This window comes from Staurois parvus, unplaced genomic scaffold (assembly GCF_062004578.1).
Source record: "Staurois parvus isolate SC_StPar_1 unplaced genomic scaffold, SC_StPar_1.0 ptg000131l, whole genome shotgun sequence".
NCBI lineage: Eukaryota > Metazoa > Chordata > Amphibia > Anura > Ranidae > Staurois > Staurois parvus.
The window spans coordinates 8,190,218-8,334,396 of record NW_028317927.1 but is presented as its reverse complement, the minus strand read 5'-3'; the positions used below and the strand labels follow the sequence as shown (position 1 = coordinate 8,334,396).

At 42.4% G+C, this 144,179-nt stretch overlaps 1 protein-coding gene across 3 annotated transcripts; it reads right to left on the bottom strand.

Annotated features, from left to right (window-relative positions):
- Positions 1–31,509: 31,509 nt before the first annotated feature.
- Positions 31,510–102,253, bottom strand: TSC22D2 (TSC22 domain family member 2). Of its 3 annotated transcripts, none has more exons than XM_089672589.1 (4): positions 100,101–102,251; positions 80,596–80,664; positions 41,633–41,684; positions 31,510–34,098 (listed from the first exon to the last, which is right to left on the bottom strand). In XM_089672589.1, exons 1-4 carry the CDS (start codon positions 101,795–101,797, stop codon positions 33,838–33,840), a joined length of 2,079 nt encoding a protein of 692 aa, XP_089528715.1. In that variant the 5' UTR covers positions 101,798–102,251; the 3' UTR covers positions 31,510–33,837. The 3 variants fall into 3 exon arrangements, 2 of the variants coding, with proteins under 2 accessions (XP_089528715.1, XP_089528716.1); XR_016312079.1 differs by lacking the exon at positions 80,596–80,664 and adding an exon at positions 78,732–78,887 and having other exon boundaries at positions 34,013–34,098; positions 100,101–102,253; XM_089672590.1 differs by lacking the exon at positions 80,596–80,664 and having other exon boundaries at positions 100,101–102,250.
- Positions 102,254–144,179: the final 41,926 nt, after the last annotated feature.

Genomic DNA, 144,179 nt, shown 5'->3' with positions numbered 1-144,179 from the left:
TCAACTCTGACCAGCTTCTCTGTCCCTGTTGAAGAAAAGCATCCCAACACGATGCTGCCACCACGTTTCACAGTAGGGATAGTGTGTTCAGGGTGATGTGTAGTGTTAGTTTTCCGTCACACATAGCGTTTTGCTTTTAGGCCAAAAAGTTCCTTTTTGGTCTCATCTGACCAGAGCACCTTCTTCCACATGTTTGCTGTGCCCCCCACATGGCTTCTCGCAAACTACAAACGGGACTTCTTATGACTTTCTTTCAACAATGGCTTTCTTCTTGCCACCCTTCCATAAAGGCCAGATTTGTGGAGTGCATGGCTAATAGTTGTCCTGTCGACAGATTTTCTCACCTGAGCTGTGGCTCTCTGCAGCTCCTCCAGAGTTACCATGGGCCTCTTGGCTGCTTCTCTGACTAATGCTCTCCTTGCCCGGCCTGTCATGTCTTGGTAGGTTAGCAGTTGTGCCATACTCTTTCCATTTTCGAATGATGGATTGAACAGTGCTCCATGAGATGTTCAATGCTTGGGATATTTTTTTACAACCTAACCCTGCTTTAAATTTCACCACAACTTTATCCCTAACCTGTCTGGTGTGTTCCTTGGCCTACATGATGCTGTTTGTTCACTAATGTTCTCTAACAAACCTCTTAGGGCTTCACAGAACAGCTGTATTTATACTGACATTAAATTACACACAGGTGGACTCTATTTTCTAATTAGGTGACTTCTGAAGTCAATTGGTTCCACTAGATTTTAGTTAGGGGTATCAGAGTAAAGGGGGCTGAATACAAATGCACGCCACGCTTTTCAGATATTTATTTGTACCATAATTTGCAAATAAATTCTTTCCAAATCAGCCAAATGTGATTGTCTCGATTTGTTTTCTCATTTTGTCTTTCATAGTTAAGGTCTACCTATGATGCCAATTACAGGCCTCTCTCATCTTTGTAAGTGGGAGAACTTGCACAATTGGTGGCTGACTAAATACTTTTTTGCCCCACTGTACATCCAAATCTCAGAAAATTAAATTTTTGTCTTAAAGACAAATCAAGTCACACATGTCTATAGTCATTGCATACAGCTCAATGAACCCTTAACAACCTATGGAGGAATCCTAGAGTTCCACAGATTTGTGGTTGAGAAAGACTTCTATAGAGTAGCCACTTTTTTTTCCCTGGAAACATCACTTTCACATTCTGTCACCATATCGTATATTTTGCAGATGTATGGTTTTTCTTGCAAGACAATCTTTAGATTTTATGGAATGATTATTTGTAAGAAACTTTTTATAGCTGAGGTCACAAGTTTAAAGAGCGCTGACCAGTGGTAGCCTAAAGGAGAGTCAATAAGATGGAATCCCCTTCTCTTAGTGTGTCCATTTACACTGTGCAAACAGACTTAAGTGTCTTGTAAACATTAGCTATCCCCTTCCTGATTAAGGAGATGACAGCTCTACCTGCACGTAGTAAGCCTTCTTTGGAATTGTGGGAAACACTTGTAAAACCTGCTACATTGCACAATGCCCACTTCCTGATCAATGTGATTTTTACCAAAATTTAAAGCAGAACTCTAGGTAAGCATTTATACATAGGAGAAATAAAGGAAACCTATAGTGGGGAAAAAAAAACAGAGGCTATCGTTAATTAGTTTCTTCTTAAAATACTAATTGCCTGGTGGTTTCTTGCTTCAGTAATTTCAGACACTGACTAGGAACAAGTATGAACGTCAGGAAAGTTAGGGTGAAGTCAGAATTATCAATCTGCATATTTATTTTGAGTCGGTGACTTAAATAGAAGCCATCAGATCAGCTTGACCACCCGGGTCCTGGTATGTTCCAAAGTAAAGGTCTGTAAACTCATCTATTTTTCCTCTCAAGCTTTTTTTTTTGGACAGTGGTAAAGTTTCTTTCTGAAGTGTCAACTGGTGATGGAATTTTAATGAAAAATATTATTATATTGATATATAAAATCAGCAAAAGTGTGACCATTGCAGAACAGGCAAGGTTGGGATATTATAGACAATGTTAACTTAGTGTCTTAGAAGGCAGTATATACAGGAGAGCAAGAAGGGTCAAGGCAGTGGACAGCATGGTGTAGAAAAGAAGTTCAGAGGTATGATAGGAGGCAGTATATACAATAGAGTAAAGCAGGCTACAGATGGATCAAATCTCAGCCAGTCCAGCAGGGAGCGGCCCAAATTCGATCCATCTATGAGCAGGCTGGTTGTACTGGTCAATCCATCCAACCGACCTGTCGGATTTTTTGTATGTGATTACTGTCAGCAGATATAACCACTAGCAGTAATCATTGTGTTCTGCCGGCAGGGAAGGTTCCCTAGTTGTAGTGCAACTGTGTGCTAATAATGATTTTAATGTATTTTTAGAAAAAATATAATTTGATATTTTGGGATGGGGGTCTGTCTGATAGACATGTGCTCGCCAGAAATTTTTATTTCAGGTGCATTTGTTTTTGGAAGAATTTCAATTCATCATATTCGTTATTTTGAACCAGTTTGTTTTGGGAATTTGTTTCTTATCTTCAGCATTTGTTTCCTATATTCATTGGTCTGAGTGGCACTTGTTTTTTCAAAAGAGTTCTATATATTCATTATAAGTTTCCATTCTTCATGTGAATTCATTATTCATATATCAAAACAGTTTGATATTTTCATATGCAACTGAATAAATAATGCAAAATTCATCAGCCCTGAATTGTTGCTAACCTAGGAATTGCATTAGAATGTGGAACTGAACTGACTGTGACAATTACACATTCAATATAAATCACACATTTACTTGAATCCAAATTATCAAACAAATTTGAAAATTGAATTCATATCTCCATGGGCCCAAACGTCTATCACATCATCTGAATGAAACAAGTGCATTTGTTAATTTCATTATAAATTATTTTTGGATTTATTGACATTCATTACTATGTCCAGAGATTTGTATACATCCAGATCTTCGAAAATCAAATTTTAATCCAAAAATCGTTTTGTTACAAAACAAAATGCACATGTCTACTGTCAGGTAGACTGTACAGGGTCTGGTGATTTTTAACAGCAGCCTTGTGTGTTTGAGACATGTTTGCTTCGGTCCTGCTCATTGAACAAGTGGACAATCACTCTCTTAGAGGAATTTATATGGCAGCTGACTGTTTTTTTCCCCCTAAAAATATGGCTAAATCATAACAGTTTGGATTTGTTCTTTGAAGGTTGATGGTTACAACTTGTCCGAATTGTCTTGATTCAATAGCGATCACAAAAAGAGACTTCCAAAATCTGTCTCAGGAATTGTATTTGGCATATGTTGAGCTTATTCATGTCAGATTTGAGTCCATGTTTCCAATCTGTACAGGAGAGTTGGTAGGATCGGTGTTCAGAAGAGGCAAATGTTGGTCTTTGTAGAGATGTTAGCCTTCTTCCAGAGGCACCATTTGAGCGAGGAGACTGGCCAATCCTGTTGTGGACTTCTGTGATGGATGCCGGTGGGCGAGGCTAACTGCCCGATGTGGGGACCCTTCCTAAACCATAAACAGGCATGGAGCCATGGTCATGTGAAAATCAATATTAAGGTGGCATCCTTTAAAAAAAATCAAAATTCTTTTGGAGAAAAGTCTAATTGAATTTTCATGACCTCATCTCTATAATTCAAAAGATAACAGCATCTGCTCTGCCGAGGAGGTGTAACATCAGGGATTACATCATAGCCTCTCTTCTCTCTGCAGTAAAAGGAAACTACAGTTCCCATCAAAGGGAATTGTAGTAAATGTGGGCGGGTACTCTAGGCATGTACATGTTGAATGTGTCTGAGTCTCGGTCCTCACACTCCAGGAAGTGGAGCTGAATTACATCACTGCTTCCTGGGGAAAGAACTACAGAAGGGATGTGCCAAGACCATTGCCTGGGGGAATAGGTGGCATAGCAGCAACTGGTCTTTCAAACGTGAAACGGTTTGATTTTAAAACAAATAGGCTATTTCAGAGCAACTACCTCCATTCACATAGATCGATGTGGATAAAGAAATCTCTGCCAAAAAAAGTATATGAAGAGCATAGATGCTACCACCATCTGACCACCCAATGCTCCTAATGCTGGGCTCACATGGCCTTTTTTTTAACTGTGGATGGAGAAATAGAAATCTCCCCCTGCAGCGCTGCAGGCACTGATATATGTATTCTGAGAGCAGTACCCTGTTGTTGTCGGAATACACAGCTCAGAGCTGCAGCTGATTGGCATTCCTACAAAGCAAACAACAACAGTTAACAATAACACACAGTAAAAATATAACATTAACTCAATAAAACTACTTTTTTTTTAACTTTTTTTATAACATAACTTTTTAGAACAATCTTTCCAGCCTTTGATTTTAGACTCTCTCAAAATGTGGACAGTTTCCTGCCTACCTAACATCTATAGTGATCCTTCTTGTGCAGAACTGTGTGAACCACTATACTGCTCCATGCTGTACCCTAGACTAATAGTTCACTATGGTGTGGTAGCAACGGAAGCAGTCTTTAATGCAGAGGCCAGGTTGGTCAGGACAGGAGGGACAAAAAATGGGTGTCATGTCTTATTCTGCATTTACCACAGACTTTTGTGGTGGGGTAGGTTGGAGGACATGTGGAAAATGCATCTTGTGCAGCTGCCTAACTGCATCTGCATTTGGTCTTTGGGCCACAGCACCTTCTGGATACAAAAGGGCTGAGATGATTGCATTATAAAATTTTAGAAAGGATCCAGTTCCTTCGGAAACTTTGTAAATAACAAACGAATTGTACAGAGCCAATTGAAATAAATATATAGATACTATTTGTACCAATGTGTAGCTCTGCGGGAGGCTAAAAATGGTTTCATAATATGTTCACTGAAGTCTACACCTCCCATATTTAGATTTTAGTTGTGGGCACAGAGACTTTTCATTAACACCAGATGCTATATAAATTTGAACCGTCGTGTCCGGATAAATAGAAGACAGGGTGAATACATATTTTGTACTTCAATTTTACTGCTAGTAGTTCTTCATTCCGCAAGCAGACTCTCCCCCTTTGTAAGTGGGGTGTTAAAGAGCTATCGGGAGAAGCCCCAGCGATTAGGTCATATGGTGCCACAGCACAAACATCTAAAAAGTGGCATGCTTGCATAAATGTTGTCCACATACGAATTATACCCCACACTATTTCACCACTGCTCTCTATGACGTCTTGGGATTCTGGGGGCTCCACTTGACTGTCTTTTTCCTCATAAACTCTAAAGCAGTATATATAACCTGTGGCCCTCTCACTGAGCTTATACATTTTGACCCTATATCTGGTACGCTGGCTGGGGAAATATTGCTTTATTGCAAGCCTGTTAGAAAAGTGTACAAGGGACTAGTTTATACAGATGTTTTGTTGTGGCGTATACACATCTGCAAATTTTTGGGACAGGTAATTTATGAGGGGCCAAATTTTGTGGAGCCAATCAGTCAGGGTCACCCTGGGATGACAGAGGTTATTGTCACTGAAATGCATAAAATACATTATTATCTCCTATCGTTTCCTGGCCATTGCAGCAGAGAACATGGGCATATGATGAATCGGGTCTGTGGAACAATATGACCGCAATTCACTCTTTTTTGTAATGCCGTGTTAAGGGTTAGGCCCCAAAAAGTTTTAGATTCAGAAACCATGATAGGTTTCCACTCAAATGGCCTGGAAAAGTATGAATTTTGATTGCTGTGATGTACTGTAGGGCATAAACATTACTTTGGTCCACACTCAAATTATAGAGGTCTTCGGTGGAAAACAGCTAAAAAAAAAAGGTCAAGGGGCCTAGTTCTTGGAAGCAAGACAGTGCAACAGCAATGCTATAGGTAAATATATTATGAATATTGTACAGGACAGAACTGGAGATATACAATATATTCCCCTGTTTGGGTTGGGTCTATTTGAGGTACATCATAGGGTTCCGCAGGAGGGGTTTAAATGCAGGAAACTACACTGCTCAAAATAATTAAAGGAACACTTTGAAAACACATCAGATCTAAATGGGGAAACATATCATGCTGGATATCTATACTGATATAGACTGGGTAATATGTTAGGAATGTAAGGATGCCCCATCGTTTGATGGAAATTAAAATGATCAACCTACAGAGGACTGAATTCAGACACCCCAAAAATAAAAGTGAAAAAATGATGCAGCAGGCAGTAGTCTGTATGGCCCCCACATGCTTGTATGCATGCCTGACAATGTTGGGGCATTCTGCAAATAAGACGACAGATGGTGCCCTGGGGTATTTCCTCCCAGATCTGGACCAGGGTATCAATCAGCTGCTGGACAGTCTGAGGTGCAACCTGGCGGTGTCGGATGGACCGAAACATGATATCCCAGAGGTGTTCTATTGGATTTAGGTCAGGCGAGCGTGGGGGCCATTCAATGGTATCAATTCCTTCATCCTCCAGGAACTGCCTGCATACTCTCGCCACATGAGGCCGGGCATTGTTGTGCACCAGGAGGAACCCAGGACCCACTGCACCAGCGTAGGGTCTGACATTGGGTCCAAGGATTTCATCCCGATACCTAATGGCAGTCAGGGTGCCATTGTCTAGCCTGTAGAGGTCTGTGCATCCCTCCATGGATATGCCTCCTCAGACCATCACTGACCCACCCCCAAAACAGTCATGCTGAACAATGTTACAGGCAGCATAATGTTCTCCACAGCTTCTCCAGACCCTTTCACATCTGTCACATGTGCTCAGGGTGAACCTGCTCTCATCTGTGAAAAGAACAAGGCTCCAGTGGCAGACCTACCAATTCTGGTGTTCAATAGCAAATGCCAATCCAGCTCTATGGTGCCAGGCAGTGAGCACAGGGACCACTAGAGTACGTCAGGCCCCCAGGCCACCCTTATGAAGTTTGTTTCTGATTGTTTGGTCAGAGACATTCATACCAGTGGTCTGCTGGAGGCCATTTTATAGGGATCTGGCAGTGCTCATCCTGTTCCTCCTTGCACAAAGTAGAAGATACCGGTCCTGCTGATGGGTTAAGGACCTTCTACATCCCAGTCCAGCTCTCCTAGAGTAACTGCCTGTCTCCTGGAATCCCCTCCATGCTCTTGAGACTGTGCTGGGAGACAGAGCAAAACTTCTGGCAATGGCACCTATTGATGTGCCATCCTGGAGGAGTTGGACTGCATGTGCAACCTCTGTAGGGTCCAGGTATTGCCTCATGCTACCAGTAATGACACTGACCCTAGCCAAATGCAAAACTAGTGAAAAACAATCAGAAAAGATGAGTAGGGAAAAAAATGTCAGTGGTCGTCTCACTGTTGTCCATCTAGTGCACCTGTTGTTAATTTCATTAACACCAAAGCAGCTGAAACTGATTAACAACCCCCTCTGATACTTACCTGACCAGATCAATAAACCAGGAGTTTCATGGACTTGATGCTTTACTCTAATTAAAATGTTTTCTTTTATTTTTTTAGCAGTGTACCAGGAGCACATGTGGTGTAAAAAGAGTTTGCAACAAGTGACTGTCAAAAGCTTTGAGAGATGTGGTATTGCTGAGCCCTGCTGGGAACTGCCTCTGGGTTGAAAAAAAACACATCAAGCTCTGGAGAAGCACCTTCCTGTGTGTACTAGCCTATTTGTCAGTGAAACTCTGTTATGTTATTTTGCTGAGAATATATAGACTTTATGCTGTCATTGAGCTGAAGACAAGCTAATTTAATTTGCTGCTTAAAGCATTGTGTTGTCTTTGAGGAAAACATTATTTTCACTTGCTTGAGCTCTTTAATTCCATTAACTTGGATCGCTGCTGCATTCTGTATCGGTAAGGAGGAGGAGAAGAGGACCATGCGTCATCATATGATCAACTTGTGGACTTCAAAAAAGGTAAGCATAAAAACAAAAACGCATAAAATATAGCCGAAGGAGGTCCCAAGAGGGCAGTCTGGAATTAAGCTTTAAGTCATTTATAGTATGTTTGCAAAGTATTATTGTGTATCCCTATTTTATTATTGGAGCAGGGTTCAGTAATTACAGAACACAGCAGTGTTAATTTTTAATGGTTTAATTCTTTGGTTTTGTTGTGGTTACTTAGCCTGTTTAGCCATATCTGGCGTACTACTGTTGTTTGCGATAATGAGACTTGCATGTGCATTAGCATCTTTGCCATTGCTAACCAAGCTAATATAGGGAATGCAAAGAAGTGGCTTTTCTGGCTAATAAAGGTAACACCAGACATCTCATGGTACCTGCTCAGAGGCCGGCCTCAGTGGCTAGAAGAACCATTTTAAAGGATTTAAGTTCACTTTTTGGATCACCCATATAACATGCTCCAGGTCTGCCCCCTGCAACCCCTGATCTCCTACCCTGATATTTTGAAAACAGCATGGCTGTGCAGGACTCAGGTGTATCTTGTATACACACAGGGGTGGACTGATCATTTGGAAACTCGGGCACTGCTCGAGGGCCAGGGGTCAGTAGGGGGCCCCATGAGATGCCCCTGGTACCTTTTTCATAGGCTTTTTTGAGTTTGGGCAAGGACACAGGGGCCCCATGATCCCCTATTGCCCGGGGGCCCCATGAGTTGTCAGTCTGCCCCTGTGTACACTTATAAAGTATCAGTAAGCAGCCCAGAGCATTTTCTTGTAAGTCGCAAAAGCATAAAGGATCAGATTGCCTGAAGTAAGCAATGCGGATCCTTGCCAGATTCTATATTTAACATTTCTTTTCAGCTATTGAATTAACAGACTATTTGTGGTGAAGTATTACATGCTTTGTTACATTCATTTTATTCAAGCAGAAAATAGGAATTTACTAGCTGTAGATCAACAGTAATAACTCAGGTCCTTCTATTTTTGTCTCCAGAGCCAAATAACAATTGATCTGGTCTTACAGAGTGATTAGTGTGCCAAACTTAACTCTCACATCCAGAAGTGTATGACCATTGACCGGTATAGCCATATACCAATGGCAAAATTTTTAGGTCTAGATTCTAAGTACCCACACCAAAATCCAGGATTATGCACAGAAATGATTGCACAAGGACTACAAATATAACTGATCATCATAGGGCTAGACTTTCCATCATACAAATTTTAAAATGCCTGGGTGGGGTGCCTTTTGCACACGTTCCTTTGGCTAATTACAGTATGTTTTGTCCAATAAATTGAATCATGGGTGTGTGGGACTTTTGATGGCACCAGATATAATTCAAACAGCAAAATGAGTCCTTCCTATGGTCCTTCCTATGGTCAGCATATCTATATGTACACCCACGTATATTCTCTACGTATACAGTTGTCCATTTTCCCTTCTTGGGACTCTTCACCATGGGATTACTCCACCTCAACTCCAGGCTTATTGTTTTTAAGTTTCATCTGTAGTCTTGTAACCGCTAACTTCTGTATGAGCTTGTGAGTATTCAGAGGACCATGCTTTTGAAAATTGCTTTTATTGTTCAGATTTATTATTATTAGTACTATTTATTTTTTTAAATCTAGATATACTTGTGCCCCTGAGAAGGAGTGATACTCGAACTGTGTCAGAGACAGCCTTTACCTCAAGACTAATAAACTGAACCTATGAGAGTTATAGATGTAGGCTCTGTTCCCCTAAGGCAGGGGTCTGCAACCTTTAAGACATAAAGAGCCACTTGGACCCGTTTCCGAGAGGGAAAAAAAGACTGGGAGCCGCAAAACCATTGCAACATTTAAAACAAATCCGACACTGCATATATTGCGAAAAGCGCTCTGGTCATGAAGGGGGTTTAAGGGCCCAGTAAGCAAAGGGTTAACCAGGGCCACAGTGTATCGTCATAATCACAATCATAGCCTTAGGTCAGTGGTGGGCAACCTTTTTTTTCAACTGAGCCAAATCTCGCCAAAACCTCGATTGAAATTTATTTTGAGAGAAACATTTTTAAAACTGAAAATACATCCCCCATATAGTAATTCATCCCCCCATAGTAATTCATCCCCCATATAGTAATTCATCCCCCCTATAGTAATTCATCCCCCATAGTAATTCATCCCCCATATAGTAATTCATCCCCCATAGTAATTCATCCCCCATATAGTAATTAATTCATCCCCCATATAGTAATTCATCCCCCCTATAGTAATTCATCCCCCATATAGTAATTCATCCCCCATAGTAATTCATCCCCCATAGTAATTCATCCCCCATAGTAATTCATCCCCCATATAGTAATTCATCCCCCATATAGTAATTCATCCCCCATATAGTAATTCATCCCCCATAGTAATTCATCCCCCCTATAGTAATTCATCCCCCCTGTGTCAATTCACTTACCTTTGCTCCGCGCGTTCCTCTAGCTGTGTTCCCGCGCCGTTCTGGTCTTCAGGGCGGACTGTGAGAGGAGAGGAGTTCGTCACGCTGCCCCGCCTACATCCTGACGGCCAATGTTTGGAGGAGGGAGGGGAGCGGGCGCCCGGCACATAGAAGAGCTGCATTAAAAGAGCCGCGGATTGCCGACCCTATTGCCTGTCACCTGGTGGGCAGTGTGCTCCGGAGCCGCAGGAAAGGTGAAAAAGAGCCGCATGCGGCTCCGGAGCCGCGGGTTGCCGACACCCGCCCTAAGGTCTAAGCTTACAGTGTATGCTTTGAGTTATGGTTTTATGTTTTGTAATAAAGATGTAAAAAACTTGTTTTTCTATATTTTTTTTGATGTTTGAATTATATCTGTTGCCACACACCTGTGACAGTTTATTTTATAGAATATTTCTGGATGTTGACAGTCAAGGAGACCCCAAACACACCTGTTATCTTTTGCTACAGTATGTTTTACATAACAAACAATTTTGATTACTATCAGCAGGCCCTGCAAAATGTTGCTTGATGGGGTCATAGCATCATCCCCTCAGTCCAAAGAGCAGGGAACTCACCAAGAAAACATTAAAGTATATGTAAACACAAACAAGGAACTTATCTTATTTGCTCTCTTTGGGCTTATTTAACCACCTTCCACCCGCCCTATAGTACAATGACGGGCACAAGGTGGTTCTGTCGATCTGATAGGATGTCATATGACGTCCTACCATTCTCACTGCGGGAGCGTGCAGCAAAGGCGATCGCCGGTCCGCTGTGTCCGAGGCACGGAAAGAGCCGAAGATGTCGGCTCGGTCATGTGATCAGCTTGGTCCAATCACATGTAAACACGGAAATGCCGGTTATCAGCATTTCTCTCCTCTCGAGCTGTCATGCTGACAGCTCGTGAGGAGAGGAGAGCCGGTAATCGGCTTTCCGTAGAAGGGACATGTACACTGATCATCAGGGCACTGATAATCAGTGTTCCCTGATGATCAGTGTGGCCCCAGAAGTGCCACCTATCAGTGCCAGTGCCCATCAATGCCACATATCAGTGCACATCAATGCCACATATCAGTGCCAATCTGAGCTGCCTTTCAATGTCACCCATCAGTGTCAGTCAGTGCTGCCACTCAGTGTCGCCTATCAGTGCCATATATCAGTGTCATGTATCAGTGCTGCCTTTCAGTGCCCATCAGTGATGCCTGTCAACGCCCATCAGTGCAACCTACCAGTGCCTCCTCATCAGTGCCACCTATCACTGTCTATCAGTGCAGCCTATCATTGCCCATCACTACAGCCTCATTAGCGCACATCAGTGAAGGAGAAAAATCACTTATTTACAAAGTTGTATAACAAAAACTAAGAAAAAAAAGTTTTTTATTCAAAATTTTCAGTGGTTTTTGGTTTAAGAAAAAATAAAAATCCCAGAGGTGATTAAATACCACCAAAAGAAAGCTCTGTCTCAAAAAAATGATAAAAATTTAATATGGGTACAATGTTGCATGACCGCGCAATTGTCATTCAAAGTGTGACAGCGCTGAAAGCTGGAAATTGGTCTGGGCAGGAAGGGGGTATAAGTGCCCTGTAGGCTAGTGGTTAATATACCACTGAATATGTTTTCTTCTACCTGTGAAAAAAAAAATACCTGTTGCTCTTGCCAGAAATCTAATGCTGGCTTGTGGTCTGTACACACTGCAGTCTTATCTTAAAGGATAGAAGCCCAGGGTCTCTGAGCATCAGTAAAACTGTTGGCTGTCGGCAGATCAACTTTTACCTTTTGGGCACAGTGGCAAAAATAGATAGCAACTAAACATAGGCAGAGCAGGGTGAGACAGAGTATTACTGGATTTTAAACAGTAGAGGCACTTATTTTTGTTTTACATCGCAATACGTGCAAAAGGGGCTAAAACGTAATATTTCTGTCATGATAGCAAATAAGAAAGGCCACCTTTTGTGCGAGGTCAGACAAAGAAGCATCCTTAACCCCTACCCACTGGCACCTCCCAGCCCCTTAAGAGGTTTAAGACACCAGGAGAGAGACATTTCGTGATGAGACTGTTATAATTGGTTATCACAGCAGCAAGTAAAGATATGGAGCTTTCCATTACCTGCTAGTAATTGTGCTGTGCGCACATGCTCCTGGCACAGCATTGTTTACATTTTGGTACGCATACAGTTGCAAGAAAAAGTATGTGAACCCCTTGGGATTACGTGGAGTTTTGCATGAATTGGGCATAAAATGTGCTCTGAACGGCATATATGTCACAACAATAGAAGAACACAGTCTGCTGAACATAATACTACACAAACATTAGATGTTGCAATGGTTTAATTGTACATAACATGTAAACATGCACAGTGCAGGGAGGAAAAAGTATGTGAACCCTCCTTTGGCAGCAATAACCTCAACCAAACGTTTCCTGTAGTTGCAGATCAGACCTGCACAACGATCTGGAGTAATTTTGGACCACTCCTCTTCACAAAACTGTTTCAGTGTAGCAATATTCTTGGGATGTCTGGTGTGAATCGCTCTCTTAAGGTCATGCCACAGCATTTCAATCGGGTTGAGGTCAGGACTCTGACTGGGCCACTCCAGAAGGCGTATTCTCTGCTCTTGCAGCCATTGTTTTGATGAATTACTTGTATGCTTTGGGTCATTGTCCTGGTGCATCACCCATCCTCTGCGGAGCTTCAGTTGGCGGACAGATGGTCGTACGTTTTGCTGAAAAATGTCTTGATAAACTCTGGAATTCATTTTCCCATCAATGACAACAATCCGTCCAGGCCCTGAGGCAGCAAAGCAGCCCCAAACCATGATGCTCCCTCCGCCATGTTTTACAGTGGGGATGAGGTTTTGATGTTGGTGTGCTGTGCCTTTTTTTCTCCACACATAGTGTTGTGTGTTCTTCCCAAACAACTCAATCTTGGTTTCATCTGTCCACAGTATATTTTGCCAGTAGTGCTGTGGAACATCCAGGTGCTCTTTTGCAAACTTCAAACATGCTGCAATATTCTTTTTGGACAGCAATGGCTTCCTCCGTGGTGTCCTCCCATGTACTCCGTTCTTGTTTAATGGTTTCCTTATTGTAGATGTGTCAACAAAAATGTTAGCATGTGCCAGAGATTTCTGTAGGTCTTAGCTGACACTCTGGGATTCTTCTTTACCTCATGCAGCATTCTGCACTGTGCTCTTGCAGTCATTTTTACAGGACGACCATGCATAGGGAGAGTAGCAACAGTGCTAAACTTTCTCCATTTGTAGACAGTCTGTCTTACCGTGGACACATGAACATCAAGGCTGTTGAAGATACTTTTGTAACCCTTTCCAGCTTCATGCAAGTCAACAATTCTTGATCGTAGGTCTTCTGAGAGCTCTTTTCTGTGAGGCATGGTTCACATCAGACAGTGCTTCTTGAAACCAGTAAACCCAAAACAGGTGTGTGTTTTTTAAGGGCAGGACAGCTATCAGCAACACATCCAATATCATCACACTGATTGGAGTCAAGGTTGGCTCACTCCTGGCTCCATTTAGCTCTGGGAGAAGTCATTAAGCTAGGGCCTCACATACTTTTTCCTCCCTGCACTGTGCATGTTTACATGTTATGTGCAATTAAACCATGGCAACATCTAATGTTTGTGTAGTATTATGTTCAGCAGACTGTGTTCTTCTATTGTTATGACTTAGATGACATTCAAAGCACATTTTATGCCCAATTCATGCAAAACTCCACGTAATCCCAAGGGGTTCACATACTTTTTCTTGCAACTGTATATGCGGCCTCCCTGTGTTAAGGGTCACCCGCCAAGAGGCCACATAAATGCATAAGGCCAGCAGGAAGAGGTTAAAAGGGGTAAGTTCACCTTTTGTAGCATGTTACACCAGTTTTCAGGGTGTAACATGTTACGATCAGCCCAGCCCCCCCCCCCCCAACAAGCTGTGACAGCTAGCAGAAGATCTTCTCCTCCCTGCTAGGTGTCACAATTTAAAAAAGAAACCGTGGCCATGTGGCCACAGCTCTCATTCGCAGTATTCTTTGAATGGGAAAACTACAGGTCCCAACAGCTTGTCAGCTTGTAGTTTTCAATGAACCATCACAGAACTCCACAGTGCCGTGGTAGTTAATTGAGCCTTCCTGTTGGTAAGTATCTGTTTGCCCTACGGGATGTACGAGCAAGCAGATATACTGATAGGTCAGGGGGGAGACCTGCATGACACCAGCGATCTACTGATTGCTGGTGCAATGCTTTAGAGGCTCTACAAGCAAAAAATAATCAATGTACATTTTTTAACTGTACAGGGAAAGGTATGCAACACCCTGCACAAATACACTATATATTGCCAAAAGTCAGTAGGGTTCAATACTGAGTTGACCCAACCTTTGCAGCTATAACAGCTTTAACTCTTCTGGGAAGGTTGTCCACAAGGTTTAGAAGTGTGTCTAGGGCAGTGCTTCTCAAATAGTGGGGCGCGCCGAGGCTCCGTCAAGGGGGGCGCGTTTGACCTCGGGGAACATACCGTATTTTCCGACTTTTTGACCCTTGAAAATCTTCTCAAAAGTCGGGGTTCGTCTTATACGCCGGTATACGGTAGGGTGGAACTTTTTAGGGCTGCGGCGTGGTGCCGCCGCCGTCCCCCCCCTTCCGACAGAAGGGACACTAAGTACAGGGGTGGGCAGAGGGCTGCTGTCTCTTACCTGGCTCCCACGATGATCCATCCAGGAAGCGCTGCTCCTTCCGTCACTCCGGCCACTCCCTCACTCCTGCCGCTCGGCTCCGCCTCCTCACCGGTGATTGGCCGCCAGAACTGTAGCTCAGGAAAGGTACAGAGGCGGCCAATCACGGGCGAGGAGGCGGAGCCGAGCAGACCCGTGAAAATCGAGTGAGGGAAAAGCCGGTAAGTGTGCAGTGCAGAGGTGCTGCTGCAACCACATATGCTGGCTGCAGCAGCACCATACTGCAACAGGGGTCAGCAAGTGTCATTGGTGTCAGTGGGAGGAATAGTGCCACATCATTGGTGTCACTGATACTAATGATGGGGCATTATTCCTCCCACTGACACAAACGATGGGGCACTATTCCTCCCCCCCACTGACACCAACAATGGGGCACTATTCCTCTCCCCACTGACAGGGTACTATTCCTCCCACTGACACCAATGTTGGGACGCTATTCCTCCCACTGACACCAATGATGGGGCGCTATTCCTCCCACTGACACCAATGATGGGGCGCTATTCCTCCCACTGACACCAATGTTGGGACGCTATTCCTCCCACTGACACCAATGATGAGAAGCTATTCCTCCCACTGACACCAATGATGGGAAGTTATTCCTCCCACTGACACCAATGTTGGGACACTATTCCTCCCACTGACACCAATAATGAGGCACTATTCCTCCCACTGACACCAATGATGGGGCGCCAATGATTAGGTCCTAAGTAAATGTTGGTGATCGGTTTGAATTCATTATTTATTGATTTTATGTATTTTTTCAGTATCATATGGTTTGACATGTCCAATCAAAAAATGTTTATAGTTTAATTAAGGATTTAATTTCTTTTCTTTTTTTTTATTCTCTTATACGTTAATAAGGATACAGTGTTATGCAGAGGTGTACTTATAACAATTTTATAGACAAATGATACTATTTACAGTCGCGCGGGGGCGCGAAATGTTTTTTTCTTCCTACGGGGGGCATGACAGAAAATAATTGAGAAGCACTGGTCTAGGGGAATGTTTAGCCAGTCTTTCAGAAGTGCATTTGTGAGGTCAGGCACTGATGTTGGATGAGGAGGCCTGACTCGCAGTCAACACTCTATTTCCTCCCAAAGGTGTTCTGTTAAGTTAGGGTCAGGGGTCAGTGCAAGCCAGTCAAGTTCCTCCACCCCAGCTCTTCCATGTCTTATTGACCGTGCTTTGTGCAATGGTGCGCAGACATGTTAGAACAGGAAGGAGCCATCCCCAAACTGTTCCCACAGAGACGGGAGCATGAAATTGTCCGAAATGTCTTTCTATGCTGACCCCTTAAGGAGTTCCCTTCACTGGAACTAAGGGACCAAGCCCAACCCTGAAAAACAGCCCCACACCATAATTCCCCCTCCAATAAACTTTACACTTGGCACAATGCAGTCAGGCAAGTACCGTGCTCCTGGCAATTGCCAAACCCAGACAGTCCATCGGCTTGCCAGATAGAGAAGCGTGATTTGTGACTCTAGAGAACACGTCTCCACTGCTCTAGTGTCCAGTGGTGGCGTGCTTTACACCACTGCACCCAATGCTTTGCATTGCACTTGCTGATGTAAGTCTTGGATGAAGCTACTCAGCCATGGAAACCCATTCCATAAAGCTCTCTCCACACTGTTGTGCTAATCTGAAGGCCACATGAAGTTTGGAGGGCTTTAGCTATTGACTCTGCCAACAGTTGGCAATATCTGCACACTATGCACTGCAGCATGCGCTGACCCTGCTCTGTCATTTTATGTGGCCTACAACTCCGTGGCGGAGTTGCTGTTGTTCTCAGTTGCTTCCACTTTGTTACAATACCACTAACAGTTGACACGTGGACTATTCAGTAGCAAGATTTCATGGATGGACTGATTGCACAGGTGGCAAACTATCATGGTACCACACTTGAATTCACTGAGCTCCTGAGAATGACCCATTCTTTCACAAATGTTTGTAGAAGCAGTCTGCATGCCTGGGGTGCTTGATTTTATACACCTTTATACACCTGTGGCCATGGAGGTGATTGGAACTCCTGAATCCAATAATTTGGAGGGGTATCCCAATACTTTTGGCAATATAGTGTAACTTAACGAATGAATGAGGCCAACAGTTTCTGAAATAGAACAGCCAAAACTAAGATTTGCTCCTTGATTAGCAAAGCCAGATACTAATTCCAGACCACTAGAGAAAAAAAACACAATGCATCACCTAGAGTTGGGATAGAATTTCCCAACCTCACACCATGCAAAATTTGCCTTCCAGGTGCTATGGTAATTTTGCCTGCAGGAGAGTAGGGATTACTGAAACTGATAAGCCCATTCCTTCAGAACCTGGGTTTCAACAGCCAGGCCATTAAAGCCAGGGACCAACAAACAGGATGGGGACTGGCCCTTCGCGCAAAAAAAAAAAAAAAAAAAAAAAGTCTAGAAACTCCAGAGGGTCCCATGAAGAGTTCATCAGGAGTCCAAGAATGTCTGAGTACCATTTGCTCCTGGGTCAATTTGGTGCAATGAAAATTAGCACAGTGCCCCTCCATCTTGATCCTGTGGAGCAGACAAGGAAGGACCTGTAGAAGAGGAAATATGTGAATCATGTTGAACCAATTCCGCAGTCACCAGAGCATCCACTGCTTAGGCCCAAGGGTTTCTGGACCTGGCTACAAACCTATTCATTATGGTGTTGATCCTGGGGGCTAGAAAAGCCTAGTTCATCTTCCTCCACTTGTGAGAAAGGGCTTGAACAGCTCCAGGTGAAGAGTCCAGTTCCCAAGATCCAGACTGAGAATGAAGCAGATACCCTCTGTGGAATACCTTAAATAGAGGATGTAGTGGAAAGGTCTTTGCAGCTATAGGAGCTCTGAAAGACTCAATGCTGGAGAATGCAAACTAATCCTTCGAATGCAGGATAGATTGCATGTCAAAAAGGAAACAACCCTTTGTTTTTGAGGCACCACGTTCTCCTAGCGTCACCTCATAATTACGCTCTCTTCCCAGACAGACTGTTGGGACTTTGAATCAGAGAGTCACAGCAAGCAGTGGCATGTTCCTAAGCCACATTCACACTTGGAAATAGGGCTGTTTGCGATTGGCTGCAGGACACCCAAGGGTGAACCCTACAATTAGGTGAAGGCAGGAAGCCTCACTGAAATAAACAGGAGGCTGATAGCTCCTAGAGCCCTTTGCGGCTGATCACGTGTAATTGCTCATTCAATAATTATTTGCAGATGGTTGGCCCTGCACAGAGACTTTCTGTGTCCAGGGCTGACCATCCACAGGCAATTGCTGCATGGGCAAGAACATGCAAGCAATTAGCCACAAATAGCTGCAGGAGCTGTCAGCCTCCCATTGCTTTCAATTCAGCTTCCTGCCCACAGCTAATCACAGGCAACACTGCTGGGTCTCCTGCGGCTAATCACAAACGTGAAAGGTGCCTAAGGTCTTGGGAAAGTCAGAGATAGATTCTGCAGGGGATGGCACAGGGGGTGCTTAAAGCCTCTGCATTCAGTATGAGCAGCCTTGAGTGACTGCAGTAGATGTCCCTAATGACATGTTAGGAAACTCAGTCTTAACTGGTGGAGTAGCAGACTTCAATGTAGACTAACTACAGGAATACTGGATTCCAGATAGATGTCCGTTCCATCAGAGAATACTCAGAAGATGCCCACAGAAGTATTAAGAATATAGGCTGAGGGCACCTGTAGAAGCAGGACTGTTCTCTAGGTCAGGGTGCAGACATGGTGCCCAGACATGTCAGTGATACAACCAGGCCCAAAGTATGAAATAAGGGTCTCGGGTACTTCTCAACACCAGCTGCTGGAGTTTGTGAGGGTCAGATGACCAAAAGGTGACCAGGTCATTGTAGATAAGTAGGACCGGACTGGAGAGCGGTCATCTCTATGGTGCTGTCCAAAGCAGGAGTAGTAGCAGGGGGACGATGGCAGGGAAGTGTGAAATGAATGCAACACTCCCTCACCTTCCACATGTAATTTAAAAGGGCAGGGCAAGTGCTAAGGCAATACCACAGTGCTGGTCACGGATAAAGCTCCACAAGTGGAACCCAGTACCAACAATTCACATTCCAGACTAGCTCCACCCATTTCATCAGTCAAGCTAGTGGGGTCCAGGTATGACAATTCAAAGCCGGGGTAAGGAAAGGCCAAACAAGACAGCTGCGATGTAGAGACCAGCTCAAGCAGCAATGTATTAATGAGCTTGATTAAAGTCAACGTAAGAAGAACCCAAGGGGGTGATAAAAACAAAGACATATTAATTATTATTATACAGTATTTATATAGCATCAAAAGGTTTGCTCAGCGCTGTACATTATATTGGGGGACAGTACATGAGACAGTACAGTAACAAAACAATACACGAGGGGTTCGAGGGCCCTGCTCTTTCGAGCTTACAATCTAGGAGGGAGGGGATAATGGCACAGGAGGAAGTGGCTGTGGGGGATGGAGTGGTAGGAGGAGTGGAGGACATCGGCAGTTAGGTGAGGGTGGGGTAGGCTTCCCTGAAGAGATGGGTTTTCAGGGTGCGCCTAAAGGTGAGGAGGGTAGGTCACAGTCTGATGGATTGGGGTAGTGAGTTCCAGAGGATGGGGGAAGTCCTGCAGTCGGGAGCGTGGGAGGTGGAGACCAGGGAGCTAGAAAGTAGGAGGTCTTATGAGGAGCGAAGATTACGGGTTAGGTGGCATTTGGGTATCAGGTCGGTGAGGTAGTTTGGGGCAGCGTTATGAATGGCTTTGTATGTCAGTGTTAGTAATTTGAATTTGATGCGTTGGGCAATCGGGAGCCAGTGGAGGGAATGACAGAGGGGGGTGGCAGAAGAGGAGTGGTTGGTAAGGTGGATGAGTCTGGCCGCTGAGTTCAGGCTTGACTGAAGTGGGGATAGTCTGTGATGAGGTAGGCCGGTGAGGAGGGAGTTGCAGTAGTCCAGGCGTGAGATAATGAGGGAGTGAAAGAGTTGTTTAGTAGTGTCTGGGGTTAGGAGCGTACGTATTTTGGAGATGTTACGGAGGTGGAGCCTGCATGAGCTTGCTAGCAATTGGACATGGGGTTGGAAGGACAGGTTTGAATCTAGAGTGACACCTAGGACTTTGGCTTGCGGGGTGGGACTGATGGTGGCATTTTTGGTCGCGATGGAGAGGGTGGGGGGCGCGGGCTGGGGAGAAAATTAGGGGCTCGGTTTTTGAAAGGTTCAGTTTGAGGAAGTGAAGCGACATCCAGTCTGATATGTCGTTCAGCAGGTGGGTGATACGGGCAGAGACTGAAGGGGTGAGTTGAGGGGTGGAGAGGTAAATTTGCGTGTCATTGGCGTAGAGGTGATAGTTGAAGCCGTGGGAGTGTATCAGTTTGCCAAGGGAGGAGGTGTAGATGGAGAAGGGGCTCGAGGACAGAGCCTTGGGGGACCCCAACAGAGAGGGGGAGGTGGTAGCGTTATAGGAGCGTTGGGAGAGATAGGAGGAGAGCCAGGAGAGAGCGGAGTCTCTGATGCCGAGGGAGTGTAGTTTATCAAGGAGGAGGGGGTGGTCAACTGTGTCGAAGGCCGCGGAGAGGTCGAGGAGTAAGAGGACTGAGTAGTGGCCATTAGCTTTGGCGGTTAGAAGGTCATTAGTGATTTTGAGTAAGGCGGTTTCGGTGGAGTGTAGGGGACGGAAGCCAGACTGTAGTGGATCGAGGAGGTTGTTGTCAATGAGGTGGGAGCTTAGGCGATTGTAGATTAAGCGCTCAAGGAGCTTGGAAGTGAATGGCAGCAGGGAGATTGGTCTAAGGTTGTTCAGGTCAGTGGGGTCAAAGGAGGGTTTTTTGAGTATGGGGGTGATGTGGGCGTGCTTTAGGGGGGAGGGGAATGCGCCAGTAGAGAGGGAGAGATTGAAGATGTGGGTGAGGGAGCGTAGGATGGAGGGGGAGGGTGCCCGGAGTTGTGTGGGGACAGGGTCAAGTGGTGAGGTGGGCTTCTGAGAAGACCTTGGTGACCTCCTCAGTGGTGGCAAGGCTGAAGGAGCGGAGTGTTGGGGGGGGGGGGGTTATGGTGTGCGGGATGTTAAGGGTGGTGGGGGGCAGGGCGGTTGCGAGGTCAGAGGAGGGGAGAGTTGGAGGGGTTGTAGTGGGAGGGAGGCTAGGCGGGGAGGTAGGTGGAGCATTGGCAATGTTCTTACGGATTGCTTCGATCTTATTTTCGAAGTGAATGGCAATCTCGTGGGCGGTGAGTGAGGTACTGGGTGGGGGTGGGGGGGAGGGGAAGAGTAGGGAGTTGAAAGTGGAGAAGAGCCGACAAGGATTGGAGGAGAGGGTGTTGATGAGGGTTACGAAGTAGGTTTGTTTGGCAGTGTGGAGGGAGGAGATGTAGGTGAGGAAGGCGGAGTTGTAGAGGGAGAATGCTTGAAGGGATTTGGTTTTGCACCAGAATCGTTCCAGCGCACGACTGCGTCGTTTAAGATGTTTAGTGTGGTCGTTCTGCCAGGGTTGAAGCGGTCGGGGTCTAATGCTACATGTGGTTAGGGGTGCTAAGGAGTCTAGAGCAGCTGATAGCGTGTCGTTATACGCAGCAGTGGCCAGGTCAGGACATGAGAGTGGAAGGATACTGTCGTACAGACAGTCAGCTGCAGAGTGGACAGGGGCTGGGTTTAGGTTGTTGAGATTACGGCTGGTGAAGGTTTGACGTTTGGGGGGGAGGTGTTGGAGGACAGGGAGATGGAGAAGGTAATGAGGTTGTGGTCAGAGAGAGGGAAAGGGGTGTTAGTGAGGTTGTGGGGGGTGCAGAGATGGGAGAAACCGAGGTCCAGGGTGTTCCCGTCGGTGTGGGTGGAGGACTGCGTGCACTGTGTGAGTGCAAACGAAGAAGTTAGGTGGAGGAGTTTGGATGTAGCCGGGTTGTTGACATTGAGAGGGATATTGAAGTCACCAAGGATGATGGTGGGGAGCTCAGAGGAGAAGAAGAAGGGCAGCCAGGCGGAAAAGTCGTCAAAGAAGCGGGATATGGGTCCAGGGAGCCGATAAATTACTGCAATCCTCAGTGGGGTGGTGGAGAAGAGTCGGATGCAGTGGGCCTCGAAGGAGGAAAAAGGATAGAGGGGGGGGGGGTTTGGGAGGACCTGGAAGTTGCTCAGCGGTGACAAGAGCATGCCGACCCCACCACCTCTACGACCGCTCGGTCTGGGTGAATGGGACCAGACGAGACCTCCATAGGAGAGTGCCGTAGGGGAGGTGGAGTCAGTGGCTTGGATCCGGGTTTCCGTGACCGCTAGGAGGTTGAAGGAGTGGGAAATAAAGAGGTCACGGATGGCGGTGAGCTTGTTGCACACCAATCGGGCGTTCAGGAGTGCAACCAAGAGTGGAGGGGTGGACGCGGGGAGGTGGGGGACAGGTATAAGGTTGAGGGGGTTGTGGCGGTTTGTGTGAGTAGGAGGGTGCCTAGTGGGTGAGTGAGGTGGTGAGGGGCCAGGGTTCAGGGAGATGTCCCCGGCGTTGAGGAGGAGGAGGATGAGAAAGGTGGCACAGGAGCGGGATGTGCAGGAGCGTGTGGGTCTGTTAGGGGTGGCGTGTGGGTCAGTGGGAGAGTGGAGTATCAGGAGGAGGTGGTGAGAACCGTAGTGGGGAGAGGGAAGTAGTGAGGGTCCGATGTAAAGTTGTTTTGGGAGGGTAGGGGGGTAGAGGGAGGACAATCATCTCCAGTAATCATCTAAGACAGCATGTGAAAGACAGTCTCCTCCCACCAAGACAGGAAACTTCATAACATGACAACAGGTCTGGAATGCAGCTGCTCTAGAAGGTAACTGGAAATCAAATTAGAATATGACTAGGGAAACCCAGAGTTGGACTAGCACAGTATGTGAATGGACAAGAAAGAACCTACCAAGATAAAGAGGAATCGCAGCTTTTAAGACCTTCCTCCCAAATTCCAGGTCCTCCTGGTAAGGGCACATTAACATGGAAAATGAAATGAGCATTCACCAAAGGGAGGGCAAGTTGCTTGCATAACCATCACAGATGGCACGTCTGATCCAAGAGACAATGGAAGGCTTGCTTGCCCTCGTGCCTGCTTGAGAACAGAATGAACAAGACATCCATTTCTCTAAATTCCTAAGTGGACTTTAGACAGCTTTAATTCTTTGGACATCAGTGAAGTGGAAGCTTTCCTCATTACTATTAGAATGCTCATCACAGAAAGTAGGTAGAATAATGTCCTGTGGAAACCAAGAAAAAACCTTGGGCAGGAATCACCTTTAAGATGACATGGTCATCAAGATCGGAAGGGAAAGTCTTTTTGTTGGACATTTGCAAATCACTAATCCTACAAGAACTGATAACAAATAAAAAGGATGTCTTCAAGGTGAGCAGCCTTAACCTCCTTGGCGGTGTTCCCGAGTGTAGCTCGGGGTAGAATTTCTATACCAAGAACGGTAACCCCGAGCTACACTTGGGCTTACCATGCAGCGTTCTCTGGGGGTCCCTGCAGCACTTACCTTGTCCTTCGCTCCCACGATGGGTCCCCTGCAGTGTCCCCGTCCATCTCCTCCGGCGGATGCCGGCATCTGGCTTCCGTGTTCCGGTCCCTGTGACGTCGGAACGTTCGGGCGGCGGAACCGGCGGGAAATTTGAAATTTTTAAAAAATGACATTTTTGCTGTCATTGCTGTTTCACTGCATTTCACATACATTTTGTCCCCACTGCTTTGTCCTGCGCCCTGCCTGCATTTTGACTGTTCTTTCTGCCTGGAAACTTAGAAAAGTCCATGGCGGCCAAAAAGCGTCCCTTTACGTCAAAAGCGGTTTTAGAACAGCGATAGTAAATCAGAACCACTTGCAGAATTGAGTGATAATGATTTGTGGGGAAATTCGTCATCAGACACTGAAAACGATTTTGCGACTTTGCTCAGCGATGTGCGAATTTGCCTCTGTATTTCAAATTTCAGTGTTTTTGGTTTGATTATATTATTGAATTAAATTTATTATTATTATATTATTATTTTTTATGATTATTTATTAAATTATAATTTATGATTTCGTGTTTCAAGTTTTATCATATCCGGAATGTTTAATAGACTCTTTTTCGGATAGATTTCAGTGAGTTATTCCTAAAAATTACAGCCTACAATTAAAAACTACATATTTCCATGCAAAAAAATGGTACCGCTTTCAGCGCAAAATTCCTGACATGATCATACCGCCAGGGAGGTTAAAGAGGAGTTCTGGCCCCCCTCCCAAAAATGAAGTCAGACGCTATACAGTTAGGTCCATATATATTTGGACATAGGCACAATTTTCATGCTTTTGGCTCTGTATGCCACCACAATAAATTAAAACGAAACAATCCAAATGAATCTGAAGTGCAGAATTTCAGCTTTAGTTCAAGGGGCTGAACATAAATATCAAGTACAAAGTTTAGAAACTGCAACCATTTTTATACACAGTCCCTCCATTTTCAGAGGCTCAAATGTAATTGGACAAATGAACATAATCATAAATAAAATGTTCATTTTTAATATTTTGGTGAGAATCCTTTACTGGCAATGACTGCCTGAAGTCTGGAACCCATTGACTTTACCAAAGACTGGGTTTCCTTCGTTCTGCTGCTTTGCCAGGCTCTAACTGCAGCTGTCTTCAGTTGTTCTTTGTTTGTGGGTCTTTCTGCCTTTAGTTTTGCCTTCAGCAAGTGAAATGCATGCTCAATTGGGTTGAGATCAGGTGACTGACTCGGCCATTGCAGAATATTTCACTTCATTTCCTTCAAAAGCTCCTGGGTTGCTTTTGCAGTGTGTTTTGGATCATTGTCCATCTGTACTGTGAAGTGCCGTCCAATCATCTTTGCTGCATTTGGCTGAATCTGGGATGACAGTATATCGCTAAACACTGCAGAACACACCCAGCTGCTTCTGTCTTCTGTCACATCATCAATAAACACCAATGACCCAGTGCCACTGGAAGCCATGCATGCCCATGCCATCACACTGCCTCCACCATGTTTTACAGATGAAGTTGTGTGCTTTGGATCATGAGCTGTTCCAAGCTTTCTCCACAATTTTTTCTTCCAGTCATTTTGGTACAGATTAATCTTAGTTTCATCCATCCAAAGAATGCTTTTCTAGAACGGGTCTGGCTTTTTTTTTTTTTTAGATGTTTTTTGGCAAAGTCTAATCTGGCTTTTGTATTCTAAAGGCTTATGAATGGTTTGCATCTTGTGGTGAACCCTCTGTATTTGCTCTCGTGAAGTCTTCTCTTGATTGTAGACTTTGCCAATGATACACTCACCTCCTGGAGAGTGTCCTTCACTTGTCTGGATGTTGTGAATGAGTTTTTTCTTTACCATAGAGAGGATCCTGCGATCATCCACCACTGTTGTCTTCCATGGACGTCCACGCCTTTTAATGTTGCTGAGCCTACCAGTGCATTCTTCTTTCCTCAGAATGTACCAAACTGTTGATTTGGCCACTCCTAATGTTGCTGCTATCTCTTTGATGGATTTGTTTAGTTTTTGAAGCCTTACAATGGCCTGTTTCACTAGCTTGGACAGCTCCATTGAACGCACGATGTAGATTTAAAGCAATATATTCCAAATGCAAATACCACACTTAGAATCAACTCCAGACCTTTTACCTGCTTAATTGATGAAGAAATAACCTAGGAGTAGCCCGCACCTGGCCTAGAAACAGCTTTTGATTCATTTGTACAATTACGTTTGGTCCCTTGAAAAAGGGGGATTGCTAATATTAAGAGTTGTAATTTGTAAATCCTTCCTCCAATTTGGATGTATATATCTTCAAATTAAACCTGAGAGTGTGCGCTCTCTCTCTCTAGGTGAAACTCAAAAAATTAGAATATCGTGCAAAAGTTCATTTATTTTAGTAATGCAACTTAAAAAGTGAAACTAATATATGAGATAGACTCATTACATGCAAAGCAAGATAGTTCAAGCCGTGATTTGCCATAATTGTGATGATTATGGCTTACAGCTCATGAAAACCCCAAATCCACAATCTCAGAAAATTAGAATATTGTGAAAAGGTGCAATACTCTAGGCTCAAAGTGTCCCACTCTAATCACCTAATTAAGCCGTAACACCTGCAAAGAGTTCCTGAGCCCTTAATGGTCTCTCAGTCTGGTTCAGTAGGAATCACAATCATGGGAAAGACTGCTGACCTGACAGTTGTACAGAAAACCATCACTGACACCCTCCATAAAGGAGGGAAAGCCTCAAAAGGTAATTGCAAAAGAAGTTGGATGTTCCCAAAGTGCTGTACCAAAGCACATTAATAGAAAGTTATGTGGAAGGGAAAAGTGTGGAAGAAAAAAGGTGCACAAGCAGCAGGGATGACCACAGCCTGGAGAGGATTGTCAGGAAAAGGCCATTCAAAAGTGTTGGGGACTTTCACAAGGAGTGGACTGAGGCTGAAGTCAGTGCATCAAGAGCCACCACACAGACGGATCCTGGACATGGGCTTCAAATGTCGTATTCCTTTTGTCAAGCCGCTCCTGAACAACAAATATCAAAAGTGTCTTACTTGGGCTAAAGAAAAACAGACCTGGTCTGTTGCTCAGTGGTCCAAAGTCTTCTTTTCTGATGAGAACAACGTTTGCATCTCATTTGGAATCCAAGGACCCAGAGTATGGAGGAAGAATGGAGAGGCAAACACTGCAAGATGCCTGAAGTCCAGTGTGAAGTTTCCACAGTCTGTGTTGATTTGGGGAGCAAGGTCATCTGCTGGTGTCAGTCCACTGTGCTTCATTAAGTCTAGGGTCAACGCAGCCGTCTACCAGGAGATTTTGGAGCACTTCATGTTTCCTTCCGCAGACGAGCTTTATGGGGATGTTGACTTCATTTTCCAGCAGGACTTGGCACCTGCCCACACTGCCAAAAGCACCAAACCTGGTTCAATGACCGTGGGATTATTGTGCTTGATTGGCCAGCAAACTCGCCTGACCTGAACCCCATAGAGAATCTATGGGGCATTGCCAAGAGAAAGATGAGAGACATGAGATCAAACAATGCAGAAAAGCTGAAGGCCGCTATTGAAGCATCCTGGTCTTACATAATACCTCAGCAGTACCACAGGCTGATAGCTTCCATGCCACACAACATTGAGGCAGTAATTGTTGCAAAAGGGGCCCAGACCAAGTACTGAGTACATATGCATGCTTATACTTTTCAGAGGTCCAATATTGTTCTATGTACAATCCTTGTTTTATTGATTACATGTAATATACTAATTTTCTGAGATTGTGGATTTGGGGTTTTCATGAGGTGTAAGCCATAATCATCACAATTATGACAAATCACGGCCTGAACTATCTTGCTTTGCATGTAATGAGTCTCTCATACATATTAGTTTCACCTTTTAAGTTGCATTACTGAAATAAATGAACTTTTGCACGATATTCTAATTTTTCGAGTTTCACCTGTATATCTATCTGTAAATATGTTTTGGTAAATAAAGTGTGCCTGTGTCCAAATATATATAGACCCAACTGTAAATACGGTAGCTGCTGACTTTTGCCTGTCTAGGGATCCAGCGTTGTTCTCACCCCAAGGCTATTCTTCAAATCGGCTGTTGGGGGCTGGAGCAGCCACCCTAACTAAGGGAAACAGATAGTGATGCCTTGAGGCCTCACAGCTGATTTCTTACTGCACATGCGCAAATCATGCTGCGCTTTGTGAATGGGCCACAGTCTTCCGGAAACGTCCCAGAGGGCTGCAGGAGGAAGGCCGAACTGAAGTGGGTACCTGTCAAAACCAGGTACCACTCCCCCTTCCCCTCCAAAAGGTGTCAAATGTGCCGGGGGGGATGAGAGAGGTAAGTGAAGCTTCCACTTTTGGGAGGAAAAAGAGGTCTTTGTTAGAGGCTTAAAAGAAGGCTTCATAATACCACATAGAACCAAGAGAAAGTGTCACTTTGGCCAGAAATAGACCCAAAGTGGACAAGGATTGACCTGAGCCAGAACCTTGCTATATGTAGATGTACTGACAAAAATAAGTGGAAAAAAATACTAGGGCTCACAACCCGATATCCTCTGAGATCTTATCCACCGGGGTCTTCTCAGCTACAAGAAGGAATAGCTTGTAGCATGGGATGGTTCGGTCTGGTCCCAGTGGTGGGTTGTAGAACTGGTTCCTAAAGGAAAGGAAGGTGGCCACCATTTCTTCTCTAACTGAAGATACTTAACCTTTTAGGTTTTGCCACCAGCTTGTTTACGCACTTCTAGAACAAAGGTTTGAACCAGGCCACTTATACCTTTGGCCCACAAGAAGCACATTCCTTGGGTTGAGAATGAGAGCCACTTCCTCTGGGTTTCCTGCCTTCTGGGGCCTTGGACGATGAAAAAGTGAAGTAAAAAAAATAAATACATAAATAAATAAAAAGGACCCAGTCAGGTAAAAATATTTTGGACGCCTTTCCTGACAGCTAAATAGTTGGGACTTAGGAGTAAAAGAAGAAGAGGTTCCCAGTGTCTGGCTCTGGCTTAACTAAAGCCCTGTACACACAAAGCCAAATAAATTTGCTCAAATCAGCCCGTAGCGTAGAAACCAGCCGACATTTGGCACGTGTGTACAGGCCCTTGTCCGACAGAAGTTGAACTCACAACCGGCTTCTGTCGAACGAGCACACTATGCTGATCTGCAATCCAATTTCTGTTCTGTCAGAACACAATAGCTCAGCGGGGGGAGATCACTGTAATACAATTGCATAGTTAGTACAACAATCTGCTCAGTTTTTTTTTTTTGTTCCTTCAGCCCATTGAACAACTTGCTGTGTGTACCAGGCATTAGAGATACCCTATACAGCAGGATCTGCAGGGCAGACGGGTGGTGGATCATCCGACATTTTCAGCACAAAAATGCTATGCTCCATCCTCCTTTTTAAATGCTCTAGTCCCTCCCTCAGCTGCCACACAATATGTATGGTTGTGCTACATACCACATGATGTGCTTAGCCAGTCTCTGTATTAGATTCAAAGCAAATTTGTCAAGCCCTGTACTAAGTCAGCAAAGAATTTTAGGAGCCATTCTTTTTAGTGTAGAGTGGGTTGTCAGTACTCAGGACAAGGCAACTTTTGGTCAACAAGCTTTACATGATGCAATTTGCCACATGACAATCACAGCAAAACTGCACCACATTTTAGACACCAGTGAAAATAATGGCAACTGAACCTGTGTTTTGAGATTACAGTTATCCTGCTGCAATCCCAAAATGCCCTGGTGTGAACAGAGCCGCCCTAGTTCACATATATGCCATCTGGATGCATTTTCAAACTCACAGATTCACATGACAGGCTATATATTATATGATCCTATTGAGGTGGTTCACACAGATGATATTCATATGCATTGCATTTCGAGTACCATTACGAAAAGGATCCTGTGCAAATTTGTAGCAGACTCACAAGTGATAGTAGAGTGACATGCGGAGATAAGTGTTCACTTAGGATTACTATTGACAGGAGTTTTTGCATTGAAGTCAGGGAGAGGCAGTGTGTGAACCTAGAAGCCAGAACACAATTTCTAGTCACCGTAGAAACCTGGTGTTTTGGATTTGTCAAGCCCTGTATTAGTATATGTGCCACATCTGCCCTTCATGTTCCAGACTGTTGTCCTCACTCAGGAGCATTCACTAGACCAGAAGTGACCACACATGAGCAGCTCACCGCTACCTGCTACACACAAACCCCCAGCCTGAGGAGGTTGATATACATGGATAAAGCATCTTAAGATGCAACTCCAGTCTCCAGCTCTCAGGACATTGCATACAGCAGTGATATGCTTGGACTACAGGAGGTAGGCACAGGGGAAGGTTCACCACAAAAACTTCAGCTGGGGGGGCTGGTTGCAGACCTTCCAGTAGAGGTAAAACCTTGGACTGCTTGCATTTTGAGGAATATTTGAGGTAAAAATCCTCTATATCCCATAGGAACCCTTGTTTGGACCCTGCCTACCACACAGGTGCCATGGAAGGCAGCCAGACAAGGTAGCCTCCTGTAACAAGCAAAACAGACCATTATAAAATACCTGAAACATTAGGTGCTCCTGTTGGTTTGGAAGAAGCACATTTAACTGAGGAACAAGTGTAAGTTGGCTGTTTTTGTTTTTTTTTTATTTTAAGAACAGTGTTTCCTGTTTCAGGTAAGAGGTGCCCTCACTCAGGTGCTGCCATGGAAGATGCCTTGAGTAAAACCAATTAAGCAAACAAATGTAAAAACCTCTGGTTTACCTGTGTATTGCTGGTGCTGGGGATGAAGCCTGAAAAAAGGGGGTACATACAGGATTTGTGACCTTACAGTTCACAAGAAAAAGGGTGACCAGGCCAACTTCTGTCCACACCATGGAATGGTCTTTGAGAACAAGGAAGGAAGAAAAGATCACCAGAAGTTCCCCAGGGGAATCAGGTACTTCCCAAGTTCCAGTTCTCTGGATGGAAATAAAAACACAGATGCTACCACATCAGATACACCCCCCCCCTCCTAAAATGTGACCTGGCAATGCATTTTGTATTTTCTGTCCCAGTGCAAGAGTCACCGATTCTCACATGCAGTCCTGAACATCAATTGGGGGGAAAAAATGCTAGCAAAGAATAAAGAAGACAACCATCATCTGCCAACCCGACAGTATATAAATTCCTTTTTCCCTCAATGGACAAGCAAGAAATGGGTCTATTATACTCACACTCACCCCACCCCTTCCTCCAGTCTAACCTGTTTTGCAAAGCTATGGCATCAATATCTAACACTTTCAGAAGTGCTTGTGTCCACTGTGAGGTAGGATGACTGAATGGAACCACAGCACATGGCAGGGGACTCAGACTGCAGGTATTAAACAGAACAAAGATCGGAGAAAAGTGTGGCAGGACAGGAAAGAATACACCCTCTTGTTCTGCAGTTATTTATTTTTAACTTCATGACACAGCTGCTTTAAATTTTGATGTTATGCATTGGCTATGCCAGTGCAGTTTTTAAATATAATTGAAACGACTGAGGAGATTCTGTATTTACCAAGTACCTGTATTTGATTCCAGAATGGCAGATGCTTGAGGTGATTGTAGCTGTATTAGTTAACTTGAAACAGAATGATAGAAAATACTGCATCCGACACATACAAAATAAATTTGATCTTAAGATGCTTTATCCATGTAAATCAAAACTGGAGCTCTGCATTTTTTCCAGCAACTTTACAATGCATTAGCTCTAAATTCCAGTTGCTTTGTAACTTCTGCCTCTTTACATAATAATCTTCTCTTCCTAACTCTGAAGTGACTGCTGTATCCAGACTACAGGGATGCAGTATACTAGAAGATATTCTTGAGTCACTTATTTCAGCAAAACTACAATTTAATAATTTCAGGAAAAATGTGAAAATATATATTTTTACAATATTTTGACAAGACTTCTTGTTGCTACACACAAAAAAAAAGCTCCCGAAAATGTATTTTTGAAATGTACAATTCAGTCTCAAATGTAAATACTCCTTATACACTGCAATTAATCTGCATGTTGAATTTATTCAATACATTAAAATCTGCAATGTAACAAAACTTGGTTTTCTGCATATGAAATTTATAACACCATTTTAAAATGAACAAAAGATGGCTCACTTCATGTCACTGTTTCCATATGACAACTAGTGTACACTAGTTTATCTCAACTGACATTAGCGGTTTGCTCTGTTTATTGGACGCGCTTCACAGATTACATAGTACAATAAAAAGAGTGCTGGACAAAACAAAAATAAACTTGAGGTACGAAAGTGGTTCAGAGATTACAGGTCATAGGTCATGCAGATCATGCTAAACAGCAAGGTGGGGGAGGGGCAGGTGGGGAGGGGAGGAGAAAGAAAAAATGTGATTAGAGAACACTGAATAAAAATACAGAAAATGTGCATAACAAAATAAAAAAAATACACATCTTTGCTTCTTTGGTTACAAAGTAGGTTGAACAATTTCACAGTTTTTAAATCCCACCCTAAAAAATTATAATTCACAGAAATTGTCTAAAAAGCATAGGAATCATGGCAATTTTCCTCTGTCGCAAACAAGAGAAATGAACAAAAAAAATTTCTTCATCAAAATAGCTAATCTATCATTTATTTTTTTGTATCACAACTGTTGCTCTCCTGTACAGGCGCATTATGGATCCATACTTACACTCTTTACAAAATGTACATTCAAATTGGATCTTTGCTCTACTGTAAAATAAATACCAGAAAAGTAGATTGCCGTTAGTGTTAGATATATATTTATATACGCCAGGATACGTATGCTCAGTTATTGCCAAAACATTTTCCCAACTAAATGCAATCCCTCCCCTTCTACGATTTATGATAGATTTACATTTATTCTCTAGATAAGGAAATAAAATAAAATAGAGTGTCTGTGACATTGTTCATACACATTATGAAAATAGCAGCCCTGTAATAAATAAAACACAAACTTAAATGAACTAATAAAAAGGCAAAACAAAATATTACTTTATATTTAAAGAATGGTGGCTCTTACTACGAACGCAATGATTAGATTTGCTTACAAAGAATTGACAAAACATGGCTCAGAGTATGATCTAAAGGAAACACTCCCTGGGAGAGCCATAAAAGCTCCATAAGACCCCTTGCTGAATACCAGAGATTAACTGTTTGAAGCAGCATTTTATGTTATAGAAAACCCATTTTAAAACTGACTTACTCTGCATCATTAGCTATTCGCAAGATCACTTAACATAGCTGCTGTTGCTTGTTTGTTTTGTTTTTCTCTTTTACATATGTTTATAAGGTGCAAACAGCTGTGAATACAAACAAGCATTTCAGCATAGTAAATAGGCACCTTTAACATGCAGATGTACACAGTAGTTGTGTTTAACAATCCAATATACACTTAATAATGTACTTTTCTAAACAAACCACAAAAGCGAATAAAAAAAAAACAAAAAAAAAAAAACCTACATTGTTATGAAGTAGATTCTTTGTAAAATGTTATGCTCACTGTATGGGCATAAATATACTAAGCCCGTAGACAGACTAGCAAGCATAGACACTGTATCCATGTGCAGTGAAAGTAGCTGCACTGTTCTATCTACATTTACATCCTGTTCTTGGAATACCATTAAGTCTATCCTCAGGGTGCACCAGCGATGACTAAAATGAGCACAAAGGGCATTAAAAGAAGCATCACAAGATTAGCCATCTAAAGGTAGTTATTTTTTAGAACATGAGCAGAGGATGCAATGTTGTACATGAAGAACTAGGTATCGACACTCAAAATGCTACCTTGCATGCATTTTTCAGGTGACTTTTAGGACACTATATGGTCTGGTCTCTTTAAAATACATGTTAAACTCTACATGCAGGTTTTTCCCTTGTTCTGTAGAGGGTTTCTATGACATAAAATGCTGCGTGTCCCTTCTACTGAAAGAAGGGTTACACATGTTAACATTTATTGCCAGCATTCATGGATTTACTGTCCTTGAAACAAGGATTCATGCGTTTGAGATAATGCATCTGTGCATATAATGTGTGTATGGCTATAATAGCATATACATACACTAGGAGCACAATTAACTGTGTGTGCATATACATACACACACCTTTCTAACTCTGTTAATACCTGATACACAATGCAAAAGGTATCACCTCTCTCAGAATGAGAGATCAGGGAGTACGATTGTCTAATACTGAAAAGGCCAAACACACAAAATGAAGCATGGCTACTTGCTCTTTTTTTCGTTTTTCTCATTTTTGAAGTGGAAAGATCAGCAGTGGCACACAAGGACAGATTGCTTTCAGTTAGCTGAACAAGGCGAGAAAGCAGTTTGTACAGTTTATGCAGAAGAGACATTCGGTTGTTGTGGAGGGTGTGCGGTCTGCGGAGCAGTCAGAGGAGCTGTAGTCACTGGAGGCTGTTGTTGGCTGACGCCAACCTGGGTCGACAGTTGTGACAGCTGATCGCTGTTTGAAAGGGATTTTAACAGTGCATTCTCACGTTCAAGTGTCGAGTTTTTCTCTATTAATTCCTTTATTTGTTCCTTCAGGACTTCCACCTCTTCTCTTACAGCGTACATCAGATGGCTTTTGACCAGGTCCTAGCAAATACAAAAAAAAAAAAAAAAAAATCAATATAAAACCAATAGGCTCCAAAATTGGTCAATTTAAAAAAGGGACCCTTGCAACTAATAGACTTAAGAATGGAAACATATTGGACCAGATGCAATTAGGTGTGGTAACAAACCTACACTTAACAGACCTCACCCAAACCTCACCCAAACACAAGTACATTTAAAAAGAGTCCATTATGGTAAGTCATAGGCTGCCATAGGGCAAGCTACTTTTTTAGACTTGTACAAAATGTTTGGTGTCAACGGTTCTGATCTGTAAATTCCTGGTGATGTTCAAAGTTCTACCACTCTACTACAAAATTGTTGAAGAAGGTACACGGAAGAAACTGCCCTGTCACTGAATTCATATAAGGCTATGGTAGAAAGTGCCCAACCTTTGTTGATAGAACAGCAGTTCATACATCTATTGGTTGTAATTATCAGAATAAAACTTGCGTATAGATGACAACTTGCAGTTTAAGGAAATGTTAAGTGTAAAAGATTGATGTCTTTTCTTTTGCTTAATATAGAATAAGGCAATTTTTGGATAGTGTGGAGAGGGATTAGAACACCTGTCAGGTCTCTATTGCTGTCTGTGCCCCCATTATGGAGATTCACCCTTGCCAATTTGCCCAGTTTACCTTCATCAGCTTAGAAGTGAAATAAAATCACAAATTTTTAGAGATGCACCGAAATTTGGGTGGCTGAAACGTTTCGGCTGAAAACACCCCCATCGGCCTATGGCCGATATGAAGATAAGCACCAATGCAGCTGCAAAAAATAACCCTGCCGCCCCTCATCCTTACCCGAGAAACCATTGCACGATCCGGGGCTGGGCATAGAGATAAGTGAAGGAAATATGGCCTCCACTCATCTCTATGCCTTTGGAGGACTGAAGCAACATCACTACGTCACTTCCGGTTCCAGAGGAAGGCCATTTTTTTTTTAAAGAACTAGATCAATGCTTTATATTGTAGAGGAGAGATGTGGGGTCTTATTGACTCCATATTTCTCCATAAAGTTAACCTGTCACTGCTTATTTCTATCACAAAGGATGCATGCATTCCTTGTGATAGGAATAAAAAAAAAAAAGTTTTTATTTTTTAAAAAAAAGGGACAGTGTAAAAAAAATGTAATTAAAAAAAAAAAAGTTTAATGTACCCGTCCCCCCGCATAGTAATGAACGCATATGTAGGCCACGTCCACATATGTAAACGGGGTTCAAACCACACATGAGGGATCGCCACGAACGTCAGAGCAAGAACAATAATTCTAGCACTAAACCTCCTCTAACTTTAAACTGGCAACCTGTAGACATTTTTAAAGCATCACCCATGGAGATTTGTAAGTACTGTAGTTTGACGCCATTCCACAAGCGTGCACAATTTTAAAGCATGACATGTTTGGTATCTATTTACTCGGTGTAACATCTTTCATATTTTACAAAAAAATTGAGATATACATTGTGTTCTTTTTTTAATCATTAAAAGTGTTTTATTTTTTTTAAATTGTGTTTGAAAAATATATAACATTTTTAAAAACTGTCCATTTCTGTTTCGTTTTTCGGCCAAGTGCATCCTGAATGTTTGGTTTCGGTACCAGAATTTTTATTTCAGTGCACTACTACAAATTTGTGTTTGTCACCAGAACAGGAATAGAGAGAAAGTCTTCCAATGGAAATGATAGTTCTGGTGACCCCGGTGACAACTAGGAATTCCCTCACTTTGGAAGAATTGCCTCACTTCTTGTGTTGACTAAGATAGGAAACAAAGGGAAATCTTCCGAATGGGACACAGATGACAAAACTGACAGGGACTTAAAAAACCTCCCTTGCTCTTTCCAAAATGAAAGCTTATAATTATGCCAGAATGTGTACACTTCAATTCAACAGTTAGCAATGCAGACAAATCCAGGTGTGAGTATGTAACATTTTTAAGTAGGTAAATAATAAATATTGCTTATGAACATTTAATATATGCCACCTATCTCCAACAGGTGGAGCTCTGAAGGCTCAGATAATAACTGTGGCACATGAATACAGTCAGGTCCATATATATTGGGACATCGACACAATTCTAACATTTTTGGCTCTATACACCACCACAATGGATTAGAAATGAAACAAACAAGATGTGCTTTACCTGCAGACTGTCAGCTTTAATTTGAGGGTATTTACATCCAAATCAGGTGAACGGTGTAGGAATTACAACAGTTTGCATATGTGCCTCCCACTTGTTAAGGGACCAAAAGTAATGGGACAATTGGCTTCTCAGCTGTTCAATGGCCAGGTGTGTGTTATTCCCTCATTATCCCAATTACAATGAGCAGATAAAAGGTCCAGAATTCATTTCAAGTGTGCTATTTGCATTTGGAATCTGTTGCTGTCAACTCTCAAGATGAGATCCAAAGAGCTGTCACTATCAGTGAAGCAAGCCATCATTAGGCTGAAAAAACAAAACAAACCCATCAGAGAGATAGCTAAAACATTAGGCATGGCCAAAACAACTGTTTGGAACATTCTTAAAAAGAAGGAACACACCGGTGAGCTCAGCAACACCAAAAGACCTGGAAGACCACGGAAAAACAACTGTGGTGGATGACCGAAGAATTCTTTCCCTGGTGAAGAAAACACCCTTCACAACAGTTGGCCAGATCAAGAACACTCTCCAGGAGGTAGGTGTGTGTGTGTCAAAGTCAACAATCAAGAGAAGACTTCACCAGAGTGAATACAGAGGGTTCACCACAAGATGTAAACCATTGGTGAGCCTCAAAAACAGGAAGGCCAGATTAGAGTTTGCCAAACGACATCTAAAAAAGCCTTCACAGTTCTGGAACAACATCCTATGGACAGAGGAAACCAAGATCAACTTGTACCAGAGTGATGGGAAGAGAAGAGTATGGAGAATGAAAGGAACTGCTCATGATCCTAAGCATACCACCTCATCAGTGAAGCATGGTGGTGGTAGTGTCATGGCGTGGGCATGTATGGCTGCCAATGGAACTGGTTCTCTTGTATTTATTGATGATGTGACTGCTGACAAAAGCAGCAGGATGAATTCTGAAGTGTTTCGGGAATATTATCTGCTCATATTCAGCCAAATGCTTCAGAACTCATTGGACGCCGCTTCACAGTGCAGATGGACAATGACCCAAAGCATACTGCAAAAACAACCAAAGAGTTTTTTTAAAGGGAAAGAAGTGGAATGTTATGCAATGGCCAAGTCAATCACCTGACCTGAATCCGATTGAGCATGCATTTCACTTGCTGAAGACAAAACTGAAGGGAAAATGCCCCAAGAACAAGCTGGAACTGAAGACAGTTGCAGTAGAGGCCTGGCAGAGTATCACCAGGGATGAAACCCAGCGTCTCGTGATGCCTATGCGTTCCAGACTTCAGGCTGTAATTGACTGCAAAGGATTTGCAACCAAGTATTAAAAAGTGAAAGTTTGATTTATGATTATTCTGTCCCATTACTTTTGGTCCCTTAACAAGTGGGAGGCACATATGCAAACTGTTGTAATTCCTACACCGTTCACCTGACTTGTATGTAAATACCCTCAAATTAAAGCTGACAGTCTGCAGTTTAAGTACATCTTGTTCCTTTCATTTCAAATCCATTGTGGCGGTGTATAGAGCCAAAAATGTTAGAATTGTGTCGATGTCCCAATATTTATGGACCTGACCGTACAAAATAAACTAGAGGGGTTGGTGAAGGCGAGGCTTTTTTTTTTTTTTTTTTTTTTAAGAGATTCCATATCTGTAAAAGTTGTTACATAAGGAGTCCTCACTGGGGAATTTGTCCTATAGTTCTGTAGATGCAGAAAAACAAAAAAAACAAAAATGCAGCTGACCATTACGAACTAGAATTATATTTAAAATTATGACATAAAAAATAAATACCATATAAACATTATGTACATAAAAAAACTTAAGTATTTGAAATACTTATAAATAGGCAAGACAAATTCTGTCTGACTCGTAATAGACCAGTGGGAGTACATTACTACATTATTTCTAAACAATGAGCATGTGAACTAGTGCGGGAATGCTCTGACATAGGGTATGACTGACATAATCAGGTGATGATTAAAGATTACATACTTTCATTAACGATACACAAGCTTTAAGTGCAGATAGCTGCACGTATAGTTCATACTTTGACACTTCCCTTTCTCAGTCAGCCTTGTGGTGAGAATATCCTGTCCTTTTGACATGATAGAACAAACAATTTAACAGATAACTAATTTGCTACAATATACCTGAAATAAAACTGCTATAAACACACAAAAAAGCAGAAGTAATCTGACAGATTACCCTTGGAAGAGTTATGCATATCTGTGACCCAACAGAAGAACATTATGCTTTTGTATAAATAAGTATCCCTTGATGGTTTTATCTTGTTAGGTGTGACCAGTCTCATGAAATTTTCATTGACATGATTAAAAAATGTCTTCACCTTAAAGTGGTTGTAAACCTCAGACATGAAATATGAACAAAACATATTCCTCTATAGTGTGTGCCTGCCTCAATCCAAAGTACCAAGTGTAATTTCTGTCCACTGCCTCATTCCTCCAATAGCATGGGTCACTTCTGATGAGTTTTCCTTACACCAAGAGAAAAATGGTGACAGGGGAGGACACAGACTGTGATGGACAACCTCAGCTCTGTTTCTGTGTGGAGGGGTGTGTGTCCCTTACCTTCAATCAGCTCTCAGAGCTCTCCTTGCTGATGTAACTTCAGCTCCCCACCCCCTGCTTTGCAGAGCTGAGCGATCCTGTGTAAATTCTGCATTTTTAATTAATGTAGAGGAAAGACTGCTTTAGATCAAACTACATAAACTTTACCGGTTTGTTTCATTTGTGTATCACCTGAGGCTAGTCACTTCACTGGGTATATGTAACAATTTACAATCACTTTAAAATTATCCTGTGTTGAGAAAAATATAGGGGCTGTCAATGCAGACCTTCTGAAAGTACAACTTTTGACTGACTGTTAATCTGATTCATGAAGGAGATATGAACGACAGAAAAGTCAGAACTCCTGATCTACCTTCTTGTTTTAGTAGTCCAAAACACTGGAGATTCATTTAAAGGAGAAGTACAGCCAAAGCTTTTGGATCACAGGAGTGCAGTTCGTTCTGCACTCCTGTGACCCGATTTCAGCTGACAGGGGGCTAAAGTCTGGTGATGTCACTCAGCCGGTCCAAGCAGGGGAAAGATCCCAACTTTAAAGTTGGAATCCACCCAGATATCTGAACCAGCACCTGGGTCAGACTCTCAGCGATACGCTGAGAGCCTGAGTCAGCTGTTCCCTCCCCCTCCACAGCCCAGTGCTCCAGTAGGTGCCAGGGAAGGGGGTAGAGCAGAGAGCGGTGATCATCAGCTCTCTGCTCGGATCGGAGAGGGTCGCAGAAAGCCTTGTATTTTTTTTCCCAATGAAAAGAAGGCACTCTGATTGGATAAAGTTGAGGAGGGGCAATGATGTCACAATCTTCACCTCAACCAAATCAGAAAAACACCGCATATTAATGAAAAAAAAAATACAAGGCGTTCTGTGAATGGTGGCCGTGGCAAGTGAGCAACAGGGATTATGCAAAAAGGACAGCTGCTCAGCAAAGGCCCGGAAGAGCGCTGTGAACACTGTAGTAGCAGCAACTACTATAGTGATCCTCCAATTCCACAGTGCTATCACAGGTATGGAATTTGGGATCTGCTGTGTAAGCATGTTCACAATGCTGGAGGACAGGGAGTCAGCGCAGGGCCCAGACAACTTCGGTCATCACTGTAGTAGCGGTGACTACTACAGTGATACCACGATGAATATCAACTTCCACAGTGGTCCCAATCTGGGCCAATGTAACTATAGCAGGAGTTCAGTTTTAGTCTGAAATTGTAGCACTTTTTCAGATGACAAAAGATGTAATACTGCCCATTTTCTACACTCCAGGCATGTTTAGTGTGGTTATGCACTACCAAATAAAAGCAAGCCATTAACACCTCACTTATGGCAAGCTGAGCTGGGATGCTATACCAAGCACTGTAAATGCACACAGACCAAATCTGTAATCTTGTGTGTATCCATACAGTATCTCAGGCATATTCAGAAGAATGAAATGCTGCATATGTTGGGGTCTTCACAGCCAAAGAGACAACTTCATTCACCTAATGCCAGTAACCATGATTTAAAGGAATCCTTTAAATGAATAAGCTACAAACAGACCGTAAATGAACTTTAAAACAAACTCTCGTTGAGCTTTTAGCGGGAAGAGTCTGAGGCAATGCATCAAGGCCCACAAAAGACATACTGAAGTAGTTCAAGATGGGTCTCAACACTCTTATCTCTTTTGGTGAGCCTGCTTTGTATTAACCTTACAAATAGGAGGGTTGGCTGGCAGCAAATTCACTGCTGGGAAGGAGAGAAGAATGACCAAAGCTGCTGCAAACATCTACCATAATTGTAGTTTAACTTACTCCACTGTGTCTACAGCTACATAGTGGTAGGAATTAGATGTACTGCAAGTAGTTTTTGCTGTCCATTTTTATATAAAGGGTAACATTTTTCTGTTGACAACTGTCTACCTTTAGGGTGAGTTCACAGCAGAATGGACAGCTGCTGGAGCACTTTATCTCTCCAGTAGCTGTCAATGCCTGATGCTGTAGGAGGCAGTGTGGTGTGTGATGCACTGAATCACACAGCTCCCTCTTTTTGTTTCTGTACAAACTTTATTGGAAGTGTACAAAAGTACACTTAATTGATGGCCCTGTACAGCAGTGCGATTCGGTTCTGTTCCGTGATAAAATTCAGCAAGAAGCGCTGCGTTTTGTAAATGGTCCGGCGTCTTCTGGGGCACATGGCAGGTCCCAGCAGGCTCCGGGCCATTCACAAAGCGCAGCACTTCTCGCGCATGCGCAGTGGGCACCCGGCTGTCACAGAAGCCGCCACGGGAAGAAGGACGGACAACTCCGCGGAAGTGGGAGCGGGTACCTGTCAAATTCAGGTACCCGTTCCCCCTCCCTCCCCAAAGGTCCGCAGTCTCTGGTCATCCCCTGCACTGTGTCCGCAGTCTCTGGTCATCCCCTGCACTGTGTCCGCAGTCTCTGGTCATCCCCTGCACTGTGTCCGCAGTCTCTGGTCATCCCCTGCACTGTGTCCGCAGTCTCTGGTCATCCCCTGCACTGTGTCCGCAGTCCATTGGTTCAGAATATTTTTTTTCTTGTTTTTCTCCTCTAAAACCTGGGCACGTCTTATGGTCAATTGTGTCTTATGGAGCGAAAAATACGGTACTCTAAACACTGCAACAGGTTTTGGCTTAGGCCTCAATGACCCAAAAGTATCATCTGAAATGTGTATTAAACAAAATAACCCAACAACCCTAGAATCAGAGGAAAACTGATTAAAGGCAGCCCTGCAAATCTAAATCCATCTGTCCTATACAAAATAGAGCAATTAATGACATCATTTTTAAGTCAAAGAAATTATTCTAGAAAAACATGCTGGCTAATTTTAGAAGTCATGACTTACCATTGCCTGTTCAATTTTGTTGTCGATGGCAACCACATTTGCACCTGACGAACTGTAAAAACAGGAAAATCAATTGAGACATAACAATGAGTAAGAATAATTTTATATATATATTTATATCTTATATTTACTGACAGCACACACAACAGACGAATTAAAGATTTCACTAAATACTAGATAGTCTGCAGTTTCAGAGCCTATTCACACTACAGTTTACAGAATACCTGTCCTGAGAGAAATACAGTGGATGCCATTCCTGAGCTTCAATATTTTTATAGAGAACAAGCTGATCTGAGTGTTTTTGAGCAAAAAAAAAAAAAAAAAACACAGCGGCCACTGATTCCATATGTCTGTCGAGCAACTTATTTTTAGAAGGCTAAGTTTCTTTAAAAGCGGTTCTAAAGGCAAGAGGTTTTTTTACTGTAATGCATTCACTGCATTAAGGTAAAAAATGTCTCAGGAGTAGTATGACCCCCCTCACCTTCCTATATACTTACCTGAGTAATATCTTGATCCAGCTTTGTGCGCCTTGTACAGCAGTGCTGTTCTCTGTTCCTCTCCTCACAGGACACAGATGCAGCAGCGGGGGCCATTAGCTCCTGCTGCTGTCAATCAAATCCTCTGAGAAAGGGAGCAGGTGGCAGGTCTGAGCCAGGCTGTTTTTGTCTATGGATGCACATACCCCAGGCATGGAAGCAAGCCCACAGGTGTGCCTCCAAAGCAAGTGGCTTGCTATGGGGGCACACAAAGAAAAGGAGGAACCAAGAGTCGGCAAGAGACCCCAGGTCAGGAGGTTCAGGGCCATTTGTGTAATACTATTGCACAGAGCAGGAACCGTTAGTATAACATGTTTATTATTTTAGAAAAGGATCAAGATCCCAAAACTGACCAGTCAATTTTTGGAAGTGAATGCTTTGTCAGCTTTAGGTGTCCTTTTATCATGCAGTGGCAAATGGCTGCTGCTCAGGTCTCTGGCATTCTCAGAGGAGACAGTTCTCCTCTGAATGCCCATTCATGAAGCGGTGTGGATCGCTTCTCCTAATGAGGAGAAAATCAATTTACAAATGCTTTGAACTCTAGAAAACGGCTGCTGTTACTGTAATCTCGCAAGATTACAGTAAGAAATCAGTCAAACACCACACCGTTTACTCACTGTGCACGCATGAATACACACCCTACCTACCTTCCACTGTCTTGGGGGCTCTGATTGAGGATGAAGGAAGTCAATCTTCCTCCTTAGTTCTCCCGGGATTCACTCTGCTCTCCCCAATTCTCCACCTCTGGGCTGGAGAATCTGGAGGAAAAATTTTCACACAGATCACCAGTGAAGGGCTGACATCGCTCTTTCATGCACTGGCCGTTTCTGTCAGTGACAGATTCTCTGTGTGCTGAGATGATCAGTGGAGAACATGTTGTCCACTGATCATGTTTCCTAAACCACTAATCATCTGAGATCAGCAACGATCTTTGGGATAGCCTCTGATCTCAGTTTCATAAAAGGACACCTCAATTTGGCTACCTAGGAGGAAGAACTGCACAGCAAAAAATTCCACTGGGAGATAAAAAGGGTGAACCAGAGCCAAGTAGAGTTAAAAGAAATATAGAGGATGATCCAGCAGAAATTACAGAACCATTCTTGCGAAAAATTGTGCTGGACAGCTTAGTCAATGTATATATGAAGAGGAATATAAAATCTAAAAAATGTGAAACTAGTTTGCAGTTGGCAGAACACTCCTGATCTACGGAGGGGAGAAAAAAAAAAATAAAAAAAATACAGGTACTGCACACTGAAGACACTATACTTGTAAGCTTAAAGTGCTTGTAAAGGCTCACTTTATGTTCATGCAACCTTCTGTGTGCAGCAGCCCCCCCAATACTTATCTGAGCCCCTCTGGATCCAGCGATGTGCACAAGAGCAGTGGCCCTCCCAGGACTCTCCCTCCTCATTGGCTGAAAAAGCAGCAGGAGCCATTGCCTCCTACTACTGTAATTCAGAGCCAGTGAGCCAATGAGGAGAGAGTGAAGATGAAGCCAAGTCACGCTGTGTGTGTGACTTGACATGCAGAGCAGTGGCTTGGGAGCGAGCGAGCCTGCTTGGGTGCCCTCAGAGCAAGCTGCTTGCTCTGGGGGCACTTGGCAGGCGGGAAAGGCCAGTAGCGCTGGCAGGGCACCCGGAAAAGAGAGGAACGGAGCTGCCCTGTGCAAAAACACTGTACAGAGCAGGAAAGCATGAATTTGTTTTTCCTCTCAGCAGTACCTCAAATGTACAGGCATTTCAATACATAATATATCTCACTCAGTCTTAAAGTGGTTGTAAAGGCTGAAGGTTTTTTGCCTTCATGCATTCTATGCATGAAGGTAAAAAACCTGTGTGCAACAGCTCCCCTAACCCCCCCCAATACATACTTGAGCCTCATCGTGATCCAGTGATGTCAATGACAGCCTCGGCTGTCCCGGGTCTCTGACTCTTCATTGGCTGAGACAACAAGCAGAAGCCATTGGCTCCCACTGCTGTCAATCACAGCCAGTCAGCCAATAAGGAGAGAGAAGGGGCGGTGTAAAGCCACGGCTCCATGTGGAAATGGACACAGTGCAGCGGGTTTCCGCATAGCAAGCTGCTTGCTGTGGGGGCACCCAACAGACAAGAGCCAGGAGAGCCTGCGGAGGACCCACGAAGAGGAGGATCCAGGTTGCTCTGTGCAAAAGTATAGTAGGTAAGTATAGGCATGTCTGTTATTTAAAACAAAAAAAAAATTAACCTTCAGAATTGCTTTAACAAAATGTGGTGATAAACACACACACACACTTAAAAAGGATAAGTTCACCTTTTTAAAAAAGGACTTCTCAATAACATGTTACACCCTAAATATGGGTGTAACATGTTACTAAAGGTGAACTTATCCTTTAAAATTATGAAATTGAAGCTAGAATTCACAGGTCAGTTACACACACCCATCCTACCCGAAAGGAAAGAGGCAGCTATGATACACAGGACAATTTTTGTCAGCTTCAATAAAAAACAGCAGTGAAAAGTTCTGCAGTCGAGCAGCTAACGAGGGATTGATTCAAGACATTTGAAGCAAAAAAACAAAAAAAACCCACAGTATTTCATGAACGTATGTAAAAATTGTCAAATTAGAAAATTAGTTAGGTTAACATTGCATTCCTTAATTCAAGTCAAAAAAAGTTTGCTGGTTATAAAGCAAAAACCACAGCATCCATTGTTGTGATCGTAATCTTACATTCATTATTCACTAAATATGTCTAGGTTACCTATGCCAAATTAGGCAGAGTTTTTTTTTTTTTTAAATACATTTCAAGAACAAGGTCATGAATAGTAATGACTTCAGAACACCAAACTCTCTTCATTTAGGACACCCTGGCATAGGTGATTGATGTGTCAATGATCAGGTTTAGGAACAGTGGCCTAGATACAAGTAATTTATCTGTAACATCCCATTTCAGGTAACTATATACAGAAGAAATGAATGCTGTACTTTTTCTTTTGTCGCTTGTAAGGTGTGGCAATGCAATTTCTCAGTGCCAAGAGTTCTAGGGTTTCCTAAAGCATGACTAATTGTAAAACAAAAACCAATATATGTAGAATCCAATTTTTACACAGACTTTACAAATCTCTACTTCTGATTTCTGTTTGTATTTGTGGTTCCTTTCAGCCCATTGTCACCCTAGCAAAATTACATATTTTTGTAGCAATGCAATTTTTTCAGTTTTTATTTTCCTTTTTTTTCTCTTTAAGATCTTCACCGTTTAGTTAAGGCATGCAGGCTTAAAAAATAATGTTTTTACAGATGCATCTCCCCTCCAGAAGCGGTCATTAGTTAGATGCATATTTGTGAATGCTTGCAGTGACAGCTTGCAACATTTGTGACCTCTTTGGAGATTTCACTTCATTTCCTGGCATATAACAGCAGGATAAGTCCCCGATCACACCACTGCGATTTAAAATCACGCGATTTGTGTGCAATTTCAGTGTGATTTCAGGTGTGATTTCTGGAGACTTTATTGCAACTTGTGAGGATTTTCAACGATTTCTTGCAATTTGCAGTGTGATTTCCATTATATTCTATGTATGTGAAATCGTCTCAAAACTGCAGAAAAAGTAATGCAAGAACTACTTTACCACCCAGTCACATCAAGCCCGACTTTGGAAATCGTGCGACTTACAGTGAAGTCGCACGATTTCAAAGTTGGGTGAGATGCCGAATTCAGGTGTGATTTGCAAGACATCTGAAACACATCTGAAATAGAGGTCTATGCAAATTGAACCAAAAGGAATTCATGTACTACTTTAGAAATAAGTGCGGCTCCGACTAAGTAGTTGCGGACAATAGGAACGACTTGGTATACAATTTGCAAGTTGCATGGCATGCAAATCGCATGCAAAGTCGTACCTGATGTGACCGAGGTGTTAGAAATCGCACATGTTAAGACACTGACATTCATTCTATGCAATTTCAGGTATGATTTCAATCCCAGTTATGGGAACATTATTCATAGGGTCATGGGGGGGAGAAACAAAACAAAACAAAAAAAAAAAAAAAAAACAGAGCAGAGTTTGGTACCTCCATTTAAGCCATTTTTTTGTTTTGTTTTTAAATTAAATTTTAGTAAACAGACTGCTGACTCCCATCAAAAAATGCTAATTGTCTAGCTGTTATACATGTATTAAAGTAACGTCTGATGTGCTCTTATTTCAGATCTGAAATAGCCAATGGACCAAATGAAATTTGCATCCATTTTTTCCCACAAATTGAGCTTACTTTTGGTGGTATTTAAAATCGCTTGTGTGTTTATTTTTTGCACTATAAAAAAAAAAAAAAAGACCATGTCCAGTGAAAAAATTTAAATAATCAAATTTAGTCATACATTTAGGCCAAAACATATTCTGCTACATCTTTGCTAAAAATAAATAAATAAAAATACCAATACGTGTAAATGAATTGGTTTACGTGACAGCTATGACTTATAGCAGGACTGCAGTGGGCATTCTGACACTGGGGGGGGGGGGGGAGGGGACTGACTTGGTGTCACTGACATCCCCAGTGACACCAATACATTGATAAGTGCTACAAAAAAAAAAAAAAAAAAAAAAAAGCACTGACAGTACTAATGAAACTGGGCAGGAAGGGGTTAACACAAGGGGCACTCAAAGGATCAACTGTGTGCTGTTTTACACTGTGCTTTGTCCATGTGCTTTTACTGTAATCACACTGCTCTGCATGACTGTGCACAGCCATTCAAAGCAGTATGCACGAGCCAGGGAGAACTAATTTTGTTTACCAGCAGTTCTCATCCCTGTCGGAGATCCTCGGAAATCACCGGGCACTGGCGAGTAATCACCGGCTGGGACCCGGTGATTGACAGCCGTGGCCGCGAATGGTGGCACGGGTAAGGCACGCACCCCCTACCTGGAAATGCAAATCACATATATACGTGCGCAATTTTGCGCACCGTGCCGTCCTGTAGCAGTATTTCTGCTATAGGGCAGTCGGGAAGCAGTAAAACAGAAAATACACCCCGTAGGAACATACTACCATCAGCAGCATAAGGGCTAGTGTCCTCAGGTGGTAGTTTGTGTCAGAACTGCTCGTCTCCCTACTAGTCTAAAGGGGTAAAAAAGAAGCTTGAAGTAGAGCAAATGCAGGTCTGAATGTGAACTGCAGGTCACATCCACCCACAAAGAATTCCAAATGCTCACAGAGAAGGGTCTCAAACTAATGCAAAAAGCCCCCCACATTTGCAGTCCAAATACCTAGCCCTAAATCACAGATATGACCAGAGGAGCCTCCTTTATTGTTCAACTCTCAAATTCACACTGAGGCCATAGCTAGTCTTATTTCACTAAATGTATATTGCTCTATCACTAAAGCGGCTGTGCAAGAGTTTGGACTTTTGACATCCGATAAATACGTAATCTGAAAAGACGACTACATGAATATACCGATTCCTATCCGTACCTGCTTCTCTATATGGCTTGTGTGTTTAATTAGCCATATAACCCACACTTGCCATGTTCCTGCAACAACTACAGATTTACGCCTCATACACAATCCTGCTCCTAAACTTGAGTTTAGGAGCTACTGGCTTTTTTTTGTCAAAGCCCCTGAACTCAACTCAATAAAAGCCTATGTGCCCATGCACACATAGGCTTTTATCAGTTTAGAAGCAGCAGAGTTTAGGGACAGTTATATGTCCCATTCCTGAACGCAGAAGAATCGTGTACCGGAAGGGAGCAAAGACGTGTGTGTAAATCTGCCCAAGTGTAAGCCACGTTTAGTGCTTGGGCGTTTACTCATTTCAATAGTAAGTACTCTGGTCAATGAAATGAATAAATGTCCAAACGCTAAATGCGATGCCGCATTTACACTTTTTTTTGCTGCATTTAGCGTTTGTTTTCCTGCTGCCAGTAGAGTGGATGTCTACGACAGTTCCAGTGTACATGTAGCCTACAATGTATGCTTTGCCAAAGGTAAGATATATAGATTCATACATAGAAGCATGTGAAAAACTTCAGCTTTTACGTTTTACTTTATGTAACGAAGTGTTAAAATGGAATTACACAGAATTTACCACAGGACTAAAGATCTTTTGTTATCCCTTATGTAACAGTCCTGTTACATTCTAAAAGTATGATCTAAAGACGCACTCACACAATTACAGAAACAAAGGCTACAGTGAATATAATTAAATTATTATAAAACAAATATTAATGGGATTTTTGATTTCTGAACCAAGAGAACACTCAGTCAGCAATGGGAGTTTTTAGTTACAGGCAGTGTTGATTCTCACCTGTCGCCCCACATGATGGATTAACTTGCACTAAAAACTGGCAATAGACAGGTATAGACTAACAGATTCCTCAATCCACACAACCGAGGAGGGTGGAGCAATCCCACCCTTGCTCAGGACATTGTCTTCTGACAGCTGTACTCATCACTGCCAGAATACTCTGACCAGGGCTGCAGCTACACCAATGGACAAAAGTTTTACAGTATTATTATTCAGGATTTATATAGTGCCAACAGTTTGCTCAGCGCTATACAATATAACGGGAGACAATACGGAAACAATACAGTTCAATACAAGAGGGTTAGGAGGGCCCTGCTCCTTGGATCTTACAATCTAAGATATGTTCCTTCAACCGAAATTACTTCTGTTGACCACAGACAGCCACACATTGACTGAAATTTGGACGCCCCCTGCTGATTGGCCAAAACCTAAATCAGTCTATAGCCAGCTTAAGACATCACAGGCATGAACAAAAACAAGCTTTGGATGTGAAATCAATGGCATCTACCATCAGGAAGTCACCTTTCTTCCCAAAACACCTTTATTTTAAAATATTTGACACTCCACAGAGGGAAACATCTCACTACCCAGTTCCACTCTGCTAAAGGCAATTACAGAGAGGTCAGACTAATACCCTTTGGTAGGTTTCACAATAGCTGAAGTTGCTGGCAAGCTTTGATGCCTTGAGAGTTCTTCATAGATACAAGGTGCCAATGGCTGGTTCTTCTAAAAGCAGGTTGGCTTCCCAGTTCAAACACTGTAGCTTAGGAGAAGACTGTCGCAGTAGCTTAAACTGGTAGTGCAAATTTAAACCATCTAAAAGACAAAATCAGTATTCAATAAGCTACTACAGCCCGGCCAAAAGTTTTGAGAATTACACGAATCTTAATTTTCACAAAGTCTTCTGCTTCAGTGTTTTTAGATCTTTTATCAGATGTTAATATGGTATACTGAAGTATAATTACAAGCATAAGTGCCAAAGACTTTTCTTGACAATTACATGAAGTTTATGCAGAGTCAATATTTGCAGTGTTGACCCTTCTTTCTCAAGACCTCTGCCAACTGCCCTAACATGCTATCAACCTCTGGGCCACATCCTGACTGATGGCAGCCCATTCCTGCATAATCAATGCTTGGAGTTTGTCAATTTGTGGGGGGTTTTCTTTGTTCATCTGCCTCTTGAAGATTGACCACAAGTTCTCAATGGGATGAAGATCTGGGGAGTTTCCTGGTCATGGACCCAAAATGTTGATGTTTTGTTCCCCAAGCCACTTAGAGTACCTTGCCATAAGGCAAAAGTGATAACTATCATGCTGGAAAAGGCATTGTTCATCACCAAAGTGTTCTTGGATAGTTGGGAGAAGTTGTTGCTTCCATTGTATGTTTTTGTACCATTCTTTATTCATGGCTGTGTTCTTAGGCAAAATTGTGAGTGAGCCCACTCCCTTGGCTGAGAAGCAACCCCACACATGAATGGTCTCAGGATGCTTTACTGTTGGCGTGACACAGGTCTGGTGGTAGCGCTCACCTTTTCTTCTCCAGGCAAGGTTTTTTTCCAGGTGCCCAAACAATTGGGAAGGGGATTCACCAGAGAAAATGACTTCACCCCAGGCCTCAGCAGTCCAATCCCTGTACCTTTTGTAGAATATCGATCTGTCCCTGATGTTTTTCCTGGAGAGAAGTGGCTTCTTTGCTGCCATTTTTGACACCAGACCATGCTCCAAAAGTCTTCACCTCACCTGTGAGTGCAGATGCATTCACTCCTCCTATTCCTGAGCAAGCTCTGCAATGGTGGTGCCCCAATCCAGCAGCTGAATCAACTTCAGAAGATGGTCCTGGCACTTGCTGGACTTTCTTGGGTGCCCTGAAGCCTTCTTCACAGCAATTGAACCTTTCTCCTTGAAGTTCTTGATGAGCCGATAAAAGTTTGATTTAGGTGCAATCTTCGTAGCAGCAATATCCTTGCCTGTGAATCCCTTTTTGAGCAAAGCAATAATTGCACGTGTTTCTGTGCAGGTAAATTAATATTTGTGTCATTCTCTAAACTTTTGCCCATGCTCTAGATATGCATTTACGGTATACTCCATTTTAAGATTAGCAGCAGCATTATCTCCTTATGCTCGAAGGAGGCAGCATTCAGAAGCTCTCTCCATCCAACACTTGTATAGTTATTTAGGCGATTGCTCCGACATAAATGTCACTATGAACTGAAATGTGGGCGCGGCCATAAGTTGATCCTGCCTGTTGTCAGTCCCACCTGGGTCTTCCCCTTAGCTTCCTAGCACCCACACCCTGCCTACACAGCAGTGATTCTGTGCGATATTAGGCATGAGCAATGACAGGAAGCTACCAATTCCTCCATCACTTCTCACAACACTGCCTCTCCCTACCTTGGCCTTATACTGGGATTTGTGCTAATAATACGTCTGCACTATTTGGGTTCATGCACACTGACATAAAAAACACCAGTGCTCTTGGCAGAAAAAAAAATGCTAAAGTTTAACTTGTTTGTATTAGCGTTTAGGAGCATTTTGCTTTTTTCTGCCAGAAAACCACTCTCAAAAACATAAGTGTTTTTTTCCTGCCTCTAAAAACCCCTAAAAAATACCTCTAAATGAACAGGATGAGATTAGTTGATTCTACACGCAAAAATACTAAACTATTCTCAGAACAGCGTTTTAATAAGCAAGTGTGCATGGAACCTTGACTTCAGGTATAGGAAACTGGAAAATTGGGGGAGACCTCATAGGATGAAAGATTTCAACTAAATCAACAGCCATCAACACAAGGGACACTTCACATTGATTGTAGGAACCGTCCCTTGTGCCAATGTTGTGGCTTGAAATGTGATTGTAAACTCTAATATTTTTAAGACTGAAATTAATAGCATTTCATATTTACCTGATCTGTGCAGTGGTTTTGCCCAGAGCAGCCCCAATCCCCCTTCTCTGGTCCCTCGCCAAAGCACCTGGCTCCTGCCCTCTGCCGAGTGCCCTCATAAGAAGTGGCTTGCTACGGCGGCACTTGTGCTGGCTTGTTTCCAAGTCTTGTTCTGAGCATCCATTGACATTGAATGGGCTCAAATCACACTGCATAGCACAAAAAGCATGCAGGCACTTTTTTTGAACTGCACTGAAAACGGATCTCATGGTTGTTTTATACCATGCGATCTGGTACAGGCAGAAGCACTGCATTTGCAACCTGCATTTGGGGTATCACTAACTTTGAATTAACCTCCCTGACAGTATTCCCGAGTGTAGCTCGGGGTAAAGTTTCAGTACCACAAGCGGTAACCCCGAGCTACACTTGGGCTTACCATGCAGCGCTGCTCCGGCATCTGTTCTTCACTTACCTTGTCCTGCGCTCCCGCGATGTCCCTCCTGCAGTGTCCCCTGTAATGTCCTCTGGCAGATGCCAGCATCTGTTATCTGGGTTCCGTTCCCTGCGACGTCGGGACATACGGGGGACGGAACGGCGGGAAATTTGAAAATGACAAAAAGTGACATTCACTAAATACACTAAAATCACATAGTAAAAAACATTACTGTATCAAACCATTTCACATACATTTTGTCCGAGTGCTTTGTCCTGTGCCCTGCCTGCATTTTTAGTGTTCTTTCTGCCAGGAAACTGATAAACGTCCATGGCGTCCAAAAAGTGTCCCTTTAGGTCAAAAATCGGTTTTAGACCAGCTAGAGAACAGCGATAGTAAACTAAAACGACTTGCAGAATTGAGTGACAATGATTCGTGGGGAAATTCGTCATCTGACACTGAAAACGATTTTGCTCAGCGATGTGTGAACTTGGCGCTATATTTCAAATTTCAGTGTTTTTGGTTTGATTATATTATTGAATTACATTTTTTATGATTATTTATTAAATTATAATTTATGATTTCGGGTTTCAAATTTTATCCTACCCGGGATGTTTACTAGACTCTTGTTCGGACAGATTTCAGTGAGTTATTCCTAAAAATTACAGGCCTACAATAAAAAAAAAAATGACATATTCCCATGCAAAAATACGTACCGCTTTGAGCACAGAAATATGGACATAATAAGACCGCTAGGGAGGTTAACACCCGCAGCAGATTGCAAAACACAGTGTGATTGCATTATGGTTTGGGAAAAAGCAGCGATTGCAGTGTTTCCTACACCACGTGTGTGTGGGACTGGCACTAAAAGCCCAAAATATTCCCTCTTATAAGCAATAACAGACTGTTCGCTACACAAAAGGTTTTTACAGTATAACACATTGCAAAAAATTCTATATAGCCCCTGGATATTCTAAATGAGGTGCCAGAAGTGTAGATTAAAGTGCATCTCTAAGCAAAATCTTCTAGTTTTGGATAAAGTAGGACATGGTTAGTCTGTCACTGCTTTCAACATTCCCCTTTCAACTCTCTGTACTACTGACCATTGTCACAGAGAAACAAAGTGAGGTGAAAACCAAAATTATAGAGAAAGAAAGCTGTAATCTTCCAATGGGGACATATGTCTAAGAGGGTGCCTCTCATTCATTTATTTATTTATATATATATATATATATATATATATATATATATATATATATATATTTTATTTTTTTATATTACACACACACTAAGGGGGCACAAATATCCAGATCTTTTACACTTGAAATTCAAATGTTCTTGTTTCCAGTGTCCTCCCTCTTGGCAAGAAATGCGTATAGTGAGCACATTCAATATTAGTATCTATACACCTCTGCTACAAAAAGACATGAGCAACAGTACATTTAAAAACATGATTGTCAAAGCCAGCAAGTTCTTACCAATCCTGCAAGTACAATAAACATTATTTCTACTTTAGTAAGTCTATACTACCTTACACTGTGCATTGTAATTCTTGTGGACTCATCAAAATGCAACTAAGGTCACCATAAAAGGGGTTAAAAAAGGTAAAAATATCCAATATTCTGGGAGGTCTACACAAAATGTAGAGTGGTGAAAACAAGACAAAGATTTATAAAAAGTTAAACACTCACCAACATGTTCTCAAACGGGGACGAGAGTGTGAAAATGAAGAACTCATGTATGAACGCCTGCATGCCATTCTGACTTCCACATGAAAATGCCCGTTCACTTTTAGACAAGAAAAAAAAAAAATTGCAGAGGAACGCAATGCTTACAAACCTTTCCTCTGCACGTACAAAGTTTGTATGCACTTGTGCAAGGGATTGATGTGTCACTAAAAGACTTGCAGCAGAACTTAGTTTTATCAACAATGGGTGTGTCAATACCTGCCGTCTCATCCCATTATCCAGCACTAGGGGAGGGAACACCAGATTACGTCAACCATTTGCAGTTTATTTTTGTTTACTCTAGCAATCTAGAATTACATTTAGTTAATCAAGAATCTGATTTGATTACAATAAGTTAACCAACAGTAATTTACCAGACACTGTCAATTGAAAAATCTTCTAGGCCAGGAGTCTCTAATCTAAACTGATGCAGGGGAGGGGGGGGGGGGGGCAAATGCAGCCCTTTATCTGGCCCATGGGGCACTATTCCTCTCACACATACCAGTGATGGGGCACATTCCTTCCACTGATACAGCACTATTCCTCTCCTTAATACTGGCCACACTCCAGCCCCCCTGAAGTCTGAAGAACTATAAACTGGAATTTTGTTCAGAAAGTTTGGAAACCCTGTTCTAAATAAATATTTTATTTAGGACAAAAAAAGTGCATCCCATCCTGAGAACCCTGAATTATACCTAAGCAGACCATACATGGATCAATATTCAGCCAGCTCAGCAGCAACCAGTCAAATTTCGATCCATGCAAGGCGATTCCCATTCACAAGAAATCGGATCTAACAATTGCCTTTTCATGAATGGGCTTGATGGAAAATCTCCACTCGATCAGCGCATACAGTCAATAGGCTGCAGAGCTGATCCCTGTAATCTCACGGCAGGAAAATCCCGATGTCAGAAAAGATACAGCGGGGAGGATTTCCCCATCCACCTTAATTGTGTGGACGGAGAAATTGTTTTATTTTTTTCCGTTCAGACAGCTAGCTGAACAAAAGAAAAGGGCCAAACAAAACAAAACTGAGTGATATATGGCCAACTTTGGAAGATTATTTAAAAACCAGCTTCACGCAACAGTTTCTAAAATGTACCTTATGCTCTACTAATTGGAAGGATGAAAACTATAGCCATGGAGAAATACAAAAGTATAACTTTCCTTCTTTACAACTACAAGACATTTTGAAACAAAATCTTTTTCCAATTTTAATGGCAATATCATATGTATACCTTCCAAACCCAATCACCCAGTAACATGTTCTGTAGAGACTCTTTTGGTGACAATCGTTTATCATGCTGTAAAGTGTGTCTCCATATGGTATGCATTCACCCTCCCCATCACCTACCAAACAGCTTCAAACTAGCTAATCACAGGTCATGTGGTTTATTTAGTCATTCAAAATATGCTCTATTGGCCAACAAGGGCAAAGCAAAAAGCTCTATTCACAGGCTGTGTGTTTTACCAAAACGCATGAAACTGTGGTACCATCCATTCTGAATGGCATCCCAACATACCTTACCAGTAGACAAAAACACATGCATTTCAGTGCAACCTAACATGCAGATATGAAGCAGCTGTGCATTCCAGTGGGTGGTTTTGAAAAATTACTGCAGGTCTGAACCTGCGTTGTGTTGTACTGTATTCAAAATGTATATTCTATGAAAATATAACACTGCTGCAACAACAAACAATGCTTTCAAAGAGTATTTGTCACATATACATGTGAAGGGGCAAGAGTAACTGATCAGATAACGTTGCTGTACAGTGAACATATAAACTAGCTGTCATATTGACAATGAACACAATTCTACTTTTATGGAATGAATTAATCCTGGAGATTCCAAAGTGTTTAGCTAAGAGCATCCACACAGACTGGTCCAATCTTTAAATAATCTGTCATGGGAGAAACACATGGGCTACCACTGCTAATAATGCTGCTAGGTGTACCAAATGCGCTTTTTCTATGTCAGCAACTAGATGGTCAGTAAATGGACGCGAATAAGCAGATCAACAAATGACAGCCTATGACGTACATCTACAGATTTGACATACACTAGGTACCATATCTGACATAGATGTCCTAGGACTGGTGATCCAATCATAGCAGCTTTCAATATTTGAGCAGGTTTAGCTGAAAGCTTAAAGTGTTACCAAAACTAGGACCTGCATCCACTATGTCTGGTCTCCCACACTACACAGAACATGGAAGTGCAATTATTATCTGCTAAATACCTTCTCTCATCAGAAGTTAAAGCAGTCTTGTAACTTCTATCAAGGTTCAGCTAAGCATTAGCTAAAGCTTGTAGTTTTCTTTCTGCTCTAGGAGGATGCAAAACCCTTGACCTCTGTCTGACCAGTGCTGATTGGCCCTGTGCTAATCACATGCCCTCTCCCAAGAAAAAAAAAAAAAAACTCTAGCAATACATACCAAACTGAGCATGTGCAAATGCCTATGGTTCAGTCTGTCTTATCAGGAGATAAGATAAGATATGGTAGCTTGAAATGGGGAGGAACACAGAAGAAAGGATCAAAAACAGCCTTTTTACACAATGCAGAGTATTAACCCCTTAGGTTCCACAGAGAGTATAACAAGCATGCTTTGCTGCATATGCAGACTGATTTTACGGTTGTGGGTTTAGTAACACTAAGTCAGTAACCTCGTAATCAGAATCAAGACAATAGACACAACAATTTACATAATAACTGGGCCATCACAATCAAGCAGACTTGCAATACAGTTTCCCAAAAACTACACTGTATGTGATCCATATTATGTGTTTACACAGGAAACCTGATACACAATCCTATCTAAAGTGCAGCAATCCACAAAGCCCCTCTATTGGAAGGAATGAGCAAATACTTAAACACAGCAGTAATAAAAACAGACAATACCTTATGTCTCTTCAATACCTAATCACAGGCATATTGCCCCTGCTACAAATCCGGTTTAATGAAAACCAGACATACAATCACATTACTCTGAAGCTGGCCATACATGCATCGAAATTCAGCCGGTTCAGCAGGGATCAGGCAAATTTTGATTCATGTATGGCCACTGTGGTTGAAAACATGTCGGTCTACCAATTAACTTCTGTACAACCTCCCCGCATAATTTTAGCCACTTGATCAGAGTACTCTGATGGCGGAGAAATCTCTTGGCTGTCAGAATACAAAGACACGGCAGGGAGTATTCCCCCATCCACACTGACTATGTGAATGGGGGGAATCAGGTAAGTTTTTGGTTTCTTCAACCTACTGGCTGAATGGAAAAAACCTGACTAATGTACGGAATGCTTTACAGCTAAATGAATGCCACAGATTAATGTCTCAGATTTAGCAATACAAGCAAGATTACAGACAAAGGCTTCCCCTTTGACATTTAACCTCTTTTGCTGCTAAGGATGTAAAGCTTACATGAAGAGAAAGGTTTCTAGCTGGCCAGCTCAGTAAGCCAAGTGGAATGCCCTTCTGCTGTATGAGCACCTTTGCTTCAACAACCATGAGCTTATAGCATACTATGATCCCCCAGACTCTCCGATTATAATAGCTGTTGTCACAGCTAAGAAGTACTGAAGGCAGCGATTCACTATAAGTACGACCACCTTATCCTCTTCTGCTACCAACACAGCCTGCCTGTCACCATCGTCCCTGCTGTGTGCTTGCACTTTATTCATCTGTGTCCCATGTGCCCCTGCTGCCTTCTCTCACTGCTACTTTCATTCTGATCAACTGCCCAGGCTCTCCCCTGGGCAATGTGCGCACCAATCCACCTGCCCCCACTGCTAGTGAAGCGCCACACTGACACTAACCTGTCAATATCCTCCCTGGTCTCAGCCTGCCTTTGTCTCACTTCCCTCCCCAATCACAAGTGTGCCTTCCATTCCCCCAGGCTCTCAGTGCATGCTAAATACTGGCTGCTCTCCCTGAATATACTGACCTCTCCCCATTGCTGCCTGTCAGCCAATAAGAAACAAGTGTTTCAGGATGGCGAGCAGGGGATCCATAAACATGTTTCCTATCCCTTGAATAAACAGGAGTTGTCAGTATTGATCACTCCTGAGTTAATTCATAATGGAACAGATAGTAAACAGTCACAGGTTACTGTTTTGTACTGAGCATACCCCTGTTCATCAGAGTGCTGGGTTGCAAAAAAAAGGACTGAGGATGCTGTTTCCTCAATATCTCAGGAGAAATGTCAGGATCTACTTGAACCCATGATTTCCCAAAACATGACAGTATTGGTAAAAATACAGACCTCCCCCCCCTTATATAATATATACACACATTGAGCAGCATACAAACCTACATGACCACACTGCCATAAATTGTAGCACAGAAATTTAAGTAGAACTCCACTTTTTTAAAAGCAGACAAATAAAATAAGTTGCCTCCAATGATGAGGCTCAGAGAGCTGCTTGTTATTGTAGAAATTAGTTTCATTCATACTGGATATTATACACAGTGCTCTTCTTCCAGAACTTAAAAACGGACAGAGCTGGCTCACGTACAGTGAAGTGATTGCATTGTTTACTCTCCCCTTCCTCTACACACTTTTCCATTCACAAAATGCTTTGTATTATGTTCACACAATACAAGGCATTCTGAACAAGTGGAGAGGAGAGGGTCTGGTAAATGCAGGACCTTCTCTTGTCTATTCACAGAATACAAGGAGGAGAATTTACCAAGACTGGAGCAGCTGTGCATGGCAACCAATCAGCTTTTAGCTTTCATTTTCAAAGCTTAAAATAAAACTAAAGGCAACACTACAACTCTTAAGAGCAGGCAGACTATTTATTGAAGAAGAGACATACTTGGTATCTTCTGCAATACAGCAAACCTACCTGTCAGCACACAGTCTTCTGAGGTGTTTTGTAGTCCACAGAGATAGCAGGGAACAATGTTAACTTGGATTGCATGAACAGCTATTTTTTTTGCCTTTTTTATGCCACTTTTAATGGCATATTTTACAGACCAAAATTAAAGCAAATAGAAGAAATGTATTGTTCAGGTTTACATACGGGTAAAGTTCTAAAAGCTTCACATAATTTTTTTTCTCCTTAAAAAGGAGAAGTATAGCCAAAGCTCTTTTGGCTATACTTTTATGGATCAGAGGAGTGCAGTTCATTCTCTCACAGAGCCAGTTCAGGCTCTGAAAAGATCCTGACCATATGGTTGGGATCCACCCAGAACCCTGCAGTCTTAGCCTCTCAGCGACCCACCAAGAGCCTGAGCCAGCCCCAATCTTCCCTTCCACAGCCCGGTGCTCCAGTGAGTGCTGGGGGGCAGAGCAGAGAGCTGGAGACTGACAGCCCCAGCTTTCTACTCAGAGGGGAGGGAGAGAACTGAGAGATCAGTCTTTAATTGCTCAGTTCTCTGTGCAGAGCCACCAGGAGATCGATGCTGCATTCACCTAAATGGTTATAATTTTTTTTTTTTTAAACTCATACTTCTCTCTTTTAACCACTTGCCTACCAGGCACTTATACCCCCTTATTTACCAGGCCAATTTTCAGCTTTCAGCGCTGCCGCACTTTGATTGACAATTGCACGGTCATGCAACATTGTACCCATATGAAATTTTGATCATTTTTTTCTCACAAATAGAGCTTTCTTTTGGTGGTATTTAATCACCACTGGGCGCTTTACTTTTTGCACTATAAATAAAGTGCAAAAAATTTGAAGAAAAAAAAAAAAGTTTCTTTGTTTCTATTATAAAATTTTTCAAACAGGCATTTTTTCTCCTTCACTGATGTGCGTTGATGAGGCAGCACTGATGGGCACTGATAGGCAGTACTAATGAGGTGTCACGGATAGGCGGCACTAATATGCAGCACTGATAGGCGGCACTGATAGGTGACACTGATGATCGGTACTGATAGACGGCACTGACTGGCATCACTGCTGGGCACTGACTGGCGGCACTGACTGGCACAACCCCTGGGCACTGACTGGTGGCACTGACTGGCAGCACTGCTGGGCTGCACTGGTGGGTGGGCACAGGTGGGTGGGCACAGGTGGGTGGCACTTCTGGGCACAGGTGGGTGGAGCTAGTGGGCGCACTGCTGGGCACAGGTGGGCGGAACTTGCGGGTGGCACTGCTGGGCACCGATCATCAGGGCATAATCACCACTGGGCGCTTTACTTTTTGCGCTATAAAGTGCAAAAAATTTGAAAAAAAAAAGTTTTTGTTTCTATTATAAAATTTTTCAAACAGGCATTTTTTCTCCTTCACTGATGTGCGTTGATGAGGCAGCACTGATGGGCACTGATAGGTGGCACTGATAGGCAGTACTAATGAGGTGTCACGGATAGGCGGCACTAATATGCAGCACTGATAGGCGGCACTGATACGTGACACTGATGGGTACTGATAGACGGCACTGACTGGCATCACTGCTGGGCACTGACTGGCGGCACTGACTGGCACAACCCCTGGGCACTGACTGGTGGCACTGACTGGCAGCACTGCTGGGCTGCACTGGTGGGCAGCACTGGTGGGTGGGCACAGGTGGGTGAGCACATGTAGGTGGCACTTCTGGGCACAGGTGGGTGCACTGCTGGGCACAGGTGGGCGGAGCTAGTGGGCGCACTGCTGGGCACAGGTGGGCGGAACTTGCGGGTGGCACTGCTGGGCACCGATCATCAGGGCACTGATCATCAGTGCCCTGATGATCGGTGCCGATCCCCGCTCTGACAACTGCCGGTTCTCGGCAGTACTTTCCTCACGATCTGACAGCGTGAGGAAAGTGCAGCCGAGAACCGGCACTTGCATTTCCCTCTGATCAGCGTGTCATTGGACACCGCTGATCAGGTGGTAAAAGGCTGCTGTGATTGGCCTTTTACCACATCACGTGATCAGCTGTGTCCGTAGGACACAGCGATCACGGAGATCGCCAGGTGCGCGCCCCCTGGGGCGCGCAGGAGAGCGCGTTCTGGGGGGATGTCATATGACGTCCACTCAGAACTGGCCGGCCGCAGTGAAGCCGTCATTCGGCTATCTGCGGTCGGCAGGTAGTTAAAGCAGTACCAAACCCAAAATCAAAAATGTAATATACTGCAGCATACTAATCCTTAGATGTAGTGGCTGCATTTGTTTTTTTTAAGGCTTTTTGCCCTCTGTTTTCATCTGGTGATCTGGCCAGTAAAACACTTCCTGTATTAGAGTGGCCCCAGGATGAATCGGCACAGGTGCACCCTTAGACAGCAGCATTGTCAATCTGGCGGGGAGGGGAGTGTTAGATGTACTAGCAAATTTAAATATACTAACAAACTGAAGCCAAACCCCAGCTCTCACTGCAGTTAAGGGGAAGGGGGGGGATAAAGGTTTTACATGAATAAATAAAAACTGATCATTGTAAGCACCTGTTAGTCGTTTGTTCTGTTGCAAGACAACAGACTTACTGGCTGGATCACCAGATAAAAATAAAGGAAAGCCTAAAAAGAAAAAAAAAAAAAAAAAAAAAAAAATGGATGCAGCCATTAAATCTAAGAATTAATCAGCTGCAATATAAATGTTTTTTGTGTTCAGTACCGCTTTTATGCATTCACTGCATTAGATTAAAAAATGTCCCAGTAATTGTATTTCCTCCTTACACTTACCTGAGTCCTATCTCGATCCAGTGCTGAAGCGCAGTTTGTCTGAAGAGATGCACACAGCCCAGCTCAGGATCAAACCCACAGAAGTGGCTTCCTATGCTCAGGCACTGAGAAGAAAAGGAACCTGAAGACCTGGCAGGAGACCTCAGAAGAGGTGGTTCAGGAACAATCTGTGCAATACCACTGCACAGAGCAGGTAAGTAAGACATGTTTGTTATTTTAAAAAAAAAAAAAAAAACTAATTTCCATACAGTTTTAACCTTTTATACGGAGACACAAGTAGCTAATTGCAAAAAAGTTAACAATCATTCAATTACTGTCTTGTTCATACTAGCAGTCACGCTGCTTGCAAGGCTGCTGGTGTGCGCTGGAAGTACAGAGTGGCGATCCCGGCACATCTCATTTACTTTTTTGTGTTTGGGCTTTATTCAACCTGCTCTGTCAGGGAAATTTAAAAAAAATAAAAAAAATGCAAAGATATACTCCATGCAGCATTTTTTTTGCAGTGCATAGTGGTGTAAACTAACAGCGTAGGAAACACCATAAGTTGTCTTATCTTTGCACTGAGACTGCACTAAGCAATGCTGCGAAGAGCTTTCCAATGCAAAATTGAGTGAATGGACCCCTAACACTGGCCCATACACTACTAGATTTTCTTTATGAACTTTCTTACAAAAATTCTTAGTACATTCAATGGCTTGACTAATGCCTTTCAAAAGCTACTTCAAAATTTCCTTCAATTTTAAAAAAAAACTATTTTGACGCGAACTGACTTTACCAAATGAAAACCTCAAAACACTATTAGAAAATTCATTTTAAAAAAATCCAATTTTGCTTCTTTGAATTTCCAGATCCTTGTAGTTGAAAAACATAAAATTTGACCCCACTAATGACTAAAAAAAAATGTTTTTAAAAGGAGCAATTTTGATCAAATTTCTTCTAGTATATAGCCAGCTTTAGATTCTTGTTTTCTCAAAGGTGAAGCCATAATCTAATTATAAAAGAATGTTTACCCGGGCAAGTGTCACAAGATTTCAAAACAATTGCGTTTGGCACTTTTTTTCTTTTGACAATAGAGCTGACCTAGAAAGATTGGCTATGTAAACCTAAAGGCTGTCAGTGTACATTTACATTGACTCAGCCGGACATAACAATCTCGTCCATGTTATGACAAATGACCCCAACCTGTTTAAAGTAAGCCTGTCACAAACCTGGAGATTTCAAACTGAGCATACAGTACTGAACTACAAAAGCAGAAGTTACTTCAAGAGCAAACTACATACCAAAATGTGCAAAAACGTTTTAGGCAGGTGTAAGGAATGCTGTAAAGTAAGATTGATTTTAAAAATATATATACCATTTTTTATCAATCTACAAAATGCAAAAAACAAAAAGAAAAATTAAAATCAATATTTGGTATGACCACCCTTTGGCTTCAAACCAGCATTAATTCTTACATTTACACACTTGCACAGTCAGGGACTTTGTAGGATTAGAGTCAGGTGTATGGTTAACCAATTATACCAAGCAGGTGCATCAATCTCTTATGTAGTCACCAACTGAAACACGTAACTGTGCAAGAGGCTTAAAACTGGGTGAGGAAGAGGCAAACTCTGCTACCATATCAGAGATCATACTCCTTGGCAAGACTGAGCACAGCAACAAGAGACAAGATATTTATACTGCATCAGCAAGATCTCTCCCAGGCAAAGATTTCAAAGCAAGTAAAGACAACCTGGTGTGGCTCTTGCAACACTACAACACAACTGCCCTAAACAATAACGTAAATAAATTCCCTTCGGCGACACCATAAACATGGACCTGTACTACAAACGCACCACACTCAGTAGCATCCTTAACCAAGAGCATGCATCAGTAAGTGCATAAATCAATAACACAATATTTCAACTATAACCATCACTGTGCAATATAGTGCATACATATCCTAAAGGATATAGTGCAAAAATATTGTAAACAATATAAATTCTGTACAAAAGTCAGCAACACAAGTCTCTGTGTGAGGTACATATATCCAACAAACAGTGTTGAAATTCAGTAGCCATAAAGTGCTCTTTAACAAGTGTCTTGTGGCCAGAGGTAGAAAATCCAATATCTTCCCTTACTGTGAACACCCCACTCACCAGATCTCCATGACCCCCTATAAATGAGTCTTTAACCACTTCCCAACCAGCCGTTGTATATAAACGGCCGGACGGTGGCACTGCAGGGTTGGGTTGCCGTTCATTAACGGCCTCCCCGCACCCTGCTTGTGCGCGCTCCCTGGGAGCGCGCAGCACTGCGACTCGGTGCCCGCTGTGTCCTCCGAACACAGTGAAACACCGATAGTCGGACGGGACCTCTGTACGAGGTCCCGATCATGTGATCACTGATTGGCCAATCAGGGATCACGTGCAAAGTAGTAAGCAAGATGTCACTTCTGACATCATTGCTTACTACGTGTAAAATCTGTGAATGATCACAGAGGTCACATGGTACAAGGCCTTGTACCATGTGACAAGCTGTGACCAATCACAGCTCACTCAGTAGTTCACAATGGCTGCAAGAATGCAGACAGAGAAAGAGAAATGATTGCTTTTACATCCTATATGGGTATAAAAGCAAATCAGTGTAAAAAAAAATGGTGACACTGTACTGCTAGGGTGACTGTATGTAGAACAAAAAAAAAAAAAATTTAAAAATTACAATTTTTGGTTATAAACTAATTTGGCCTATTTTGTTTTTACTAAAAAGATAACAGAATACATTGTGGCCAAGATTATGATGAAATATTTATTTGCAAAATTTTATAAGAAAAAAAACACTTTTTTCAAAATTTTTGGACATTTTCATTTACATAGCAAAAAAAATAAAAATCCCAGCAGTGAATAAATACCACCAAAATAAAGTTTTATCTGTCTAAAAAAAATGGTAAAAAATTCATATGGGTACAGTGTTGCATGACCGCGCAACTGTCATTCAAAGTGTGATAATGCTGAAAGCTGAAACTTGCCCTGGTCAGGAAGGGGGTAAAAGTGTTCGGACTGGAAGTGGTTAAGAGCATATCTTCCCTCCAGCAGCTCTACCCAGATTTGCTCCCCAGAACAACTACTTCATAAACTTTCCTCCAGTTTGTATATGTAAAAGGGAAAAAAACCCAGGAGGCAGCTTCCAATAGTGTAATTCCACATTTATTTGTAAATTAAAACAATGAAAATACACTTACTCCATAGCAGTGCTAGTATATACATAAGCTACAGCGCAGCATGTAAACCACTTCCTGGAGCTGTCTGCTCTTCACAGATCAGAAGTAAGAAAACGGAAGTGATGTGGTAAGCCCCATCCAACTAGTTTTGTCACACTGACGTTTTCAGGAATGGCGGCATTTTAGTACACTCTGCTCTTTATATACCCTGTATGGATTGTTTGCCAATTAACCCTGTAAATGCCTGTTATCACCTATGCTGGGTAGAGCCAATGTCTGCAAATTCCCACAGTGGTTTCCACTGGTACTGCAGTATGGACCAGTATCTCATGTTCTTAAAAGGCACTCACTCATTCTCATTAAAAGGGTCCTCCACCTCAAATCAACGAGTTGAGTCCAACCTGCACTGTTGATTAAAAATATTTATCCATATTACTTTAAAATAGAACTCCACTCCTATCATGCTGTAAACGAGAATTTTGCCTGACAAATGCATGACCGCAGCAGTAAGTTCGGAATTCCTTCACCATATTATTATTATATAGTATTTATATAGCGCCAACAGTTCGCTCAGCACTGTACATTACAATGGGAGACTGTTGGGAGATATTGAACGCCACAAAGGGGTATCCTACCCACTCTAACATGCAAAATGAGATCCATAAACAGTCCTAAAAAATGGTTTGTTTTTTTTCCCCTCTTTTTAAACCTAGCCTTTTATATTAATATGCTCATATGTTGTTAACCAGGTGTCTAGTTGTTTTCCCCAAGTATTGAAGCCCACACAGACACTCAACCTAAGCTTACACGCGTGCTGTCACAAGTGATAAATGTACGGATTGTATACTCTCTTTGTGACATTAGATATAAACCAAATTCTTTTCCTAACTTTTGTTTCGGTTTATGTCCAATGTCACTAAGCATATACAATCAATAGGTTTATGACTTGACAGAACTGTGCACGAAAACATAGGACCTGGGGTGTGGAAAAATTACATCTCAACTGAGTCAAATTTTTAAATATTTGGCTGTAGCAGGAGGCAGTTTGTTTGCCAAAAGGGCAGAAGAATAATACAATGTGTCTGCAGGCAATAGTGAAGCATGGCGGAGGTTCCTTGCAAGTTGGGGCTGCATTTCTGCAAATGGAGTAGATTAAGTCAGGATCAATGGTGTCCTCAATGCTGAGAAATACAGGCAGACACTTATCCATCATGACACAACATGAGGGAGGCAAGTGATTGGCCCCAAATTTATTCTGCAGCAGGGCAACAACTCTAAACATACAGCCAATGTCATTAAGAACTATCTTCAGCATAAAGAACAAGGAGTTTTGGAAGTGATAGTTTGGCCCCACAGAGCCCTGATCTCAACAGTCGGTCTGTGAATACATTAGGGAGACAGAAGGATTTGAGACAGCCTACATCCACAGAAGATCTGTGATTAGTTCAAGATGTTTGGAACAACCTCAGGGAATGTGCAATTCCTATCGCCCGAGGCCCAGGACATGTAGTTCTGGGCGCCGGGCAGGTAGTTTTTTGGCCTTTAGCCCTGCTGCGGGCAAGCAGGGCTCCCCTTTAAGGTGAAACCATCGGCGGCAACACTGCCGTTGACTGCTTTTAAACAGTGCCAGTCTCTCCAAGACCCTGGCGTGAGGTTTCCCGGGCTCCGCTTGCCCATCTGCGGGCCCGGCTCGCCGTCTGCTAGAGGAAGAAGTCCACAGTATCAGACTCTCCCCGCTATATGTCCCGGGCTCCGCTTGCCCATCTGCGGGCCGAGACTGGTTTGGTGGGTGCTGCGGGATGTGGTATAGGGGAGGGAGGAGAGCGGACACATCCCCTCCACTCCCCTCCCTTCTCCTGACCTGGAGGTGATGCGACGTCACTTCTGGGTCCCCGTTCGACAGGTTCCCAGTCATTGAGGCCGGGAAGTAATGTAATGCGGTGCGATGTGTAGTACAGGGGAGACATGCAGGGTCTTTTAGACCCTGGATGTCTCAAAAAGAGAACCTGTCACCAAAAATAATCACATAGGGGACTTTTTGTTGCATATGTGATTTAAAAGAGAAAAAAAGTTTTTTTTTTGTTTTAAATGGAAGTTACACCCAAGCATATAAACACACAAATTTTTCAAGGCCCTCCACATATGTACGCACACACAAACGTAAAAGCACATGCTCGGGCACCTACACTACACATGAAAACATGGATTGCGATACACGTTACATATCACCTTGCACGCCAGAATGAGAGCAATAATTCTAGCACCAGACCTCCTCCGTACACTATACGGATGACATATAGGGGGCTTTAAAAGTGTCGCCTATAGAAAATATAGGGCACTAAAGTTGGTTGCCGTTTCACAAGCGCACGCAAATTTAAGGTTTGACATGCTGGCTATTTACTCAACCTCATCTTTTATATTTTACAAAAAAATTTAATTTATTGCTTTTTGTGCCCTAAAATTAACTTAAGTGTATTTTTGTACTGAAATTTTGTGTTACCTTTGTGATATCGTGGGACAAAAAATTGGAACTACCACTATTGTATTCTCTAGGATCTCAGATTTCAGAAAATATACGTTTGGGGTGTTTGTGTAATCTTCAGGCCTAAAACAAAATTTTAAACGTGTGCAAATAATACAAAAACAGATCTGGCAGTGAAATGGATAAAGGATAAGTCCGACACTCCCCTTTCCTGACGAGCAGCCAATCAGTGCTCACTACACTGCAAGGTCTCTCCTCTCCCTCTGCTAGTCCCCGGGTGCGGTGCTGGAGACAGGCAGGGAGGGGAGGAGGAGATATAAAGCACAATGTTAAAAATATTAAACGTTTAAGTCACCATAAAGCCCCAGACATTACTTAAAGCAGATTTAAATACAGTTTTGGTTAAATTATGTTGTTTTTATCTGGACAAGTAGATTGTCATGAGGGACAAGTAGATTGGGATACCAATATAGTCCCTGGAAAAGTAGTTTATTAAAAATTTCCACACCCCTGAACCTACCTGCTGAGTTCCTTCAAAAACTGTGCGCAAGTGTACGTAGAGAAATTGGATAATTGAGCACGTTTTGAAGGCAAAGGTTGGTTACACCAAGTACTGATTTGAATTTATCTTCTGTTCAATTACTGTTTTGTTAATTGATAGAAGTGTTAAAAAAAAAAAACTATTTCTGAAAGTATTCTTCATTTACAGCATTTTTTCCACACCTGCATAAAAACTTTTGCACAGTAGTGTATATCTCCATTTTACCAATAGGGATGTGAAAGGCAAAGGGGCAAAATGAGTACCATATTAAAAAACCACCTTGATTATGCATGTGCGCTTGACAACATCACTTGGGCACATCACCAACCTCTCACTTGGAGGACCAGTTTACCCCTTTTTGTCTGCTTCATCACTAAAACCCTCATGATATGGGCTGCCCCAATAAAAAGTTATGTCACTCCTCAAAATAATTTGTTTAAAGGGCTCATTCTTCAAATGGACTAAGATTGTGAGTGATGTGCCACAGGGCTCGGTCTTGGGCCTGATACGGTTTTAAGCTTGCCATATATTTTTTTTTTTTCCCACTCAGCCAATAGGCTAAACCGTAAATAAAATGAATAGATTCCACCATCCACACAAACGATCAATTTCTGTCAAACAGGAACACAAGGATCGAAATTCGCTTGGTCCAAGCCAAACAGGATGGATTTCAAACACATCTATGGCCAGCTTAACTCGTTAATATGGAGGTTGGGTTTTAGGTTACTTTCACACTGAGGGGTTATTGAAGCATTTTTACATTAAAAAAGTGCCTTAAAAGCTCAAGAAAAATGCTTTCCTATGTATGTGAATGTTTATCTATGTATGTTTTCACAGTGAGGCATTGCACTTGCGATGTGGTTTACAAACTCCTGCTTGCAGCATCTTTGGGGCATGTTTGGCGAGTAAAAAAAAAAAAACAAAAAAAAAAACAAACTCCTCTTCCCATGGAAATCAATGAAAAAACACCTGAAAAGTGTCTCAAAAACACCTCTGAAAAGCATTTTGGTGCAGTTTTTAAAGTCACGTGTCCTTTAAAATAAAAAAACCCTCAAAAAGCAGTAAAAACTCCTATGTGTTTTTGCTGCGGATCGGCGTGAAAGTAGCTTAAGAGTTCAATTTTAGTGTTTACGGACGATACCCAACTACACAAGGAAATATATTCCACACAATGTGGATGTAGCACCATTACAGAAATAAAGATAAAATGGGATGATGGGGGGGGGGGGGGCAACTACATGGCAGATTAGGTTCAATACTGATAAATGTAAACTTATGCATGCAACGCATCCTTTGCAAGAGGGTCCTCTAGGTAAATCTGATGACAAAGATTTGGGACTCTTTGCAGAATACAGACGTAGCAATGCCAATAGACTTAGCTGCAAATCGGTAGATAACAAAATGCTCTCTCGTATTAAAAAGGGCATACATTCAAGAGATAAACCCATAATTCTGCCCCTTTATACACAACTGATAATGGTTTGGCCTAAACCTGAATGAGTTCACATTTGGTCACCAATCCACAGTTGGTTCATGACCTAGAAAGCGTTAAGCACTGGGCAGAAAAACGAATATGAAGATGTAAAAAGGACCTCAGTGATGTGAACAACTGCAAAGATTACAGTTGCTCACTCGAAGATTTTATGATCACAACACACAAATACTGTATATTAGGTAATTAGACAGTAATAACCGGTTTACGCCAAGGTCTGTGAAAAAGATACGTGGCCACAATTTAAGATGTGACAAAGGGAGGTTTAATCTTAACCACTTGCTGCCAAATCACGTACACAATTGTGTTGTCTCTGATCACCTCTATGGTCTAGGAGAACGACAAGCATTTTCAACCCCTCTGGTTAGGGCAAATGTAAACAGAGAGGGGGTCAGATAGGGGAGCATGACATTTTTTAATCTCATGCTTTCAGGGTAGAGGAGAGATCTATGGTCTTATAGAGCCCAGATGTCTCCATAAAGAATACATGTCATGCTTTATTAGCATCAAAAGTGATTTTTACATTTTTCGTGATAGCAATAAAAGTGATTTAAAAAAAAATTAAAAAAAAAAAAAAAAAAAAAAAAAAAAAAAAAAAAAGGACAGCTTAAACATTTGTTTTTAAATAAAACATTTTTTAAAGTGCCCCTTCCCCCGCGCAGAGGTGAACGCATATGTAAACAGTGTTTGCACCATAAGTGTGAGGTATTGCTTTGAACATTATAGAGAGTAATTCTAGCTCTAGATTGAATGAACTCTAAACTGGTATTTTTAAAAAAAAAAAAAAAAAAAAAAAAAAAAAATCTATTTAAGTATTGTAGTTTGTCACCATTTCAGAAGTGTGAGCAATTTAAAGTGTAACATGTTAAAGTATCTATTTAAGTGGCATAACATTTCATATATTTTACAAAAAGAAAGGGTTATATATTGTGTTTTATGCAGTAAAAATTATTAAAGCGTATTTTTTCCCAAACAAAATTGCCTTTGAAACTCCATTCAGTTTAGGCAAGACATTTATCTATACATATAAAAAAAAAATGATAAATACCTTTTTCCCTGTTTTATAAACTGATCACATTCCCTCTGTTGTCAGCTGCATAATAGCTGGGGAAGCAGAAACAGCAGTACATTAAACTTCCCAGTGAATGGCTGTGCAGAGAGCCATGTCAGAATATGCCTAATCATTGGAGAGCAGGCAGAGTTCCCAGCAAAGCTAGAAAACTGACCACGGTGTGTCTGCTTCCTAGTGTTGTCAGTTTTAAATGAGAAAGCAGAGGGACTGGCAGGAGCACCAGGGATTTCACACAAAAGAAAAAGTACAAAGAACATGATACGTTTTCATACAAGTACGTTGTACAGCAGGAACATAGCAGGAATATGAAATGTTGGGCTTACATTTTCTTTAAGGCTGCAAGAACACAACTGCATGTGGTGTGTGAACTTACATTTAAAAGCAGTTGTGATTTTTTTTTTAATACACACAAGTAATACTGTGTAGGGGTGGTCAATGCTTCTATTCAAGGCATATCAAAATCATAAAGAAAAAAGTTATAAGAAAAGAAATCGCTTGTAATTCAATTTAATAGTGCCTTTCACGGCAGTGCAATGGAAAGTGCTCTGCTTTATTTAGTGAGGCCATATTCTATTATGGCCACTAGGTGGCAGTCAGGTATAATACTTTTACATATGAAGCTTCAAAAAAAAAAAAAACACACAACAAGGAAGATTTACAAGCAAGAATGCATGAAGACTGAAAAGACGGTATATAAATCTGTACATAAAAAAAAATAATAATTTAGGGGCTGTTTAGATACAAGAAAATAATAAAACAAAATCAGAGTTCAACCAGTTTTGATGAAAGCATTCTATTTATACTCCCTTATTGCCTCTAACAGTGTACTTTGCTAAAGAACTGCTAAAAGAAAAAAAAAAAAAACTAGAAAAAGTAAAGCAGACAGGTATTCTGAGGTATATCAAACAATGTAAATGTTAAAGGAACGTAGAGCCCTGCCCATTCGTTTTAAGTTAAAGATATGTCTATCAAAGAACTGTAATTGCAGAGCTTGCCTCGAATGATAAATTCCTGCATTCAGGACATATGTCCATGTACGCACCTGGCCCTAAACACAAGTACCACATTTGCAACATATTTCTGCCTGTTGGCAGTGGGCTGTATGCTGCACCTGTGCCCCAATGCACTCACTTTTACACTATAGTGGGCCAAACTGCACATGTACAGAGACCCCAAGTCAATACTCATAATGGAAGAGATTTACTAAAACTGGAGAGTGCAAAATCTGGTGCAGCTGTGCTTGGTAGCCAATCAGCTTCTAACTTCAGCTTGTTCAATTAAGCTTTGACAATAAAACCTGGAAGCTGACTGATTTCTAGGCAGAGGCACACCAGATTTTGCACCTCGCCAGTTTTAGTAAATCTCCGCAATGTGTTTCATATGTAACTGATGCCTTATCCTAAAGGCAAATTTCACCTTTTCACTAAAATACAAGGGGTCCTAAGTGTGTTACTGTACAGTTTTCAAATTGTCCCTCGGTTTTTTTATGCCTTCGTAGTAGGCCATGACCAACATCCCAAAAGTACTGCCACAACCTCCAACTGATGTGATCAGTAACATCCTGCCTCCACAAGCAATATGAGGTTTGTGCTTTCTTTAGAGCTCGTTCACCCTATGCGCAGTTTTGAGGCGGTTGATAAGCGTTTGCCAAGTGTTAAAACCGCACCAAAAACAACTATAATGAAGTTAAAAAGGTATTAACACTGGAGCGGCACCATAGACTTAAATGGGAGGCTTCAACTCCTCCTGACTAAACACAAGGCGTCAGTTTTGCCACGACGCGAATGCTTCCTTGTGAACGACATGGTGTGCTGCCATGTGCAGAATTTTCATAGGCGTTTGAGAAGCGTTAACGCTTCCCAAACGCCTGTCTGATGCCTGCTGACAAAGCTAGTGTGAACTGAGCTTTAGTGGCTCTATCACAGTCTTCCCCCAGGTCCAAATTCTTTTTCATTGGCTGGCCACAGGTGATGCAACTCTGTACGTGAAGCTGCATAAGCACAGCAGTCAATGACAAAACTGTTAAACAGCAGAGAAATGGGTATATGGCAGAAGGGACAAGCAGAGTCTTTTCCACCATAAATACCCATCTGCTAGCTTTTTTATTTCAAATGTAACTTTAGTTCTGCTTTAAAGAAGCGTACCAGTTACATTAATTTATTCCCAGCCATTGTAATGTATGCTTAAATTAAATCACAACACCAGCTTCCCCACCAGAAACAGCAATACATAGCTGAGAATGCTTATATCCCTTCCCAACTTTAATCAAAATGGGGAAGGAGAAAAAAAAAAAAAAAAAAAAAAAAAAAAAAGCGGCCAGACAAGGACTCCAAACAGATTGATTCACAGTTAAAAAAACACATGTATGTGAAATGTCTTATCTGAAAACAAATTTTAAACACTGCTCCACCAATTTGTAATAAACATCTCAGGCAGGATGCATAGCCAGGTATTTGACAACTAAATTTCCTGTTCAATTCTGCGGCTTCTAGTGTCATTCTTTCTACTTCCGGTCTGCCTACAATCTGACAGGTATTGTAACAAAACTAGAACATGGAACCAGGAAATAATAAATGTATATTCCCAGTTGTGCAGTGTGGCATAATTGTACATCACAAGACTGTCTGAACAGAATTACAAACTCTTTGGCAGGTAAAACAGTTCATGTGTTTCAGCAGTTTTCCCAGAGTATTCCTTAAAACCAGACAATAGGGCATCTCTCTCATATATCTCAACTACAATTGTAGCACATACATTTTTGACAAAGACATGGACATCAATTTTTCTGAACATGAATGGAGAAGTTATAAGGATCATGAAGATGAAAGTCATAAATATAACCGCTTGCCACCCTGCTGCAGTACATTTACTGTTGCAGGTGAAGACACACACACGCACACACACAATCTGCTTTCTTCCAGGTTTGGGGTGACTGGACACAGCACGAGTGTGGCAGCTGATTTCAACCAATGATTTTGGCTGAAATCAGCTGATCGGCGGTGTCCAATCACACACAGAGTTCTGCGTTTACAAAACAAAACTCTTTAAAGGGACCAGCGATTTGGCTGTTTTTTATCCCTACAAAGCAGGGAGAGAAAAAAAAGCCATATAGTGAAGTACTATTGATGTCAGTGTACCTCCCAGCCAGCCCCAGATTGCCTGCCACCACTATAAGTCACTACCGTTACCAGTATAGCATCATAGCTCTGCAAATTCCAGTAGTCAGGCTGGCCAGTAATTGAGGCCGAGGCTTTGTGGCCTGCTGGAGCGGGATACAGCACTCGTGATCTTGACTGTGGGCATCGCCCTTACAAGAATTACATTTGCCAGGGAACCAACAAGAGAAACCAGACGAACACGACGAAGAAGTATCAGAGTCAGACCACGCTGGCCAGGATCCATTAACTCCATCAACCTCACCCTGCATCTTGGTATGTGGCAACACACCCCTAACCTGTATACAAGGGCCCCCCTCCCCCAACCCGGCTCCTAGATTCAAAGCAAATTTGTAAAAAAAAAAAAAAAAAAAAAAAAAAAAAAGAAGAAGTACACGTTTGTAGATGCTATGCCACACACACACAAACTTTTTTTTTTTTTTTTTTTTTATTTACTAGTCATGTAGCAGAATACATTTTAGTCTAAATTCATGAGTAAATTTGATTGATTTATTTTATTGGATATGTTTTATAAACAGAAAGAAAATATTGTTTTCCCACAATTTTTGGTCTTTTTTTATTTATATAGTAAACAAAAAAAACCCAGTGACGATCAAATACCACCAAAAGAAAGCTCCATTTGTGTGAAAAAAAAAAAAATATATAAAATTTCATTTGTGTACAGTGTTTCATGACCATACAATTGCCAGTTAAAGTAGTGCAGTGCCAAATAGCAAAAAGATTGCTCTGATCATGGCAGGGCTAAAACCTTCTGGAGGTCAAGTAAGTAAAACAAAATAGTTGCACACAATGAATAAATGTGTGCCCACTCAAACTCTAATTTTGTAAATTATATAAAAAAGGTAGACATGTCTGCATGTACACTACATACATATTTACATTAGTGTAAATCAGAATAAAAAAAAAATCATAGGCTATACAATTAGCCAACTTATCTGGTATCCTAGGTTATACTAGAAGCATACGTAAAGTGGCAGTAAGGCCAAAGACCTACTACATGTTTCTTCTGCAATCATTAATGTACACCAGTCATCCTTATGCTGCAATATTCCCAATTTTTTTTTCTAGTTCCATCTATTGTCTGTCACGTGACCACATTCCTCAAGGCTTTCAATCCTAAAAAAAGGTGGCTAGAGGCCGTGTTCTCACACTAATAGGAGCATCATTTCCCAAAGCTGCCTTCTAGGTTTCCCCTTGGAGCTCTCTCATGAATGAGAAAGAATGCGCTTTTACAGATTGGGTGGAGCGAGGTTGGGCTGGGTTGTGTCCGGCTGGAGTGTGCTAGCCCTAGCTGGGCTGGCCAGGACTTTTCTAATGGGCACAGACAATGGTACTAGGACATGCCTGTGAGCAGCTACATTGGGATGCACAGGGAAACAGTTGTTGGTGAGAGTTGCTGAATGTCTGCATTAGATGGTTGCTTCTAATCAAACATTTAGCAATCTAATTAGTGCATAATATGAAAGTTTATTACATTTTTCTATTAAGTAAAAGAGCAAACTTTAAATTTTGAACTGGAATTGCACTTTAAATACTGCAATTATAAATTCCCCTCTTCCCCATCCTTAGCCTGGCCATTGCCCAATTAAATAGTTTGAGGGCTATTTCACACTAGATTTGCTCTTAAGAGCAACCCACATTCAGATCACTCTTCTGAAGGCATTTGACAGGCAGTGAGGAGGCTCTGTATCACATTCTTACTGTCAGTTTTAACCCTTTAAACCCTACACTAGCACTGCATGTGGTTGTGGGGCACCATCATTCAGTTTGGCAGGGATTATTTTTGCCACACCACAATGCCCAACGCAAATAAACTCCCCCCTCTGCTGCCTTTGTAGCATAAGGGGGAGTGCTAAGTGGTAACACAGCAGAGCCCCCCAAACACGTGTACATGAAGCCTTAGGAAACTGCTGTAATACCTTCTCCAGCAGAAAATAGTGCTCTAACCTCCCTTAGAAGTTGGTCTTGTTGAATTCATGCTCAATGGTGCCAGTGACTACCCGAAGTCTAAAGCAAAATCACATATGACCCAATGGCTAATGAACAGGGTAAGCTCTTACCATCATTTTATAAGGTTTAAAACCAACATGTGGTGTTCATACACCAAAACTACATTTGGGCTCTCTGCTGTTCTTTTATTGCCATATTTTGGAAAAGGAGCAGTTAAAAATGCTTTACAGGAACATTCGACCCCCTTCCCTTCTTTAGGCTAGCTGACAGCACAACTTATAAATCTGCATTATGAGTATGAACCTTAATAACGTGTAGTCCCAAACACTGTGCAGGGGGTCTAGGGGATATCAGACACAAGCCAAGCACCTCCTCTCACCTCGTCTTTAGACCCTAAAACCTGTACTTGACCAGTAAAAGGCAATGGCTTCATGCAAAAAGGAACTTTTGTGGATTTTTTTTTTTTTTTTTAAACCTGCACCCATAGTCATGCTGTCCATCCCTTTAGATATGTAAAATGTCCTTCTGCACACTGCACAGAGGTACAGGTATATGTGCCCCCATGAATGAGGCTTTATTTAGGACACTGTACAGGTGACACACGGCCAAAAAAAAGCTTAATCATAGTACATAGGAGGCATGAAATACATCCAGTTCATTTGCCCCTTTGCCATGAACACCCATCCGCATGCAAGGCAGTACTGCATGTCTACTGGGGTGTAGTAACTGGTCCAAATTTGAGAGCTGTTCACGTTCATGTCCCTGAATGCAGGCAGTGTGTATTCGGGGACCCGCACAGCTGTCAAACTAGGGCCAACATCTGTGTCTGTGCAGTTGCTGTTCCCCAAACATAACTGCATGTGGATGCACAGAAATACTTGAGCATCTTGTGCAGACAAATACAGCCCTTCACAAGGGTGTGCAGACAGGTATGCCCATGTGAATGAGGCCTTAGAAGCAGGACAAAAAAAAAAACAAAAAACTGTTAGTGTAGTCAAGGTGTCATATGGTTTTAACTGTCAGAAGGCATGTAGTAGACTCTGAAGTCAGGTGAAGAGAGACCTTATGCTCTAATGAGATCAAAACAAAGCTTTTTAGAACCTGATGAAATGCCATATACCACTGCACATCTCCATTGTAAAGCAGAGTGGTGGCAGCAGTACGACGTGAAGAGGTTTTTCATAAATGGAAATCCTGGAGGAAAACTTGTAATGGAGTCTGCAAGAAATTTGAGCCCTGGGAGAGGATCGGTCTTCAGGCAACTACAAAGTCCCAAATATCACCATTCCTAGCCACCTTCTGTAAACTACTACATAACACTACGTAGAGGACATGATTGGGGGGGCGGGGGGCGTTGCAGTTCAAATCAGAAGAGCAGCCTTGGGTGACAAAGCTACTCCTCCACAGATATAGTGCAGTTAAGTGATTGTCAGCCGCCAACAGTAAGACATGGTGGCGGTACAGTCATGGTTTGGGCAGCCATATCTTGGTTTTCTGCAAGCCGCATCATCATCCTCAAAGGTAGAATCACTGCCAGTGACTATGTACAAATTTGTGGCTGACCATGTGTAGCCCATGGTGCAGACAGTTTCCCAAAGACAATGCCATTTACCAAAACGATAATGCTCTGATTCACACAGCCGGTGTCAAATCGTGGTTTGTCGAGCATGCAAAGTCTTGCACCATTCTTGGGCACCACAGTTGTGGACCTCAACATCATAGTGCCACTATGGTCAATTTTGGAGAACAAAGTTCATTTTCCACCTTCAGCATCTCTGCTGGAATGACCTTTGCATTAAGAGTGGTATTAGATTCAATTATCCACCATCAAAGACTTACATTTGTCAATTCCCAGCAGAATTCAGGCTGTCTTGAAAGCCAAAAGGTGGTCCAATTATATATAAATATATTATTGGTGCACCGAAATGAAAATGCTGGTGCCAAAACCGAAAGTTCAGGATGCACTTGGCCGAAAACATTAGATTAAAAAAAATGTTCAGTAGCTAGTATCTCAAGCCCTAATTCTCACATTAGCCAACACTTACCAAGGCATGGGCAAAGTGCTATAGAATTCAGGAACCAGCAGAACAGGCTCTTTGACATGTTAATGTTTTAATGAAAGGCTGGGCGGTCTGCTCCAAAAGCAGGAAAGTACCTGTGGAATTCAGCAGTGTGCCCAAATGGACGATTGTAGAAGCAAGTGCGCTCAGAGGTTATGATGATGGGTAAGGTCACCCAAGTAAATTATGCCATACTGCATTTTTTTATACATTATGAACTAGGATGGAAAAACATATCCTACACTAAAATAATTGCTCAATTAAATGCATAATAGTAGGTAAAATTGCTACAACAGCTTTTTTATTCTCCCAACTTTATATACTGTAAATTTAGCACCTTCAGCAGCCCTTTAAGCACCTATTACCCCAAAGTATCATCCTAATACAATGTACGCACATCCAGTACATTGAAAGGAAAAAAAACAAACAAAAAAAAACACCACAACAACCCATTAACGGTTTCATCATGATAGGATTTCCCTGTGACACAGAAAAGTAGCCAGTGTGGAACAGAATCTGATCACATGGGATCAATTTTTCTGTCATGTTTCAGCTATTACCCTACTTCAAGACGTTTAAAGTGTACGTAGCCTGTTAAGGAAACTTCAATGCTGGTGATTTTCTGCTTCGTATTTCATTTATACGGATGCTACTTCCATCAGGAAACATCTGGGCACTCTCATACAAAGAACATTAATACACTTGCTAAATAAATAGGGCCCTACTTGTTAACTCCTGCTGATCATCTGGTCTCAAACTCCAGGGATAAGTCACATAGCAACCTTAATGGCAAGGCTTAAAATAAAAGCTTCCAGAAGGAAACAAAGAATACTCAATCTTTCTCTATGATAAAAACTTCAATCTCATGCAGGGTACAAGTCATATGCGTCACTTAATACACAACCTACAAAATAAAACACATACATATATCTTAGTGTCACCAATACGTGAAATCAGTATCATTGCAGTATACAAGTTCATACATGCAAGATTAAAAAGGGAAGGGGGGGGGGAATCAAACAGGCCAAAATTATGCAACACACAACAGCCCATTCCAAAGAAGCACAGCCCACCTTTGTGTTGTGCACCACAAGATTAGTAAGGCATAATGATATTCAGAATGATAAATATATACACACACACGGACATGATTAAATAACACTTGCTACTAAGGAGGGGAAATGCAATGTGATTAGACGAAGGCATCCTATTAAATAAATGATTGATTAAAAAAAAAAATATATATATATATATATCATATCTTTAGAGCAGATCTTTTATAACATATGTAAACATGTACAGTTTCTTAATCAGACTCACTAGTGAAGCACATAATGAGTTGAAAAAGACTTGAATGAGGAAGGGGACATAGATCCTCACTACAGGATTGAGTTTTACACTTGGCTCTCTGCTTCCTGTCCAGTGGTAACTACACAGCCACTATTCCTAGAATTGGAACTGGGCAGTGATGAATTGCATCATTCACGTTGCAGTCACTGACATCAGAGGTACATGTATGCTCAGGGAGGAGGAGCTACATCTCTTGGCATTCTGAGTATAGTACAGCGTTCCACTGAGCAACACATGACTAAACAGAGAGCTTGGTTTCAAATCCTGTATTTCATGGTGCTTCACAGAGGACCTATTTCAGCAAGGGAAATTATTCTTACCTTTCACTTTTTCTGTTTGGGATATAGAATAAGGTGCTAAATCAGGCGATGTTCACAACCTTATTTCTCGTTTACGGTATCCCCTGCTCCCTTGACTGCTATAATCCAGTTCCAGGGTCTTCCAAAGCAAAATAGAAATACTGTAGATCTAAAAGACTAAAGAAAAAAGTTGTACACAATTAGATTTAAAAAGCTCCCTCGGCATGCATCAAGGATTTAGGAACTGAAGTTTCTGGAGAGGAGGCCAACACTGTGACTTCAGCTTGAATGCACCCAAAAGAGGTACATTCTCACCCTGGAAAAATGATGGTGAAAATGATCTAATTAACAGGCCTAACATACTTGAAAACAATACTGTGCGGGGCCAATAATTATTCAAATATCCTCACATTAGACAGCGGGTAATTGGGACACTTTTCAACCCCCCTAATTGTTCAAACTGGCATCTGCTAGCCACAATGCTTGCTAGCCTACCTCTAAAAACTTTAAAGCTAGTCAAAGGCCCAGTACAGGCAACTATTACTCATGTCTACCAGCACAAACAGGCCAAAATTAACTATGTTATTGTGTGTGAAGCTGCCCAGATACACACTGCTTCCAGGAATCAGCTGCTAGACCCCAAATTCTACATATTTTGTCCAACCATGTTGTAGGGGGAAACACATCTACCTGTACAGCAAACTGGTGACATGGTCAAAGAACATCCTTAGTGTTTACTGGCATCACAGAGGACTCCATTGCCTCCCAGTCAAATGAATGTCTGCGCTCAAACCCGAGTCTCAGGTAAAGTGAATAATCTTTTACTGTTGTGCCTTTAACACAACTGTGCTCAGAAAGTTGATGGTTGGGGACAAATAGTATGTGAAATTGCTTTTAGAATGAATAACGCACCTAATTAGCAAACCTTTTTCAGCAATTCTAAATAGGTTGTTAAGCCATAAATTTGCAGATGAACATCAAATGGCATAGCAGTACTGGCTAAATGTACATTAAAAGGGCCTCAGATTTGTCTGCTCTGAAATGTTCTGTTGCCATCCTACCAGAATGGACACAAAAAAGTCGAACATACAACAGTTTTTCAGACACATTTCAAGAGCTTCAAACCGCAACACCTTTATTAGTTGCAGTTACTGAGAAGAGGGGATATCAATGAAACTCTTATCAAGAGTTTTTCTGTGCAAAAGTCACTTAAAAAGTTTCCACATTATTCCTGAAAACAGCGCTTTTAATGCAGATTTTATAAGCATCTGTTGGTAAAATATAATTCTGCACTGCAATAAACAAAGTTCTATTTTGGGAACCTTTGTATTTATTGGTCTAGATTATGTCAGGCAAGCACTTAAAAAAAAATATGAAAAAAGGTAGGCATTTGGCAACTTCTTGCTAAGAGATTACAGGGCTCAAGGACGCATATATTGCTTAAAAAAGGGGGAAACCCATTCAAAAGGAACTTTTATTCTGAAAATCCATTTTAACTAGCCTAAAAAGTGTGAACTTTTCGTTTTTAGTAAAGGGGACCAAAATACATTTTTGGAATTCTAAAAGTAAAAAAAAATAAAAAAAAAAAAAAAAAAAAAAATGGAGCTACATCTTAAATACATAGGTGCACATATTTGGAAGACTAGAACTGGATTTGAGCATTGAAGGGAGCAAGAAAACCCTGAGGGATAAAAAAATTTTACTTAATTCTACATCCAAAATTTACATAAATTTCATCACAAGCTACCCACACCCAAATGAACACAGTGGTCTGCAAAAGCGGTTATCATTTAAAGAGCACCATTCCCATTTGGTTAATGCAAGAATCAAGCTCACTGCAAGCTGTCCATGCAAACTTCTGCATGTGGTCATTTTAATGTCATACCTATCACCCAGTTTCTTTGAACCCTGGAACTTCACTTGAAATGCTTCATAGAAAGCTGAGGAAGGATTCCTGTGAGACCCAAGAACCAAATGAAAAACATTTTAAAACATTTATGCTGTGTACAATGTGGATGTATAATATAATAATGCAAAACAGACAGCCCTATAAAACAAAGGCAATGAGCAAATCTTTTACTCAAAAATCTGAATGCTTGGGTTTACCGATATTTTTAGTCCATTGGTGGGGGGAAGAAGGGAAAAAAAAAAAAAAAAGTGTCAAAAGATTTAGGCCTCATTTTCAAGGGCTCTGTGGCCAGTATAGCATGAATGGGCCATCTGATGTGTCTGGAGCCACCTGACGCTGCATTGAAGCAGCCCATATTATCCTATGGAGAATGTGGCGGTATGGACAAAAACGCTCTTCCTAATTTGACAGGTATGCAGGAGTGGATGAGCTGCCCCAAATGCACACAGATTGTATAGGGAAAGGTTACCCTTTTGTGGAAGGTGGTGGGGGACTGAGGAGCCAGGAGAAAGAAAAAAAGGTGAAGGTCTGCTTGCAAATAAAGGAAGAAAGTAATGGGATTTGACAATCTGTATATCATAATTGCCATATCTTGTATGATCTTTTGCAATATAGAACTTTAAATGTTATGCGATTGTTAATTTTATATCTCATCCTAGATGTATAATATGTGTTACTATGGGCAATATGTACTTTGTGATTTTAAGATGGTGTGCTTTAATGGATTTGTAATATATATATATATATATATATATATATATATATATATATATATATATATATATATATATATATATATATATATATATATATATATATATATATATATATTTTTTTTTTTTTTTTTTTTTTAAACAAGATATTTGTTCTTGTCTAGTGGTCATCTACAAATTGCCATAACTTTCCTGCTTTATTTTTTGGTTATATTTTGCACTTTCGGATGTTGACCATTGGACAGGGATTCACATTCTATTTACATTCCCCACTTAGCCTTTGTAGTTACTAAAGATCTGATTTAAATGCATGAAAATGGCACAGATTTGCATGGGTGTCCCTTTATATGAATTTAACTGCAACAGTTAAAAAAAGACTGAGTGGCCTTATTTTGCCAAGCCCTGGAAATCTAGAATCAGTCTATTCTGAATTATTATACTGTATATTAAGAGCAGTGCACAAACAGCAGTTTACTACTGTGCGTATACCAAAGTATAATAAATCAACATTATAAAACTACAGGTAGGATTTAAGCCGGGTTCACACCGGAGCGCTGCAGTTTGGGCACAGTGCAATTTTATGCACATTTTACATATGGCTTTAGCTGCGCTTACATTGACATTTGGCATCTTCTGAAATCGCATCACAGATGCAGCACTTTGATGAGCTTTCATGTCTATTACAATGGCATGTGGTTGGGCAAACACAAGAACTTTGTATCCCAAGTGACTAGAATAACACGTGAAGGACACGTTGCGCACACATTAAAACTGAAATTACTGATCATGTGCATAAAGCTACGACTGGCTAATAAGCTGATGAATTTTAGATAAAATGGAAAATTTTAGTCTAAAGTTAAAACCCCTGCCAGCTTTAGTTATCTGTATACCATTAGGGGAATTTCCCTTTATTTCTTGTCCCAGAGACGCAACATGAAGTTAGAAATATGTGTGAGGGGAATTTCCCTCAGATAGCTATCCCTGCAACATGTCCAAACTGCAGATTTCCCCCTTGGTCTGGGCACAACTGAGATGTTTGACTTACTCTAAAATTCTTAGCGTGGAATACATGAAGGGACCCAGGCAGAAATCATTTTGGTACATTCAGTTATTGTGCCGCCTCCAGAAGACTGAACACTGGCAAATATAGCTGTAGAACAACTTGGTGTAAATCAACCTCCAGTCCATGGAGGTACAGGGTGACCCTGTCTTACTTGTCCATGATGCTGGACTACAAGTCCAGGCGTCAACTGTCATGATGGGAATACCCCCAAAAGGGGTCTTCAGTGATTGGGTTCCATAGCAAAGGACTACAGCCCTGGACCTATATAACACTCTGTGCCTAATGACACATTGCTCCAAGTGGTGCACACCCCATGCAGGATCCAGTGCCCGAAAAAACACTACAGGCCATCCCCACAGCGTGGGGCCTGGGTATGGCTCCCAAGGTTGCACCAGCTGAGATACAATGCTTCTGTGTAGGCATCAGAAGACATTGAGGGTTAAATTGGAAGATAAAAGAAAAAAAAAAAAATTTTCTGGAAGAGGTCCATCACCTACAGACATTATCAAAAACACCAAAGACTCATGCAGTGTGGTTGGGTTATAAGAGAAGCACCCCATAGGGATGTGTCCTCGTAAGCTTACATTTTCCCCTAATCACTTGAAGGTACAAACCTATAACCTATGGTGAATGAATATGCTGCCTGCGCCCTGTACAAAAAAAAAAAAAAAAACATGCTCTCTAGGAACGACAGTATACTTTTACAAGAAGTCAATTTCTGAGCCTTTAGAAATGTAAAGATAACCAACTCAGGCAGGCCCCTATTCATCAGGACCTGGGCTTCAACAGCCAGGCCAATAAAGCCAGTGTTCAAGAAGCAGAGAGGTAAACCAGTCCTTGGGCAAGAAGATCTAGATAATCAGGCATGGAAGGTGTTTCAGAGGAGGAAAGGCATTGATCCAAGCTGAATTGATCTCAGAGCATCCACAATGAAGGCTAGAGTACCCCTCCACCTGGAGACAAACCTGCCCAATTTGTTAAACCTGGAAGCCAGTAGGTCCATGTCTGCCCCTGAGACAGAGGTCTTAAAAACACCCCAGGATGAGGAGACCATTTTCCCCCAAGCTCAAAAGACTAGAAGTATTCCAGCAAATTTTCCATGCCTGGGAAGTGCATGGTAAAAAGAGCTAGGACAGAAGTTCTGGCCAAGCCATAATCTGACAGACTTCTTTAGAGCTGCAAGACATCTGCTCCTTCTCTAATGCTTTATGAAGGCCACTGCTGTGACATTTTCTGACTGGATCCTGATCAACTGGCCCTGTAGCAGACATTTGCATTGTTGAAGGGATAACCAAAATTATCCACCTATTATCCGCTTGTCTACAGGGGAACTTGTTGCACGTTAAAACCTGCATTTTCTGTAAGAAATTAACATTTTTTTAACAAATATATATTTTCTGAAAACAAAAGACCATGGAGAATGTCACAATCTATTATGGTCATACAATATCTGCAAAGCTATTTATGAATTGCATATTTGATATCCACAGGGTCTTTAAAACACAGGGATGACCTATGAAAAAAAGGTCAGAGCCTTGCGAAGGACAGGAAAGTCAGGTTCGAACAGGGATGGATTGCTTTGTTGAATTGGTTCCTTTTGGTGCAATAAAAAAAACAAAATTCCATAATCTGCTCATCTTGTTATGAGGGGATGTGTTTTCCCTGAGTTAGAGGATTCTGGAAAGAGCTGTAACTCAGCCAAGGGACAGGGTCCCTTAGGAGGTACACTTTAGGACACCCTAAAAATGGATAGTGGACTTTAAGCTGGCAAAGTCAGCAGGATGGCTGCCCTTGCGCTTATGATCTGCCAATACAGAATTTCCCACAAACACTGCTGAAGGAGGCAGGGTTAATGCAGTCTGACCAAAATACTGTACAGTAGCAGGGAGCTCAAGGTAAAAACATTCAGAAAATCCTAATAAACGTGGTAAGTGAGCACTATGAACAATGCGATATCAAATACGTCAGCGGCTATGCACCAAAAGGCACCATATAAGACCTTCAAGCAAAACAAAAGGAGGGGGTGTTAGCGCTGCACCCCTTCCTTTTATTTATTCAGAGAATCTTAGTGGAGAATCTGAGAAGTACTGCCAGATGTATTGGAACATCCCTTCAAATCATTGAATTCAGGTGTTCAAATCACCTCCATGGCCACAGTTGTATAAAATCAATAACACCAGATATGCAGACTGCTTCTACAAACATTTGTAAAAGAATGGGTCGCTCTCAGGAGCTCAGTGAATTCAAAAGTGGTACTGTGATAGGTTGTCACATGTGCAATAAGTCCATCTGGGAAATTTCCTTGCTACTAAATATTCCATGGTCAACTGTTGGTGGTATTATAACAAAGTGGAAGCAACAACTCAGCCAAAAAGGGGTAGACCACGTAAAATGAGAGTGGGGTCAGCGTGTGCTGAAGTGCACAGAAGTCACCAACTGTCTGCAGAGTCAATAGCTAAAAATGTTGTGTGCCCTTCAGATTAGCACAATACCAGTGTGTAGAGAGCTTCATGGAATGGGTTTCCATGGCTGAGCAGCTGCATCCAAGCCTTACATCACCAAGTGCAATGCAAAGCATCAGATGCAGTGGTGTAAAGCATGCACTGGACTCTAGAGAAGACGTGTGCTCTGGAGTGAAAAATTATGTTTCTCTGTCTGGCATTCCAATGGATGTGTCTGGGTTTGGTGGTTGCCAGGAGAACGGTACTTGCCTGCATTATGCTAAGTGTAAAGCTTGGTGGAGGGGGGATTATGGTGTGGGGTTGTTTTTTCAAGGGGTCAGCATACTAAGACATTTTGGACAATTTAATGCTCCCAACTTTGTGGGAACAGTTTGGGGATGGCCAATTCCTGTTCCAACATGACTGCACACCAGTGCTCAAAGCAAGGTCCATAAAAGACATGGTTGAGCGAGTTTGGAGTGCAGGGACTTGACTGGCCTCCTGACCTCAACCTGATAGAACACCTTTGGGATGAATTAGAGCGGAGACTGAGAGCCAGGCCGCCTTGTCCGACATCAGTGCCTGACCTCACAAATACGCTTCTGGAAGAACGGTCAAATATTCTCATAGACACACTCCTAAACCTTGCGTTTAGCTTTCCCAGAAGAGTTGAAACGGTTATGGCTGCAAATGGGTGGGCCAACTCAATATTGAACCCTATGGACTAAGACTAGGATGCCATTAAAGTCCATGTGCGTGTAAAGGCAGGCATCCCAATACTTTTGGCAATATAATGTACATTCATCTTCTCCTTCTGGGCTTACTCCCCAAAAGGAGTCTTGAACAGAGTTCCACCAGACAAGTGCACCACAGCCGTGGAACTGTACATTGCTGTGTGGTTAATGCTCCCACTACACACAAATGTCCACGAGAACACCCTAAGCATAGCTCAGTGACCACAGGATGCATTACAGGCCAGCACAAAATCTTCCTCACAGCAGGATCCAGGTACAGCTTTGGTGGCGATGCCAAGGACTAGCCAATCCAGAAGCTGCTAGGAGCCCTTCTATGTAGATATGTACCAGAAGAAAAGGATTCTTAATAAAAAGTAGAAAAGGGAGTGCTTCTTTCAGAGGAGAGATGTCAGTTATCCTAACACTAGCAAAAAAATAGAACAAGGTATGATGGAAAGCATTTTACTAGGCAGCCTTAAAGGATAACTTCACCTTTTCTCCACTCTAGGGAGGGAAAAAAAAAAAAAAGGGGGTCAGCTTGTACGGAGAACTTTTCTCCGTACTGCTGTCCAAGGAGGGGGGGGGGGTGGAACATGTAATATAGACCCAAAGGTGAACTCATCTTTTAAAACTTGTTTGCCGTGTTCAATATCCTAGAAGCTGCAGCATACACCAATGTACCATAATTACTTCATCCAGGGTCTGAAAGCACGATTAAGGAAAAGGTTTTGTGTACTGATATCCTTTACATAAGACCGTCGAAATTGGCCTACTCAGACGATTTCAAGATTGATACGCACCGAAAGACAGCTACATATAGCCCATATTTTCAGTTGACGCATATGTACACAGATGTAACTGGAAAAAGCCTGTAAAACTCAAAACATTCACCCGTGCCCTGAATGCTTCAGATTTCAGTTGACTTTGTAAGTTTCTAAGTGTTTGGCAGCAAATTTACAGGAAACTGTCAACCAAACCAGAGGCTCCTCCACACTTTCCTATACATAACAAGCAGACAGCATGGCACTTTGTTAAATCAATCTGCTCAGCATTTAACTAAAATGAGTATTTTGATGTCCATATCTGATAATGGTACAATTTATCAGCTTCAATTAACAGTGCACAATCAGGTCTTTAAGCAAATGAAGTAAGAGGCACCTAAATTCGAGGGGCTTACAGTTAGGTTTTCAGCTGGTTAACTGCTGTAGCTGACAGTTCACAATCATATCCATTCATTAGAGTTACTGGAATGCAGCCTGTGCAGTTCATACTGGTCAGCTATCTATGGAAAATGAGCTGTACTCTGTTCTTATTCCAACAGTCATATTCTACCTTGGTGCCAAACGCAGAGGACTTTTCAAGGAATTTTATGATACATGCTACCACCAAGTTCAAATACACTTTCACTAAATTATTTCTCCCTTTCCTCTGGTTGCAAGCATTACAATCTACAAAACACTGGCTAATGAACAAACCCTTTGGCCTTTATGTTACTCAGAATTAGGTTAGAGCGATTTGGTTACCTAGACACGTGTGTGAGTTTCACAAAATAAATGGTTTTACTGTAGTGAATCTAGGTAAATTACCCAGCAAGCAGAGCACACACCACATACCCTACCTTGACTACAGCCTCTGATGCATTTTACCCATGATGGGCTTAATCAGAGATCATCTCTACGATCAAGCCCATACAAAAGGAAAATGCATGGTATGTACGCGTGATGTACACACCTCTGCCAGAAAAGATGATTTACATGATGGATTCCCCAGAGTATGTCCATTTCTTCTGTGAACATTGTATGTAAAGTCAGGTCAAGTCCATTGTAGCCTAAAGTGCACATCTGCCCAGATTATGTGCATTACATATACCTAACAAGAAGTTAAAACTTTGAAGGGTAAGTTTACACAAGTTCCCCATGAACCACATTGTCTCTAATATATGAAAAAGCTGTGCTCCATTCTCCAAACAAATGCCCACCTCTTCAGCCACTGCCACCATTGTCCTTGCCAATCTGCCTTCACATATCAGGATGCAGTAAGCACAAGACACACTGCCCCCAAATTTCAGACAAGCACTCCAGACCTTCCTTCCCATTTGCACTAGCTACCCAACCATCTGTTATCGGAGGGTGGGGGGGGGGGGGAGGCATGGTTTGGATGTGTATAGGGTCACTAACTCTTGCAGCACCAGGAAAGCCCCTCTGCAAGGAAAAGTAGGTTATCCTCAGAGTTTAGCTTTAAAGAGTAACTCCACTTTTGTTAAAATCTCTGAATGACTGATGTTCATTGCGAGGAATTAAAATCTTTGTTTCCAATTCCTACCGGTTTCTGCACTGGAGGAAAAAAAAAACAAACATAAGTTCCACTATGCCATTTGGATACCGATTCTGAATGGGAGACTTTGATTCATTATATTCAGCTGGTGCGACACTGCAGCATCTGCATGTCATCCCTTTAGAAGTGATTAACCATTAAGGGAGAATCTCACCAAAACGAAAATTTGTATTGCACAGGATGCCTAAAATGACTTTAGTGTACATTTTTGGGAAAGGGAAAATCAGTGAGCCAAATCACACAAGTAGGCATTCTGTACACCAACATAGAAAACCTCCAGGTTGCTATATTGCATTGACTTTTACAGAGAATTACCACTGCAGATTTTAACTGAAGCAGAGTTACCATGTAAGCCCTTGCCCTGCAGGAAAAGAGCCAGGTCACAGTTTCTCCCTATATCTATGCTTCATGCACAAAGATATTAACCAGGTCAGATCTTTGGACATACGACCAATGAATGCCACAAGGTGTGTTGGCACGTTTTCTGAAATAGAGCTGCATTCAAAAGGTAGGGGTGCGTGGGTGTGTGAACCCCCAAAACATTACATTTTTAAAAGCAAAAGCCCTAAAGAACAAAACTGGTGGGTTTCGCAATTTTTTTTTACTTTTATGTTACATGGTATTTGCGCAGCGAATTTTCAAACAATTTTTAGGGGAAAAAAATGCCGTTTTTGATTTTAATGCAAAAAAAAAAACAAAAAACAAAAAGAAAAACCACATAACCCAATTTTTTGTAGAATATATGTGACGCTAAGTAAATAAGATACCAAACCCGTCATGCTTTAAAATTGCGTATGCCTGTGCAACGGCATCAATGTAAATGTTACTATCCACAAGCGATGATTTAAGAGCTAATTCACACATGTGTGGTGTGGATTGAAGCTCAGGTTAATGGCTAATTGATATAGAAGATATTCACCAGTTCATGTCAGGTTTACATCAGGTTCAGGACAGGGTTAGCTCAGAATTTTATCCTGTTCACGCATATGCAGTTTAGAAACGGTTCCCACAGAAGTCAATAGCCTGTAACCTGCACGTGAACTGGACTGCACTGCTCAGAAATTGCACAGGACTCTTAAAACTGCACTGAATCCGCACCACCAGTGCACTGGACATATGTGAACAGGCACCATAGGAAGTAACCTTTTTCATGTCATGCGGATTGGATGCATCTCAAACCACATCCAATCTGCATATATGTGAACCCGCACTAAAAAGAAAAAAAAAAAAAAACAAACTTTACAGGTTACCACTTGAGGAGCTACAGAGGCCTGGTGCTGGAAATATTGGCCACGATCTGACGTTGGTGGCAATCTCTCACGTGTGGGACAATAGCTGCTTGCGTGTGCACAGGACCAACGAGTGCGTTCTATTTGCTTTCACTTTTTTTTTTTTTTTTAAATCACATTTATTGCTGTCACAAGGAGTCTAAACAACCCATGTGATAGCAATAGGCATGTGACAGGCACTCTTTATCTCAGAGCAAACCAGAAATGATGTAAGGTCATCGCTTCCTATACTATAGGGTTACTATATCAGAGCCGAACAAAGCCGATCTGGTCTTTGTTTGGCTCTGTGATCAGCCAGCAGAAGCGCCAGCTGGTTGATCGGGACTCCCAATAGGATAGGAGATCCCAGTAAAGCCGTGGAAGGTGGGGTTCTGGGTGGGGAGTTAACCACTTGCTGACCACAGATAGCTGAATAATGGCTTCACTACGGCCGGCCAGTTCTGAGAGGACATCCTCCTAGAACACACCCTACTGCGCGACCCGAGGGTTGCGCACCTGGCAATCTCTGTGATCGGTGTCCTACGGGCACAGCTGATCACGTGATGTGGTAAAAGACCAATCACAGCGGCCTTTTACCACGTGATCAGCCGTGTCCAATGACACAGCAGCAAGTGTTCATGCATTAAAAAATGCCTGTGTGTATAAGTGGGAGCTACAGTGAACGTCGGCTGGAACCGAACAGAATCAGCAAGGGAGAATGTCACCAGCACACTGAGGATCACCAATATGGGGCCAAAAGTTTTAATCAACGATCACATAGTTACAGCAAGGCAACGTTTCGGAGTCTCGTAGGACCTTTCATCAGGCATGTGACGGCCACATTCCTGATGAAGGGGTCCTGCAAGACTCTGAAACGTTGCCTTGCTGTAACTATGTGATCGTTCATTAAAACTTTTGGACCCATATTGGGGATCTTCGGTGTGCTGGTGACATTCTCCCCTTCAATGACACAGCAGATCACCGGTAAATGCAGTTGCCGGTTATCGGCTGCACTTTCCTCACACTGTCACAGATAACCGGCAATTATCAGAGAAAGTTATCAACACCGATCATCAGGGCACTAATGATCAGTGCCCAGCAGTGCCACCCACCAGTGCCCATCACTGTTGCATATCAGTGCCCACCAGTGCTGCCCATCAATGCTGCCTCATCAACGCACATCAGTAAAGGAAAAAAAATTACCTGCTTGCAAAACTTTAGAATAGAATCAAAAGAAACTTTCAAAATGTTTGCTTTTTTTTTTTGTTTATAGCACAAAAAAACCCCAAAAAAACAAAAAACATATGGGTACAGTATTGCATGACTGCGCAATTGTCAAAGTGCGACAGCACTGAAATCTGAAAATTGGCCTGGGCAGGAAGGAGGTATAAGTTCCCAGTAGGCAAGTGGCTAAACGCCCCCACACACTGATTGTAACAGCAATCGTCCCAGTGTAACGGCTCAAACTTTAGCGACATTAGGGTACGCCGCTGGAGCTCAAGTGGTAAAAACAAATCCTGGCTTTAAAAGCAGTATTATTCTGCCTGCCATAAGCTGCCCATACCCTCTAATTTTGGACAATTCCTGGTTATATCAGCTGACATTTGCTTAATGGGTAGCCCCATCAGCTCCCTCCCGCCTGACAACCTTTGACTGAAAAAAAGTTGAACCCAGGTGGAAAACTGCTGGCTACACAGAGGATGCACCCAATCAGATACAGACACTGTTCTAGTATTCTAATAGCCAATTCAATTGAGATATTGGGGTAAAAATTAGGAGGTTATCAGTATATGGCTTCAAATCATTGCCCTTCATAATTATCATAAGCAAAACAGATCAATTATCACCTCTGTAAAAGCACATTTACTGAACAAACAACATATCTTTACATAAAAGGCTTACATTATAAAACAGTTTAATAAAAAAAAAAAAAAAATGAAGGAAGAGGGGGATTATCTTTCAAAAACTTTAAAGCAGCAGAGAAACATGCAAAACATTTTATGGAGCGGCCTCCATTCTCCTCATTCATTTGTACAGGGTCACAAAAGTAAACTGATGCAGGAGAACACATTTGCAGCAGTCTATGTACTCTTCTGGAAGGTTAAGAGGTGCCCAAATACAGGATCCTACATTACACAGCATACCATCACTCTGCTGGGTCAAAGCAATGATCCTTTTCCCACCCACTCTATAATGACAGCATTGTCTCAAAACCAACCAATAGAGATGAATTCAGCACCAGAGAGGATGTAAAACTTGCAGAGGAAATGAAACGACAGCATAGAAATTTAAAATCACAAATGCTTTCTCATGTATCACTGCCAGTATCGCTGATAATCCTCCATGCTTTACTGTGTAAGCAAACTTTTTGCTCTGTTAATCTTTTTGTAGGGATTCCTTCCCACTGTTAACTGTAATGTTTACCATTACTGCATTGTTTTGATAATCTGCAGCAGGAAAAGATGTTATGTTTAGAAATTTACGTTAGATCAAATATTGATAACCAGTGTTAATGTTTGGCAACTGAAAACTTTACATATATAAAACGTGCCAGAGCAAAAAGGAAAAAAAAAAGTGAACTTTACAAATACCAAGGATACAACTATGGACACAAAAATAAATGTTCTGCAAATCAAAGCATTACAATTTGTATAAAAACAAAGAAATAGACAATAGCAAATAAACTAAAAATAAAAGCAGGACACAAGACAAACTGTTCCCAGTCTAGTGGGGACAAGAGATGCTCACAGAAGTGATATTTTTTAGTTGTTAATCTCTGCACTCTAGGCATAAAAATAAGACGCACATAAAATGTAAGCATGAATTACTATTAACACATATGCAAAGGCAACACTTTTTTTTCACATTAAAGTGGTTGTAAAGCCTAAAGGGGTTTTTTTTTTCTTTCATTCTATGCATAGAGGTAAAAAAAAATATTCAGTATGCAGCTCTCCCCTCAGCCCCCTAATAGTTACCCAATCCAATCACAGCCAGTGAGGAGAGAGCAGGGATGAGTCACATTCTGTGTGTTTCATGGAGCAAGCATGCACGAGTGTCCCCAGAGCAAGCGCGGGGGGGAGCTTGGAGCGCTAGCAGGGGACCCAATAAGAGGAGGATCAGGGCTGCTCTGTGCAAAACCATTGCACAGAGCAGCAAGTATAACATGTTTGTTCTTTACAAAGAAAAATCATTTAATAATCACTTTAAAGCTAAACTCCGGTCACATAAAATTTCAAAGTAACCACAAAGGCAATAAATGTACTTTGTGAGCACCGCATCCTAGATGACACTACCTTATAGAAGTAGAAGCGACATCACTGAGCTGCACATAGCCTGTGCAGAGCTGTGGGAGGGGCTTAGCAGATCCACCAGCTTCTGTGCACTTGCTCCAGATATGAGGGGAAAGCTCTATGGATTTCTATCATCCAATCACGTGCAAGCAAAAATTGTGGTTTTTTTTTTCCTTGCATGTGATTCTTTGCAAAGTAAAAAAACTTTACCTCATTTACTAAGCTCTGAAGCATCTGCACAGTATATTTGCCATTAGTAAATCAACCCCAGAGAAAAAAAAAAAAAATACACATGCCTCTTATTTATGTTAAGGTGTGAATGGGGCTTATACAGTATATGTTTGCAATGCCATTCATCCTTTCATTCATGCACACAAGAGGTTTTAAAAAAAACTTTTCTTGGCAGCAACGTTTTGACAGGAAAAAAAAGCCCGACACCTGTAAAAGTGTCTAAGCGCTTTTACAAGCGTATAGGTGCATTTACAGGCATCAAGCGCTTGGCCTTTAATTATTTAACTGGCAAGAATAATAATCTATTCTAACCATTCAAATGAACACTTAAGTGCCATATGCACCTAGTAATAACGTGCGTTTACACAAGTCATGTGTTTTTCTGCAAAACCGCTGCTGATCCTGGATGCACTGGCCCTGGGTTTTTTTTTTCCTACTGGAAAACGCCCCTGCCACTAAAAGCTTTTAAAAGTCTATACGTGCATGGACACATACGATAACATGGAGGCGCTTGGAAGCATTATTAAAAAAAAAAAAAAAAAAAAACGCCTGATGCCCCTAAAATTGGCTGCACAAACACCATGAGGCCTATGCAGTCTGCTTTTGATCAGTTTCTGCATTGCTTTTGCACACACTTTTATGCATGTTGCAGTTTTTATAGTGGTGCCCCGAAATCAAAAATTCAGGATGCATTTATCCAAAAACCGAAATGAACAGGTTTTGTCTTTAAATTATATATATATATATATATATATATATATATATATATATATATATATATATATATATAAAAAATATTCAACTTTTTCATGAATATCACGAATTTAAATGATTATAAATTTATTTTAAGCCAATAGGCAGCTTTCATATTGAGCAGTTTTTGCAGTGCTTTTCATTGAAAAAGACAAATTCAATGTATGTATTCACACTGGCCCCTTGAAACACACCTCCCTACTGAGGCCTGGTTCACACCAATGCATTTTTTTTTAGGGCTTTTTGCAGAAACACACAACAGTCCATTTAATAGGGTCTCCTATGGGACACGTTCACATGTTTTTTTAAAGCGTTTTTGGAAAGGGTCAAAAACCTTTTTTTTTTTTTTTTTTTTAACTTTAAAAAGCAGAAAATGCATGTAGTAGTTTTGGCTTGTTACACGTTTTGCTTTTTTTATTCTGCCCAACAACAAGTTGGCCAAAAAAAAAAAAACATCCCCCATCAGCGCTCATGGCTCCTCCTACCCCCCCATCCCGAGCGTCCCCCTGTTGCTCTAGGGGCTACTAAGTCACTTTTGTGTATCCACAAGACTCACAGAGCGCAGCTCAGCCCAGCCTCCCACTGCTGTCTCTAAGCCAATGCGTTTTGATAGCCTCGACTCTCGTGAACACTGCTAGATCGAAAACAGGCTAAAATGAGTATAGGGGAGGGTTGGAGGGGAAGTCGCACTTGTGAGATTTTTAACCTTCATGCATTGAATGCATGACTGTTAAAAAAAACCAAAAAAAAAAAACAACCTTCTGCTTTTACAACCACTTTAAAGCGATAGAGCCTTCGTCAGACTCTTCAGCATTAGACAAGTTTGGGATTGTCAGATGCGTGTGTCCTGTTGCATGCTGTGGTTTCATCCTCTGATCCCTCTGTTACTGCTGTATCCTAAGGGTTGAAAGGTGGAAACACAAGTGATGTAGGGTACAAGCCTCTGGCACTTCTTCAGTGGGAGCAAAGGTAGGAGTCACAGCCTCCAGAATGGTAACTAATGACTAATTTTACAGAGAACGGTTTTTTTTTTCCCACAGAGATGTGCCTCGTGCTGCATCAAAAAATGAAATGCATTTTAAAAAAATGCATACAGTACTCTTTTAGCGCACCATGCACACACACCACCGCAATGATGTGGTATGAATCAGGGACACAGGAGACAAGGCAGTTTACCTTGTTATGTGGTTGAACTGCACTGAAATAACCACCCAGTGCAGTACCACCGCATCTGGTGTGAATGAAGCCTTACACTTGTGCCTTGCAGTAAATGTACAGTAACATGGATATATATACCTGTTACAATGCACTGCCAGATTCTAAATTGGATTCCAACACCCATACAGCATTAAAAAAAAAATGTATATAATAGCAAAATGATAATAGTACTACAACCCCCACTATATCACACCACAACACAATATTTTGTATTGTGGTGAGAAATCTTGTGAGAAAGTGAAGCAAAGGTTTGTTTCTTTTTGCATAGCAAAGCCATTTACATTTTTTAGGTTACCAAAACACAATGTGCTTCTATGCATACAAATGCAAGCATTAATACATTTAAAAAAAAGGAATGAACGGGCCTGAAGACATAATGGCAGTGAAGAAAAATAGGCAAACATTTTTATTTTCAGGCTTATACTGGGCAGTGACTTTTTTTTAAACAAGCAAGAGGAGAGCTATGTCATATTTGAAGGCACAGGAAGAGTCAGAAATGTGTACCTGCATTCTTGTTTCATGTCATATGCTTGAAGTATTTAAAGAGACACAATTAAACCATTCATTTCAATAAAAATATTCCAATAAGATTATATGTGCATTTAACAATACTTTTGTATGTTATTTGGCTATAAAATCCTTACTTCTTAGGTACACATCCAAAAAGCCCTAAGACTGCAGCAGGGCACTGCCATCTTGGGATGTGATGTAAGCAGACTCACAGTCAGTCACTCAAGAAACACTATAATATGGCCCTACTCTCCTCGCTGGCAGCTACATATAAATTTAGGCATGGAGGTAAAAGGAGGAGTTGGTAGAGTTGTACAAGAACAGAATAATTAGACATTTTAATAACAGGGAGAGTACTATAACATGCAAGGAGTGAGGGGGATGTGCAATGGAATTGATGAGCAAATTTAAAAGTTTTAAAATAAGGGCAAGGAAAAAGCATTGCAAGTATACCTAAAGGCAACATTTTTTTTTTAGTTTTGGATAGAGTGCAGAGACATTAGAACCCCTGTATTTTTATTTCCATCTGCGTCCCTGTTAGGAAGATTAACCCTCTCTATTTTTCCTGTTTACCATTTTCATTGAAAAGTAAGAAAAATCGCCCATTTTGGGTTGTCCCCAGAAAAGTAATAGAGGGGGAAATCTTCCAATGGGGACACTAGTTCTGGTAACCTGGGGGTTCCCAAGGAATTCCCTCCCACTTCCAGTTGGGCTATGGGACAAGGGAAGGGAAATCTCCACAATGGGAGACAGATGGCGAGGGAAAAAAAAAAACTGACAGGGGCTATAAACCCTCATTTCCTCTATCCAAAATGAATGGAGAAAAAAAAAATATAAAGAGCTTTGCCAATAGTTCCACTTTGAAAATACTTGCCTTTTCTCTACTCTACCAGCAATTTTAAATAAGCTGGTGACAGGGTCTCTTCATGTACAAAGATCAGCGTGACAACTTGGTAATTAACATTTTCAAAAGCAGGTCAGAAATTGCTGCCCCACACTCCTACTTTGTGAAGTTTCCAAGACAGCAATAAGGACCATATTTCACTTCTACAGCATTAAAAGTGTTACTAAACCCACAACAGTAAATTCAGTCTGTATGTGCAGTAAAGCATGCTTGTTATGCTCACTGTGAAGCCTGAGGGGTTAATCCTCTGCACTGTTTAAAATGCTGTATGATCTTGACCTTCTCTGATCCTCTCCATCTTCCAGTGTCTCCCTTTGATCTCCTGATAAGACATATCATTTGGCGAGACTCTGCACTTGCTCAGTTTAGTGTTTATAGCTAGTTTTTTTTTCTTGGGAGAGTGCATGTGATCAGCACAAGGCCAATCAGCAGTGTCCAGGCAGAGGGTCGGGGGGTTTGCATCCTCCTAGAGCAGAAAGAAAATTCCTACAACCTTTAACCAGTGCTCAGCTGGACACTGATAGAAGTCACAAGACTGCTCTAACTGCTGATAAGAAAAAGTATTTAGCAGCTTATATTTACTAAAATAATTGCAATTCCATGTAGTGTGTATTGTGGGAGACCAGATAGAGTGAATGTAGGGTCCTGGGTTTAGTAACACTTTAACTGGCTTCTATTTATTTCATCAAGCAAAGGATAATTACAATTTATGGTGCCAAAAATCTATTCTTGTAGGTTAAAACACAACTCTAGCCATGAACAGCTCATCTGTCAATTCCTGGGAATGTAGCTGTAAAGCATCAATCTTTAATATATGTTCTAAACATGCCAAGATGGGCCATTAAAAAAGGACACTTGTAATTACGTACAGCAATTAAAGTATAACCTGTTTACATGTTTGTGTCCAATTATAAATCAGGATATTGTAAATGCTTTGTTTTATTCCTTTACTGATGAAAGAAAGCTGCCTATAAGTGCACCATCCTAATAACTCAGATTCCAGACCTCAGGTTGTAGTCCAACCAGTTCCAAATACTTCTGAAAAACTACAAAACAAACTACATATAATTACGTTATTCATTCACCCACAGAATATAGGTTCTGATAAGTCATACATTAATTGATAAGAAGTACTCAACTTATAACAGCCAACCAAGAGGCATTTTTTTTTAAATTAGCACAAAAGGTTAAACAAAAAGAGCATTTCCTACTATAAACAATCGGCTCTTTATTCATTTTTTTTTGCAAAAATGTACCTCATTGGTTATTGAGGGTGACACCAACCCTTTCTTTCTGAGTCTTCTAAATTCAATTTCCTCCGCAGCAATTAGCTAATACATTTTGTGCTACTAATAAGAAAAAAATCTAAATAGAAGGTTCCATGGAAACGCCTAGCAGTTCAAAAAAGCCTCAAAGTAAAGCCCTGTACTGTGAAGGCACATAGGCACATGCACTGATGGAATTCATCTTATTTCTGCAGCCAGGAGTCACAGGTGTCTGCATACAGCCACTGTGACAGATGCCACAACTATATGAACATCTGAGCGAGCATACATACATAAATACAGAGAGATGAGCTGCCTCATCCACACTGTCCAGAGTCCAAGACTACTCATACCTCCCTGTATGCATGCCACTGCCCAGATGTGCGTACAGCTGTGGCATCTGTCAGCCTGTCATGGATTTGTGCAGGCTGCAACTGTACGCAAACACCAGCGACTACCAGGTGCAGAAATGCAATGAATTCTGTCAGTGTATGGCTCTCTGTATAAATGAGCCAGAACTTTCAGGTCAAGTGACTGCATAGAAAAACGTGAAAAAAAAGATAAATATTATGATGTATGCAGGGCAATGGGGAGGCAACATTTTAAAGAAGGTTTATTGTTGAGACAAACAGAAAACATGAAAGTATGGTTTTGAACAACACACGTTTTACACCAATGCTAATGTAAAATGGAATGTGCTACATATAGTATGTAACTGTAGAAAAATGTGAACTTTACATTACATGTCCAGAGTCCACTGCAAAGAGCAGAGATAAAATCAGGCCCTCTGTACAGGTAACAGCAACCCTCACAAGAGATGTTATTTTGCATTAATTAGGATTATGTACATGCTCAAAAGGAATCAATCCATTCAACAGATTTGGAGGAGATGGCACGTAAAAAAAAAAAACATTATAGTACCTGAAGCTTTGTTTCTCATCAATCCCTTTAGTGAAACAAAATTTATTTCTGAAAGTCTTCCTGTGCAATATATGTTGCATATGTACAAATGCACTACTCAGTAGCATTACGAGAAAGGAGTTTTTTTTTTTTATCATCGGTTATAAATTTAGTCACCAAGTTTTTATGTCTCAGGCACACCTCCTTTATTAATGAGCACAACTGTCATGTGAGACCAGCTGCTCTGCAACAGTCTTACAGATACACAGTGTGACAATAACAGACACAAAAATGGCATGTGGCGTTTTCTTCAAACAGACTAGCACACAAAATAAACACACCAGTGTTCACTGTAGCATTGTTCAAGTTCATCTAACTAGAAACATACACTATGATCATTATGTATACACAATGTAAAAGGAATGGTCATTCCTGGTGAGAGTGCATTGCTCACACAGGATGAGGTGTTAGATTGTCTGTTAAAGTGGTAGTAAAAAGTTCTTTGACTTACTTACAAGTAAGCTTATAATAAAGTTTACCTGTAGGTAAAATTAATATCTCCACTGTTTAGGAGGTATTCCAGAGAGCAGCAGCTGGAGACATCACCGATGCAAGCGCTCTGAGGAACAGCGTACCCGTGCCATACCTTCAGAGCTGTGTGCCATGCGCAGGAGTCACGTTATCACGGCTCGGACAGACCCCGCGAACCCAGAAGAAAGGCCAGGTGAAAATGGAAACCCTGTCAACGGTGACAGCGCACCGCAGGCGGGCTTAGTTTTAAGGTATTTCTTAATGTGCTAGCATGCAATGCACACAAGCACATTGGGACATTAACTTGCAGGGGGAAATCGTGTTTTTTTTTTTTTTTACTCCCCCAAGAGACTTTACTATAGCTTTAAGGGAAACGCATCGAATTAATTCTAGTCACTAAAGCCAGTCATACATGGATCAAAATTTGACCGATTCAGCAGGGCCTGTCAGACAAATGCCTCTTGATCAGTGCCACAGGCTAAAGCTAGGCAGCGCTGATCAGTGTGGGAGGTCTCCCTGCTGTCAGAACACAATAGCTCAACTGGAGAATTTCCCCATCCATCTCAATTGTGTGGATGGGGGAATCAAGTCCATTTTTGTTCAACCCACTGGTTGAACAAAAAAAAAAAAAAAAAAAAAAAAAAAAAAAAAAAAAAAAAAGAGACACCTTACAGATCGCCATACTAAGACATCTGAAGTTAGCGCGGCAATCTGTCCGCTGAGCTATCGTGTTCTGACATGGGCTGTCAGCGCTGGTCAGATGCTGGTTTTCCAGCATGCCCATTCGACAGAAGCTGGTCAGGAGATCAGTTTCTGTTGGACAAGAAACGTACACACCTTTTTTCAGCCCATGTATACCCAGCCTAATTCTGACTTTTTTTTTAACACCTCAAGAGAACCCCTGCCAAAAAAAACACATTGGGGAGTTAGAGAAAATGCCTCTTATACTGGTGTCAGTGAAGAATGCCACATTTACAGACAGCTAAAAATATCACTGGTATCAAGCCGCTGGCCCCAGATCTATACAGGCATGGTCAGATGGGAGATCAATCAGCCATAGCTCAAGGAAGCTCCAACAACCTCTGGAGGAACTCCACTTGGAATGGCTGCACTATGCTATACTTTCTTGTCTTCAATATTATATTCTACAATGACCTGGATAAGGTGGAATTTCTCTACCTCCGCATGAATTGCAGAAATTCAGATTTCAACACTTTACAAACCTGTCATTCAAGTGTGTCATTCCCTGGTACATAAACAAACTGCCAAGTTCCTGGAAACAGAATTGCATTTACAGTGTTAAGACAAATATGAAACACTTCATACCTGTCATCCTCACCATCAACAGGAATAGGTAAACCAAAAACGGGTAAATGAAGAGGGTTTGTTAGAGTGTCCGTGATAGGAACCTTCACAAAAGACTTCTCAGAAATCAGGGGCATTGACGGCTGAGGTAGAGGTTCCGATTTTCTTCGGTCATCAATCTGACCAGCCAACGGCTGAGTCTGAAACTGACTAATGTTTGACTGTGGCAGACTTGTATTTACATTTGCTGTACCTTGCACTGGTGGAAGCCCAACTGTTGGTATTAGGCTGTTACTCCTACTGACAGACGTATGGCTACTCAAGGGGGACTGTACAAAAGTAGCAGGAGCAATTGGCATAGTAACAGGAATAGCAGACACACTAGGCACACTACTTGATAGTCCAGAAACCCCTGTACTAGGCACAGCCACGGGGACGTTCTGCACTCCAGGGGTCATGGCATGGTGGCTGCCCAATATGCTAGTCCCACTCACTTGCTGTTGACTTATAGATTTCTGTTGCACTGCACCAATGGAGGACACGGTTGCCTGCGCCACACCTCCTCCTGCTTGTTGCATATGAACCGGATGGGTCTGGGGAGTCTGCCCAAGCCCTGATCCTTGGCTGGCCGTGTCACTAGATTTAGAATGAAGGCCCAGAAGCGGCGCTCCAGCGGCTGGCAACTGCTGGCCCGGAAGACTGGATGGAGCCCCAGTACCTGCAATCAGGGACGTTGCAGCTTTTTGGGTTGTTCCTTGCGACTGAAGAACTGTTCGGTGTTGGGCGTACTCGGCTTGACCGGAGGCCAACGCGTGCCCTGGTTGGGACTGGGAGTAAGTGAACGGCTGGGACTGACTGACGGATGTGCTGGTCTGCTGAGTTAGGGAGACGTTCTGGGGGGCACCTGGGACAAGGTTTGGTAGGTAGGTCTGGCCTGGTGGTGGCACCATCACCGCAGCAGGATGCATGGGCTGAGCGGCACCCTGGGCCACCACTCCACCACCTAAGGGCTGAGCAGCACCCTGGGCCACCACCCCAGCACCCATGGGTGGCTGCCCGATGACAAACTGCTGGGAGGGCTGGGTGATGAGTGAGCTGGTGTCAGCTATAGAGTCATGTGCGGGGTGTACGGAGGACGACACTGACACCACCACCACCGAGCCGCCAACCGTGGCCCCCAGGCCGCTGTCTCTGTCCGGAGCAGAGTGATCATAGGTGCCCCCGGTGTGGCGGATGGTGTCCCCCCCGCTCCGGGAGATTAAAGTGCTGCCGTCCGAGTCCTTGTCGTAGTACTCCGTGCACGTCCAGCGCCCCCTCCGGTACGGCTCCCCGGAGCTGTGGTCGAGTTTGATGACCCGGAAACGGGAGCTGCAAGCCTGAGAGGTGAGCGGGGGGGCCGGAGCGGGCTGAGCCGTCGGAGGAAGGGGGGCCCCCCGGAGGAGCGCCTCGTGCGGCACGTTGGGTGACATGGTCCCGGGGGTTTCGGCCTCCCCCACGTTGTTGAGGGTCTCCTCGGACGAGCTCCTCTCCACCACCTCCTCAGGCCCGTAGTCGGTGGTCCGGGACACGTCGAAGATCTCGGAGGAGACGTCCTCGGTGCGGGACTCGTCAGGGTCGTCCAGGCTCTCGGTGTCCTCGGTGATGCTGCTGGCGGCCTGGGCCGTGGTGACGCTGGTGATCTGGAAGCAGCTCTTCTTCTTAGCCGGCATCTTGGACATGGTGCGGAGAAGGGGGGCCGGGCCCACACACGTTCCCCCTCCCCGGGGAGGACGACACACGGACGAGCTGACCGCTGCTGCTTCCTCTAGCGCAGGCCTAACATCCCGGCTCTGGCGGGGAACCGCGCTCCGCTGCAGGCCTCAGAGGCCCCGGCCTCCTCCTGTCAACACGGTCCGGGGATGCTGAGGAGAACAGGCCGCTTGTCACCCAGAAGGCGCCGCCGGCTCCAGCCTAGGCGGAGAGGGTGGAGGAGGAGAGGAGGCCGCGGCTCTCCCCTACCTGGACTCCACAGCGGCTGACATGTCAGGAATAGGATGTGGCCGGGCACTCTGCTCTCAGAGGAAGTGAGAGACGCTGAGCAGGCTGGAAACTACAAGGAGGAGAACGGCTGTTACTGACGACCGGCTCCGCCCCCTGCTTCTCCGACTCTGAAATTCAAAACCCCCCTCTACACCTCCCCTCCTCAAAATGGCCGCCAGGGGCACTGTGAGGAAAGACTATCGGAGGGGCGGGGCCGCCTTGAGGGACGGCCGGCTTCTATTGGGAGACGTCAAGCAGCCAGGCGTGTTCTGGAGTGATGTAGAGGAGGGGCCACTCCCCTGGGACGTGGTGGAAGGGGGTGGAGAGGGGCGTGGCGCTTGTGGTACATCCCGGGGCGCCTGGTGCCTGTGGTGTCTGTTGTAGTGTTGCATGGTGGGCATTACCCCCGCAGTGCCAGTACACTTAGATCGGCTCAGGAGTACTGAGAATTGAGAATCACTTCAACATACTGACAGATACGTGGCCTGGCAATGCTAGCCGTTACTTGGCTGCCTACAGCACTTTGTGTACGTCGGAGCGCGTGTGCAGATCAGGAGTTCCCACAGAACTCGAAGAATGATTGATCGGGTATAGAAGCAGCCAGGCAAAGAGCATTTCAAATGGAGGCCAGCAATGTCTTCCCTGTACAGCTTGTTAATGGGTTTTGTGTTCCAAATAGTTGTCCACGTTGTGATGTAGATGTGTGCTCACACTTTGCTGCTACATATAGACCCTTAAAGCACAACTCCACCCAAAAGGGGAAGTTCCATTTATCTGCATCCAACCCCCTCCGATGCCACATATGGCTGCTTTTGACAGGTACCCATTCCAATGTCTAGATCAGATCGCTAGGGTGATCTTAGCTGGAAGTTTGCCCCCCCCTCCCAGAAGACTGTGTCCCACTCAAAGTGCAGCCATCTTCGCACATGCGCAGTAGAAAACTAGCTGTGAACAGGGGCGGACTGACCATTTGGAAACTCGGGCACTGCCCGAGGGCCCGGGGTCAGTAGGGGGCCCCATGAGATGCCCCTGGTTCCTTTTTCATAGGCTTTTTTGAGTTTGGGCAAGGACACAGGGGCCCCATGATCCCCTATTGCCCGGGGGCCCCATGAGTTGTCAGTCCGCCCCTGGCTGTGAAGTCACCAGGCTTCACTTCCAGTTTCCCTTACTGAAGATGTGGGCACCTGCACCCAAAGGTGATTGAAAATCGGCTCAGGAGAGGACATCGTTGGATCCCTGGACTGGTCAGTCCCCTTATATTAAGTCCTCATGCACACCAGACATTTTTACAGCTGCTATTTCTGGGTTTTTTTCTACAGCCAGTAAACTCCCCAGCATGTTATCCTATATGTCCATGCACACATACAATCAGGTCCAAAAATATTGGACATAGACACAATTCTAACATTTTTGGCTCTATACACCACCACAATGGATTTGAAATGAAACGAACAAGATGTGCTTTAACTGCAGACTGTCAGCTTTAATTTGAGGGTATTTACATCCAAATCAGGTGAACGGTGTAGGAATTACAACAGTTTGCATATGTGCCTCCCACTTGTTAAGGGACCAAAAGTAATGGGACAATTGGCTTCTCAGCTGTTCCATGGCCAGGTGTGTGTTATTCCCTCATTATCCCAATTACAATGAGCAGATAAAAGGTCCAGAGTTCATTTCAAGCGTGCTATTTGCGTTTGGAATCTGTTGCTGTCAACTCTCAAGATGAGATCCAAAGAGCTGTCACTATCAGTGAAGCAAGCCATCATTAGGTTGAAAAAACAAACAAACCCATCAGAGAGATAGCAAAAACATTAGGCGTGGCCAAAACAACTGTTTGGAACATTCTTAAAAAGAAGGAACGCACCGGTGAGCTCAGCAACACCAAAAGACCTGGAAGACCACGGAAAACAACTGTGGTGGATGACTGAAGAATTCTTTCCCTGGTGAAGAAAACACCCTTCACAACAGTTGGCCAGATCAAGAACACTCTCCAGGAGGTAGGTGTATGTGTGTCAAAGTCAACAATCAAGAGAAGACTTCACCAGAATGAATACACAGGGTTCACCACAAGATGTAAACCATTGGTGAGCCTCAAAAACAGGAAGGCCAGATAAGAGTTTGCCAAACGACATCTAAAAAAGCCTTCACAGTTCTGGAACAACATCCTATGGACAGATGAGACCAAGATCAACTTGTACCAGAGTGATGGGAAGAGAAGAGTATGGAGAATGAAAGGAACTGCTCCTGATCCTAAGCATACCACCTCATCAGTGAAGCATGGTGGTGGTAGTGTCATGGTGTGGGCATGTATGGCTGCCATTGGAACTGGTTTTCTTCTATTTATTGATGATGTGGCTACTGACAAAAGCAGCAGGATGAATTCTGAAGTGTTTCGGGCAATATTATCTGCTCATATTCAGCCAAATGCTTCAGAACTCATTGGACGCCGCTTCACAGTGCAGATGGACAATGACCCAAAGCATACTGCAAAAGCAACCAAAGAGTTTTTTAAGGGAAAGAAGTGGAATGTTATGCAATGGCCAAGTCAATCACCTGACCTGAATCCGATTGAGCATGCATTTCACTTGCTGAAGACAAAACTGAAGGGAAAATGCCCCAAGAACAAGCAGGAACTGAAGACAGTTGCAGTAGAGGCCTGGCAGAGCATCTCCAGGGATGAATCCCAGCATCTGGTGATGTCTATGTGTTCCAGACTTCAGGCTGTAATTGACTGCAAAGGATTTGAAACCAAGTATTAAACAGTGAAAGTTTGATTTATGATTATTATTCTGTCCCATTACTTTTGGTTCCTTAACAAGTGGGAGGTACATATGCAAACTATTGTAATTCCTACACCGTTCACCTGATTTGGATGTAAATACCCTCAAATTAAAGCTGGCAGTCTGCAGTTAAAGCACATATTGTTTGTTTCATTTCAAATCCATTGTGGTGGTGTATAGAGCCAAAAATGTTAGAATTATGTCAATGTCCCAATATTTATGGACCTGACTGTAGATTGTAATCAGCATTTTTTTGACGGGCATTTTTTGGCTGGAAAAAAACCCAGGACTAGTGAGTTTCTAGAGGAGATTTTTAGCTGTAAAAACGCTCTAAGGCTGAAAAACGCAGTAAATCGTGGCAAACCAGCATCTTTGGACTTTTATGACGAAAAAAATGCTAAAAAACGGAAACAAACGCGGCTAAACGCTAATGCAGAAATACTGAAAGCTCATATTTTTAACGTGACTTTACACAGCTAACGTTACCAGCGTTATTAAAATGCCCAGTGTGCATGGAGCCTAAAAGTCAGCCGCTACAGTATTTGGAGCCTTTTGAATGTCTAAACTCCCTATTGTGGACTGTTACTCAGCGCGGTGTTGACCCAGCTGTTCTTTTATGATGTGCCTTGACTATATTGTCGTTTGTGAGTACAACACCTACTTTATTTTTTATTAAACATTTTTTATGGTAATGCACTAGGCCTGTGTGCCCTCTCTTTGTTCTTTCCCCATTCGCTACAGTATTTGTAGCTGCTTTTCATTTTTTGGGGAGGAGCCTGGAGCTCTGCTTTAAAGGAGAACTATAGGATAAACATTTCTTTTTCCATTTTGGATAGAGTAAGGCAGGGCTTGAAAGAGCCGCTCGCCAAATGTGAGGAGAAATTCCTCTGTGGCGAGCACAGATGAAGAAGCATGGAGCGACTGCACATGCGCTCCAAGCCTCATTGTGAAGCTGAGTTCCGGTTTACAACTTCCGGTTTCCGCAGCATCGCCATTACAGTGGCAGCGCCGCTGAGGGGACATGTGCAGGAAAGGTCCGCTCTCCACCGCCACGGGGGACTCAAGGCCCGCTCTCAACCACTTTGGGGGACATGAGGCCTGCTCTACACCTCCTTGGGGGACACGAGGCCTGCTCTCCACCGCCTTGGGGGACACGAAGCCTGCTCTCCACCGCCTTGGGGGACACGAGGCCCGCTCTACACCGCCTTGGGGGATATGAGTAAGGTTTGCGCCTGGCTAGTAGGTCTGGACTCAAAATTTTAACCCCTGGAGAAAGGGAGAGTTATAACCCATCAGATTTTTTTTCATCTTTGTCCCATTGAGGAGATTTCCCTTCACCTCCTGTCCCATAGCCAAAACAGGAAGTAAAAGGAAATCCCTGAAAATTAACTCCCCACGAAGATTTCCCCTCTCTTACTTTTCTGTGGACAACCCAAAATGTGGGATTTTCTTTTAGGAGGGATGTTCAGGTCATATTGGGACTTTTGAGTTTACAGTGCCTTGTAAAAGTATTCATACCCAGGGGCGGACTGACCATTCAGGAGCTTGGGAACTGCCCAAGGGCTCAGGGTCAGCAGGGGGCCCCATGAGATGCCCCTGGTCCCTTTCATGGGCTTTTGTGGGTGTGGTTTGAGTGTGGACGAGCACATAGAGGCCCTATGATCCCCTATTGCCCGGGGGCCCCATGAGTTGTCAGTCTGCCCCTGTTCATACCCCTTGAAATTTTCCACATTTTGCCATGTTACGGCCAAAAATGTAAATGTATTCATTGGGATTTTATGTGATAGACAACACAAAGTGGCACATAATTGTGAAGTGGAAGGAAAATGATAAATGGTTTTCAAAATTTTTTACAAATAAATACGTGAAAAGTGTGGCGTGCATTTGTATTCAGCCCCCCTGAGTCAATACTTTGTAGCACCACATCTCGCTGCAATTACAGCTGCAAGTCTTTTTGGATATGTCTCTACCATCTTTGCACATCTAGAGAGTGACATTTTTGTTAATTCTTTGCAAAATAGCTCAAGCTGTCAGATTGGATGGAGAGCGTCTGTGAACAGCAATTTTCATGTCTTGCCACAGATTCTCAGTTGGATTTAGGTCTGGACTGTGACTGGGCCATTATAACATGAATATGCTTTGATCTAAACAATTCTATTGTAGCTCTGGCTGTATGTTTAGAATCATTGTTCTGCTGGAAGGTGAACCTCCGCCCCAGTCTCATGTCTTTTGCAGACTCTAACAGGTTTTCTTCTAAGATTGCCATGTATTTGTCTCCATCCATCTTCCCATCAACTCTGACCAGCTTCCCTGTGTCTGCTGAAAAAAGCATCCCCACAACATGATGCTGCCACCACCATGTTTCACGGTGGGGATGGTGTGTTCAGGGTGATGTGCAGTGTTAATGTTCCACCATAAATAGCGTTTTGCTTTTAGGCCAATAAGTTCAATTTTGGTCTCATCTGACCAGAGCACCTTCTTCCACATGTTTGCTGTGTCCTCCACATGGCTTCTCGTAAACTGCAAACGGGCCTTCTCATGGCTTTCTTTCAACAATGGCTTTCTTCTTGCCACTCTTCCATAAAGGCCAGATTTGTGGAGTGCATGACTAATAGTAGTCCTGTGGACAGATTCTCCGACCTGAGCTGTGGATCTCTGCAGCTTCTCCCGAGTTATAAGGTGGGTATAAGTGAGCGCTAAGGGTAAAACAGCTGCTGAACACAAAAGGTACCAAAAAAACAACCTCCAAAATTCACATAAAGATAAGAGTGCAGCGCTTATAAAGATAGATAAAACACATAAAATTACATAACAAAGTGTATAACTGCAAAAACGCAGGTAAATAAAAGTTCTAATCCTGTCACTAATGGAGTGACTCAATATAGTATAGGTGCTCAGTTCACAATCTCCTCAATAGGTGGAGTGAAGTGGGGGATCAGTTGGATCCCTGTTGGTATATGGTGATGCCCAGAAAACGATATATAGCAATATCCAAAATTAATATAGGATTGTGCACTCACCAGATGCACAATCAATATGCGCATGTAAGAGATAACCCCTCTTAAGGTATGACTCCAGGACTCATCTGAAGCAAGGTCTGGTCTAGTTCTGCGTTGTGGACCCTCAGCTGTCACGCATGGCTCTGTCTCCTATTGCTCTTGACTCTGTAGGTAATTGGAAGCTCACCCAAGAGCCCCAGAGAAAAAAGGAGGCCAGAATAGCGTGATACCGTTTGAACATGCGTGTGTTTATTCCATCCAGCAAAAAGGGTATAAAAACATGATACTGACCAGACAAGAAAATAAGTTGGCCACCGGGACCCCAATGGTGCCGGCGGCAGTAAAATGTCACTGTGCCACAGTTCCTCTCTGACGCGTTTGGTGCAACCGCACTTATTCATAGGGGGTATGCTCTGGGCACAGGACGTGTAACAATGCATTTATATACGAAAATTTGCGCACGTGTAATGATCGTGCGCCATTTTGTGGTAAACAAACGTCTCTAGGAATGCGCCATTTTGTTGAAGTTCGCACATGCGCAATAGTCATATGCGGGGAATTGAAGTGCGCTAATGCGCCAAATCCACCGTCTCAATCGCGCATGTGCGGGCGCCATTTTACTGGAGTGCAACAAAAGGGGGACTATGTCACCACCAACAATCGAGACAACCAAGGGAAGGGAAGAAAATCATATTGAGTGAGATATCCTCACTATTAAACACCAAGGTAATGTTTATAGACCCCCAGATGTATTCCCGAGATGGGTCATACGCAAATGTTATGACAGCATTCGCATATATATATATATATATATATATATATATATATATATATATATATATAATACATACCATATATAAAATGATGGCAATCATACAAATGTGTAGCGAAATCCCCTATATACAACAATAATGCTAGTTAAAAGCTGCCAGGTATCGGGATTGCTTATAAGGGTGCCTACATGGAGCACCTGCTGAAACTCACCCCAAAGATGTATAAATATAAAATTATTGGTGATCTCTGATTAGGGATGGTGACACACAGAAACATACATAAAAATAGATAAAATACGTAAAATATAAGTCAGAAAGACATAAAATGTGGTCAAGGTTATATCTCATGTACTAATCATAACTAAAATCACATAATAATTTTTTAATCAAAATTTAAAAATATAAAACGTGTAAAAGCATGGAAAATATTAAAAATACCCATAATATGTATCAGTAATAAACTAGAGATCCAAGGATAATAAACTTCAAAAAAATCATAAAAATAGAATTATTAAAATTATGTATTCCTAAAATAGAATTCGCAATGACCAGAAACAAACCATAAAAATATGTAAGGCGACAATAAAATGTGTGGTGCATTAAAGGACAAAGATGTGTTATGATGGATAAAAATGTTAGCTAAAACGAGTAAAATGTTAGCTATTATCGTTAAAACAGTTTATATCCATTTCGACATTGAGTCCTTTAGGGTGCATGGATCCGATCTCAAAAATCTATCTGGACTCCATCTGTGATACAACCCGTTTTTTGTTTGTCCCTCTCCAATTTGTCTGTACAACTTCAATTCCTGTAAATATTAAAGATGATGGATCTCTATGATGACATCTTCGATAATGATTGGAGAGGGAATGTTCCTTGTATCCACGTTTAATGTTGTAAACGTGTTCACGTAAATGGTCCCTTAGGCGTCGTGTTGTACGTCCTGCGTACTGCTTCTTACATGGGCATTGAAGCAAATAAACCACGTACCTGCTGTTGCAGGTTATAAAATTATCAATATTGTAGTTATTACTGGTGGTTAGGGACATAAAGCTATCCACTTTCTTTTTTCTATGTCCATTGCATGTACAGATCACACACTTGTTACATGGGTAAAACCCAACTAAGTTGTTAAAAAAGGTTATACTCGGGGGAGGGTTAATCACGTTAGGGGCAATTTTGTTGCGTAAAGGGGGTGCCCTCCTAAAGGTGATTTCAGGTCTGTCCGGCAAGATTTGTGCTAATGTGGGGTCAGCCTTAAGAATCTTCCAATTATTCTTTATAATTCTACTTATTGTCTTATGTTGATTGGAATAGGTGGTGACAAAGGGCACGCTTTGGACGGGCGTGATTTGGCCACCCCATTCAATAATAATTTCCTATCAAGGTTAGCAACCTCATCCAAAGTGCAAATTAGTGTAGATTCATCGTAGCCTTTTTCTATGAATCTGTGTTTTAAAATATTGGCTTGCTGATAGTATCTGTCCAGGTTGGTACAATTCCTCCTTATTCTCTGGAATTGGCCTTTCGGGATATTAGAAAGCCAGTTGGAATGATGATAACTATGTGTGGGAATGTAACTGTTCCTGTCGGTATCCTTAAAAAAGGATTGTGTTACTATTCCGCCATTCAGATTCATGAGCGTTAAATCCAAAAAGTTAATGCTGTTCTTACTATATTCATAAGTTAATTTGATATTTAAATTTTTATTATTTAATGATATAAAGAAATTATTAAGTGCCTGCTCCTCCCCCTTGCATATAAGTAAAATATCGTCAATGTATCTTCTATAAAAATATAGCTCTGGCCAATCTCTTGCATAGATAATATCTTCTTCCCATCTTGCCATAAAGAGATTGGCCAGGCTAGGAGCGAACTTCGCTCCCATGGCCACGCCCTTGGTTTGTAAATAAAACTTGCTGTCAAACCAAAAATAATTGTTGGTCATTGCGAATTCTAATAAGTTCAAAATAAACTCCTTTTGTAAAATCGGCATTCCAATAAAATCATTCAAATAAAATTCCACTGCATCCATTCCATCATGGTGTGCTATATTGGTGTAGAGGGACGAGACATCAGCCATGACTAGGTATGTATCAGGTTCTGTAATTAAATCTTTAATGTCCAAAAGAACCTGTTTCGTGTCCCTAAGATAAGATGGGGTCCTAGTCACTAGAGGCTGCAAAAAGTTATCAATGTACTCGCCTGCTCGTGCGCTTAAGGACCCTATCCCACTAATTATAGGTCTGCCTGGGGGATTTATAGGGTGCTTATGTATTTTCGGGGGTATGTACATGATTGGTAGTCTAGGAGCTACCGGACAAAGGAATGCCTTTTCTTTTTTATTTATCACATTATTTTGGTATCCTGCTGTGATGATAGCTTTAAGTGATGTTTTATACTTATGGAGGGGATCCTTCGGTAATAAACGGTACGTTTCAGTGTCTCCTAAAATGTTATAAACCTCCTGGACATATTTTGTCTTATCCTCCAGAGTTACCATGGGCCTCTTGGCTGCTTCTCTGATTAATGCTGTCCTTGCCTGGCCTGTCAGTTTAGGTAGACGGCCATGTCTTGGTAGGTTTGAAGTTGTGCCATACTCTTTCCATTTTTGGATGATGGATTGAACAGTGCTCCGTGTAAAGTTCAAAGCTTGGGATTTTCTTTATAACCTAATCCTGCTTAAACTTCTCCACAACTCCACAACAGGTACTCTTTATGAAGGGATCTGGGGTCAATAAGACCACAGATCCCTCCTCTGCCCTTAAAAGCATTCAATCACACCAACATGGCGCAGATTGTTCCCGAGTAAACCAGAAGTAATGTCAGGTCATCACTTCCAGTTTACCATTTAACGGAGCCGGACAAAGCCAATCTAGTCTTTGTTCAGTTCAGTGACTAGCTGGCGGCATCCACAGCTAGTCCATTGGGACTCCCAGTGAGAGTTAAAATGGTGGAACGAGGCAGTCACTGTGTTGGGTTACACAGTGTGTGACCTCCCAGCACACCCTTAATTAACATTTATATTTTTCTGTATTATCCCCTGTCCCTTTTGTTCATCTCTTACATTTGAATGTTATTGTGCAAAAAAGCACTTGGATTTTTGTCACTTAGGCACTTAGCTGTAGCTCTGACCCAGTAGGGTGTTGGACCTTTGCAAAGAGACCACTGCTTTGATACAGAGATTAAGCATCTTTGGAGATTCTAGCAGGACACAATCCTTACTACTCAGGCTACTACCACATTCTAAAGAAAGACAACTGAATGCAATTGAATATGTTTTGTTTTGCTATGCCTGTTCATGCATCATTGTACAGTAAGCCCTGACTGTGTTATTGAAAGTTTGGGTTAATAGGAAGTGGTTAAATAATGTTGGGTGTCATTCAACCCAGGGGAAAAGACTGGTGACCAGTTGCATGGGAGGATACAAAGTATTTAACAAAGTTTTTTTTTTGTTCTTGTATTCCTTTAACCACTTCAAGTCCGGACACTTTCATCCTCTTCCAGTCCAGGCTAATTTTAAGCTTTCAGCACTGTCACTATCACCTTTTTTTGAGACAGATAGAGCTTTCTTTTGGTGAAATTTGATCACCACTGGGTTTTTATTTTTTGCTATATAAATGAAAAAATACTGGAAATTTGGGAAACAAAATCATTTTTTGCTTAGTTTTTGTTATAAAATTTTGCAAATAAATAATTTTTCTTCATAAATTTAGGCCAAAATGTATTCTGCAACATTTTTGGGGTAAAAATAACCCAAAACAGTGTATATTATTTAGTCTGTGTGAAAGCTAAAGATTCTACAAACTATGGGATATATATTTGATTTGAAATTGATCAGTTGAGGCCCTAAAATTCCGGACGCTGGTATGGGGTATGTGGTGATCAGGATGTTAGCATGAGGTATGGCGGTGATCAGGACGCTGGTATGGCAGTAGTCAGGGCGCTGGTATGGAGTATATGGGGGTGATCAGGATGCTGGTATAGGGTTTGGCAGTAATCAGAACACTGGTATGGGGTATTTTCAGTGATCAGAATGCTGGTATTCTTTATTTATTATGTATTTCAGGTACTTGTATAGCGCCATCAATTTATGCTGCGCTTTACATATATGTTGTACATTCACATCAGTCCCTAACCCTCAAGGGGCATACAATCTAAGGTCACTAACTTACATTCACATACTAGGGCCAATTTTGACAGGAACCAATTCACCTACCAGTATGTCTTTGGAGTGGTATGAGGTTTGGCGGTGTCCAGGATGCTAGCATGGGGTATGGTGGTGATCAGAACCCTGGTATGTGGTATGGCGGTGATCAGGATGGTGGTATAGCATATGGAGGGATCAGGATGCTGGTATGGGGCATGGTGGTGATAAGGATGCTGGTATGGGGTATGGTGGTGATCAGGATGCTGGTATGGTGTATGGTGGTGATCAGGGTACTGGTATGGCAAATGACAGTGATCAGAGTGTTGGTTTGGGGTATGGCGGTGATCAGGACATTGGTATGGTGTATCAGGGTGTTTTTCTGCACACTCAGACAGGTGACGGGTTGGCTGCATGTTTTATTATGTATATCAGTGGTCTCCAAACTGCGGCCTGGGGGCCAGTCGCAGCCTTTATCTGGCCCTTGGGGCACTGTTTCATCCATAGATACCAACAAGGGGACATCAATGATGGGGCAGAATTCCTCCTAATCACACAAAAGATGGGGCACCATTCCTCCCGATGACACCAACAATGGAGCCCACTAAAACCAATGATGGGGCACAATTCCTCTCAATTACACCAATGATGAGGCACAATCCATCCCACTGACACCAAATGTGGCATTGTTTTTTTTCCCACTGATAGGACCTTTTCTGCTTCCAATGGGTACAGTCTGTCCCCCCTAAATTCTGAGGGACAGTAAACTGGCCCTTTGTTTTGAAAGTTTAGAGACCCCTGATGTATATACTGGGGCAGTGATCAAGGACACTGGGGTGGCTGGAACAGCAGTTTGTGAGTGTACAAGCAGCCTGACAGGCTGCTGTACATTCACATTCTGCAGGATCGCTTCTCTCTGCTCTCACACTGAGGGCAGAGAGAAGCGATCTTTACTTTCACTTTCCATTGTTTACTATGTGAGTGCTGTGATTGGTCACAGCCGTCACATGGTAAAGCACCATGTTATCACCCAGACACAGCGGTAATGTGATTGCCTGTGTCCGGACAACACACCAATCACCATGCTCTGGGGTGCACTGAAAGATTAGTAAGGCTACAACTGCTGACACCACTGTGTGGATATCTTGGTTGCCTGACTTTTATGCTAATCCGGTTAACTAAAGGCAGTTTTTTTGGTTTTGGATAGACTGGAGAGGCATTAGAACACCAGGTTTGTATTGCTGTCTGTGCTGTTGATAGGGAGATTCCTATATCTCTATTTCTTTTGTTTGCCATTATCATTGAAGGTGAAAATAAAAGAAAATCCCAAATTTTGGGTTGCCACCAGAACAAGAGTAGAGGGGAAATCTTCCAGTGGGGACACTAGTTCTGGTGACAATCGGGGAGTCATTCATTTTGGAGTATTTCCTCTCACTTCCTGTTTTGGCTACATAACATTAAGTGAAGGGAAATCTGTTCAGTTGGGACACAAATGGCAAAAACTGACCTGTTATAACCCTTCTTTACTTTATGCAAGTGTAGCATCCTCCTGGTAAGGTGCTAGGATTTGTATAGTTAGGTGAAGTATAGCTGTGTTTCTCTGCTTAACAGAAAGACTGTTAAGAAAATCTTTGCTTAACAGAGTGCTGTGATTGATTAGTTAGGTCTGCTCATGATGCTCTGGTGCTGCTGAGTTTACCTCGAGTTCTGCCTGCCTTCAGGAAGCTATGAGAGCCTTTCAGAACCTGGGAGGGAACTAGGCAAATGAGCAGCATGAATATGGATACAGCCCTGGCCAACTGCAGGGGAGGGCAGTTCCATTGCATGCTGGGAATGGTATTTATGTTCTGTGGGCACATCTGTTCAGCATCTTTCCCGGAAAAGGATTGAACAAAGCCAGGCTGGAGGCAGGGTTGCCTCGCCTGGCACTGGCTACCATGCGGCCTCAGGTGTTCGACCTCAGGGCCTGCAGTTAGATAGAGTGACCCTGGTTCTACAGTAAGCTGACTGAGGGGGGTTGTCTACCAAAGCTCTGTTTGATATCACTGGAGGGTTTCGCTTGGAAGATTGGAAGGAAGCAACCATTCTGTCTTTGGGCCTTGTGAATACAAACATTGAGGACTTTGGGGACTCTGTATGCTTGCTACCTGTCAGGGCAGGAGCTGAGGAACGGACAGGCAGGCCTAACAATGTAACGCACTGGCTGACGACAACCACCACCCACAGACCGAAGTCCCTCAGGGCGCGGAGTCTAAGTCCCAGGCTGCCCTTCACCAGGGCCCCTGATGGTGGGGATGGACTTGACGCAGCCAGGAACCAGGTCGCAGCCCCCGAGACACCTCAGCCAATGGCGTGTAGCTGGTGGAAGAGACAAAAGAGTAGTCAGACAAGCCGGGGTCAACAACAACAGGACAAAACAGTACAGGACAGCAGACGAGAATCACAGGTCACGAGCCGGGTTCAGCAACAGAGGGTCAGATCAAAGGAGAAAACAAAGAATAGTCAAGTCACAAGCCGAATCAGATACCAGGAGAGTCACGAGAGTCAGAATAGAGTAATAGCAACACAAAGACACAAGACACAAGTGCAAAGAGCATGTGCGGGCCACAGGCTTATATGTCATCAGCCACACCCCTCTGGGGGATGGACCACAGAAACCTGAAGGCATAAAAGGATTCCCATCATGCACAGCAGAATCCAAGATGGACGCCAGCACATGGAGTAACATAACCTCAGGGAAAAGGTAGGACCTTGACACTACCCCCTGGTGTTTGATAGTTAGCGTGGGTCTGAAAAGGAAAGGGAACTGAAGAGCTTGTCCAGTTGTTGCTGCTGCAAAAGACTTTGCTCAGCTACGTTACCTTTGGGCTTTCACAATCTGTCGTAACTGGCTTGTACCTGAGGAGCTCAGCCCTGTAACTACTACTACTGCAAAAAGGGACCTTGCTCTTTCCTAAACTGCTTGCTGCTACAAATTAAAGGGATGTCTGCTATTTTTCTCAGCCAAGACTTCAAAAGTGCTCAACTAAGAGATCAGCAAGATGTCCTCCGTGTGAATAGTTCTAATTTGGAGTATTCTAATAAATTCCCCATCCCTCTCCCCAGTTCTATAATAAAAAAAATCCCCTAGTCTGGTCACTGAAGGCAACAAGTGTAAGAGTTTGTGTTACTGGCTGTGAAAAATACCTGGTGCCTAGCTGCGGGGTGATGAAAGGGGGAAGCCTGGGCAAGCATACAAGCGGCCCTCACAAGGGTGGCGCTTCAAAAAATGGAAAAAAGGGGGCGCATGCGCACCCGGCTCCGGGATGGACACGCTGTGAGAGAAGCTCCATCCACCAGCTAGCATCGCACCGGCTCACCCCGATCCCAAGGCAAGATAACCGGCCAGACTGCTTCATAAGGGTGACAGAACCCTCCCTGCAGCATGCCACGTTGCCGAAAAGCCCCGGGACAGCCAGGGAAGCTTACCAGCTTCTTCCCTGCTGTCACAGCATCCAGCCAAGATGGCGCCAGCAGCTCCTTAAACGGCCACAGCTCCTATGAGGGGAACCACACATCCCAGCATCTGGATCTCAAGCTCAGAAATTATTTATACCCAGGAGACCCGGGTGAGTCCTCTCCCCCCCTATCTCCCACCACAAGCAGCCCAGCCAAATCCAGGCCCAGACTGGACACTGATTCCCTGCCTGACAGTCAGCCTCTCCTCACACAAATATTACCTCACAATGCTACTCCATCTTTGATAGATTATTTCCCTGCTTCTGACCTATCACAGAAATATGCATGAAAAATATGCTTCTATCTCTGCGACAAACACTACACAGCGATTTGACAGGATCAATATCCCAGATCTCAAATGTGATACAACAGCAAGACCACCGACTGCGCCATATTGAAAGTAGAATGGGAGAAATGGTTACAGCGCATAACGACCTGATTGACGCACATGCAGACCATAAAGCCGATATTGAGCAGATAAACCTTAAATCAGCGGATCTAGAAGACCGTTCCAGAGGCAAAAACATTAAATTCAGAGGTATACCTGAAACTGTTACCAACGACACATTACTCCCATATATTCATCAGTATATGAAACTCCTCATTCCGTCTCTCTCGGATATAGAGCTAGCCATTGATTGAATACCCAAACCATCGTTCCTCTCAGCCTCAATCCCCAGAGATGTTCTGGCACGCTTCCACTTTTACCACGTAAAAGAAAAATTAATGTCAGCAGCCAGAAACCCCCCCCCCACTCCCGCCATCACACGCAAATGTCAAATTATTTGCTGACTTGTCCAAAGCCACACTACTCAACCGCAAAAAGCTGATCACCATCACCAAAGCTTTGCGGAACCATGGAATAGGCTACCAATGGGGCTTCCCCACAAAACTTACCGTTAAATACCACAGTAAAATCTACACCATCAAAAACCTAGAAGCAGGCATCGACCTCCTAAAGGCCTGGAATATAATACCTGTGGAACCTCACCAATCCACCTCAGCCAATACACAACAAATGGATGCTTAATGGCCCTGACTTACAACACCCTCAATCCACCTACAACACATTGCCTTGGGCGCTATACTTAATTCACTATATGCTGGCAAATGTCCCGTTACCGAATATTATCACCGTACAAGATATTTTATGGTATGACCTCGTTCACGGTCAATACCCATTCACACCCCCCTGTTATGAAGTAGCAAGTCATGCTACTCATGTTACTTGCATTTTTAGCAAGTTTTTTTTTACCCTCTCTTACCTCCTACCCTTCCTGCACCACCAGTTCAACTGAAAATCTCACTACAACAAGGAAAACTTTACTTATTCCAGCGACCAAACCAAAACCATTCTGCTTTATCTATGGAAAGACATCATCCACGACCACAACCTATCCACCTTCTTCAACAAATAAAGAAACAACTCTCCTATTCAGTTAACCAACCTAATAACCTGCAAAATGATTAATATATCCTTGCTTAATGTGCATGGGCTAGACTCCCCCTTCAAAAGATCACTGCTCCAAAAAGAAACCTGCTCACTGCACGCTGACGTACTCTTCCTACAGGAAACCCACTTCGCATCAACTAAGACCCCCAAGTTCCATCTCCATCAATATCCCCACGTATACCTGGCAACAAACCCCAAGAAAAAAAAGAGTCATTACAGCCATAAAAGATTCTATTTGATTCCTCCACATTTCAGAAACAGCAGACCCTCAAGGTCGTTACCATATCTTGATCTGTAAAATGCATGATATTCCCTATACGATGGTTAACATCTACGGACCCAACAACAATCAAATACAATTTTACAACAAATTTCAATCAACTATTTCTTCTCAAAAACAAGGTAGACTTATCATTGGCAGAGACTTTAACATCATCGGCAACCCACTTCTGGACTCTTCCACCAACAAACGATCCTTCAAACATAATTTCAACTGCTTTTTACACGACCATGATCTTTACGACATTTGGCGATGCCAACATAGCACAGAAAAGGACTATACATACTACTCCCCTTCTCACCTATTGTACTCCAGAATTGACTTCTTCGTCACAGACAAATGGACTCTACAACATGTAACCTCTTCCAAAATTGGTACCATAACTTGGTCAGACCATGCTCCAATCAATATAATGCTAGACAACAATCAACATTCTTCAATCCCTCGCCTCTGGAGACTGAATTTGTCAATACTGAACAACCCAGATGACAAGAAGCACTTTTACGAAGCGCACAGCATGTTTTTTTAATTTAATGTCACATCTGATATCTCTATAACCACAATTTGGCCCACTTACAAAGCATACATGAAAGGTATCCTCATACAACTAAATTCCCGCATCACCAGAGAACCCAACAAATTGACCAACTCCTGACATCCATAAAACTAAAAGAAAAAATGAACAAAAAAAATCCAAATCCCTCCATTTCTACATCCTTCGCCTCTGATAGAAATAAACTCCGAGCCCTCCTATTCTATAAATATGACCTTAACCTACAATAAACTAAAACACAATTCTATTCTCTAGGTAATAAAGCAAACTCCTTTTTAATGAAATTAATCAAACAATGACGCCTAAAATCCAAAATCTCCTCAATTCAGCACCCAACTACCCATGCCTCTCTCACAAATCCGCAAGACATAGCTAATGCCTTCGCGACCTACTACCAAAAACTATACAACCTCATAAATTACCCAAACACAATCCAACCAACAGCCACATCCATACAAAAATTTCTAAGCTCTGCGAAACTCCCCCAACTTACTCCAACACAACTCACATCTATATCCAATCCAATATCTCCTATGGAGATAGAAAAAACCTTCAAAACCTTAGCTCATAATAAATCGCCAGGAAATGATGGTTTTACCAACGAATTCTACAAAATATTTGCCCCTGACCTTTCACCACATCTGTCCAAGCTCTTCAACCACGCCGCCTCTACAGGTGAATTCCCCAAAGAAATGTTACAATCCATAATCACAACAATTTCAATTCGGTAAAGACCTCCAAATTGTCCAAAACTATAGACCTATTTCACTACTTAACACAGACATAAAACTTTATGCTAAAATAATAGCCCAAAGACTCCTCCCTTATCTCCCTACACTAATACATCCTGACCAAGTAGGGTTTATCCCTGGTTGCCAAGCCCCCAACGCAACTAGAAGACTCTTATCCCTTATCCACAACTTAGAAACCACCAAACAACCCTCCTTATTACTATCCCTGGATGCAGAAAAAGCATTCAACCGAATACAATGGCATTTTATGCAACTAACACTACAAAAATTCGACATCACAGACTGGATGCTATCAGCAATTCTTTCCCTATACTCCAACCCATCAGCCAGAGTATTAACGGATGGCACACTCTCAGATCCATTTGACATCTCAAACGGCACTAGACAAGGTAGCCCCCTATCCCCCATAATATTTACTCTACTCATTGAACCCTTAGCCTCAAAACTCAGAGACGACTCAACATTTACAGGAATCACCCACCTTAAAACAGAACATAAAATCAGCTTATTCGCGGACGACATTATACTAATGATAACTAACCCACACAAATCGCTACAGACAATCCACTCACATCTTCAAAACTATTCGGAAGTTTCCTATTATAAACTCAATGAAACCAAATCTTCTATCTTAAACCTCCATACACCTACCCATACCCAAACAATACTAGCCAAACAATTCCCCTTCTCTTGGGAACAACACAACATTTCTTATCTAGGAATCAAACTCACTGCTACGATAGATAAGCTATATTCCTCGAATCACAAACTTTTACTTGAAACCATACCACGAGAACTCACCAACCTCCGCACAGCAACATTATCTAAACTAGGACGAGTAGTGACTCTGAAAATGTACATACTACCCAAAATCCTATATGTATTCCGCACACTCCCCATTCCCATTCCCAATATCTTCTTCTCTAAACTACAAGCAATCTTTTCCAAATTCCTCTGGAATTCTAAAAAACCCAGATGTACCACAAATCTCTTAATACATCCAACAACCAGAGGAGGAGCAGGTCTCCCACACCTAAAATCATACTATAACGCCACTCTTCTCGACCAAATTTATTTTTGGTGGCACCCAACTAAAGAAACATCTTGGTCCACCATGGAAACACTCCCACTTCTTCCACTCATCCCACGTAACATACTTCTCTTACCACAAATACCCCAAACCAAACTCTTAAACACCCGTGTATTCAAGCCTCCCTTCAAGCCTGGTATGATCGCCTATCGTCTAACTCTGCAGATACCAAACAGATACCTACCCCACTCAATACACTACACCTCATTACACCCTCCTTAATCCTGCTACAGTGGGACAATTGTGGTATATCCAATATACAAGACCTTTACACAGACCATAAACTAGAATCTTTTTCGATTCTTCAAAAGAAATTTAACTTACCCACCACTGAATATTTCACCTACATGAGAATAGCCTACAAACAGTAAACATCCCGCTTCTTTCAAAAATTCCTACCACCGCATACCAGTTTTTCAACAAAACAACATACCCAAGAAAAAGTATCTGAACTTTCTACACGCACACAATAAATACACAATTTACCCTGCAAACTACTTCTCTAATCAACTGGGAGAAAATTTTCTTACAACCAATAACACCATACACATGGGAAAAAACCTTTAAAATAACCCATAAAGCTTCTAGATGCAGTTCCCATTGGGAATCATGCATGAAAATTTTACACACCAATGGTACTTAACCCCCGTCAAAATCTCGCTTTACTATCCACAACACTCCCACTCTTGCTGGAGACAATGCGGTGAAACAGGCTCCACACTCCATATATTATGGACGTGTAAATCACTCAGATCTTTCTGGAATAGCGTCTTCCATTTGCTCTCAACACTAACTGTAACCTCAGTAACCCCAAACCCTGCTCTAGCCCTCCTCCACATTGGAATTGATAATTTCTCGAAAGACTTTCGTACCATCATTATTCACACATTAGCGGCAGCCAAGATTAATATCACCAAATTGTGGAACACTTCTAAAACGCCCTCCCTCAATTCACTGATAACAGACCTTAACTTCCAATGTGAAATGGAAAGAAGATCAGCCCTGAATAATTCCACCTACCACTCATTTAAATTTCAATGGTCTCATTGGCTACAAAATCCAAACTGCTTCGTAAAATCCTGATAATCTAATTGTAAACTACCAAGACTCCTACCCCTAGACTGCTGCACTCCCCCTGCCTTCCCTTTCCTCTCCTCCATCATTCCCCACATCCCTGTACTTTACCCCTTCGATATAGCCTACTCACCTCAACACGGTTCAGATCAAACAAAGCATACCTCTCATCTCAATGCTATATATTTATATATTGTCCCCAGCCAACTGGTGGGGAGCTTATAGCACACTAAACTATACTGTTATATCTGACATGAACCGTATTGATATACTATGTTTTGACAAAAATTCTTAAATAAAAATTATTGAACATAAAAAAATGAAAAAAAAAAAGTTTTGCCTTCTGTTCTACTTTCAAGATTTTCTGAGCCTTGATCTGGAGCAAGTATGCATATTATGAGTTTTGTGTTTCTAATACAGTCTTGTTTTGGACTAGTAACTCAAAGTATCACAGCCAGAATTAGCCAGGCAGCTGGTATTCTTAGAAGGCGTTCAGCAATGGCAGTCCCAGAATTGCTATTACTAGAAGTTCCCTTTACCTTCTAGTTGATTGGCAGTCATGGTGATCTGACTTCAAAGATTTCATAGACCTGAAAAGTATGCAGCAAATGAAGTCACCATTCCTTCATTCTTTTTGCAGTTCAGTGATTGAAAAAAACATGCAGCCAGTAGATCACCAAGAAAGCCAGATAACCAGCATTTTTACATTACAAAAATAGAGGTCTGCTTGACTCACATTGTGCCTTTTTAGGTCTGGTTCACATTAGTATGAGCCCACGTTTCATTTGAATGGGCTGCTGTGCCACATGTCCCACACAAAAACAGTGCATGCACCTTTTCAAAAACACATCCACAGGGAAACCGCATGGTCTTTTTTGCACTCGCAATCGTGCTGCGGGTTAAGATGCATGGGGAAAACTTTGGAATGGCAGTACTCCGATAGATCCACTTTATTGGTTGAAAACAGGTCACAGACAGTGGTGGAACTGGGAACTGAGATGCGTGGGGGTGCCATTCACAATGAATGGCAGCCCTGTGCGTCTCGTTAGAGCACCGTGATTCAGATGCAGGTGGTTGAGGGTTTGGGAACAGGTGCAATTTCTGCACCCGCAACCAGCCCACAGCCTGTGGGCTGGTGTAAACTCTGGGTTAATCATATTTGTTTGTCCTAATATTTTATTCATATTCTTCAGATCTTGTTGTAGAGCCATTTTGGGCACTTTCAATTTGCTAGTAGGAGCTGTTTAGCCTGGTGTACCCTAGCTTGGGGAAAGCGGGTGCCATGCATATTTGGTGCTATATAAACACATACCTATCCAGGGGAAATACAATTTTGTTGCATATTGGATGTTACCTATTGCATTATTGCAAGCTGTCACAGCCGGGTGCTCACACTGAAATTGCCGGAGCCGGGGACAGAAGACGGCCAACGAAACCAGCCGTGGTGAGGACACCGCTGAACCGAGTTACAGGTAAGTGGCTGTATTTTAAAAGTCAGCAGCTACAGTTTTTGTAGCTGCTGACTTTATTTTTTTTTGTCATCTGGAACTCTGCTTTAATGTTGTTATACATGTGCTTGTGAGTGTAGGTAAAAAAAAAAGTCCCACTTTCTGCAGCTATTTTAAGGAGATGTATGGGGTTACTAAAAAAAAACAAACATACATGCTCTCCCATCACTGTGATGCTTCAGCTGTCCCCTGCCAGCTCTAAGACCGAACATTGAACGATCACATGACTGCTGATCACTCAGTTCTTGGTCTTCAAGAAGCAGAGAGCCAGTGACTGTCATTAACTGCATTCTGCTCAACCCCTCCATTATTCACTGGAGCAGTGGAATGGAGAGGGGGTGGGTGCATCTGGCTTTTGCTCTCTGCCGCACACCAACTGTAAATCAGGCAGCTGGGTGGTGGATCCTAACAGTATGGATGTGATCCTTCCAGAGCCTGGAGCAGCTCTGTGATGTCAACCGACACCGGGCTTTAGTTGTTGCTGAGTCATAGGAGAGCAAATAAAAGTGCACTCCTGTGACCCACAAGAAAAGCTTTAACCATGCTTCTTTTTTAAATACAGATGTTAAAAAAGGATATTCTGTGTACTTTCCTGATGCCCCCGGATGCTGGCCCAGAAATATTGGACTAAATGTGTATTGGACTAAATGCTCCTTACAGACAATCAGCATTTTTATACATTAAACTGCATTGCATTGTAAGGAATGCTAAGTGTAAAGGTGACCATACATTAAATAATCTGATCTACCATCAGCTGGCTTTGACTGCTTTGATACTATTTAAATGAATCTCCTCTAAGAGAGCACATCACATTTAGATGAAATGAGAGCTGAAACCACAGTCCATTTGTAATATGTATAAGCTGCATGATTTATCACACTCAAGACTCCTTCAGTCACCCTCTACTGTGCTCATAATATCATCCAAAATATCTGAAGTGTGTAAGCAGTATAAACAGGTAGGCCTTATGCACAAAGCCCATCTGAACATCAGAACTCCTGGCTGGAGAAAAGCTGCTTAAAAAAACGAGGTATTGCACACGCATTTAGGTGCAAGTAAGCCCCTCAAGCATTTGACCGTTATTGGATTCCATTGCCCTGAATATTAATTTATTCTGGCCATTGGAATGTATTAAAGCTCAAAGGTAGACACATCTAGTGTTTAGGTGCATTTAGGCATGTTCAGTGTTTTTTCTGCTCTTCAGATTCTCTACTGAATGTGCTTTTGGTGGCTTATTTTTTTTTTCAGCCTGCAAACACTCCATTCCTAATATGCCTATGAATGCTTATGTGTGTATGGACACATAGGCTAATGTAGAGGTCAGGGGCGGCCCCCGGGCAATAAGGGATCATGGGGCCCCTGTGTCCTCGCCCACACTCAAACCACACCCAAAAAAGCCTATGAAAGGTACCAAGGGCTTCTCATGGTGCCCCCTACTGACCCCGGGCCCCCAGGCAGTGCCCGAATTCCCAAATGGTCAGTCCGCCCCTGGTAGAGGTGCTTTTACAAGCTGAAAAAAAGCCAAACACCTGTAAGGCTCCATGCACATTATTGTTTTAATAATTCAGGCAGCGTTAGCTGTGTAAAGTTGAGTTAAAAAAGCAAGTTTTTCATCTTTTCTTATTGTTTGTGCATTAGCATTTAGCTGCGTTTTTCCGCGTTTGCAGTTTTCAGTGTTTTTTTACACAAAATACAGATAACATTTTTGTTCAAAAATGCCAGTTTGCTGCGTTTTACAGTGTTTTAGCATGTTTTTCAGCATTAAGAGTGTTTTTACAGCTAAAAACCTCCTCTAGAAAGCCACTAGTTCGGGGGGGGGGGGGGCTCAGCCAAAAAACACCTCTGCTAAAAAATGCTGATTAAACCCTATGGGTTAACATGCTGTGGAGGTTACTGGCTGAAGGAAAAAATGCCAAAAGCCAAAAACAGCAGCTGTAAAAACTTCCAGTGTGCATAAGGACTTAAAGTGGTGTTTTATTCCTTATATGATGAAAAAAAAAGTTAAGTAAAAAGAGAAAAAATAATGGAAATAGTAAAAATTAAAATTACATCCAAACACATAAAATCCACCCCCCCCCAAAAAAAAAAATTGAGCCCCCCCCCCAATGTTTAAGCATGTACAAACAGAAACACGTGGATCTGGGCTACCTGCTCATAAAAATGCTGATAGCGATTTATATGTTACCTATCATTCTTTAAATATAAAAGGTTTTGGGGGTTTTATGTAAGCGTCAGGCCTAAAATTTTTTTTAAACACGTTAAAAAAAAGTACAAACGGCTCTGGCAGCTAAAGGGTTAAACACTTGGCAAATACCTCAATAGGCAGTCGAAATACAGGTACATAGTTTTGCCCGCATGGTACCTGGGCCAATCACAGCACCCTGTACCATGTGATACTATGTGATAGCTGTAGGTCAATCATAGCATCGCAATAGCAAACAATGAGTCATGAATGAAAGTCATTCATGAAAGTTCAAATGATTGCTCTTATATTGACGGGTGGACTGACCATTTGGAAACTCGGGCACTGCCCAAGGGCCCGGGGTCAGTAGGGGGCCCCATGAGATGCCCCTGGTACCTTTTTCATAGGCTTTTTTTAGTTTGGCAAGGACACAGGGGCCCCATGATCCCCTATTACCCATGAGTTGTCAGTCTGCCCCTGTATATTGATCATCACTGTAACAAGCATTCACAGTGTACAGAAAAAATCCTGATCACCTCCCCATCCCCAGAGTAGGTCACTATGGTGACTAAACTACTCTGATGACAGTATGTAAAAAAAGAACAAAAAAAAGTTAAACAAAAACTTACAATTTTTTGTTCACATACTGTCACCAGTCAGTATCCCTGATCACTGCCAAATCAGTTATATGATAATGCTGTATTGCACTGGTGACAGTATGTAAAAAAAATTTATTTAATGTCTTTATTCCAGAACATTGTGACAGAAAAATTACAACTTCAAAAACTCTCCATGCCTCTTGCTAAATACCTTTGACTGTCTACTTTCCAAAAAGGGGTCATTTGGGGGGGTATTTGTACTGTCCTGACATTTTAGGACCTCATAATATGAGATAAGACGTCAGTACATCAGGATTGATCAATTTTCAAATATATATATCCCATAGTTTGTAGACTCTATAACTTTTGTACACACTAAATAATATACACTGATTTGGGTTATTTGTACCAAAGAAATGTAGTAGACTACATTTTGGCCGAAATTTATGAAGAAATATTATTTGTTTGCAAAACAGAAACTAAGAAAAACATTTTTTTTTCAAAATGTTCTTTATTTTTTTGTTTATATAGCAAAATATAAAAATTTCAATGGTGAATAAATACCACCAAAAGAAAGTACTATCTGTGACAAAATAAATATATAGATTGTATTTGGGTTCAGTGTTGCATGACCGAGCAATTGCCAGTTAAAGTAGCACAGTGCTGAATAGAAAACAACGTCCTGGTCATGAAGGGGTAAAACCTTTCGAAGGTCAAGTGGTTAAAGTGGAATTAATCTTATTTTAAAAAAAACACGTTTGTTTTTATGTAAATACAAATTACATAGTATCAGTGATGTTGCTCACATACACAACACTGAAAGGGTACAGCTAATTATTGTTTGTATATTTTTTTCTAGCACTTATTACTTTGCACACCAATTAGAGTTATCAGTAGACTTGATGCTATAAAAAAAAATAGAACAGAATGTTTACAGGATTTAGACCTTATTCACACAGCTGTAATACAGTTGTAAAAATGTACTGATCATTAAGGCAAGGGACATAGGATCCTGTGTAATGAACAGTTAAAAGAGCCATTTGTAATGTGTAAAAAGTGCCATGTTCTTTTTCTCAATGGTATGCACGTATATGCATGTCCTCAGATGCAGATCTTTGGATTTTGGTTATGGATCCAAATGTAGAACATGTTTGCGCAACTGTGTGAATGTCTCCATTCAAATGGAGCTGCATTTAGATCTGTAAATAAGGAATGGTTGTAACTGCATTTTTTACAGCCCTGTGGTTGAGGTTAACTACTGAACTTTAACCACTTGGATTTGCCCCCTTCATGACCAGAACATTTTTTTGCTATTCAGCACTGTGTTACTTTAACTGGCAATAGCACGGTCATACAACACTGTACCCAAATGAAATTTATATAGTTTTTTTCACAAAAAAAGAGCTTTCTTTTGATTTCTATTTCTATTTGATCACCACTGGGTTTTTATATTTTTTTATTATAGAAATTTAAATAGACCCAAAAGTAAAGAAAGAAAAAAAACCCAATACTTTCTTTCTAATCTAATTTCTTCATAAATTTAGGCTAAAATGTATTCTGCCACGTCTTTGATAAACAAAAAATCCCAATAAGTGTATATTAATTGGTTTGTGTTTAAGTTATAGCTTCTACAATCTATGGTATATATATTGAAAATTGATCAATCCTGATGTACTGGCAGCTCATTTCTTGAGGCCCCAAAATGTCAGGACAGTACAAATACCCCCTAGATGACCCCTTTTTGGAAAGTAGACAGTGTGAGGTATTTAGAAAGGAATGGCAAGTTTTTTTAATTTTTGTCACAATTTTTTGGAAAAAGAAGAAAATTAAATATTAAATATTTTTAACATACTGTCACTAGCGTAGTACATCATATGACTGGTGTGGCTGTGATCAGGCATACTGACTGGTTACACAGGTCCAGATAGAGGTCCAGTAGCATGTCAGATTAGAAACTACTAGGTAGGGACTAGAGCACAGAGTAGATATGCTGTTTCCAGAGTTTCAGTGCCACACTACAGTTTCTGCATATGAGAAACTGCATTCTAGGCTGGTTGGACAACAGTTGTAGGATAATTCCCATCACTGGTGCTCTTTTCTTCAGGTCTCCAACACAAACAGAAACACTGCATCACAATTATCCTCTGGACTTTGCTGCAACATTCATCTGGAGGTATATCTATTAATAACTATCTATGCCCAGGTTTATGTACTCAGTTTCATGAGGAGTCCTATCTGGCCCTTTGCTGATATATGAACCATTATTATTCTTTTCTTAAAGCTTGTATTATTTCTATACTGGTGTACATCTATGTACTTATGGTTAATGTTATATGCTGGTTGCAATAGCTCTTCTGTTCCCAATTACTTTGTTTGGATTACTGTATTAATTTCCCAGGAAGGAAATCCCCTCTGCTCACAGTGCCTGGGTGTAGGCACTGCCAACTCTGTTATCAATTCCACTCTTACACTTAGCGAAGATTTTGGTTCTCTTTTTTAGCTACTGGTTTATAGCAATTTCCTGTCTATAGAGGCCTGTACACATCTGAAAAAAAGTTTGGCTACCAGGTAGGTGATGGATCTAGGGATTATCATTATATTATTATTATTATTATTATACAGGATTTATATAGCGCCAACAGTTTGCTCAGCGCTTTACAATATAAAGGGAGACAATACAGCAACAATACAGTTCAATACAAAAGGGATAGGAGGGCCCTACTCCTTGGAGCTTGCAATCTAGGAGGGAGGGGCTAGTGGTACAAAAGGTAGTAACTGTGGGGGATGGACTGGTAGGAGAAGTAGAAGATTCCTTTATTAGCTGAGGGCAGGATAGGCTTCCCTGAAGAGATAGGTTTTCAGAGATCGCCTAAAAGTGAGCAGAGTAGGCGATAGTCTCATAAATTGGGGTAGAGAGTTCCATAGGATGGCGGAAGCTCTGGAGAAGTCCTGGAGATGAGCATGTTAGGAGGAGACAAGGGAACTAGAGAGCAGGAGGTCTTGCGTGGAGCGGAGAGTGGGGTTTGGGTGATATTTGGAGACAAGATTGCTGATGTAATTTGGGGCAGAGTTATAAATGGCTTTATATGTTATTGTTAATGTTTTGAATTTTATCCGCTGGGCAATGGGAAGCCAGTGGAGGGATTCGCAGAGAGGGGTGGCTGATACAGAACGGTTTGTAAGGTGGATGAGTCTGGCAGCAGCTTTCATGACAGACTGAAGAGGCGATAGCCTGCGATGAGGTAGACCAATGAGGAGGGAGTTACAATAGTCAAGGCGAGATATAACAAGGGAGTGAATAAGTTGCTTAGTGGTTTCCGAGGTTAAGAACAGCCGTATCTTGGAGATGTTGCATAGGTGAAGTCTACAAGATTTGGACTGCGATTGGATTTGGTGCTGAAAGGACAGATGGGAGTCTAGGGTTACACCTAGTACCCTGGCATGAGGGGAGGGACTGATGATTGTGTTATTGATCTTGATGGAGGAGTCAGGGGAGGGGGCACGGGCTGGGGGGAATACTAAGAGCTCAGTTTTGAAAAGATTGAGTTTGAGGAAGTGGAGTGACATCCATGCCGATATGTCACTTAGTAGGTTAGTAATGCAAGAGGAGACTGAAGGGGTGAGGTGAGGGGTAGAAGATAGATTTGTGTGTCATCAGCATAGAGATGGTACTTAAAGCCATGGGAGTTTATCAAGTGACCAAGGGAGGAGGTGTAGATGGAAAAGAGTAGGGGCCCAAGAACAGAACCTTGAGGGACCCCTACAGAAAGAGGGATTGAAGAGGAGGAGCCAGAGTTATAGGTAATGCTGAAGGAGCGCTGCGATAGGTAGGAGGAGAACCAGGAGAGAGCAGAGTCTCAGAGGCCAAGAGAGTGGAGTTTTTTGAGGAGGAGGGGATGGTCAACCGTATCAAAAGCCGCAGAGAGGTCGAGTAGTAAGAGTACGGAGTAGTGGCCATTTGTTTTAGCAGTTAGTAGATCATTAGTGAGTTTCAGTAGGGCAGTTTCAGTGGAGTGGAGTGAGCGAAAGCCAGACTGTAAAGGTTCAAAAAGGTTGTCAGTGAGGTGGGAGCTCAGGCGATTGTAGACTAAGCGTTCTAAGAGTTTAGAGGTAAACGGGAGCAGGGAGCTGGGTCTTAAGTTGTTCAGGTTGGTGGGGTCCAGGGAGCGCTTTTTAAGTATGGTAGTGATGTGTGCATGCTTTAGAGGGGGGGGGGAAGGCACCAGTAGAGAGGGAGAGATTGAAGATGTGAGTGAGGGAACATAGGACGGAAGCAGAGGGTGACCGTAGTAGTTGTGAGCGGACAGGATCCAGGGGGCAGGTAGTGAGACGGGCTTCTGAGAAAACCTTAGTGACCTCTTCAGTAGTAGCAAGGTCAAAAGAGGAAAGTGTTGAGGGAGGTTTAGTATAAGGTATGCTAAGTGGGATGGATGTCTGTGCAGTGGAGATGCCCCTACGAATTGCATGAATCTTGCTTTTGAAATGATTTGCAATCTCGTGAGCAGTAAGTGAGGTGCTGGGTGGAGGTGAAGGTGGAGAAAGCAGAGAGTTAAAAGTAGAGAAGAGATGACGAGGACTGGGTGATAAGCTAGGGATGGAGGCTTTAGTTCACTCAAAGCACTACAAAGCCTCTTGGCTCCAGGACCTACAATAGATCTATTTAAGATTCTGAGTGTTTTCTCCATATTAGTAATAACACCCAGAGCCCAGACCTGAATCCGATCAAAAATTTGTGGGGTGATCTGAAGAGGGCTGTGCACAGGAGATGCCCTCAAGGAAGAGTAGGCAAATATTGCCAAGTCAAGATGTGCCATGCTGAAGCCTGACATTTTAACAGGGGAGTGTAGACTTTTCATATCCACTGTATGAACAGAGAATGGGGGCTACAATTCACACAGACTCACCAAAACTGGACAATAGAAGATTGTAAAAATGTTGCCTGGTCTGATGAGTCTTGATTTCAGCTGCGACATTCAGATGATAAAGTAAGAATTTGGCATAAACAACATGAAAACGTAGATCCAACCTGCCTTGTATCAACGGTTCAGGCTGGTGGTGTAATAGTGTGGGGGATATTTTCTTGGCACATTTTGGGCCCCTTAGTACCAATTGGGCATCGTTTAAATGCCACGGCCAACCTGATTATTGTTGCTAACCATGTCCATCCCTATATGACTACAGTATAAATATCTTCTGATGGCTACTTCCAGCAGGATAATGCACCTTGTTACAAAGCTCAAATCATCTCAAACTGGTTTCTTGAGCATGACAATGAGTTCACTGTACTCCAATGGCCTCCACAGTCACCAGATCTCAATCCAATAGAGCACCTTTGGGATGTGCTGGAAAGGAGATTCACATCATGGATGTGCAGCCGACAAATCTGCAGCAACTGTGTGATGTCATGTCAATATGGACCAAAATCTCTGAGGAATGTTTCCAACACCTTGTTGAATCTATGCCACAAAGAATTAAGGCAGTTCTGAAGGCAAAAGGGGTCCAACCCGTTACTAGCAAGGTGTACCTAATAAAGTGTATATTGTATAGCATTTATGTTTTGCAAATAAATATTTAAAATGTGACAAAGGATTCTCGGTGCACTATGGGATTTCTTAAGCAAGAGTACAGCTATAGTTTCTATCAGGCATGTATGTCTGATTAAACTTCTGACAGAACTGTTTAGGGAGATGCGTCACAGGTCTTTGTATTCACTTCTGGGTGCAAATTTTTGCTTTGCTAGTGAGGTTTGTAAACAAGAGGCTCTTCCAACAGAAGGTTAGAAGAAACTGGGAAATATGAATAGTACAATAGTCCAGACCATAATAAATAAATAGAAAAAGGAGCAAAACAGGTATACATACCTGTTAATGCTCTTTCTATAAATGCAAGTGTATGAACTTGCTGGGCCATTGAAACAATACACTCATTATGTGGCTGATATCTTGCCTCAACAATTGCACATAGTTGCTAATTTGCAAATCTTACTTTAAAAATGGGATGTATCCAGTTTACTCCTGTAAGGAAATAGGAGTACCGCTATTCACATAAACACTCTAAACAAAGTTACCAAAATGTGGATTATTTTATTTCCATATACTGTATTTACTTTGAATATCAAACAATATTTTCTTAAACTTATTACAACATCTCATATACATAAGTAAAGTTATTATGGCTCTTAATTATTATCTTTTTTATTCACATATTTTAAAATAATTAAAACCATATTTAACATTTTTCTGCTACTCCACTGTGGAGCATTGCTATACTTCTAAAGATATAGGTAGAATCAATTTGCATTGTCCTCCACTTTTTGTAAGATAGGTGGATAGAAATTTACAAATCTCTGTTAATAAAATAATAAAGAAGATTAGAATGTGCAAGTCATATAATAAATGACTTTGGGGTAAGCACTGCAAAAATAACTCAAAATATGTGCTTAAAATACAATATACTTTCCTTTTAAGACAAATAAACACCTTCCTCTTTCAAAGTAATATTAAAGGGAAAACCAAGGGATTGGTTTTATCAAAAAGGATATCACTGGACAAAAGCAAACTTGTTTTGGCATGTCACCCCCACTATATATGATCTTCAGTGATGATTAGAGGATCCTGATAAACCAATGTCACTATTTCATTTGACTTGCTAGGGTGCAGAATATCTGAAATATTAAGACCTCCCAATGATATGTGCCTGGATGGCAAACTGATTCTTTGATTTCAGTATTTTTTAAGTCACTGTCCCAAATGAAGTATGTGCGTATGCATATGTTTTCCAGATCAGTGACTTGGGACAGTAGTGAAATCATTGGATTGGCATAAAAGCGTGGGCAATTAACACTTTTATATAGAGAAGACAGGAATTTAAGTGAATACATAATTGTCAGCACAGGTTTAAATCCCTTAATCCCTGTCAATACAGAAAAGAACAGACAGGACCACCCTCAGCTGAACTGCCCCTAGGCAATAAATGAGAGCTCACCCAGCATGCCCTGAACAGTGCATGTGCATATCAGGTAAAGAAGCTAAAGCCTGGAACATCTGTGTTCTTTTTAAAAGTTCAGATTGCCCTGTGTACAGGGCACTTTATGGTCACTCCTGTCATACAAAAACTTTCAAGAATGCAGCAAAATCTTATGTATTCCTGACAATGTGAAATATGTATATTAATGTGTAAATTATTAAAGCAAACAGTAACATTTTAACATATGGAACTGTAGAAAGGTGATATCCTTCAGAATTAGATGATATTATGCAAAGGAATGCTCCCATCTCCATTCCCAGACAAACTACACCAACCGTAATCTGATTTCCTTAATTTAGTGAAAGGAGAATATTTCCATAAAGGTCTAATTTCATTCTAATATCAACATGGATAGAAAAGATTGGCTGAATAGCAATGGTAAATGTTTAAAACAGAACTCCAGGAAGTGGTATGCATAGCTAAACCTTCCCCTAATGAATTTGCATTAGTTTTAGGGACATTTTTTCTGTGTGAACACTTACGGTCTCTTCAGACTTAAAAGAGAATTATGGGCTATATAAAAAAAAAAATTATATTCACCTAGGTAGATGAAACATCGATCTGATGCTGCATCTGTCTCCTGCCGGCTCAGCACTAAGACCTGAACAATCAAACACTGCTGATCACTCAGTTCTCTCCACTGTCTGTCACTGGCTTTTCAGAGCCTGGGCCGGCTTTGCGATGACAGCTGATAGAGGGCTTTTGCCCGCTGTCAGCTGAAAACGGGTCACAGGAGTACAGAACTAACTGCACTGATGCACTGAAGTAGGAAAAGCAATCATGTGACCTGCACTAGGGAAAAAGATATACAAGTGTAGTTTTTTACATTTATGAATAAGTATTATTTAAAGACATAATAATACCTATTGGAGTATACTGTATATGTGGGATACCTTGACTTCACAATACTTTAATCCAGTGTTTTTCAGTCAAGGCACCCTTTAAAATTAGTGACAGTCCCACGACACCCTTTAACATTATAGACAGTCTTGAGGCACCTCATTCTAAAATGGGGTGCCTCAAGACTGTTCACGATTTTAAAAGGGCACCTCATTCTAAAATGTGAAAAAACTATTCTAGTAGTATTATATAATGCAGCAACATCCACACATGTAGGACACCCAACATTAGAGGTGATTTATTCTTCCACAGCAAATACACTTTTGCACACTGGTACTGACTAGTATTCCTGTGTTTCTCTTCTATCCATCACTGAGCTAATGTGACCCCAGCACTGATAGAGAGGGCAAGGGAGAGTCAAACTAGGATGTTGTGCAGACAACTGACATCCTTATCAACTGATGATGTCATTGGCTGTCAGGACGCCGGCAGCTAGAAAGTTGCAAAGGTGCACAATGAAAATCTTTGTGTAACTAAAAGGCAGGCTTGCTCCACCCGCTGGCTTGTATACAAGTTTTGAGCAATTTTTAGACATTTTGCCAAGGCACCCCTGAAGAAACCTCAAGCCACCCCAGGGTGCTTGGGCACCCTGGTTGAGAAAGGCTGCTTTAATCCACCTATAATATAAAATATATGCAGCGCAATATTGTGACAGTACTAAATTATCATACAGTGCATATTCAGTGCTTCCAACATATCTCCTTATATAACATAAACGCACTTAATTTCATATACATTCCCCTATTGATCATGTGTTTACCAAATCTTGTACACTGTACATTTACATATTAACAGTGTCCCAAGTCGACAAAATGATATATTGTGAACTGCCCCTTTAAGGCTCTGTGCTCCACGTGCTCATGTGCAATCGCTTCTCTTTAAATAACCATCCAGTGTATTTGTGCGACCCCCCGTGTTGTAACCACCTCTGACACACTTATGCGCTCACCTTATGGTTTGACCCGAACTGTCAGGTCAAACCTAGCCTTTCCCTTAAACCCGGGCAGGTGTAATGGTATGTCAATTTCCAATTGCTCCTGCACCTCCAAACTCCACAACGCACCACTCAGAAGTGGGTCCGAACCGTTTGGTCAAAGAACACTCCTCTCCCTTTCCCCAGATGGGTACGCTGTCACATGCAATCTCCAACTCCTCCTCCTCCACACTCCAAAATGCACCACAGAAATGGAAAGAATGCTCCAGATAGTGAAGTACCGTATTTTTCGCTCCATAAGACGCACCTGACCGTAAGATGCACCTAGGTTTTAGAGGAGAAAAACAAGAAAAAAAATATTCTAAACCAATGGACTGCAGACATAGTACAGGAGATGACCAGAGACTGCGGACACAGTACAGGGGATGACCAGAGACTGCGGACAAAGTACAGGAGATGACCAGAGATTGCGGACACAGTACAGGAGATGACCAGAGACTGCGGACAAAGTACAGGAGATGACCAGAGACTGCGGACAAAGTACAGGAGATGACCAGAGACTGCGGACAAAGTACAGGAGATGACCAGAGATTGCGGACACAGTACAGGAGATGACCAGAGATTGCGGACAAAGTACAGGAGATGACCAGAGACTGCGGACACAGTACAGGAGATGACCAGAGACTGCGGACACAGTACAGGAGATGACCAGAGACTGCGGACACAGTACAGGAGATGACCAGAGACTGCGCACATAGTACAGGAGATGACCAGAGACTGCGGACACAGTACAGGAGATGACCAGAGACTGCGGACACAGCACAGGGGATGACCAGAGACTGCGGACACAGCACAGGGGATGACCAGAGACTGCAGACACAGCACAGGGGATGACCAGAGACTGCAGACACAGCACAGGGGATGACCAGAGACTGCAGACACAGCACAGGGGATGACCAGAGACTGTGGACACAGCACAGGAGATGACCAGAGACTGCGGACAAGCACAGGAGATGACCAGAGACTGCGGACAAAGTACAGGAGATGACCAGAGACTGCGGACAAAGTGCAGGGGATGACCAGAGACTGCGGACACAGTGCAGGGGATGACCAGAGACTGCGGACACAGTGCAGGAGATGACCAGAGACTGCGGACACATTACAGGAGATGACCAGATACTGCCGACACAGCACAGGGGATGACCAGAGACTGCGGACACAGTACAGGAGATGACCAGAGACTGCGCACATAGTACAGGAGATGACTAGAGACTGCGGACTGCAAGATCTACCTGCCATAATTCCGGACTCTCTTTCTGCTCACTTGGGAGTTTTATGTGTTCCCTTCTACTATGTGTGTGCTCTAGCATTTTTGGTAATGTAAAATAGAGTAAAACAGGTGTTCACACCCAAGAATTGAGCAAGAATTGAGCAGAAGAATTGAGATCTCACCCTCCGCTTGAGGTCTCAGCCTACGTTTACATGTATACAGTATGGGAAACGCAGCAAGTCCTCTCCATTTCCTGCACAGCATTGAAATCACACCTCGTTCATGTGATCTGCTGTGGGTGTCAGTGTTAAAGTGTTGCTAAACCCAGAACAGTAAAATCTGTTTGTATATGCAGTAAAGCATGCTTGTTATACTCACTGTGGAACCTAAGGGGTTAATCCTTTGCATTGTGTAAAAAGGCAGCTTGATCCTGACTTCTCTGCTCCTCATCTTGTTCAAATGTCCACATATTATCTCCTGACAAGACAGACTGAACGGTAGCCATTCTGCACATGCTCATTTTAGTGTACAGTTGCAAGAAAAAGTATGTGAACCCCTTGGGATTACGTGGAGCTTTGCATGAATTTGGCATAAAATGTGCTCTGAACGTCATCTAAGTCACAACAATAGAAGAACACAGTCTGCTGAACATAATACTACACAAACATTAGATGTTGCCATGGTTTAATTGCACATAACATGTAAACATTCGCAGTGCAGGGAGGAAAAAGTATGTAAACCTTTGGACTTAATAACTGGTTGACCCTCCTTTGGCAGCAATAACCTCAACCAAACGTTTCCTGTAGTTGCAGATCAGACCTGCACAACGATCTGGAGTCATTTTGGACCACTCCTCTTCACAAAACTGTTCCAGTGTAGCAATATTCTTGGGATGTCTGGTCTTAAGGTCATGCCACAGCATTTCAATGGGGTTGAGGTCAGTGACTGGGCCACTCCAGACGGCGTATTCTGTGCTGTTGCAGCCATTGTTTTGCTGAATGACTTGGATGCTTTGGGTCATTGTTCTGTTGCATCACCCATCCTCTGCGGAGCTTCAGTTGGCAGACAGATGGTCGTATGTTTTCCTGCAAAATGTCTTGATAAACTGTGGAATTCATTTTCCCATCAATGACAACAATCCGTCCAGGCCCTGAGGCAGCAAAGCAGCCCCAAACCATGATGCTCCCTCCGCCATGTTTCACAATGGGGATGAGGTTTTGATGTTGGTGTGCTGTGCCTTTTTTTCTCCACACATAGTGTTGTGTGTTCTTCCCAAACAACTCAATCTTAGTTTCATCTGTCCACAGTATATTTTGCCAGTAGTGCTGTGGAACATCCAGGTGCTCTTTTGCAAACTTCAAACGTGCTGAAATATTCTTTTTGGACAGCAATGGCTTCCTCCGTGGTGTCCTCCCATGTACTCCATTCTTGTTTAATGTTTTCCTTATTGTAGATGTGTCAACAAAAATGTTAGCATGTGCCAGAGATTTCTGTAGGTCTTTAGCTGACACTCTGGGATTCTTCTTTACCTCATGCAGCATTCTGCGCTGTGCTCTTGCAGTCATTTTTACAGGACGACCACGCCTAGGGAGAGTAGCAACAGTGCTAAACTTTCTCCATTTGTAGACAGTCTGTCTTACCGTGGACACATGAACATCAAGGCTTTTGGAGATACTTTTGTAACCCTTTCCAGCTTCATGCAAGTCAACAATTCTTGGTGGTAGGTCTTCTGAGAGCTCTTTTCTGCGAGGCATGGTTCACATCAGACAGTGCTTCTTGAAACCAGTAAACCCAAAACAGGTGTGTGTTTTTTAAGGGCAGGACAGCTGTCAGCAACACATCCAATATCATCACACTGATTGGAGTCAAGGTTGGCTCACTCCCGGCTCCAATTAGCTCTGGGAGAAGTCATTAAGCTAGGGCCTCACATACTTTTTCCTCCCTGCACTGTGAATGTTTACATGTTATGTGCAATTAAACCATGGCAACATCTAATGTTTGTGTAGTATTATGTTCAGCAGACTGTGTTCTTCTATTGTTGTGACTTAGATGACGTTCAGAGCACATTTTATGCCCAATTCATGCAAAACTCCACGTAATCCCAAGGGGTTCACATACTTTTTCTTGCAACTGTATATTGCTAGAGAGGTTTTTTTTTTCTTGGGAGAGTGTATGTGATCAGCACAGGGCCAATCAGCACTGTCCAGACAGAGAGAGCAGAAAGAAAACTCCTCCTACAAGCTGTAACCAGTGCTCTGCTGGACACTGAAAGAAGTCACAAGACTGCTCTAACTGCTGATGAGAGAAGGTATATAGCTGTTTATATTAACTAAAATAATTTAATTTGCATATTCTGTGTACTGTGGGAGACCAGATATAGTGAACGCAGGGTCCTGGGTTTAGTAACACTTTAAATTAACGACACACCAAAACAGGTTGAAAACACAATTGGCAAAATCGGATTGGGTGTTTACACCCATGTGATCCAATTCCAGACGCTTGTGCCGTTTTGTTCAGTGCTGTGCGATTTGAGCCATGCAAAATGGATGCGCTCAAATCGAACTGCAAAGAATCGTATGTAATTTGAACAGGAATGTGGTGAGATTCCTGTCGGAATCACATGTGGTTCCCTGCACCGCACCAGTGTGAACCTAGGCTCAGAGAGATGTATGAAATTATCAGGTGGTGTAATTCCCCAGGATCCACCCAGAATTGAAATATCAGTTTTAGGTGGACTGACACTTTATTTTGTAGAAAGAAAAAAAACACTTGAGTCCCACTTGTGGGTGATCCACAACATCTGAGAAGACTCATGTCTGATTTGTTATATTTTTGTTACAAAAGCAATTTTAATATCTTATGTGATATTCAATTTACGTAATTTTCACCTCTTGCTTTTCATTACCCCTAATAACCATTAATAAACAACACTTTGCATTTTATAGTAGTGATTAGGGAGCTCTGTTTTTCAGAAACATGCCAGTCTGATATCAATTATAGAAATCAAGCCATGAGAAATAAAAATAATATTTATGCTTGGATAGGGGGTCTTCTGTGAATCATAAGGGGGACCCACACATGGTTTGTGTTTAAAAAGGGACAGTACACATTTAAAAATGGGGGAAAATTACATTAGGTTCCCCTTAAAATTCATATAAGACTCTTATCCAGGCATGGTATGAATTTTTCCTAACCAGAGTGTCCAGGAAAAGTGAGCAGTGAGCATGCTTCCCCCTTCCTGTATCATACCAGACCGCATGACTTTTAACATTGGGAAGGTACCTTGCAAGCTAGGGTGATTCTGCCCAACCCATTTCCACCACAGCCAGGGGCGGACTGACAACTCATGGGGCCCCCGGGCAATAGGGGATCATGAGGCCCCTGTGTCCTTGCCCAAACTCAAAAAAGCCTATGAAAAAGGTACCAGGGGCATCTCATGGGGCCCCCTACTGACCCCGGGCCCTCGGGCAGTGCCCGAGTTTCCAAATGGTCAGTCCGCCCCTGACCACAGCCCCTGCCTGGCACCTTATCATTACCATTTTCAGCTAATGATGTCACCCAGGTTTCTTGGAATTTTTTGTTTACCAACAGAAGCCTACTGGGGATCTGTCATTTACCAGTAATAGTGCTAACCCTGCCAAATGACAAATACTTGGACAGCATGTTTACAAAGAGCAGCCAGGAATTTGCTCCGGTAACCTGTCCAAATTTGACCAGTTTGTGCACTGGCTCACTGGACTACAAACAGGCTGGGTTCAGGTTGAATTCATGTTTAACCTTAAATCAGTGGTTCTCAACCTTTCTAATGCCGCGACCCCTTAATACAGTTCCTCATGTTGTGGTGACCCCCAACCATAAAATTATTTTCGTTGCTACTTCATAACTGTAATTTTGCAGTGGGAGGAGTAGTGCCACGTCATTGGTGTCAGTGGGAGGAATAGTGTCCCATCACTGATGTCAGTGGGAGGAATAGTACCCCATCATTGGTATCAGTGGTAGGAATAGTGCCCCATCATTGGTGTCAGTGGTAGGAATAGTGCCCCATCATTGGTGTCAGTGGGAGGAATAGTGCCCCATCATTGGTGTCAGTGGGAGGAATAGTGCCCCATCATTGGTGTCAGTGGGAGGAATAGTGCCCCATCATTGGTGTCAGTGGGAGGAATAGTGCCCCATCATTGGTGTCAGTGGGAGGAATAGTGCCCCATCATTGGTGTCAGTGGGAGGAATAGTGCCCCATCATAGGTGTCAGTTGGGGGAATAGTGCCCCATCATTGGTGTCAGTGGGAGTAATAGTGCCCCATCATTGGTGTCAGTGGGAGGAATAGTGCCCCATCATTGGTGTCAGTGGGAGGAATAGTGCCCCATCACTGGTGTCAGTGGGAGGAATAGTGCCCCATCATAGGTGTCAGTGGGAGGAATAGTGCCCCATCATTGGTGTCAGTGGGGGGAATGGTGCCCCATCATTGGTGTCAGTGGGAGGAATAGTGCCCCATCATAGGTGTCAGTGGGGGGAATAGTGCCCCATCATTGGTGTCAGTGGGAGGAATAGTGCCCCATCATAGGTGTCAGTGGGGGGAATAGTGCCCCATCATTGGTGTCAGTGGGGGGAATAGTGCCCCATCATAGGTGTCAGTGGGGGGAATAGTGCCCCATCATTGGTGTCAGTGGGAGTAATAGTGCCCCATCATTGGTGTCAGTGGGGGGAATAATGCCCCATCATTGGTGTCAGTGGGAGGAATAGTGCCCCATCACTGGTGTCAGTGGGAGGAATAGTGTCCCATCACTGGTGTCAGTGGGAGGAATAGTGTCCCATCACTGGTGTCAGTGGGAGGAATAGTGCCCCAACACTGGTGTCAGTGGGAGGAATAGTGCCCCAACACTGGTGTCAGTGGGAGGAATAGTGCCCCATCATTGGTGTCAGTGGGAGGAATAGTGCCCCATCGTTGGTGTCAGTGGGAGCAATAGTACCCCATCGTTGGTGTCAGTGGGGGGAGGAATAGTGCCCCATCGTTGGTGTCAGTGGGGGGAGGAATAGTGCCCCATCGTTGGTGTCAGTGGGGGGAGGAATAGTGCCCCATCGTTGGTGTCAGTGGGGGGAGGAATAGTGCCCCATCATTGGTATTAGTGACACCAATGATGGGGCACTATTCCTCCCACTGACACCAATGATACTTACCTTGCTGACCCCTGCTCCAGCCTGGGCTCGCTCGCTCCCTCCCTCTCCCATGGTACAGACACTTACCGGTCAGATGTCTTCCTTCTCCGGCCGCTCTCCTCCTCTTCACTCGCTTGATCTTCGCGGTGCCGCTTGGCTCCTCCTCTCCAAGCTCCACCTCCTCGCCGATGATTGGCCGCCTGTGTGCCTCTCCTGAGCTACAGTTCCGGCGGCCAATCACCGGCGAAGGATTGATCCCGGGGGGTGTGCCCAGATGACAGGGACGGCATGTCATCCCGCCCACACCTGGAGACGGATAGAGGAGCGGTGTCTCGGTTCCTAAGGCCATCGGAAATATGTGTTTTCCGATGGTCTTAGGCGACCCCTGGGAAAGTGTCGTTCGACCCCCAAAGGGGTCACGACCCCCAGGTTGAGAACCGCTGCCTTAAATGGAGGTTTATCCCTAGTAAATAAAAATGTCGTAAGTGACCAGCACCAGCCTGTACATATTTTGAGGGTGGTAAGCAGTCAATTTATGTAAACATACAGGCAAAAGCAATGCTTTGGTAACCTTTTATATCTCTTGAGGATTCCAGTGGTGAACCTCCAAGGTTCAACGTTACAAAGGAATTCAGTTTCAGAGCCCTGTTACACTTGTGCAACTTGTCATGCGATTTTGGTATGCAAAGTTGCATGACAAGTCGAACCCAATGACTACTATTCATAACTGTGCGACTTGAAAGTAGTTTCTGCACTACTTTGGTCCAACTTTCATGCGACTTGAGGGCCATATACTTCACTGTAAACCCCCCAAAGATGCACCTGAATGTTATACGTGCAATTTTTGTGCGACTTTGTACAGCACAATCATCTTTGGTCAAAGCCAAAGCCGCACCAAAGTCATACTCATCCAAAGTCCAATCAATCACACTGTAAAGTCGCAATGAAAATAGCACGATTTTGAAGTGGCACAAGTGTGAATGGAGTCTCACTGTTGGATTTTTTGTTTATTTTACATTATGCAGAGTACAATGCAAGAAGAATAAAACCACTTCCGCAACTTGTGGGAATGGGTGGACCTGGGCAATGCCAGAAAGGTCCCGTCTGTAAAATTCCTGGAAGATGTAGGAAATCAGAGAGCCTCTCACCCTACAGCAGTCTAGTTTTGAACAGATGACCTTCTAAGTGACCCCTCTTATACACTTATACAGTTCAGGAACTGATGTGATGCTATACTGAAACCTGAATTCCTCTGTGACATTTACATTTGCTGACTTATTTCTGGTAAGAGCAAAAAGCCACATGTTTTCTATTTACAGAGACTGTATGGCTGCTTGCTCTAAATGTATCAAAAAAGGAAGCTGTGACCTTCTTATAGTTCCAGTTCCTGGGTACATAAAACAGCATCGTCCTTGGTGTAGTTGCTTTCTTAGCCATTCATCCATATGCTATACAGATTGTGAAGCACTGGCTGGCAGGATTTTGGACCTTGTATACATACATCCCAACTTTCTGAGATGGGAACGAGGGACGCCTATTAGCAAAAGTATGTAGGCATAGGATACCCCCCCTGGCCATGCCCCCCCTTAAAGGAGAAATATTAAAAAAAATTGTTTGTTATACCCACAAGTCACTTTTTTACCTCTACTATTCTTTTATATTTGTTTTTGAAATTTACAAATGCAGCAATTTAGAAATTGGATGAAAGGTTTAGTGCTGTTTAAGACTTTTTGATACATATGTTTTGTGTTGCTGAATACCATTAATGCTGTTAGTAAACTGTCTATTCCCATGGATCCGATGATTGTGTTGCCAGGTCTTTTGGATCTCATGGAGACATCTAAGCATAATCGATTGTTTGTCTTCTATGCTTTTACTATGCTAGGAGGGAAATTTTGATGAAATGGAACCAGTCGGCTCTGCTGTCAGTCTCGGGCTGGGAATTGGCAATCAACGGGGGTCTTCCACTATACAAACTTACTTATATGAGGCATAATTGCCCAGCTAAATTTGATAAAATATGGGCAGGGTGGGTGGAGGCGGTATAACCATTGGATTAGTCTCTTGCGGGTATGTCCAGTTTGTGCTGTTTGTTTGCTTGGTTATTGTTTCTACTTATGATCTGCCTTTTGCCTTTTCTCCTAGCCCCTATTCTTCTTCTCCGCCCCTCCTTCCTCTCCTCCTTCCCCCCCTCCCCCCCCAGAGGTTTTCCTCCTCATCTCCCTTTTCTTTCCCCCCCAGTCACCCAGGATGCCCAGTTGACTCAGTATGATCTTTGGTGTGGAAGTGTCATGTATATTGTATTACTACTGCTTGCAAGAAATTTGCCTGTTCTTGTGTACCTTGCTTTGTTCTACTTTTTGATAGATAAATAGTGCATAGTATATGTAACTATATTGATCAGACCAAAATGAGGGACAAATGATGAGTTAAGAGGGACAGGGGGACTTTGTTCCAAATGAGGGACAGTCCCTCAAAATTAGGGACAGTTGGGAGCTATGTGTATATGTGTCACCTAGGTTTCTCACATACATATGGTGAGGGGCTCCAGTGTTTGTGCCTGTTAGGGCTCGTTTACACTAGCTTTTAAGGGATAGTAAAACCATGTGGTTGAGCCATGTTTTTACTGCCCTCCAACAGCTCCTTTTTTTGTAGCAGCTGAGAGTGTACATATGCAGCGGCAGAAATGATACCCCCGTATCGAGTTTTGCAGCACTACCGCCCACCAAATGTGACCCATTCAAGTGAATTAGACAGCGCTGCAACTGCCACACAACCATGCCCACTGCACACGGTAGTGGCATGGTGGTGCGGCATTTAGGGGTGAAAACAGTCAGTGAGAAGGTGATATATTACAGAGCGGCAGTCCTGGCAGCTAGTGTAAATGAGCCCTCAGGGCTCATTTAGATGTACTTAGAAATTTTTGATACAGTGAATGCCCTTTAACACCCCTAGCACTTTAAGATATTATTGGCATGTTTTGAAAGTGTTTGCATTGCACTAAATAACGTTAGTGTCGATTTTCCATTATATGGATTTTTGTACTATCATCTTGGCTAGTAGACTTTCTAAATACTTTTCAAATGCTCTGTAAACATCATAGAAGTG

Coding starts and splice junctions, on each gene's coding strand:
- TSC22D2 (XM_089672589.1), bottom strand. CDS start 101,797: ATGTCCAAGATGCCGGCTAAGAAGAAGAGCTGCTTCCAGATCACCAGC. Junction 80,665..100,100: donor GTTGATGGTGAGGATGACAG/GTATGAAGTGTT, acceptor TGGGTCTCACAG/GAATCCTTCCTCAGCTTTCT. Junction 34,099..41,632: donor ACAAAATTGAACAGGCAATG/GTAAGTCATGAC, acceptor TGTATTTGCTAG/GACCTGGTCAAAAGCCATCT.